The sequence below is a fragment of the Clarias gariepinus genome, chromosome 17 (assembly GCF_024256425.1).
Source record: "Clarias gariepinus isolate MV-2021 ecotype Netherlands chromosome 17, CGAR_prim_01v2, whole genome shotgun sequence".
In the NCBI taxonomy this organism is placed as follows: domain Eukaryota; kingdom Metazoa; phylum Chordata; class Actinopteri; order Siluriformes; family Clariidae; genus Clarias; species Clarias gariepinus.
In genome coordinates, this window is record NC_071116.1 from 2,815,680 (window position 1) to 2,959,858 (window position 144,179).

Below are 144,179 nucleotides of genomic sequence, written 5' to 3' on the forward strand. Positions count from 1 at the left end.
GCGCCGCGTGTCAAGAGGAGCCTCATTTCCAGGACGGCTATTATCAAGCTTTTGATGCAGTGAACTAATAAGCCTGTGTGAGCACTATGCCAAGCTGACACTGCTAAAATGAGCAATTTACACTCCCACTGGGGGCAGGAGACTCGAGTCAGGAGGCATATGGGGTGTCAGAGAGAGACAGAGAGAGACAGAGAGAGATGGAAGGAGCAGGGGCAGCATAGAAGGAGAGGAGAGCATCCTGAGCTATAGGAACGCTCTTAGAGGGAGTAACAGATCTCCCCTCTCTTATGAAAGATAAAGAAAATAATCCTGACATGTAGTAATGAGGAGTTTATGCCTTTTTTTCAGTAACTGAATTTGAGAAAATAAAAATGACTAAAAATAGACAAAAAACAAACAAAACACGAAAGTTTAAGCCAGACAATTTGATAACTAACGTCAGAAACGATGTTGCGTTTCACTGTGTCCTAACTGTATATGGTTGAAATGACAATAAAGCCGACTCGAACTTAAGCAATTACATTTAAGCATTTGGCAGACGCTCTTATCCAGAGCGACTTACCTTTTTATCTCATTATACACCTGAGCAGTTGAGGGTTAAGGGCCTTGCCTAAGGGCCCAACAGTGGCAACTTGGAGGTTGTGAGGTTTGAACCTGGGATCTTCCGAACCGTAGTCCAATGCCCTAACCACTGAGCTACAGTACCCCTGGACCAATTAGAATGTTTACTTGCTTTCAAGAGACTGACTAATTACACGTAAATCATCAACATGTGCACTAAACCCATACCTACAAGTCCATTCGAAAAGTCTATCCTGTCAGCTGTTCAACAATCTGCTGGTATCAAATCTCCTGTGTTGCTTGACCGTAGCGCATCTTTTGAAATAATTGCTCGTTCTATTCCCCTTGATAGATTAGAAAGTGTTGTAGGAGTTATAACAACCCTCTCCTGGCTCAGGACTTGTTTGACTGATTCTTATCAGATTGTATATATAAATAGTGACTTTTCTACATGTGTTAAAATTCAGTTTTATGCCCACCGCTATGCTTCCTCTGGACAAGATAAATTGTAAGCACGTTATTAGTTTCCACTCTTATGCTGATGACACACAGTTATATGGGTTAGTAAAGCCAGATGAGTAACACCAGCTTAATAAAGTTGAGGATTGTGTAAAGGGCAGGACATTCAACACTGGATGCTTATTAACCTGTTTCTCATTCATGCTGTTAGAAGTAAGCATTCTGATAACACAGTAACTCTGGATGGCCATTCTGTTTCATCATGTGCAGCAGTAAAAGACCTTGGTATGATTATTGATTCCAGTCTCTCATTTGAAGCTCGTGTAGATAATATTACTAGGATAGCCTTCTTCCATCTGAGGAATATTGCCAAGAAAAGAAATATATTGTCAGTACTGTACATGATGCAACTAATTCATGCTTTTGTTATGTCTAGGTAGGGCTTCCATAATGTCTTACTGCCTGGATCTTCTACTACTGTAGGTTCATGAACAAGCTCCAGTTACTCCAAAATGCAGCATCACTAGAAACAGAAGATATGAGCACATCACCCTTACTTTATCCACAATGTACTACTACTCACCTTTAAAGCACTAAATGGTCTCAAGACACATTATCTTGAAGAACTGATGGTATTTTATAATTCACTTCCATCACAAGATGCAGACTATGTATTTGTACATTGTATAATGAAAACTATAGCAGGGTCCATGGCTTTTCCTTACAAAGTTCAACATTTATGGTATAGTCTCCCATTTACAGTATGAAATAGCCAAATAACTCAGACGCAGTCAAAGTGTTTAGGCTAAAAACAGTTTGTTTCATTTTTTTTTTTCATTACACTACACAATTTTAGACGGGAGCTTGTGAAAAGTTTAGAATCATGCTATTTATCTAAAGGCTGCACCGGTTAGGACATATTGCAGCCAGGTGGCTTGGCAAGTTGGCACAGAAATCTGTAAGTGTATGAGTGGTACAGACTCACTGTACTGTACTGTATGTGGGTATCAGTCAATGGGGGTGAAGAGATCAGACTGAGAAAACACTCCTCGCATCAGGAGTCGCACTATATAAAACACGTTTGATTTTTAGTGTAGTGAGTAGTACCCCTTGGTCTTTTCTGATTTTAATTTCTTTCTACACTGTGAAACAATGTTAAGGGGAATCCAAAATATTCAAAAATCGCCTTGATATTAAAATCTCTCTGCTACTTACAGTGTACTCTGTAAAGCCTTCCTAACAGCTCTAATCTGCTGTCAATTGGTTATTTTTGAGGCTAGAAGGGATAGAGTACAATAATGAATATTTATTATTATCTAATTATAATAAATACCCCATACCTCCATCTAACCCTCTATGTCGTTATCCAAATTAGTTTTTTTGTTTGTTTATTTTTTTCCCAGCACAGATGGTGGCGCATATTAAAACTGCTGCTACTTGTCTTGCATCCACGTTTTCCACCATTTTTGAGTCATCATTAAAAAAAAAATTCTTTTTATGATCAATTAGGATTGTAAAAGATATGCAAGATATATCCAGTTTTAGTCGAGCCTTTTAAAAATAGCTTTTATTCAGATAAAAGTGCAGATCTGGGCCAGCTAGTATATTTGGAGGCTGTCTTCCACGACTCTCATCGATCACTCAGGTTTGTTTACGGTGAAGTGACTGGTTGCTTTACTTTCCAGGGAGCCCTCATGTCTGTATTTCCTTTTGCTCTGCTTTTAAGTTAAGCTGTAATAGCTTGTTTAGCCGGAGTCCCTGCTTGCACTCTGCACAAAATTTGCATTGACCCGATCCATTATATGACTGGGAGCATACCGAACTGTTCTCTCTCTCTTTCTCTTGCTGTCTCTTTCCATGTCTTCTTCCCTGTGTATCTGTTTCCTCTGTCCCCACTCACTCACTTTCACTCTCTATTTTAGGTTACACATGGCACACCAGAAATACAGGTGAACTTGACCCCTTCTGCCCTCTGGACCTGCCAGATTCATCCTGCTTTTCATCATATAGAGTCCGCTCACTGCTGCTGAGCCTGAGCCATGTGTTGTCTGTTTTAATGATGTGATAACTGATGTCACACTTCCTATTCGTGAAGAGGGCTTAAGACTGCTTTATTTAAACAGTTTTCTGTGACTGCTAACACATGAATAGTTTAAGGACTGAAACTGCCACAAATAGTTTTATTATTATAAATTGTAACAAAATGTACTTCATGTTAACTTTGATGCATTTCCTCTCTGATTTACATCCTATGAAGTTATAGAACAAAGTCGCAGAATGGGTTTATTTATGGTCAGACGGTCTGTTATCACCCTCTCTAGGAGTTTTTCTTGCCACCATCGCCCCCCCCCTCCCAGCTTACTCTTCTCAAACTGGTAAAGCGCTAGATAAATACAAATGAATTCATAAGTTGAATTGAAAGAGCGGGGGACAGTGTGCTTAACCTTGGTTGTATTGGGCCTCTCTTTCATTCAGTCATGCCTAGAATTTTTATTTATCAATTATTACATTATTAATTGCTTACAACACACTCACAGCTCAGTGAATCGAGCTCCTGAGTGTTCGCCCCCTCTCGTCAACTTCAAATCTCATCGGTTACAAAGCCGTCTCTGTTTAGGCGTCAAGAGAGGAAAGTGGCGGTGCTTTTAAGTGGGAGGAGCTTACTCATACTGTACACTCCACTGTGAGCTAACATACTGTATGCAAAAGATTTCAGCTCGTCTGACTTCTTCTGTCTTCACGTGGGTGGAAACAGACAGATCAGGTTAGGAGGGAAAATGCTGGAAATCATTGTCCAGTCAAGAATTGTCTAATATTCCTCCCTTACGTTAAACGAGCTGAGTTTGTGAAATTTGGACAACCCAAAAAACACCACCGCTGTATAAACTTCAGTTCATTTCTCATCACGGCCAGGTTTGGTATCATTTTACCTTTTTAACGGTTATGAGACATACCTATGTCTTCTACAGTCATCCCAGGAGTCAGATCTCTTAGATGCTTATAAGTGCAGCAGTTTGTCTTCAAATCATAAGACGAAGCTTTATCTCAGCTAATGTTGCACACACACACGCACAAACCTACGCAGCTCTGTGTATTTATTTAACCAACGTCTCGGTAAAAGTAACGCTGTGATTCATTAGCATTTGTGACTCATTTCCGAGTAGCGTGTGTAAACGTTAACATGAGGAATAGCGGTTTTATTAGCAACATAATATTCCTGAGAGGATTGTTATGTACAGTATAATGCATAATAAAAAAATTATATATCTTTTTTTTTTTAAATCACCTGTACTGTGATACTTTCAAGTTTAAAGTGGATTGAATCGTATTGCACCCCATTGGCCATCTGTGCACTTCGAGGCGTCTTTTCTAGAATACCTCTCGAGTGCACTCAGTAAGCTGTACAACCCTACGCTCAACATTTGTTGTCTTGTCTTACAGTAATTGTTGCCCTTTAGATATCGTCTCCTTGTCGTGTATCTCCCTTTTAAACACAACCTGGCATGTTACCAAGTTATTAAACAACTTTACCTAGGATGGCGTCAAAGTCCCGACACTGGAGACTCCTTCCAAGTAATTACACACTTTTTTTTTTAACCTGTACAAGTGACACATCTACCATATAAGGTAAGTTGATGTGAATAAGCTGTTACTATATAAACCATCAAGAACAAGTTGTTTAATGTATCTTTGTGATTTTATAGTGATGCAAATGGTTACTGGTGCTTTTGCTTGTTTGTGGATATGGATGACCCAGGATGCTGTCGTGACTCGTATGTTTGTTGTAATAGTATAAAAGAAGCTTTGAGATTAATCGCTCAAGCTAATGAGACTAAACATTTGCCATCAACGTTCCTGCATGACGCTCGTCCAAACACACAGCACATGCTGCTGCTGAGATTATTTATAGAAAGTGTAACGTTTGGAGAACTGAACAAAGAGGTCTCAGTGTTCAGGAAATGTCACGTTTCATTTTTCACCCCTGAATCGGGACAAAACATCACATCACCTGCACATCAGGGAACTGAAACGCTCTTGATCTATATTGTCAGGCGCTGATGGATCCCTGCTGTGTCTAAAAGGCACTCGAGACATCAGAGTGTCAGGAGGGAGCGACGCCCATAATGCCAGCTCAGAGGAGCTTTCTCATATACACAGCAGAAGATCTGTTAGAGAGGCATGAAACACACACACAGACACAGAGAAACTGTTGAAAAAAGACAGGAATTATCCTAGTTGGGACTTTTGATCTATTCTGGAACAGACCACAGGCTGCTGTACATCACCCCCCCAGGTCTCCACCACACGCCATCGTCTGGCCTTTCACAACCCCACTGAGATGGCTTTGTTTCTTCAGAGAGCGCTGGAAGTCCTCGGTCAGGCTCGGATCCTTAATCACTGGCCGTGAGTAAATGTTGCATGCTCTAAAGGTATTTTAATGACCTGCCTTCTGCCTACGAAGCTCACAGGGGGAGAAGAGGTGCTTAATTGAAGTGTCACTCAGCGCTCTATCATCCTCCCCCTGCAGGAACGTTCTGCTCAGGTTCCTGCTTTCCGAAGTAAGACAGAGAGAAGATGCTGATGCAGCGGCACTACAGAGCGAACATTACACGCCTTGCTGAGAGAACTGAGCATTAAAACACTGCGTGTTGCAATTTCATAGGGAAGTCATCAGCAATAGCGTGGTATAAGGAAGTGGAGTCACTGTTACCTTCCTGAAGGTCGACGGTTTTATCATCTTAGATTTTAATGCAGAGCGACTTATAAAATATACAGTAGATGTTGTAGTGTATAGTGTATAAGTGGAACCATAGGAGAGGTTCAAACGGTTCAATTTGATTCTCACCTAAAATGGATGTAATATTGAAGACTCTTATCGACGCTTAATACAATATTTAATATCACCTGGGTGAGAGGATTTAATAATTAAAGATGGAGTCAGAACAGATTGTTATCATTTATGAATATGTGATTGGACTTGACCAAAAAAAAAAAAAGAAAGATGTCTTATTATTTGTTTGTCTCTTGGCTCTGATTGCATCATGAAGCAAATTAATAATACAAAGCCAGATTTTAATTCATATTCAGTGGGTTCTATTAAGTACAATTCATTAGTTTCACTCTTTATCATATACATTAGCATTGTTCCTGTAGTTTAGAGATTCTGGGCCCCAGTGTACATGACAGGAATGATTATTCATTAAGACGACATTATTACAACAAAGTAAACATTATTACCCATAATCCTCCTTGTCTTTTTTTTTTTATTTAAGAACTGCTTCTTTTCCACACCTTCTCTGTGCCTTGAGATATTCCAGCTTTCATAAAGAATATTGTTGTTTCTTTCGGAGAGGTAAAAATCTGTGAGAAGTAGAAAATGATTCCATCGCCGGTATCTAAAGAGCCTCACACTGTTTTTAACCTCGTCCTCATGCTTCTTCCTCGCTTGTGTGAAATTCTCCAAAGACTCCACTCTGTTGTTCTTAGACTGTGAGGATTGAACAGAGCACGAAGCCGACTCAGGAGGGATCTTTATTCAAAGGGAATTCGAGCGATATCGCTCCACGCTTGCACCCTGGCCGAGCAAAATACATATTTATGAAGTCTGAGAAGTCATCTGGAGTCATCTTTAGAAACGAAAAAAAAATCTTTAACGCTGTTTCATTCTCGATCTGCGTCAGAGTGAGTTACACAACTTTACTTTGTGTTTGTTGTAATATGAGAAATAATGAAATGATGTTACAGTATGATATGAATCACCACAGGGCTGATATACAATAATGAAGCTGTTTTTATAGCAAAATGTTTATTTAACAGTTATGGAAGGAGTCTCCGGTGTTAGAGCTTTGTAACAGTCAGAGGTAAAGCTGTAACTATAAGCTTTCTGACATTTGCAGGACAGAGAATCTTACAGTTTGTGGTTTCTTGTTCATATGATAAGTTGCATTTAATTCATAAGAACAATTCAGGAAAAAAGAACAGGATAAAAGCTGCTATAATACACATATATACTGTATATATTGTAGCATTATTGTGGTGTAGTGGTTGGAGATAAAGTCAGAGAGGCCAGATTGAGGTGGTTTGGACATGTTCAGAGGAGAGATGGTGAATATATCGGTAGAAGGATGCTGAGGTTGGAACTGCCAGGCAGGAGGTCTAGAGGAAGACCAAAGAGGAGATTTATGGATGCAGTGAGAGAGGACATGAAGTTAGTTGGTGTGAGAGAAGAGGATGGAGAGGATAGGGTTAGATGGAGGCAGATGATTCACTGGGGCGACAGACAAAGAAGAAAAAGACGATTGTGGTGTAGTGCTTAGCACTGTGGCTTCGCACCTAAGTTTGATTCTCGCCTTGGGTCTATATGGGCATGAAGTTTGCATTTTCTTCCCGTGCTTGGTGGGTTTCACCAGGGTACTCTGGTTTCCTTCAACAATCTTACGAGACATGGAAATTACGCTGACTGGCTTTCTTAAACGTACATGTGTGTGTGTGTGTGTGTGTGTGTGTCTACAAGCGTGTTACAACCATGTTTAATGCATCGATGGAAGACGTCAGGTTGTTAGCTCGACACCGGATTGTCATTCACACACTACTGGCACTTTAGGAATGCCAATTAGCCTAATCTAATTAATTAATTAATTAATTAATTAATCAATGACTAAATAATTCAAATTTTGAAATATGTAATTTTGAACATGTAGACATGGAAAGAGATTGCTTGGACTATGCATAATAATAATAATAATAATAATAATAATAATATAACTGCGCAAAAGAGGAGTTGACATTGATGAGATGAGGTGATTACATTTTTTCTACGTGAGTAAAGCAGGAGTCGGCTCAGTGAATCGGTTATTTAACTCGAATCTTGTCTCGAATCGACTCTTTTTCACCTTTTTCTTTTTTTTTTTTTTGTTAAACCGATTTTCAGAATGAATCCCCCAGCTGTACATTTCCTACCGGGCCTGAGAACAAACAGAGTGAAAGGGTGGAGAGGGTGAAGCTGCTGATGTACTGTAACACCAGAACTCCTAGAGCAGTTCGAAACCGCATCGTGCGCTTCACCGTGACAATCAGGGTGTAAGAGTCCATGCATGTGTGTGTGTGTGTGTGTGTGTGTATGCATTTCATTTGCACAGTCTCTTCTGTGAGTTAAACGTGTGCGCGCTTCGTCCTTTCCCGCGCGCATCTTTCAACTCCGCAGCATTCACCATCAACTTCTCCTGGGTGATCCTCCCGCTCCCGCACGCGCTCTCCCGGGTCCCGCATGTGTGCGCGCGCGCTCGCGTGCGCTTAACGCCACCTCTCTCTCTCTCTCTCTCTCTTCCCTCGCGTGCGCCTCAATAATTAAAGCGCTTCTTTTACTGCGCGCGCGCGCGCGCGTGTGTGTGTGTGTGCGCGCGTGCGGAGCGTGTTTCTCCGTCAGAGCGCGCGAAGCAGAGGGAGCCAGAGAGTGCCTTGAGCGCGCGGAGAGCACTTTGGCTGCGTGACACACTGCGAACCCGCACATTTCTACTGGAAGGGAAAAGAACACACACACACACACACACACACACACAAACGCAGACGTGATACGGAAAGGCTTTTATCTTCTTCTTTTTTTTTTTTTTTTTTACATTGTTGTTTTTCTTCAAAGAGACGCGGAAACTCCGCTCCGATCTCGGGAGCTCCGTGAGAATAATAATAAGAAGAGGCAGCAGAAGAGATGCTCCCTCCATCCGCGTCCCTTCTCCTGACTGCGCTCTGCCTCTCGGGTTTCGGTAAGTCTGCGCGCAGTTTATCCACGATCTGATCCGCAGCTCTGGTGTGCGTGTGTGTGTGTGTGTGTGTGTGTTGAGTGATCAGTTTTTGTTTCTTGGATTTTGGATGGGGTTTTGTGCATTTTTTTTTTTTTTTTTTTGCGCCTCGTCCCTTGCCGAAAGTGTCTTGAGTTCGTCTTTAGATCACACGTCCATCCCTTTCATGCATGCTGAACTGTCCATCAGGATCAAGTCCCATGTGAGTGCTTTATCTTTCCACTTATCAGGTTTAAATGTAATATAGTGCATCAGATGTTTATATTTACGCAGCACTTCTGCCTCGTACTGTTTATCTCCAGAGTCCTGAAGCTCGGCTTGCTTAAGCTCTCCGTGCATCTTGTCTGTGTTGCTTTCTTTCAGGTTCCATCCATCCATCCATGCATCCATCCATCTATCCAGAAAGGCAGATTGGCTGTGCTGTAGGCTATAAATTACCCCCTAGGTGTGTGCAAATGTGTGGATTTGTGGAGTTCCCCCAGGAGATGCTTTACCTGGATCATCCTGATCAGAATCATATTTCACCTGATATCAGCTATGAATCAGAATCATACAGTACTGTATACCGATTTGCTTGTGTTTCTTTCTGACAAGTGAAGTCTTATCCGAGTACATTATAAGTGACATGCTCAGTGATGCTTTACTAGTTTGTACCTCACTATGAGATGAATTAATTTCCTCCTTTGAGGGTTTCATGGCTTCTTCCTGACACCACATTATCCACCATGATCCAAACATCCTGCTGTTTATTCGGATAATCTAATCGTAAACCGCGATTGCTTTTCCTCTCTGCACTGCTTTACATCCTATTTGTCATTTTTTTTTTCATTTCCAGGCTCAGTGTGTGTTACAGGAGAAGCGAGGCACAGCTGAGCAAACCCAATTAAACCCGAACACAGTAGAAAGTCCTGATTTGAATCTGACACGTGCAATAAAGCTTTTAATGACGCTCACGAGCCCGACATCAAATCTCCAGAGAGAGCTTTTATTACGGCTTTTTACGAGTGTATGCGTGCAGGCTGACAGGAGAGGCTTTATTTCCTTCGTTCGAGCGTTGAGATGGAGTGTGTTTGGGACGAGACCCAAATGAGTGCTTCGCTTTGCAAATCATTTACAGCCACCGAGCTTGTCTTTGTGTGGGTCAGGAGTGCCAGAGCTTTGTTTAACAGAACTCATGTTTCACATTTTTATTTAGATTCATTCCCTGACATGATTTGATTATGAGTATTTATTATATTTATCATAAGTCTGGAATCTAATTATATAGTAGAAATTTATATGAAGCTCCTTGCACAATTTCTAACTTGCAAAAACAATACCTTTCATAATCAGTGTTTTTTTTTTTTAAGGTATCTGTCTCATCATGGAATTTTGTTTTGATATTTCACGTGTACACACGCACGTTTTCCCTCGCGCATTTATGACAGGCGTTTCCCTTAGGCTTTTCACAGCCTTGTTTCTCCCAACCGTTAGTGCTAGCGTTGTCATCTTGGTGCAGAATTAAATAATAATAATAATAATAATAATAAAAACTTCTGGGAATAAAATACAAAACGGATCTCATGAAATACACAAGTAGGGACATTTCACAGTTTTTAATCACCTTCCTGTTTCCTTTAGCACTTTAATTTTTAGCTTTCCTGTTAAATTTTACCTCAGAAAACACAGGATTCACAGAATTTCCAACTCACAGTCATCACTTCTGCCTCTTGGTGTTTGTTTAAGCTTTCTAACCTGTAGCTAGTGTGGTGATTTGCTTGCTAACTAGTTAGCAGGATTAAACAAAGCGAGGATGCAAATTAAAAGTAGCAAAAGTGATATTTTTTACCTGTTACATTTTTTTTTGTAGTTGTCTTGTTCCTTTTTAAAGTTATTTACAGCTTTTCTGCTGTAAATAAACCGAAACAATTAGCAATGCCTTGAGCTATAAGGAGCTTTAGCGTTTACCTGTAGCTAAGCTAATTAGCCATATGATAACAACTCTAAAGGGATCAGTGAGATGAAGCTAATGAGGATGAGGATCTTTTGGGATATTTCATATTATAATTAGGTACATAAGTTATTCTGACTGCTAATTCAATATATTTTTTCCCTAGCTAGTGCTGCATAAAAGTCATAATTATGAATTACCAGAAACCTGGGGATGAGAGGAAAGTAGGTAAACGCAGAGTTTAGCGAGTGACTTGAAATAAAAATGGCTAATCAGAGAATAATTCTTTTAAATGAGTTCTACTGTGTGTACAAGTGTCTACTTCAGATTAATTACCATACAGACATGTTCTCTTGTTTAATCATTTAACATTTACTCTACTTTTTGGAGGAAAAACAAGCTAACTGCCCATGACAGTAAGCTGAGTGATGTATACCTATAGCTAGCTTGTTGCTAACAGGAGACACAAGGAGCATATCTTCAGTATATTCTGAGTGTCCCATGTTCCCTTGTTAATTTTTCTGTTACTGCACATTAACTCTATTATTCTAATAAACACCAATGTGACTCATTTAAAGTTATTTATTATAATAATATAATATTATATAATATTTCCTACAGAGCTCTATGGTAAAAATAAATAAATTCTGTGACCACATGTGCGAATGAAATGCCATGTTGTAACCACGACATACTAAGATCATTCATGTTCCAGATGTGACAGAATGATTGTTGTTTTGGAGTTACAGTATGCTCTGTGCCAGTGATAAACCCAAATTAAGCTATATATCAACAATATAATAAGAGTTTAAAACTAATTACAATTCGTCCGTGGTTTGCAAGAAGCTAAATGCTATGAGGTTATTAAAATTGTGGCCATACCATACAGTAAAATCTCTGGCGTTAAACAATCTCATCTCCATGGCTTATTATGTCATAGCCACGAAATAATATCTCGTGGCCACGTATTCACTATTTTGTTCGACTTTTCAGGGCTCCATAATTTCCTAAGTACTATACACACACTTTTATTGGAATAAGCTTTTAAAATGCCTTAAACAAACCAAAATTAATGGTTTTAATAAATTAATCATTTTATGTGGTTGGGGGAGGTCTCTTGAAAAAAAGTTCTTTAAACTAATAGAAAGCTGGGAGAGCTGTTTTTAGGCTTTCATTATGTGCTATACAGAGCAGGGGAACACACTGTGTCCTGGGAACATAGGACCCTTTGTCATGCTCCTATTATTTGCCATATGAATGAGGACCCTGGGAACATAGACTTAACCCTGAGACACACATGGAGGCGTCATAGTTTGTTTTTCCCATTTTGTTGTTCGAACACACAAAGTGACATAATTAAAAGCTCTGATTTGTGATGTAAGTTGAAACCAGTTTGAACAACAAAAAGTAAAAAAATTATACTGGACACAATGTTGCCTATTCTTTGAAACTGAAGTGACGTCATCTCATCTCAATCGTTTTTTCAGCAGAGGAAACATGTGGAAGTAGAAGGATTCTTTCACGATTTAAACATCTTCAACTGTGTTAAAGACAACATTTAGAACACGTTCTAGCTCATGACATACACATTAAATCTAAATTAATCCTGTTCATGGCCTTTAGGTCTCACTATTGAAAAGATGTTATACTGGTGTAGGGAAAGTCTTCTATTTTATTTTATTCAATAATTAAAGATTGATCATGCGATATCATGAAAACTTTGCATTAAACTCCATTCAACTCATACTTAATTCTAATGAATGACAGGAGAAGGTAGACATGCCATGCCGTGTGTGTTCGAATCATTCATGGTGTGAATGCAGATCGAGTCGACTCCACGGATATCTGCATCAGTAAGATGTTACCTAGCATGCACTGTCAGCTCTGGCAGGTTCCTCCAGTTCATCTGTTGCTGTGTCATGGCAGATCCATCCCTCTTTCTCTCTACTTATTTATTTTATTTTATTGGTGTGTGATACTGTACGTTTACAATGCCAAAGCTTCAAAGGTACAGGCATTTAAGAGCATCACATGCACTCGCAGTCCTTTTACTGGTCCGTCTTTAATACATACTCCTTTTACTGGTCCTTCTTTAATACGTCCTGCATGCAACCCTATGCACTTTAAATGCATTATGAAAAGCTATCAGGTGCACCTGACTGAATGCTCTGCGTCTCCACAAGCCTCTTGGGATATATATTTATTTCTTTCCCAGCTTGCAAATCCTTGTGTTACAGACAAAGAGCCTGGTTTATTTAGCATCTGCTGACAGCACAATGTGCACGCTGTGGCTGGAGAAACATAAGCGCAGGACTTGTTTGTGTGATCCGACGAGAAACCACATCCTCCGTATGAGCCTCTTATTTCTGACGTGACCATGCTGGTGGACTTTTAAGTGCACAAATGAGACACTTTTTTCCCCTTTATGATGAAAACGGAGGGACTTTGATAAAGATTTTGCTCTCTAAGGACCCCATGACGCTGTCCATGATCCGCAATCACAACTCGATGTCCTTATGATGGTGTAGTCAGAGAGGCAGTGCTGTATTGAATTTCTCAGCATCCTCTTCTGCAGCTCTCTGATTGATGCTGAGTTCCTGAAGGGATCGTGTTAACCACTTAGGTGTCAGAAAAAAGCGGAAGAGGTGACAGCGTCGCTTTTCCGCCTTTTCAGTTCCTCGGCCCATGCGCCGAAAATGCCAGATGATGTTGAAAAAATGATGAGAATGAGTAGTAGGACAAACCTCGTGTCCTGTAGTAGTACTGTGTTAGTTTAGTCATTAGCATAGAAAGATGCGGTTAGTGACACGGGACGCGTGATGCCACATGGAGTCGCGGGAATAAAACCGGCTACAACGATTTTATTCCACTTATATTCATTTAAATGATAGTGATGGCGATACTGGAGACTCCTTCCATGAATTTTAAATAAGATTGTCCTTAATTTCATCACCTTCAGCTTACTGTCGTCTGCCATATAGTCAGCTCACTTGCTCTAAAAGTGATAAAGTTCCTCTTGACATTCTTGAACTAGGAGAAACATTTGCGCTTGTGAAATTAGATGCCGCTGGCTGCTGGATCGTCTTTTTGTGTATCTCCTTGTGTATTTCTGCGTGTGTAATTTGATCCCAGCCCAGACAGATTAGCCCATAAATAAGTCAGGAGAAAATAATAACAGCGGAGCAGGAGATGTAGGGTCTGCCCGGTGCAATCTCCGCTCTGAATCATTCAGAGTGCATCTCGGCTGATTACGGCATGCGGGATAAACGGCCTCCGAATCGACGTGGTACAAACGACACTAGCGACGTAACACCATCCATGCAGCGATGACTATTAAAACCTGACAGGAAGTTCCAATAATGGGATTTGCCAAAAAAGTTTCCTTAAAGCTTCTTGTCTGGATTTAGTTTGTAACCGTGAAGCGGTGCTGATCGTGCTTTGATACCAGCGTACACTTTGTCTACAGCGTTCCTATTACACAAACCCTGCTTTGTTTGTTTTCTTTATGTAAATCTTTCTTTTGAGTCTTTGTGTGTTTGTCAGCTCTTTTCTATGCACGCACTAATTCAATTGTTCATTTCCCCGCTGTTTGCCTGAGACATCAAAGCGACTTTATTCTTCGCTCTATATCGCGACAATGAATCACCGAGACGCCTCAACGTATTTATCCCGCGTCGTTAGCAGACGGTTGTTATATGGTGTTCGCTGGCAGAGGTCGAGAGAGTAAATAAGCTGGTAAACGTGCTGACAGCCTTGTTAAATTCTGTACAGGATGAGATGAGGAGGAAGACATATTATGCGCAGTGGGATGGGAGGCAGTGTGAAGGATTTGGCTGCTGATCTGATAAGGGCTTCAGTGACTCTGGGAATTGTGTGACGGAGCTCAGGAATTACGGCCAGATTGACTCGGCAGCGTCTCTCCGACTTGAACAGAGACTGATTGTGTGACGCAGGAGGCCTGAGTACAGCGATGGTGGTATTCAGAGGGGGAAAATGTGACGCTAGCGCACCAAGTACAAGCACCAGGCTGTGTTTAAAGAATTTATGCCGATCGTATCAACAACCTGAATCTCTAGTCACTGTAAGCATATCGGAATCAGAATCAGACAGGGAAGAAAATTTCGTACTTTTCTACAAATAAAGAAGTCTTCGAGGTGTCTTGCTCTGCTCTAACTCTGAGAAACAGCAGGGTTTGATGGCATATTGTGATGGAAAAGAAAAAGCTACTGCTCTGGTAGCTTGTAATAATTGTTCTCTGCATGCAGCTTTGAACTCCACAGATCTGGGGGAAAAAAGTCATTGCTCTGAAGGACATCTTTAATTATGTTCTCGCAGCAAAAAAGTTTTGCTTTGGAAAGAACGGAACATTCTGAAATCAGGGATGTCCACCGAGGTCATATCAAATTATCAGAAGTTATGAGGTTTTCTTTTCTGAAACAGCTTTTCCCTTAAGATCGGACTGCAGTTTAAAGAACGCTGCCCTGATATTCACTCGTATCTGACCCAGGATGATAATTTTTAATTTCCTGTTTGATCAAGCAACAGAAATCCAATTTACTCTTAAATTGCTGAGAATGGGTAGAATAAGTAAGGAGTAAAAGATTCCCTGGCACGCTGTGTAGTGAATATTTCACTTCTCCATCTCAGCGTAGATAAATATCCTGAAATTTTCCCAATCATTCATGGTCGTGTTGTTTGCGTGAAGCGTCCAATTGCTAATCTTTTACATTTCTCAATTAATGAATACATTTCTTAATTAAAAACTAGAATTCTTGTATTGTCTGTTTAAAATATTTATACAACATCACTGCTTTATTGTCATATCTGAAGGTTTTGATTAATAATGTATTATGAAATGGGACTGACAGTAGTTATGACTGTAATTCAAATGGTTTATATCAATATATTTATTATATCTATAGTTAGTAATATATTTATGTTTAGTAATATAGCAACAGTTAATTTCTTGAGTGAAGCGTGTTGACCGCGGCTCTGCCGCAGCTTCCTCTCAAACATAAATGCCACCACAGTACATCGAGGGGAACTTGCTTTCAGCACCTAAACAAACCGCTGTGGCTATAAACTGAATCCTGGCACATTTATAATTCAATCAGCTGCATTCACAAATCACACACCCGCACACTAGACGCATCCGCTTGGCCATGGACCAAATCTAAATGGTGCAGCTCAAGCTCAAACTAGTCAATTGCAAGCCTTTTACACCAGGACCTGTGTAGCGGATCTGGTTGGAATGAATGATGGGTCATGTGAACTGAAGATCCCAGCAGCTCCCAGTGACGGAAAGTGAGCGCTCGGGTGATTTGATAGAGATGTCGGTAAATCTCCAGTAAACAGTAAATGGTACCTCTGAGATGAATACTGTGGGCTTCTGGGCTACAGAATGTTTGTGTATTTTATTCCCATGACTAGAACTCATTAATATTTAGATTAGACTCAATAAAAAAAGGTCAAAAAGGCAAAAGCTAGGAGTAAATGTTAAGATATGCCTGATGTTTATCTGTCATTTTCAGCTCATCTTTGCTAATCGGGAATGTTTGTTCTGTGAGCATGCTAATTACAAGTCTGCTGATTAGCAGGAAAGTTCATCGCCTCTGTTCTTGTTAATAAGAAACAAGGCGCTGGGGACTGAATGCCGGCGTCACCTCTGATTCCTGTCATTAGGCTGTCAGTCATCAGGAAACAATTTGTGATAAGTTAGCATGTGAGTTAATTAGCTTGGTACTTTATCAGTGAGTTAAAGTGCGCAGCAGGAAAATGGAGAAGTGCATGACTAACTCGGCTCCGAATTTATTTCTTCTAACTAAAACACTGTTTCTACACTAATCAACACATCTGTATTTTTTTTAATTTAATAACAAAAAATTGACACCTGAGTTCAACATGACCTTTCATCCTCTCGACATTTCATGGGCTCCTTCTTTATTATTTCTCCCTGTTCTTTGCTGAACATCATTAAGATTGAAGGTTTTATGCATTTAATAATATATAATATAATAAAACGTCAAACATTTAGAAAACCTTCTAACAATCTTATCACCTACAAAGTACCTATCCGCCATTAAACTTAACATGCTCAGTGCTGCACTCAGATGGTTCCTTTAAGCAAACTGCTGCACTCTTGCTCCTGTGAACGGCCCCTACCGTCATTGCGGGCCCCTAAGTGCACAGCTTTCTGAATTTATTTGAAGGTGTGTAGAGGGAACCTGGTGCCTGGTGCTTATGTTCCAGTGCCTCAGGGTTCTTCTACAGTATGTGATTCTCATGGCATTGCTTTTAACCCACATTGCCTGGGGTTAATGGGGGGATATTGCTGGGGGTATGAATCAGTGATGTTGGCAGTGGTGATGTGGTCTCACTTTTTTGGATGAATAAATAAATAAATAAATAAATAAATAAATAAATAAATGTATTGGTTTTCTTTTGGAAACTTCAATAGTGAGATTCTAAATACAGAGTTCTGTGTACAATCATAACTTGAAATCAGGTGCAAACGATCACAGCTGACCTAAGGATAGCAGACTGAAGAGACATTGATCATCTGTTCAGGTTGAATCGGTCATGTGATTACAGCTTACAATCAGACTGGATAAACATGAGAATAAAAGCCAGAGCTACTAACATGCAGAATCTACTGGGATGAATCAAGAGGCAACAACCGCAACAGATTTCTCTCGGGAAAAACAACCATAAATAATTTTTCAGTGCTAAGTACATAGTCAAATCCTACATCATTTCTAGCTAATGAGCTGTTTTTTCCCTTTAATTGTTTCTACTCAGTTCACATCCAGCAAGAACAATTAAAAGTTCAAGAAAATTTCAGAGAACATGAATCGCTTTCCCGAGAACCAATCAGTTCATCGTGGGATTGATCTGTCATCTCTGTCTCTTTGAACATGTCAACCTTAGACCTTTGCTGGACCTCGGCCAGCGCTGGGATGGAAGGTCGTTGCTGCAGCCTGCAGGAAGGTTACTTTAGAGTTCGCTGAAAGAGTCTCAAGGGGCTCACACTATCTCTGTCAGTTTGACGGTGTCTGGAGACTCCAAGACATTGAAGGTGATAATAGATTTAGAGCAGCTGATGGCGAGGAGAACCTGAAGGTCTAGGGTTAGGAAAGAAATGGAGCTTATCATCTGTGAGTATCTAATATATCTCTGTACCTGACCTCAAATTGAGTGAGCAGATCAAAAAAGGGAACATTTCACTCCTCCCTGAGGCAGCGTAGGACCTGATGAGACATTTAACCATGAAGCTATGTGATGTGACAGAGTGACTTTAAGTTGAGATCCTCCAGTTCCAATTCCTAACCAGTTCCTGAATTTAGAATCTGTCCAGTGTGCTCGATGATGCATTTTTCAGAATAAAGCTCTAAGCTTAAGGGAGACTCATTAACTCTGTGCTGTCAGTGGTGCTGCTCTTTGTTTAACCTTTCAGCTTTTAAAGATTCCCTTTCACTTTTACAACTGGCTTGAGAGGACGTCTTGATTTTTGATTTACAGAGAAGCAGGGCTGTCATTATCCACACGCCTTCACCTGGTTTGTACTGAGACACTGTGGCCCTCACGACAGAGCTGTAACAGCTCGGTAACACTGTTAGATTGTTCAGATATGGTTAGACTGAGTGATGGAATGAATTTGAAATAGCTTCAGAGAATGTTTCTGCTCTCAAGCATTATTAAACTTTGAACTAAAATTAAAAAACGCCAACCCTAAAGGTTGTAGGTTATAAACATGTTCAGTAGCTAATTGGTTATGTTTCTACTTTTGAAACTCTGTTAGACCTGGAGTTCTTCTGCCCCGAAACCTGACTCCACTCACCAGGATTTCATTAAACTGTTTGGAACTTCTACTGGACTTCATTTTATAATATTTGCTAGAAAAAAAAAAATTCTATTTGCATGCATAAACTACTAATGCATTAAGCGTCAGGATTTTTACCTGTATATGTGTGTACCTTGCTTTTAAGCAGGTGAGACTCAGGACCAGAAGGATAACAGTCCTACAGAGATTTGTCTTTACACTCTTGTTTGAGATTCGTCTTTACAGATCCGGTCTATGAAGTCCCTGGGAATGAGCGAATGTGTTCTATCTGAAGTGTTAACTGATGTAGAAAGGTAAATTCTCCAAGCCTGGAGTCTGACCCCTGATGTTCTGGAGCTCCTGAGACTTATGAACATTCATTCATTCAAAGTATCTCTAGTATGTTGTGATTAAAGCTGGTAGACGGCCAGCAGAGCTAGAAACGTGCCAGCACACTGAATGGGTGAAGTGTAATTCCCCCCTCGCGCCACCAACTGGAGGAAAAAGGCCCTTTCATACGGCCGTGTTAGCTGTGTTGGACAAGCGCTGCTTTGAACTTTGGCTTTTGTTGCCAGGCAACAGGAGCAAGTCAGCAAAACTGTGGCTAAACAGAGCCAAGAGGAGGCGGTGTGGTGTGGGGCATCCGAACGACTGGCTTTTAGGGTTTGATTCCATTTGTTGTGAGAATTTCGTTTTTAGGACTGACAGCTTTTATGATAATTAGCTATAGGATTAACATACACGTTCATTAATGAGGTCATAAATATTTTAACGTCTGAGACTCTATGGAGCAGAATAACAATCCGTTGTGGTGCTTCAGCGTGATTCCAGTCTGATTTGTGGAAGTACGATCATTTAAACTGCATTTATTCTGATCAGATTGCTTGAAAATACATTTCTGTTAGTTAAGTGTTAAATAACAGTAGTGAAGTAGTGAACAGTTGGGTTCCTTTAGAGCCGATTCAAGTTTTAACAGAGCCTTGTATTGTCACTGGCTCTTTTCTTGTTTTTTAAAGCTCATCGTGTCTCTCTCTCTCTCTCTCTCTCTCTCTCTCTCTCTTTGTCAACTGATATGAAAACCTGTTCATAAGTCTAATATCCCTGCAGCTCCTGGTGTTATATTACTGATCCTGTCGGTCGCACGGCTTCTACTGAAGCTCCCAGTGTGTTAGCTGATGAATGGAAGTGGAAAAAAGAGAAAAAACATGATATGAAAACATTTGCAGCCGTGGAGGAGGCAAACCCTAAGGCAAATGATGAAATTTTAACAAGGACAAAATCACATGTACAGCACTTTTTCTTTCTTTTCGACTCTAGGCAGGTGGGATTGGAGACCACAGCTCCAGACTGCTGTTGGTCAAAAGGTAAAAAAAACAACAAAAAAAAAACAAAAGGGGACATGAAATGAATAGATGATGTAGTGAGCACTATGGCGGATGATCCAGTAAAGCTTTTTACAAATATTTACCATATTATTATCTATATAGTTTTATCACTATGAGTTCTTATATGTGAGAAAACATGGCATTAAACAGAACTTACACAGAACGTGATGCAACGGACTGAAAGGCTGAAAGACTGAAAAATCCAAAGCAACTGATTTTCTATTGCAGCGTCTTCACATAGCAAAATGTCACTGAGCAGCTGAACAACTCTTGCTATGAACGTCTCTTTCACTTAGCTCCTGCTCTCCAGACTCCAACCCATGTCTCCGGTTAGTCCGTAATCAGACTGATGAGAGTAAAGACATCATACAGCCACAGATCTATCAGTAGGATATTTATGTCGGTGGAAAAAGCTTGTGTCTGTGTTCTCTGTGCGCGACGCCGGCGCCATAGTCTGCATTTAACTCTATAAAGACTGCTACAGATACGATTATTAGCTTAGTTAGTGGTAGTAGATAGTAGCCAGGGGTAGCTCAGTGGTTAAGGCATTGGACCACGGTTCGGAAGATCTCAGACATTCAAAACCAAATTAACAAAATGGAAAAAAACTAAATAACTAATATCTGACTGGCTGAGAAGTGGAAAACAAAACCCAAAACTATTTATTAGGGAGGTTTGTTGTTTTGGTTTTGTTATTTTGTTTTTCGGATTTGTTAATTTGGTTTTGAATTTGTTAATTTGTTTTCCGTTTTGTTAATTTGCATTGCACTTCTCGGCCAGTCCGATACAAACCGGACGAGGTAGGTATAGTTTGCGAATGAAATGCTTACGGCTAATTGGACGAGACATCTGTCACTCAAGATATACAGGAAGTACTGTAGTAGCGGTAGATTTGTGTGTGTATGAATGTGCAAACATTATTGCGGTTTCAAATATGACGTTCTTACGGTGGCCCTGAAGTCAGTTTTGTTTATTTGTTTTGCACTTCACGGCCATCATAGTTTAAAGTGAAGCAGAACACACAAAAAACAAAGATAAAGAAACAAGTTCCTACTTCCTGTATATCTTGAGTGACAGATGTCTCGTCCAATTAGCGGTAAGCATTTCATTCGCAAACTATACCTACCTTTTCCGGTTTGTATCGGACTGGCCGAGAAGTGCAAAACAAATTAACAAATTCAAAACCACATTAACAAATCCGAAAACAAAATTACAAAAACAAAAACAAAACAACAAAACTCCCCCCTCCAAAAAAAAAAAAAGTTTTGGGTTTTGTTTTTTGGTTTTGAATTTGTTAATTTGTTTGCCGTTTTGTTAATTTGTATTGCACTTCTCGGCCAGTCAGATATTAGTTATTTTGTTTTCCGTTTTGTTAATTGGGTTTTGAATTTGTTATTTTGTTTTGGGTTTTGTTATTTTGTTTTCAGTTTTGTTAATTTGTTTTGCACTTCACGGCCACCGTACACAACCGCCAATGCTGGGCCCTTGAGCGCGGCCCTTAACCCGCAACTGCTCAGATGTATAATCTGATAAAAATGTAAGTCGCTCTGGATAAGAGCATCTGCCAAATGCCTAAATGTAAATGTAGTAGTTAGACATTTTGTTTCATTGTGGACAGGAAGCTCTTAGTAAACATCTTAAATTTGACATCCCAGATTTGGCTCGTGTTGACGTGTACTTGATGAGAATCCAGTGGGAAAGTAAAGAATCCATTGGTTTGTCTGATGCTGTAATTTCTTCCCACTGTGTGTTCTTCAAACAGAAATTGACATATTTCCCTATGACCTCTCCATCTCCCAGCGACTGATTGGATTCTCCTTGAGGCTATGTTCAGTGAGGTTCAGTTCCAACATATAATTTGTAATCTCTCAAGCTCTTTGAACATGTCCCTTGATGATGAAGACCTGCTCACAGATGTCCTCATTTAGCCCTCACACCTCCACTGCTGTTAAACCGAGTGCTAATGGCTGATAAAAAATAAAAAAAAATCACCTGCTAAAATATGATAATGAGTGCTAATTCACTGGATAGGGCTTAGCTATGATGTTAACTCTTGTTTAAAGAAATCAAAACCTGACATTTATTTGACTTTTTTTTTTTTTTTTTTTGCAATTTTGCTTTACAAGTCAGCAAACAACTGAAACATTGGTGGATCATGGATTCGGTAAGTGTTTGAATAACAAGAGGAAATTCTAAGAAATGAGGACTCTTACAGGTTTTGAATGAGAGTCAAATATAAACTTTTGGTTCATTCAACAAAAAAAAAACAAAAAAACGAAATGGCTTACTACATCTACAAAACCACTGCAACCCGAAACACCCTGATCCAATTTGTGCCCTTTTAACTCAATCCAGGTTCGAACCGTTCTCTATTGAACATGGAGTGAGGCCTCTTCTCTCTCTCTCTCAGAGCTGTACATGACTCCCTGTGGTTTCACCCACCCTTCCACAGGCCCAAGTGGAGAACACACCAGTGTTCTGTTCAAACAGGCTACACATGTAAAACTAACCACTGAGAAGTAAAATAAATTCATGTGAGTTATTCAGTTTGGCGGAATCATTAGTATTGGCTTTTAGTATCGTCACCTCAAGAACTCAGCACTTAAACATCCCCGTGATGACGGCCCGAGACCACGGTGCTCAATTTTGGTTCTTTCTGATGGAAATGGTTTGTCTCTCATTAAGTGTGGTCCTGTTCTCTTCAACACTGTGTCAGTCTCTGGTGCCGGAGACGTCTCGTTCCTTTCATGCACCTTTTGATGTCTTCACTGGGCCGTCACTGCTTTTATGTTTGTTTGGCCTGCATAAGTAAGTGTCCTTCTTTCAATAAATCTCCAAGCTTGTGCTAGTTTGTTCAGGCTAACGAGCAGCCTCCTTACCGTTTCATATCTGTCTGAGCTCAGGTTTGTGCTGTACGGCTCTTCTGTGCAATTCTCCTCAGTTATTGTGTCAGAAATACGTAAAAGTTAAGTTGCATGTGTGTGGTTAAGTAAGTAAGTATTCGAAATGTGACAGTGATGTAATATGTTGCTGGATGTAGGTTAGAGAAACATCAATGACATCTCAGGTCATGTTTATACAGTAATGCTACTTTTACAGTACAGCTAAGAGAAAGTCGCCTTCTGTCTCCAGCATAAACCAAGCAGACGTCCGTGAGCTCCTCAGGAAGTTCTGTTCACCCTGTGCTGCTAATGAATCCCTATTGAAAAAATAGACAAATAAATAAATAAAAGCAGATTTGTTAATTACTTCATTTGGAGCTCATGAGCTGCTGAAGCTATTGTTGCCAATTAGGAGAGTAATGGTTCAGGCGGACTGGGCGTGATGATTACTGAGAGTGATCAGTGTGAGCCTGCCGTGATGCTTCTCAACATTAGTCTGGAAAGACATCCAGCTTTACTCACACTTTTTGCTTTTCATCTTTCACTCAGTGTTTTTCCTATGATGCCCCAACCTGCATTCTATATGCTACTCTAAAGAAGTTTCTTTTTAACAAAAATCAAAATCAAAGAACCAAAGAAGAGGTATATTGAAGGTCAGATTTCCGCAGATTTGCAAATATTCTTTATTGAGTCAGATGACAGAAGCCAAAGAATTCATTAAACATGGTTAGTTTAGTGCTTCATATTTCACGGCGACAGAAATGGTTACGGCTCGGCGCGGCCGAGTCGGAGTCGCTGCTCAGGAAATGACTCCCGTCCTGCCGGGCCTCTTTATGATCTGTCTTATTATTAACAGCTGACGCAGAGCGCTATTGAGTTTTTGTCCAATTACAATGTACCTAAGCAGCGCCCGCTTTGATCTTCTTACTAGAAAGAAAAAGATTTTCGATAGGCCTTATTTCAAAAAGAATCTTTTCTCATGTTAAAAGTGAATATCAAAGAGTTGGAAAAAAAAAAAAAGGTAAGCCATCTTTCCTCACACTGCTGTGTAAAAAAAAAAAAAAAAAAAAAAAAAAAATCTGCTCAGATTTAATAGATCTTCTCAGGAGCTGGACCTGAGCACTTCAGCCAGTAAAGTCTGGGTGCATTTTTTTTTTTTTTTTAACTTCCAGTCTGTAGTTCAAAAAGATACGCTGCAGATTTAATTAAACTTCTTTACAGACCATTAGTGCTGACCCTGGAGCACGATGTCTAGGAGGTATTGAACTTTATTTTGCAGCGTGGTGAAGGACGAGTGGCTGCTCTCAGAAGAACCTGTTCCTGTAGAAAACTTATTAATCCCATCTGTATAAAGAAGAAAAGCAAGACGAGATTGATATCAATTTCTGTAAGTCTGGGCCGGTGACATGAACTGAAAGTATTACTCATGTTAAAGTGAAATTAGTCACCTAAATAGATCGTTGAGAAAAATGTAACATCTATCCTCAAAAAAAGAAAAGTATGAAATCTTATATTTAATAAAACTTAAAGTAGAATACCATGCGAGAATCTGCCTCCAGTTCCACAATGATACACACATTAGTGCCTGAAGGTAAATTAGCATTAATTTCAACAAGGAACTGAGTTACATTGGAAAACTATAGCTGACAATAATGATAAGTCTTTCTAATATTAACTAGTGTGATAAAAACTTGTATTTCAGCATGCTAACTAGAGCTACAATTAGCAGGAATAGTCCAAAAAAAAAAAACTGGATGTGAAGGTGTGTTGCGGGCGTGACTGGAAAATGATGAGAAACATTCTGGACTTAGTTATTAGCTGGTTAATATACTTGTTTTGCTGAATTATGTGACAAATGTACACTTTTGCACCAGGTGTGTACAGTATGGTGTCAGTTTCCCGAGTCTCTGTTTGACATCCTGCTCTGACTAACTGCTCAAACACTCTGCGTTCTGCTACGCCGCTCCGTCTCTATCTTGGAGGCCGTTCATTTACACCATCGGCGCCACATTAACCACGCTAGGCTAACCGCGGCGGTCTGGCTCCAACACGCACGTCAGACTTCAGCAGTAAAACAGCGGAAAGGCCTGTCATGTGATGCTCATATCATTTCTCTTCAATATATTTATATAAACATGTATTCACTCCTCAGTGCCGAGCTGTCAGTTTGCTACGAGTGTGTTGTTTTGTGCATTAGGATCATTATGTTGCGTTGTCATTGACTGTGATTAACATTGCATAAACACACAGAGACAGTAATAATGGCACGTAAATCTGTTGAAACTGTTACTTTACTGATTAGCGTCAAGTGCAGTGTGTTTATCTCGGGCTAATTGAGTAACTCATGTAGAGTTTAAGGAGACTGTTCATAAAGCTTTTACTGATTAATACTGACGTGAAGTAATGTTGTTTACAGTTTGGAGGTTAATTGCTGTGGCCTGACGTGAGCGTGTGAAGGGCGGGGTTAGCAGGTAGAGGCGACTTTATTCATACGCTATCCAGTGCGTTTCTCTCAGGTTTATGACTTCCTGTGCATGATATCCGATCGGTTCTACAGGTTAATGAGGTTAGCTTTCCACTCTGCACTTTGCCATTGTTTCTGAATCTTTTCTTACCGAACATCTGATTCCGAACATCCGAAGGTAAGCTCAGTGAGACCGCTCCAGCGCCGGATCTCTAAGACACCGCTTCGATTTTCCGTGAACACCACTGAGCTCTGAGCGTGTCAGTCATCATTTGAAGCACCGTGTGAGATCTACGAGGTTCCGCACCGACCTTTAGACCAGAAGACGGACAGTTTGGTGACTGAAAGGAACCCTGACCTTTTTAGGTGCTTAGACTCAGCAGGCTGTCAATTAACTCCAGCTGAAGCAGAGTGTGTGAATAAAGCTTACCTGTAGCACATGAAAAGGCCTTTTCTTTAATAAACTTGGGAACTTGCAGAGGAACTTTAAAAACCAGTAAAGGAACGCAAGAATAAGTCAAATAAAACAAAACATATAATTTTCTCCCTAATACAGTAGGTAAAAAACAACAACAACCTGAAAACACTTTTGACATTTTGTCCTTTCTTTTCTTTTCTTGCAAATGAACATTTAATCTCTCAGTACATTTAGTTTGTTGGTTATATATTAAAAATAATGAAGCGTCTCTGAATGATTCATGTCTCGTGTCAAAAAGCTTTCAGAAGTTTTAAAAGATTAAAAATTTCTTGCGGTGTAATTACAAATATGTTTGGGCGACTGGAGCAAGAAAACAGACGAGAATAAATCTGATCCGTTGTGACGCTGAAGCTCTTTGTTTATTGACTCGTGTTTGCGGCTTTATCTGGTGACAGTGGGATGACAGAATTATTGGCACCCTGTAGCCAGCAATAAATATCATCTAATAAATGAATATGCTGGATAAGTAGGCTGTGCACTGAGGTGGGGGTTCAGTCGTACAGTATGTGGACACTAAAGGTTAACTTAATTTTTTGAATTGGCAAAACATGCACATTATATCTTAACCCTTGATATTTACTCAAACTTGTGAATTTTGACATGTAGTGATGTCAGGACTATAAACATCGATCTTGCATTTTGCTCAAGAATCTGTATTTTTTTGTACATACTGTGTGGCTCTAAAAGTAATATGAAAAAAAAACCAAACACTGTTAGTTTTAATAACAATATATTATTGTTTTTATAGTAACGATTTCGTGGCAGAGAATTTTGAGATTTATTAAAAGACAATAAGCAGATTCAATTTTCTTATCAAGAGAAATGAAAAGAATATGCAATAATAGATGAGATACATCCAGTTTATACTGTAATAGCTGCTTTAATGTAAGTTATGGCAGGAACTAGAGTACAGGTGGATAACAAGTCTGTCATTCTTCCATATAAAGAAATGGTTACTGATGGTGAATTGCTGTGCTATAAGAGGAATTAACCACTTAATTATAGACAAATAATCATTTGCAGATTAGTAACAGTTACTCTGCTTTGCCTTGTGTTGCATTACACGATCCCAACATTGATTATTTTCCTATAATAACACCCCTTGTCATGTTTTATTCCTTACTTAGAGTCCTGCTAGACTGGGAATTGGGATTCCCAGTGTGATTCATAAGGACTGAGGTCTGTTTGAGATAAAGTAAAAACCTTTACCTCTTATTGACGTGTATTCCTGACTCCGGTGTGTGTATAACATGCTGAGTGTCTAAATGCACCATTTAGGACTTAAGCCCAATCCCAATTCTATTTTCTACCCCTTCCCCTACCCCTTGCCCCTTCTCCTTGTCCCTTGAAACAAAGTGGAAAGGGGAAGGGTTAAAATATTTCCCCTAAGAAATGGGACACCACTACAACACTGTTATACGTCATCATACGTATCCGTTCATTTACATGTACACATACAGTATTACAGTAAAACAATGCGTTATCAAATGCTCGGCAAACTGCCGTGCTACTGAACTTTTATATTTGTTTGTAGCATGCAGTAAAGTGTAATATAATAATTTTTGTAATATCGCGCAATCGGTGCTATCCGCTAGCAAACTTTAGCGATTTTTTTGCAAACGTTTCTTTACAGAAAAACACCATAAACACAAACACAAGACTAAAGGTAATATACATATAAAGAAAACTTGTCATAAAAATCCTTATTAATGGCAAAAATTATAATTTTAAAATTATAAAAATACTTACATTTACGGGTCTGCATGCTCGAGTGAGCAGCCATGTTAAACATTTCGCTTAGCCCTTCGTTTGAAGTGAGGTCCCGAAAAATCTTCGTTTGGAGGGCTATCTGGCCCTTCCCCTTACCCCTACCCCTCCGACCAAAAGAGAAATGAGACACCCCTTCACGTGAACGCGCCAAACGGAGGGGTAGGGCTAAGTGTAGGGGTAAGGGGTAGAATTGGGATTGGGCTGTATTGTTTTGCCACACTTCTCACATCTTGGTGCCGTGACTCGGATTGCATTCTAACATCTTCCTGTGACTAGCACCAATCTGTCTCACATCACAGTGGCAAGAACACAAGACTTATCCAAAGCTAACGTACGAGCTCTATGAATAGGATCATCTCAAACTGTAAGACCTGTAATGGATTTAATGCTTTTGGCGATACGATTTGACGAAATTGGATTCATTATTCATAACCGAAGCCACAATAGAAGCACTTCTTGGTAGCGGATTCAGACGACTGGAGTGGACTTTAAGTTGGCAGGAATTCACACAGAGCTCACTGGCTGTAATAGATATTACACAACTGGCCATCTGTACGTGTCAGAATTACACTAAATCATCTGTCAGTGTTGTGTAGTAACGACTCTGTGGTGTTGGAATTCAATATTATCAGCTCTTTAGCACTGAGTGTGCTTCTATAGAAGTAGAGATGTGGAGATCTTTACTTTGAAAGTTCTGATTAATTGCCAGAAAAAGAGCCGCACAGATCTAAATGTGCATTGCAGGCTGTTCTTACATGCTGAGGAATTCTCTCTCTCTCTCTCTCTCTCTCCCTCTCTCTCTCTCTCTCACTCTGGCGTAATGGACTGCCAAATAAAACGATTTGCTCCAATAACACTTCACAAAGCTGCCTAACGTTTAGTGTGCTTTAGAATTTCATAGCTTTGCAGGTAAGCGGGTTAGTTAGAGGTTCCTCCTGCTGAGACGCCGGAACTGTAAAGCTGTGCCACAGATGAAGGTCTACATACGGGTGTGATGGGATGATAAACCTCGTCTAAATTAACAAATCATGTGAAACAAGATGATGTATTTATTCTTGACATATGTGCACATCATCATCACGTACTTACCATCACACCCATATCCCAGACTACAGTAGGTTGATTTTCATCCCCTCTCCCAGAAGTACGCTCCTCATTTAATGCATGACCTTGTGATGCGTAATTGCAGGAATGATTATGATGTGTAGTACAGCACGAGCTCGAAGCATACGAGGAAATCGTTATCAAGGGGAATTAAGTCAGAAATAAGTAAGAAAAACCATAACTAAAGATTTCCCTCTGGTTATTAGTTAGCACACTCACTAAGTCCAGGACGGTTTAATACATGGCCCGTGTTGTAGCTCGGAAGCTCTCTGTGGCGTTTCCCGCGCCTGCAGCGTTCCCCAGCATTCCATGGATCAGTCGAGTGTTTAATTCTGCCGCAGAGTAAAAAAAGGGTGGGCGAGTAAAAGTTGTGCTTGTCAGGTTTGATTTATTAAGTGACGATTTTCCCTTGCCTGCTGCTAACCTGTCAGTCACGACAAAATGAATGAGTCTCACAGCTCACTGCGTCCCGATTGGCTTCTATTTTTTTTTTTCAGGATGCAGAAATAAGTTTCCCATCTTCATATCATGTTGTGATTTTAATCATTCCAGCTTCAGCGCATCAGTAGGTAAGAGCCTGGAGCGGCTCTGTGCGGGTCTTTTCCCTGAGCGTCAGTAATCATGAGGTCATCTCAGGGTCAAATTGTTGCCTTCAAGCTTCAGGAAAAAAAAAAAAATCACGCCTGGGGGTGTTCATACTGTATCAGCTTTTTCTTGTGATCAGATGATTAGAAAGTTTTGGATTAGCGATTAACGCGACTGAACGAGAGTGAGAACTGCTAACTTTTCCGGCTAAAATGTTGCTCATCTCATTGTTATTTGATTTGTAGCTCTGTTCGACTGGACGTACCATTAGCAGATCTCCTTCCACTGAGTGTCAGGAGACCAGGTCCATGTCACGCCAGAGTGTTTCCCTGTAGGAATTAAATTCCTCAACCTTCCCTTGAATGGCAAACCCTTAATGGGTTTTATATAGAAGTCAAGGCGTCGGTATGATATTTGTTGAAGTGAACATGTTCTCTAGTTCAAGCATGTAGTGGCGTTATTAACCAGGTTCAGCATGTGAACAGATGCTCCACGCGATTCCCTTCTTTTTACTGAAATGTATTTACTTGGACAGAGACTAACCTGATTGTGTTGAGCCTCAGTTAAACCATGCATAAATATAGACGACACAGATTTGATGAATGACGTTAGAGACATCAGGAATAAATAAAATCCTGTAATATTTAACTTTCTAATGAACAGACCAACCTAATCGATCTTTCATGTATATGTATACTTGTTTGTACCCTGCATGTGTTACTTGGCTCTCGCCTTAGAGACCTGGCAGCAGCAGCAGCGCTCGGATCTCACAAGTCGATGTGTGTTTTTCACCCGCAAGCGAAAGTGATGGAGTATGTAAATCACGGGCATCAGTAGCTATCTGCATGTTCCTCACACCTCCGGCAGAAGAACCAGAGCTTCGGCTTAGCAGGATTTATTGCCTTAGATCAAAACAGTATGTGAGAGTGGTAGATCATTATGCTGCTTAGACCAGAGATGCTAGATGTAAGCACATGTTTTAATCATGCCCTCTGACCCCAGGTGTTTCAGATGTCTACTAGATTCTCCAACACTGATCTCACACCAGTTGCTGCTGATGTCTCTTCTCCACCTCAAGCAAAAACAACATGTTTATATATAGTAATTAATGTTCCTCGGCATACACTTACATGCTCAATTTACACCTCAGGTCCGACAAGTGTGCATGTTTTTCCGGTAAATCGCGCATCTTGGGGAGTACGTGGGTTTGAAATAAAATGTCTGCTAAATCGCACAGTATCTTTCCTGTGGAATATAAAACTTTTGAAATATCCTTTGAGAAATGCTTGCAGTCTGGCCTTTGGCTCCTTCTCATTCTGCTTGTCTTCAATGACATTTTCCTATTTGGATTGTAATTTTAGATTTATATTGGAACCTTTGACTTCGGCTCTGTTTATATGACTCTGACTGTGGATATTAGACTCCAGGGTTAAAGCAAAACTGCTTACGGTTGTAATTTGAAAGAAGGTTTTTTACACTATTGTAACTGCGATGTTCAGTCGGCTCCAAAATTAGAACATCATGCTTATTATTTTTGTGTGGTTTTTTTTTTTCATATAGTGAAGACATTTGGGTTTGAGATCGTAAGATAATTAGTTGACGACAGATCCGAATTTTGGGCTGTAATTACATCCAGATGTGTTAAACAACTTTATGTACTTTTACCGATCATTAAATTAGAAATCAGTAAATTGGAACGCATAATAAACTGAAGTTACTCGTTGCCCAGGTTAACCCTGATAGATTGATTTCCAAGAATTAAGATTTAAAAAAAGGGATAAACCAACATGATGACCACGAAGCCGTCTCTGGGAGTAAAGCAAGTCATTTAAAGCTGAATAAAGATGAAACATCCACCAGAGCCATTGCAAAAGCATTGTGTGTAGCCAGGACAACAATTTGGAATTTTCCGAAAAAGAATAAGTCCCCCCTGCTGGACCAACAAGCAGACAGGGAGCAGGTCTGCCAAGAACAACAGCAGGCAACGACAGAAAACCAACCAAATGACACTCGGTGACATAACTACTGTTAAAGCCTCCTCAAAGTAGGGGTGAAGGTATCACAGTCGACCTTTTAAACAAGAACCACAGTGGTCTCAGGACAAGATACAAACCCCTCATCAGGAGTGAGAAACAAAGGACGAAAGGCTAAACTTTGGAAAAGGAAAGGATCTGTTCAACAGCAGACAATAGTCATGGCTTAAACTTGTGTGGCTGCTACAGGTTCAGTAATCGTTCAGTGATTGGTGATGGAAGTCATGCTGGAGCAGCAGAATGAACTCAGCAGAACATTTACAGAGAAATGCACCCGATCTAGCAGGGGACAACACAAAACAGGGCAGAGAAAAAAAGTGATTTTTTTTTAGAGATTGACAGGACGAGTCAATCATTAGGTAAAGATTACTGAACCTGTTCCAGAAGCAGTCACGCAAGTTTCTCACTCCTGATGAGAACCTCTGTGGTTCTTGTTTAAAAGGTCGACTGTGATACCTTCACCCCTACTTTGAGGAGGCTTTTACAGTAGTTATGTCACCGAGTGTCATTTTGTTGGTTTTCTGTCATTGCCTGCTGTTGTTCTTGGCAGACCTGCTTCCTGTCTGGTTGTTGGTCCAGCGAGGGGGGGGGGGGGGGGTATTATTTTTCAGAACTTGACTCATTAAAGCATGTGTGTTATCTTGGAGGAAAAAAAAAAGAGAAAAAATTGCGAATGAAAAATATCTAGGTACATTTATCAAAGATTTCTTACTGGGATTACATCAAAACGAAATATAACAAAAACAAATATAAGGTTATTAGGATATATATTGGTTTTATTGGAAAATATTTTGCTAGTTTTTTGTTCTATTTATTTCTTGAAAGACGCAGCATTTTCTGCCAACACAGCTAAACATTTTAACTTAGAATTTTTCGTAAAATTTCACTAGAAACAGGCTTAAGTTTCTTATAGTTTATTTATTAAAGGCTATTGTAAGAAATTGTACATAATGTGACTAGATTTAAGAAGATGCCATTTTTTGCAGTGTGGACCGAGAAACCCCTTTAAAACAAACAACAACTTAAAGAAAGTGTGCCACAAGTCTGGGAGAGCATCAGAGAATTAGAATAAAAGAGTTATTGTGAGTATGCGACCATACAGTATTTAAAACACTATCAGTTTCGAACCGCCGAGGTTTGCATGGTCTGTCACCGAAGCTCATCTCATTCATCTCATCATGTCCGTCTTTTAATCTCAAACCAAAAGGTCTTCAGTGTGTATCAAAAAATTAATATCTAAAGGTTTGGCCTTACTTTCAGTAGGGAAAGGATTCTGATTGGTCAGGACAATTGGTCATGTCCAGCTCATCCACCTCGCCTGAGCAAGACGCAGCTCGTCACACAAACTTGTATCAAAAGGGTGTATTGATTGGTGTCTTTTTTTTACCCAGAATGCAGTGTTGTGTTATTTTGCTGCCTGTCACTGGGGTCTGTATGGAATCTGTCATTCAGGGCAGCTGCTGTGCTGCGACTCATTTGCTATTCCAAACCCAGCTTTTCCACAGGACTGGAGGAGCTCGTCCTTCGGTTAAACTCTGGTTTGTTTTTCATAATTTAGGTGCAGGGTTTCAGAATCGCTGTGTTCCAGGGAAAAAAAAAAAAAAAGGAATTGCACGAGGCAGAGGAGGAGATGAGATGGCTCAGCGTAGTGATTTAAAGCGCACTTTCATTCCTTTTTTCATTTCGGCGTCGCTCACTGATATCTTCCCATCCGGAGGAGTTTTCCCATCATGCATCTCTCTCTCTCTCTCTCTCTCTCTCTCTCTCCGTTTCTATCTTTGTCCCTCCGTCTGGCTTTTGTGCAGCTGACATGGCGAAGTGTTGACCCGCAGTGTCTGTGTCAGAGTTGATTTTGCATAAAGCTTCTGGATCTGACATAGGGTCAACAGATAAAAGACGAGTCAAAAGCAAGTTTCTCGGCTTCTCAAAGTAGCGAGTGCCGTGTAGGTGTCTGCAAAATGCGAAATGTGTTTAAGCCCTGCCTCCTGCATGGATCTCTGTAGACCTCCTTTCTTAACTCACACTGGATAATTTCACTGTTTGCGCTTTGAGATGAAAAGTTCAGCCTCATCCAAATCCCACAGCTGTTTCTTTGATTATGTTGAAGGTCAAACGATGTCATTATGGCTCTTAGTGTACCTGAGCGCACTTTTCTGAACCGATCGTCTCCAGTTCTAACACCAGTTCTGCTGCTAAATAACTCGACAGTCTTGAATCTTTTGCTTTAGTTATTCTATAGCTTTGCTCTCAGATGAGACAGTGTGTGTGTGTGTGTGTGTGTGTGTGTGTGTGTGCTTTGCCGTAATTACTCTCTCTCTCATTCACTCCAGCTGGGATTTATACACCAGATCTTTAAAACATGATGATAGAAAAGAGAAACATACACTTGAGCGATCATGCCCATGGAACATTCACTGGAACATTCACTCTGGCACATAAAAAATAACCATTAAACACCAAACCGTCCTTTTTTTTTCTTTTTTTTTTAATGCAATTTTGAAAAATCGTCTCCCACCGTTTCCTGCCATTCTGCGTTTCCCCATCGTCCGGCTTCAGCGAAATCAGGAAAGCTATCTCTGTACTCATCCTCTCTGCAGCTCGTTTGTCTCTGTTCCCAGGGTTTGGCCGATATCCGGTCCAGCCCGGTGGTTCGTGGCAGCTTGACGCTAGAATAGTCTTTTCTTATCTCAGGCCCAGGAGCCGAGACGGAGGGAAAGTGTCTGAGGTGAACGTTTCCAGGAGAACATCAGCCACACGTCAGACTGATGGGGTGGATCAGTTTAGTACGAGGCTGGTCACACATGCACCGGTTTGGTGTGGAGTTGGATTTGTTATCTTGGATAGCGTTCTTTTCGGAGGGAAGCTAAAATTTGAGACAAGCGATGCGGAAACATCGTGTCGTCACATCAAAAAGTCTGAGGGCATTTCATTTAATTTTATTTATCAGAGAAATAGCCTTACATGTTGCATTCTGGGAAAAGCCTGTGACCCTGGGCAAAAAAATATTTGGGTTTTACTATAACTTTAGGAAATGATCATTTCGAAATCCATTAGTCCTGCTCTCACTTATGTTATAGCAGCTATAAACAGTATATATATATTTTTTTTATCTCCTTCTCTCGAAACGGGAGGTGCAAAGTGACACTGCTAACCACTAAGTCACCACACTGGTTAGTCACTAAACTGCAAAGTATAAACTCATCACACTACAGCTAACACTGGAGACTCCTTACATTATTTTTTAGCTGTTATTATAGAAATGATTGAGTGAGTTAATAAAAACGCATTTTATATTAAAGCAAATATCAGTGTGATTTAGATAAAAAAATAAAAATAAAAATAAAACTTGTCTTAGGTATTTTTTTTAGAGCTAAAACTGATTTCTCGAAACTTCCTTTTTCGTCTTTATCGCTGCTCAACAAAAGCCCCAGCGGCCCCTCGGCCTCCTCTTCTGTCTGCGCCTTAACAGTGGCAGGAGGAGGCAGCGGGGCAAGTGCACGCCGCTAATGAAAACGCACTGAAGCGGGTTAAAGCTACAGGAACGCGAGCCAAGTCTCTCTGAGAACTGTCCCAGTGTGTGTGTGTGTGTGTGTTTGTGTGTGTCTGTGCCTCATTTACATCTTTGTACTCACAAAGAGTCTCTGCTCAGAATGCAGATTTCTTCCAAAACAAAAGGAAGAAAAATAGTGTGTTTGTTGTCCCAGCCCAACGCTTTCCCATCATCCCTTTCACTCAGATTTCCTCCCAAAGAATTTCTTTTTTTTATTCTTGGACGCCATCCGAGTCAGTTTCAGAGGGTCCCGCGCTCGCCGTCTTTATTGACAGGATTTAGTGAGCCGATCTGTTGAATGCAGATCCGTCTCATTAATTACGCCAGCCTTTAATTAGGCGCAGATGCAGAACACAGGAGAGTGCAGGTGTGTGTGTGTGTGTGTGTGTGTCACTTACTGAAAGACATCCGTGACAAGGCATGGAAGTAATTTCGGTGCGGCGCGTTCGCAATTTCTCGCCGATCAATACACATTTTCATTTTCCATCTGAGCAGTATTCTGGCACAGTAAACGAGGTGTGCGTGTTTAAATAGTTGATCCCTGACCAGAGCACATCCTGATGGGGAGAGAGAGAGAGAGAGAGAGACCTTGATTTAACACTGAGGAATGTTTCTCCCATTACAGCAGCTATAAACAGTTGTTACATCACCAGCCTCTCTTATTTTATTTCTTTTAAAGTAAATAAGACAAAATAAATTTAGATCATCCCGTTACAGAGAAACCGTAAGCATGTAAGCATAAAAATATTTTTAAAGTAAGGGTCTTTTTTGCAGGAAAAGGACGCACATCATTAGAAATAGAATGACCCACACACACAAAAAAAACGGCAGAATCACTGCGGAATAAAATAAGTTCAGAAATGTTCAGCTTCAAACACACTCCTTACACCTGCTGGCAGAGCTGGTCAATACGACAAAGTGGATATAATATCACGATATTTCACAATAGTTCTCTGATACGCACGCGATCTGTTTCTATCATGATAATGATTAGAATTCTGTTATATCACACGAGCCTTTCTGTTTCAGTGTTTTAGTTTCTCACTCACTCACTCGTCTTCTACACCGCTTTATCCTGTATTCCGGGTCGCGGGACCTGATGCCTATCCCAGAATGCCTAGGGCACGAGGCAGGGTGCCAATCCATCGCAGAGCACACACACATACACACTCACACACTACGGGCAAATTGGGAACGTCAATTACCCTAACCTGCATATCTTTGGACTGTGGGAGGAAACCGGAGTACCAGGAGGAAACCCACCAAGCACGGGGAGAACACGCAAACTCCATGCACACGGAGACGGGAATCGAGCCTGGCCGGGAATCGAACCCGGACCCTGGAGGTGAAGGCGACGGTGCTAACCACTACACCACCGTGCCGCCTGTTTTAGTTTCTGTTTGCAATAAAATGAATTTAGTGTCAAATAAATTCTAATCCATAGTATATAATAAATAAATAAATTTTGAATCTATGATCACGCCGTTAGACGATGACGCAAGCATGCGTGCCAGAAAAGTCACTTATTCACCTCGGTCCTGTGTTAATGCGTGTGAGTCAGGCATTAACACAGATTTGATGCCTGCAGAGATCCGATACGAATCGCAAACATCCCTGACATCTGCACAGTAACGCCGACGTGTTCATTTAACTCCTACAGCGGTTAATGAGGCAGCTGGAGTTTCAGTTAAATTAGCTCTGAGTTCAAACTGAGCGAACGGCAAACCCGCTCAGTGGGGTGAACGCTAACGCTAACGCTCAAATCAACACTTTTACTTAGATTTTATTTATCTGTTTAGCAAAAACTGGAGAAAAACGTTAGTGAGACATGCAGTATAAAGATGCTGAAGTCCACAGTGTCTCACAGACGCCCACATTTAAAGTTATGAGACAACAGATTTCTGACTTTTCTACATTACAGTGCAGTGTACAGTGTGTGTGTGTGTGTGTGTGTGTGTGTGTGTGTGTGTACAGTTGTACGTTGGTAGATTTTACCGTACCACTCCAGCTGTGATTCTCTTCTAATAACACAGTAAATCATGCAGCATTATTAACCTTATACTAACAATATGCTAGCAGTTTGTGTAGTGAACTCTTCTTAGTTTTATTTTATTTTAAGTTTTGTTTAAAAAAAAAAATCACAATAGAAAGTGCTGCACTTCTGCAAACATTATCTAAGGCTAACTGGCATTCTATCCTAGCATTCTAGCTAATCTCCCATACGTTAGCTAGCATGCTAATAATTCTGTGTATACTAGACTAGCCTAATGCTAACACCTAGCTGCAGCAAGTGAGAAACACAAAGTGTGTGTAGCAGCATGTAGATTTAGATTGGTGAGGGATTTCAATCTAAAGCTCCCCTTTATGTGAATTTAAAAATAAAAATCTCATTATTATCTAAATATTAATTTCTTGTTTTGCGCTGCTAATAGTGAATTGCTAACCTGTACATTTGCAATGGATTTTTATTTTATTTTATTGTTTTATTAATGTCCTGCTTGAGGTAAAAACGACATCCGAGCCTGAGAAATAGAAAAAAATTGTGAGTTGAGGCTGAAGTGGAGATATCTGTAATGTGTGTGACAGAGGGGAAGCCCATGACCCGGTCACACACACACACACACACACATTCACAGACGGAGTCAGGCTCTGAGACAGACAGGGTGCTGCTGTTTGAGCGCCAGGCTTCGTGTCCTTATTAAACCTGAATGGAGAGAGAGAGAGAGAGAGAGAGAGTTGGCTGTCACTCAGGCCGGGGATCTACACCAGCGTTATTATAAACACCAGAATCAGCATCAGCCTTCCACACTCCAGCGTCTCCATAGAGTAATAATCCGCCGCACTCGTCTAACAGCTCGAACCGCGTCCATATTTCAGCAGGGACGTCTCTGCTCGATGCCACTGCTCCCGGAATGACATCAGGCTCTGTACAGAATTGTCACACATTCTGTTGAGCTCCTGAACAGATCTCTGGTGGAGTCATGAGCAGAGATGTCACAGGGATGTGGCTGATGTTTAAGCGTCCTCTGGTTTAGTTCCGAACTCTTGACCCTTTGTTAAGTAACAGGCTTTACATTGGAAAGTTGATGGAGTTTCACTGAACTTTCAGACACATGGACATGCAGGCGTTCCCTTACAAAAAAAAAAACTACAGTTTTACTTCAGTTTTTATGAAATACAATTCAGTACAATGCAGTTGGAATGAAATATGGCTCTGTAACGTTAACTCTCCCAGAATAGATATCCTGCAGTTTCGTGAAGTACAGTAAAGTACTACTGTATGCAGTCGGAATGCATTTGCATTAAAATAGGATTCTGTAACTTTATTTACAGTTATTGAACAGTTTATTGCTAAAATAGTTTTATATCAAGGTAATGACATGCAGTGATTGCAGTTATCCTGCACTAAAGTCCTGCAGTCCTGTACTGCAGTAGCTGTCGACCTATATTATTATTATTATTATTATTATTATTATTATTTGGTTTAAGAAATATAAGATCCCTCTAAATGCCTAAATTCGTTAAAGTGAGGTGATGTGTGTCACAAAATTGTAGTTTGTGATTCTAAATCCTTGGTTCATTAAAGAATGCCAGTGTCATCTAATTTCCAGACACACGCAAACAGAAACCAGTTGAAAGCAGGTACAATAAAATAGTGTGTGTGCAAGGAAAACAATAACGTCGTCCTCTTATACTCCTCTTACATTGTACAACCCTTCCGTTGAGACATGCTTAAATATGCACAACTGTACGATTTGTCTTCACAACCAATAAGACTGCAAGATCGCATCTAATCCTTTAAATTTAAGAGCTGCGCACGCAGACCGAAACGACAGCTGATAAATGGTCACAGTAACGGTTTGTGTATGTCGTTATTGAGATACTTAGACAAGATGGAGAGCTATAACACTCTTATAGACTTCATTATTGATAAAACGATACACATTTGCGACATATCAGAATTAAACCATTTTAATGTTGAGTTCAGACAGGAAAGCTGAACTAAATGAAAGAATCTAGAATGAGATGAAAGAATCTAAACGAAAGAATTGGAAGAATCTAGAAGAGGGGCGTGTTCTGGAGGAGGGGCACAGCCGAACCTGAGCGATGGCCCCGTCACATCATTCAGTTAAGAGGTGAGTGGGACCTTAAGTAACTTTTATTATTTTACAACATGAAATATTATATATATTATAAAGTTATTTAACTAGTTATTGTATTGTATCGCTATGCGGTGTTAATTGCATTGTCCTAAATGTGTGCATGTTTTCTAATGTTAACTGTTAGCATGCTAGCTAGGTTAACCTGAGGTAGCTCACTGCTACTATAGCATTGGATTCAGTTGTAAATGTATAGCCCAGTTTAACTATAGACCATATACAGTAAGTGCAAAATGGCACACAGTCTACCAAAGGTCCACTTTCTTTTTATGAATCCAATGGTGCAATTTGGACAACAAAACACTTCAACTTGAGTTTTCTTCTTGATAAGCAATAATAATTTGCTTTATTTCTTGTCTTTTGTTAATAGAATCCGCAAAGCCTCAAACCCCGCGCATGACACTAAGGAGACCGTCGCAGCCCAACAAACAGCCGCTGGTATAGGTGAGTAAATTGAGTTAATATTTTAATAATATTTGGTCATTCCACATATAATCAACCAGAGGATCCATAATAAACTTAGGGAGAAATTATAAGTATTAGTCTGAATCTCTAAACCAATGCCCAATGTCAGAGTCATCAAATTCACATTACATTCTTAATTAATTAGCAAAAACAGCAAACTCAAGCCATTATTTAGCAATAGTTTGGGACATAATGACAGAAACAGATGTTTCTCAGTAAAACATGTAAAATTGAGTATATATGGAATGATTCCATTAGAATTATTCAGATGTGTTTTCTATACGACTTTTAATGAATATTTTTCTTGCTGTTTGCTTTTTAAGAATGCCTTTAAAGTGAAGGAAGGGGAGGTGAAGGTGTTTATTCAAGCAAAGTTGAAGAATGAGGCGTCAAACCGGTCCTGGCTTCCAGCTGCAGACCTCGAGCCCTGTAATATATTCACATACTCCACCAGTCATACAATGATTGACAGCCGTGTCTCCTAGCAACAGTAATATTGCTAAGTGTAAAAGTGCTTTCATGGTCTGTTTTTCAGTTGTTTTAATGTTTTAATTTTTTCAAATTAATTAATAAAATGAATTGCAATAATTTTGTTGTGATGTACTTGTATTACATTTTATCAAACATTTAGATTATAAAAATACTGTAAGTAATTCTTCAGCTTTATTTAAATTGTATATACCTGTATACTGTATTTGCAGTAGAACTACTATATTAACTGCAGTAGCTGTTTAATTTAAACTGTGGTATCGCAGTATGACTGCAGTAAAAGATACAGAATGCAGTGTTTTCGTGTCCAAATTACTGCGTTTCCTGCGAATGTACAGTAGAAAACTGCAGTTATTTTTTGTAAGGGTTACTATAGAAACGATTGTTTAGTGTAAAGCTGTGTTTCCCCGAGCTGCTAAAGAAAATAAAAAAAACAACAACAGGATTTTATTTCCTAATAAACGACTCTTGCCTTTTTACCCTTTTACAGTAAGGTTTGTTTCTGTGGAACGTTCTGACTAAAAGATGTGAGAGAACTTGCAAGCTCTGACACAGGAGACTCCTTCCATTAATGTTAAAGAAACATCTCCTTACAGAGAACTGCATCATACCAAGAAAGGTAGCGAAGTGCTAATGGAGGGTTAATGAGGTGGAGATGTGAGAAGTGGCCTCAGAAAGTTCATGAGCATTTCTGCAGTCTCTGTGTGATGGGGAACGAATCCGCGAGCGCTGCACCAGCAGGTCATTATAATTTGCAGTTCCAGCCGCGTGACTGGAGCTCATTGCAGACCTTATCGATTTAACGTTTTCCCAAGAAATGCTCTGGCCTTTAATTCCTGCTCTAATGAAGCCCAGTGAAGTCGCTGAGAGCTCATTAGGTTTGAAATGAAGCTGTACACTGAAACAGAGTAGTGGTGAGTCTCCTGAAAGGCCGCAGACTGGGCAGGACGGAGGGAAAGGACTCACTGTTGCTGTGTTTTTTTTTATTCGGGCTGACAGCAATCTGTTAATTAAGCAACCTAATGACTGTAATTGCGCTCGTTCACGGCCCCAGCTGCTGAGGTAACGCTTGGTTTGTGCCGACTGCCAGGATTCAGCTGTCTCTGAGGTGAAAGCACTCGAGGCCTGGGCACGCAGGGGGTCTGTGTTCGACTCTCGCCACTCCTCCAGGCTCGTGCGGTAGCAGCTGCTCTGAGACGTTTCGGCCTGCAACGCCCCGCACCTTCACCGAGTCTCGGAGACGTCTGTGGAGCGAAACCAGCCAACAATGCCCGAGCAGGTGCTTCTTAACAAAGTCCAAAAACAACACAAAGCCCGGCGTGTCTTTCTCTCCAGCGCAGATTCGGAGCCGATGCCAGCCGTAATGTCCTGCTGGCAAAAGCGCCATGCTAATTAACATCTTGGCAGCGCTGACCTGCTCTGATTCCAAGCTAAGCCAAAGCTCAGTTTGAGTTTATCCTGAATTTCAGCACATGGAGTTCTGTAGCTTTCCCGAGCATGAGTGGTCCGGGAAAACTTTCTGGAGGTCCAGTTACAGAACATTTATTTCTTACAAGACTGGATGGAGAGAGCAGTTACACTTACAACTTTCAAAAGCTCATAGCTATGGACAGCAGTACAGTTATCATTTTCTCTGATGAGTTTATATTTTAACATTCTCTGTCTCTGTGTGCATGGAGTTTGCATGTTCTCCCCGTGCTTGGTGGGTTTCCTCTGGGTATTCCGGTTTCCTCTCACAGTCCAAAGACATGTAGGTTAGGTTGATTGGTGTTCCCAAATTACCCGTAGTGTGTGAGTGTGTGTATATGTGTGTGTGTGCCCTGTGATGGATTGGCACCCTGTCCAGGGTGTGCCCTGCCTCGTGCCCTAAGCCTCCTGGGATAGGCTTATCCCCATGACCCTAAATACAGGATAAAGCGGTGTAGATGGTGAGTGAGCTAGTGAGTTTGACAAAAGGCATAAATAAAAACAGACTGACGTGAGTAAATTGTAAACAGGATTGTAAAGAGATCGGGGTTGAAGTCATGACACGAATCCTAATTTAAGAATAAAAGTGAATGTGTTGTGTGTGTTAATGTCTACAGAACAGAGATTGTCTAGAGAGAGGATTAAAAAGGAAAGCAGGTGAGATTGGAAATGTGAGAATAAGGAACGAGGTCTTGTTTTCTTTCATCATAATAATAAAGTCTGGGTGTAATATGGAAATGAAACGGCTGGATCAGAAATCGTGCTCATCTGTTACTCATCTATTAATTCCATCCAAAGAGACCGAACGATACAGAGCAGAGGAATAACATGGCTCTACCTTCTTACTCAGCCTTTCTCCTGCTCACACACACACACACACACACACATACACGCAGAATAAATGAGTAGGAAAGGAGTTTAATAAAATGTCCAGCAGAAGCTGAAAACTTCTCAGCAGCTGATGGACATGAGGAAATTGAGGAGAAGCTCCAGGAAGTCGTTTCCCGTGGCGTGAGGTAATGAGACGTGTCCGATGGTGTTGGAGTGTAACGTGTCCGGGGTCGAGGGAGAGAGCTGGACCGGTGCGCCCTGAGCCCTGACAGGTGAACGCTGCGCTGATGAAGCTGTCAGGTCCGGCCGTGAACCACAAGCTTGTGCGGCCGGGAGACGTCAGGGAGGCTGGAGGAACAGAGCAAATCCCGCCTGGTGATGTTCTCATCATTCTTAGATCTTCCCCAGACACCGAGGCATGAAAGAGAAGTGCAGAGTAGGAAATTCAGGGAACGCTGGAGTAAGGGATCTCGGCAGGTTTAGGGTCGGCTAGGCTAAGCTAGCATGTTTGCTAGTTTAGTTGTACAGACCAGGATATTTTATCAGGATGTAAAGTGGTTCTGTACGTCAACTCTGGTTGAAAATAAATAAATCAGATTTGTTAATCCTAGTTTCTGATGATTCCTCTACTCCTCGTTATGGGTTGAGAAGAACGTGGAGCTGTGTATAGTTCTGGAACCTCAAACACACACCACATACTGTATACGCTGGAGTTGGAGCTAAAGATACACACTTTTATTTAGTATCTGAGAGAGAGAGAGTCCAAAAGCAGAACCAGTGACATCTCAGGCCTCACTGTCGAGGCTGCTGAGTCGAGGCTTTTGGCCCAGAGCGAGACGAGACTGGAGTTTAGAATAGATGCTGCAGTCCTAGCCAGAATCCTGAGATTCAATTTGTGTGTGTGTGTGTGTGTGTGTGTGTGTAGATTGGGAGCTCAGGTAAATCTGATGCAGAGTGTAAAAGCTCAGGCTGCATGCTTACTCTCCATCTGCCGTCTGCTTGCAATTTTTCTCACAGCTCTTATAGAGGACGAGAATATGTGTGTGTGTGTGTGTGTGTGCGTGCGTGCATGTGTGTGTGTGTGTGTAATAGCTGCAGAAAATCGTCTCATTTCTCTCCTCATCACACTTCAGCTTTAGGGCTTTGCTCCTACATGATGAAAGAAGACCTGAAAGATTTTTTTTTCTTTTTTGCGTATAAAGGACGTGTTAAAGTTTAGAATTCGATCATTTCTCTGATTTCAGATTTCGGAGACATCACTGTGCTGCTCTCCCGGCTGAATCTCACTTCCTCTAAAACATTAAAGAGACTCGAACCTTCCGCTCATGTCCCAAAAGTGCGGCGTTTCTCTAAACACACGGTGCAGAATGAGGAACAGGACGCTCTTATTGATTTCACTTTTTACTCTTCATCTGCTCACACTGGGGTTCACCAGCTGCTCTTGTGTCTGTATGTGTGGGTTTGAAACATGAGCACACACACACACACACACACACACACACACACACACACACAAAACACACGTCCATACACTCCGAATCCACCAGCTGTCTGAGGTCAGGAGTCCTTAAAAAATTTGAAATAAAAAAAATACAGAAAAAACTATTTAAATCTCCTGATTCATGAATAAAAATTATTACAATTTTTTAAGAAATTAATAAATGCATTTCTTTTTGTCGAAAAACTTTCATGTAAAAAAGTTTTATTTATGTATTTATCATTTATTGATTTTTGATTTATTTATAAAAACATACAAATAAATTAGTGTGCTAGAGCTTTTTAAGAAAAAAAAAATTAACGAATAAACAAACAAACAATGTTAAAGACATAACTTTTTTTTCAAAAATACCGATTTTTGTTAGTCTTTCGGCTGCATCGAAAAATACAGATGGAAAAATTTCTTTTTCTTTATATAAATTATTGTATATGATTTATTTTTACATAATTATTATTTTCTTTAGCTGGAACATTTCTGGCAAAAATGAAAATGAATTAATAAATATAAAAATATTTTTAATGAAAAAAAAAACATTAAAAATAAATGCGCGACAGGTGATTTAAATATATATATTATTTTATTATTAACTTGTACATATTTATTTCTAGCTGGAGCATTCCTGGCATAAGTACTGTACACACATATGAAAATGAGCACACAAGCCACGTCGGCTTAAACAAAGCCTAACTGTCCTACTGCAACTCTGTCCACCATTCGTCCTCTGCAGTTGATCCAGAGCGCAGGGGGACGTCTTGTTTTCAACCTTCCCAAGTTCTACCCAAAACCACTTCTCCTCTCTCTCCACTGGCTTTCTGTAGCTGCATCAAATTCAAAACCCTGATGTTCACCTACAAAGCTAAGAATGGCCCAGTACCCAGTTACCTCTCTGCTCTAATCACATCACGCACCGCACCACGTCCCCTCCGATCCCATCATCTCTGAATGATCGAGGAACACATGCATCTAGTAAATGTAACAAACTTCAGCTACTCTGTTTCTTTGTTATCTTGTGATGTTGTGTGTGTTTTTACAAGATAAACTTTTCCGAAACTTTGTAGAGGAGCATTGCAGGTTCTTCCTGTGCGTGTGTATTCTCACTGCTCTGATTGTATAGGATTACAGTATGTTGCTGTCACTGTGACATTTGTGTGCAGTACAGATGTGCCGGTTCTGCACCAGATGTTCTACGTATGAAGTGTCTTAGGGCCGTCCCTGAACACATTGTGTTACAGATATACTGTAGATACGAGTTCGAGACTTTAGTCTGGGTTTCTTCAGCTGTAGCTGTTCATGTTCCCGAGAAAAACCAGCCATGCTGTCTGGATGGGCGGGGCTTACTTTCTATCTCTTTCTCTTCGCCCTGTAAATCAGAGTGACACCTGCCAATCATCGGGGTCTGATCTCAGGCTAGGGGGAAGAGAGCAGGATGGCTTTCTTCTGAATGATTCTCATGACTGCACTAATGTCACCTGATAGCCCTGTGTAACTAGAGAGACACTAAACAGCACTACAGAGCAATATGTTCATGAAATCATCTGAATTAAATATCACAATATTTCCTGAAGTCGATGATCAGGACGTGTCTAATGTCCTCATGGTCTGAACCTAATATTAAATTCATGGCTGTACGTGGAGGTTTAATAAGATCTGCGCTGCAACAAGCAGCGAGCGGGTCGATAATCCGGGCCGAGCCGTGTACTCCTGACACAATATAATAAGAGCTTTGTTTCATTAAATGACCGTGTTTCCTTTTGTAGCTGCACAAAGCCGCATATGAGTATCGATTCCTCTCGAGGCTGACGCTCTCGCGCTCGGCGGCGATTGCTTAGCTCTGCTAAAACACATCGATTCTTTTTACGGCTCGGCTTCGCAAACTGGCCTGTCACCAGCTCGAATGTTTACTCATTAGATCAGTTTAATTCCCGCAGAATAACTGTTTCTCCATCATCATTCTCTTTCACACTCTCGCTTGTCTAAACAGTTCACACGTTCAGGCTGATCATTAAAACAGACGAATTGAAAAGGAAAGCATCTGCTCAGGAAAGTTCGATCGCCACTCGCGGTCTTGGTGTAGGAGGAGCTTATCTAATTATTGGGGGGACTAAGAGTTTCTTTAATGATAAAGTATTAAATAATTATTTTTTCTTAGTCTATTTTAAGGGCTGAGCGATACGGAAGTGTAATATCCATATCACAATAAATTATATCTCCTAAGATATCCTGTGTAACAGCTTTATTTTGTATGGTCCCAGTTTGGAAGCAGTTGCTTTGATGTTTTGGTACAATGTTTTACGCCGTTACATTGTTTCTTTTTCCTAATTTATTTCTGTAAACATTAAAATATCATTATACACAGGAAGACGTAGAACTGTCTGCTTCAAACACAGCTGTAAAACTGTAAGAACTTACGCCACCTAGAGAAGCATTTTTCCTCGCTCCGCCTGACCAGAGCTTCACTTTACCTTGAAATATAATCACTAAAATCAGTGAAAGAAAAACTCTAAAAGCCTGCAGCGCCTCATTTCCTGTTTTCTCTCCGTAATCATTCGGCTTTCTCGTCGTCTGAACTCTTCTCTCTCGCTCCTCCGAGGCTACGTTAAATGTGCCCATGTATTTATGGAAATGAAAAGCCGGGCACTTAAGGAGGCGCTTGCCGTTTCAATTAGACTTTATTTGCATTATGCTTGTTTGTGTTTGTGTTTTTTTTCTTCCTTAAGTGTTAGTTTTAATTGCTAAGATCCGACTCTGACAACAAGGAGCACATTCGCTGCCAAACTCTAATGATTTGGTGAAAACAGGACTGTGATAAACACGATAAATAGACTGGAGTGCGGTAAAACGATGACTTTGTGAGGATGTGAGTTTGATTTAATGGCAGGAGAAGCTTTTATTGTCAGGCTTTGCCAGATAAAAAGGGGTTTATTTCTGTGAGACGGAGCAGGGATAGAAGGGTCACGCTGCAGGAGAGCGTGTTTCTGAAGCTCTCACGTCACTGTCAGCCCAGATGTTCTGATATTCATCATTAAATCTCTCGGGGTCGTGTTGAAACAAAATGGAGAAGAAGAGAACTGCTTTAAATCCGCAGGACGTGTGACTGGAGTGTGTAGAGTGTGTCTGCAGATCCTGGCCATAACGAGGAGATGTTTTCATCACAAAAGGCTTTTAGAGACGGTTTAGTGTCTGTACTGATAAACAGTCTGTTAGGTATGAGGTTCCTTTTTATTATGATGTTATGGCTGTAGGAAAATGAATTATTGTTAATAACCAATACTCATTACAAATACTCGTTAAAAGCACATAACTCGAATAAACTCCAGGTGAGACTTCAAGAGCTGCGGGTTCGAGATCAGCTCTTACTGCAGACTCCAGAAGTCTTGGATCGAGTTCTTACAAGATCTTAATTCTTCACTATGGGGTGTTAAAGAGAGTGTGGGTTTAACATGGGGATTTAATCTCTAACACAGTGGAGTGGAACACAGGGATCTGATTGATCAGGAGTTCCAGCTGTAACCTGCACAATGTGCTCCTTATTCCAGTCCAGGTGAAGTACAGTACAGTATGAAGATATCTCCAGGACATTATTTTTTTTATTATTATTTCAGCAGGTCATATAAAGATTTATTTAGATTTATTTTGGAAAGCAAAAAAAAAAAAAAGGAAAACACAAATCTAACTAGAGAATAAAAGGTTTATTTTATGGTCCAGTGTAAATTACTTCATCGATCTCAGCTGCAAACACCAACCTGCCGTCTGCGTGAGGGGGTCAAGCGGCAGAGCAGAACATCTGGATGTAAATGAGCTGATGCAGCTGATTGAGATTTTCAGGCGTGCCGATGCCGGGCTTTACAGAGCGTAAACCCGTGATGTGATGATGATGGACGAGGCCCTCTGTGCTCATTTACAGTACAGCCGTGATGAGGTGAGATGTGACACGACGTCGGCCTCGTCATGTTCCAGAGCCGAGAAGAGTCACGCTGTAATGGAGTCAGGGGTGAAAAAGATTAAAGCTCCGCTGCCTCATGTGTCATCTCACTGAGTGTGTGTGTGTGTGTGAGACAGACCTTCACAATTTGTGTGTCTGCATTTGTTTCTTCTGCTTTTCTTTCTCCCACTTCTCTTTCATTTTCTTTCAGCGGAGTGAAATAATCATTAATTCTGCCACAGACTAAAAGGCTTTTCGCTGATATTATGCCGGCGCGTTTATAAAACTCATTTGCAAGCCTGACGACTGGTTCGAGCTCTCAAGCAACATCGACCCCAATAAAGTTTTATTTCTCAGCTCGCGCTCGGATCTCTGAGCCGTGCCCCTTTACCCCGTGCCCACATCAGTATAAAGACACGGCCCATTTCTCCAGCGTCCCCGTATTAAACGGCCCATGTTACACCCTAGCACTCACGGCTTGGGATAAATTGCCTAAACGTGTTCTTAATGCTGCATCCTAACTGTGTTTCTCACTCACTCATTAACGAGTTTTAAAGCCGTGAAAACAAACTAAGCGTTTCATCGTCTTGATCTAAATCAGTCAGAGTCGCTCACACTAACATTTTGTCAGAGCACATGACAATGCTAGACATGGCAACCACACAGTGTCCATTCAGACCTTAATGACACAAGCCAGAGGCAACGATGGTGAAGAAACGCCTCCCTGTGAGACGCCACGAGGGAGAAACCTGGAGAGGAATCAGACTCAGACCAGAGCCCGGGATCTTATAAATGAGATTATAAATCATTACAGTCGAGAAGAGCTCAAGCGAAAACAGTCCTGAGTGTGTTCAGGAAAAGCCGATCATCAGAGTCAAAATAATAATGCTGATGTTTTGGTCAGTTCAGTAGTGGACACGTGCCCAAGGTTTAAAGGATACGCTGAATTCACACTCCTCAGATTAATGATTTATTTATCCAGTAATACAGTTTTAATCCAGATGGGCAGAGCGTCTGAAAAAGCTGCGTCTCTGAGTTATGGGACTGAATACAGATGTGCACAGCAGGATGCCGCTCCTGGACCTCATTAACATGCTTTAAAGATGTCATAATAATAATTAGCCATGAATCTAATTAAAATAAGGACTTAATATTGAGTACTGACTTTACACCTCTCTCTCTTTTTCTCTCCTTATATATAAAATGTATGTATAATAACAGAATGATTCATTCGGTATCGAGATGGAGCGCACATCTGTCCAGCGTCGTCTGTGTATGCTCGATATGATTATTCCTCCTGACTCCTCGTCCCTCTGGCTCTTCTCCCTGACCTCCTCTCTCTGCCTCCCTGCCCCTCTGCACACAGAGAGCGTGTGTGTTATCGCCGCTGCTCCGGTGCGCCACCGCGCTGATCCTAATGCCGTGTGTCAGCACTGGCACTCGTCTGTCCAAACCCATCCATCACACCAGCACACACTCAGAGTGAAACCTGCTCATTTCCCTCAACACACTCATGATGAGGTCACACACCTTCTACTATCACATGAAAACACCCTTTGTGACACACACACTCTCACCTGGTGTATCTAGAGTATACAGATTCAATAGAGAAAATTGATTTCCTTAATCTTGTTTTTGTGTTCGGTGTATAATTTCAGCATTGCGCTCATTTTCACTGATGATCGTAGACTCCGAGGTGACAGGGAGCGAATTAACGCGTTACTTTACACAAATGTAACACCTTGATGATTTGTAAATGTGTAAATTAGAAAAGGAATTATGCAAAAGGGAGAGAGAGAGAGAGAGAGAGAGAGAGAGAGAGAGAGAGACTTCCAGCTCAAATTCTCTCCCTCTTTCTCATCTTATCTTTTTCATGAATGAAGTCTCTTTCGTATGATGCTTTATGAAAGAGGTAAAGACGACGCCTATACGGTACTTTCACTGTATCCTTTAGATCCATGTGGTTCATTATTAGGGACAGGATCAATAGTTATTTCTTTATTTATAATATTTATATGATTTATAATAATAATAATAATAATAATAATAATAATAATTATTATTATTATTATTATTATAGAATATTTATTATTATAAATATTATTTATATTAATATTAATTTTCTTTCTTATTTTTTAAAAATATTTATTCCTTATATATAGCTTTTATTTTCTTTTTAAGGTCACCGGCGGTCGTACGAGCATTTCACTGCATATCGTACTGTGTATGACTGTGTATGTGACAAATAAAATTTGAATTTGAGTTAGGTGTCAATTTTATTTATATTGTGATTCTATAAATATTATGATTTTATAAATACACTGATTCAATATTTTCTTTACATTTTTCATTATAAAAAAAAAAAAAAAAAACGATTTTGGAATAATCTGTTCTCACCGCATCGTGTGCCTTCCAATGAGTGAACCATTTAGACTGCACCACCTGGATCATAGAGGAAATGCAACATATTACCACCTATGAAATAAGTAAAATAAGTAAGTAAAACAGTGTAACTAAAAATTAAACAATTTTGGAGTCAGTGTGATAATACATAAATGGCCACACAAAAAATGTCACGATGCATGACTAAATGTTTCTAATTAAAACGTGGGTGTCTGATACACCAGGGTCTCGTTTCCTTGGAGCACCGTGCTCACTTCGGCACAAGATTTGAGAAGCAAGAATACACATGCTGCCTTGGTGTGTAATGTTTAGACAGGATCAATATTTCGGTGCTGAGTCTGATCCAGAAGAACCACCAGCATCCATTAATACCAAAATCCGTCTGGACGCTGAGCTCGGCCTGGTTCTCATTTCATCCAGCGTCTCTCCTGCCACACGGCAGGAATAAAACCACTCTCGCTCTCTTAGCACCGGAGTTTTTTCTGATGATATGACTTTCAAATCAATCCGTCAAATCAATCCGTCCCTCCGGGTCGAACCGTTTTAAGTGGTCCAGTATCTGTGCTGTCGCTCAGAGTCCCACCTCTGATGTATACATTTTGATGTTTTTCTTTATGTTTTGGTTTCAAACCCCATCACTAACCTCAGCAGATGGAGCTGTGAAGCTCCTGCAGAATGGACTGTGTGAGCTGCCTGAGGTTGGCTCTACATTTTTAATCTGGTCCTTGTACAAATCACTCGACTGTTCATGTTCACAAGGCTCTTTAGTTAATATTAAAAAGTTTAAAATACTTATACAGCTGTCAGTCATTCCAGATTCATACTACAGACTGTAAGAAACGTGCTCCCTGGTCATTAGCTCTTCTTCTGTGAACACACTCACTTTTTGGGATTTCTGTGAGCAGCTCAGGTGACGTTGTGCTCCAGTATCTCTTGCACACTGATGTTGTTACATATTCGTAACTCGCTCTCATATCAGGGTTTATTATTACCCCCTTGAGCGTACTGTATTCTGTGCAACTGGCCCATGTTTCGGTTTCTTGCGTTCCTAATTTGCTTCACATTTCCTCACATCACTTGTACCGAGAGCCACCAGTTCCCTCTGGTTCCCGCTTTATCCGTCCTCCTTGTTAACTGGGTTGTGCTTTTGCGGGTTTTGGCCGTGTCTGTGAGACGTTGGTAAAAGTCATGGTTGTTGGTTGGTGGTGTTTAGATTCCAGTGTTAGGATTTCTGTGACTTGATTTAAACAGATCAGGTGTGATATACTTTGAATCTGTGTGAGAATATTATAGATGTGTAATGCTCGTCTTCTTTCACTTTGCGACACATTTCAGGTCTCAGTTTGGTTTAGTTTTATTCTTCTAAAAGACTAAACACAATGGACTTAAGAAAGTGTAATTCAGTCTGCGTTGTAAATATATAAAAAATATTGTTATTACATGTAACAGTCATCCTTCTGTATGCTGATGCTGTGGATAGAGACGGCAATGTACAATATCTCACATCCTATTGAACACCTTTATAGATATAAATCCACAGTGTCGAGTTATTAACGAAACCCTAACCTTAAACCTTCTATTTACTTTTAACTTTAGCTTTAACAAAGACCTACAATAAGTGGAACTATAGTGCTTTTAAAAGTCTGATCAAGTGTCGTTCACTTTCAGTAAGACACACTCGAGCATGTCCAAGCTCGCAGATGTGTTGTCATGGAAACAAATCAGACAACAGCTGTGAAAAATACAGGATAATATTATTATCAATGCAAATAAATGAAACGATCCATGCGATCCATGGATAAAGACCCTCCTGGTTTAAATAGAGCTGAGATGTCAGCTTTGTTCATTAGCAATGTCACACTTCAGTTTCAGAAGCTTTATCAGGACAATGATGTTCGCAGATGACATTGTGCTTTGTAGCGAGCGCAGGGAACAGGTGGAGGAAAATCTACAGGCAGGTTGGAATGGGTGGAGAAAAGTGTCAGGTGTGTTATGTGATAAAAGAGTACAGTATCAGCGAGAGTGAAAGGAAAGGTGTACAGGACAGTGGTGAGACCAGCGATGCTCTACGGCTTAGAGACAGTGGCGCTGAAGAAAAAACAGGAGGCACAGTTGGAGGTAGCAGAGCTATAGATGTTGAGGTTCTCCTTGGGAGTGACAAGGATGGACAGGAACGAGAATGAGTTTATCAGAGGGACAACCCATGTTAGATGTTTTGGAGATAAAGTCAGAGAGGCCAGATTGAGGTGGTTTGGACATGTTCAGAGGAGAGATTGTGAGTATATCGGTAGAAGGATGCTGAGGTCGGAGCTGCCAGGCAGAAGGTCTAAAGGAAGACCCAAGAGGAGATTTATGGATGCAGTGAGAGAGGACATGAAGTTAGTTAGTGTGAGAGAAGAGGATGCAGAGGATAGGGTTAGATGGAGGCAGATCAGCCAGACTCCCGGGTACGAAGAGACAAATGGCATTCCTCATTCTCGGTCAGTATTAACTACTGCATCATACAGTTCATACTGTACCTACAATCATGCTGAAGGTCCACACAAACTCTTACTCATTAATATTAGAACAAAGAAAATAATAAAGGTAAATAGATGTAAATTCCTCAGCAGCTCTGTTTTCTAAACTGCGTTCCATTTTTTTCTCCTTAAGTACGTCAAGAATGTTGTAAATGGAGAAGATTAGAGTGAAACAGCTGGCTGTGTTCCAAACCCATGATCCGTTTAGAGCTCTAACGGGACGCAGATTGAATACTTTTACACTGACGGTTCGTGTAAATCCTGCTGATAGAGTCGAACCTGACTTTATTGCATTTGTCCCAGGCTGTGAGTGTTGGGAAGAAGGAAATGAGAAGGCTGGAAAAGCTTTTGCTTCTACTTAAACACAGAGTTGTAAGCAGCTGTAGGTCAGGAGGCAGGGGGCAGTAGAGAGTCAGTCATCCATAGTGTTACTGGTTCTCACTTAGATTGCAGACCGGCTTGTTTGTGGACCGTGTTCTGAACCAAACATTCCCTGTAAACTGCATTTGTAGAGCTTTTACATCCTTCACACCTTTAAACTAAGCCTTTTAGCTTTGGCAGCTAATGAATCAGGCTTTGTAGCCGACTCTTGTTTATTACTAAAATCACAAAAAAGTTCATTATTTTAGTATTTATCTTATCTACACTCTATTTAAGTGTTTCTCAGATTCACTTATTACTCACTGCTTGTAGGTCTTTTGTTAGCTTTTGTTCCTCAGAACCTGGATTAGATCCATTGGAAGTGAGCTGCAGATCTGTGCAACCAAAGCGAGACTCTATCATTTTCTTCACACCTCCGTGTCGCTCGCTAAGACAGATCTGGCATGTGAGAATTAATGAAAGCCAGAGCAAAGAAAACACTCAGCTTTCACTAAGCAAAGTCTAATCGTTTTAACTCCAACAGACGAGAACTCGAAATAGTTGCGTTATTAACACAAGGTTCCAGTCAACTAAAACCTCTCCCACTGGGACGACCTCAAACCAACAGGTTCCAGCTTCATTCCTCTAAAATAAGATCACATAATAAAGAAACAAGGCTTCCACTGTGGCTCTTTCTCTGGATGTTAGTTTGGAAATGATCTGTTAGTTATTAACCTGAAGAGATGATGTGGGACGTTGAGAAGAACGCTGTCTTTTACAGCTCTCTGGTGTAATGAACACAAGCGATGAAAACAGCTTGACGTGTTTAAAACAAGTGTGTGTCAGCGGTTTGTGGATGTATAGTGCGGCAGCTGGCTGAGCGCTCCAGAAGCGGGACACTGAAATCTCTTTAGCGTGGGAGACACAGAGGAAGCTGCCGAGTTTGACAGAATTTATTATGATGTGATTGCCAGGCTGTCGAGCCCGAGCTAATCACCGCAATGTGTGTGTGTGTGTGTGTGTCTAATTGCTGACTTTCAGAGGCCCTGATGAAGATCACGAGGCTGCAGCTGAATGGAAGATTGAGCCGTGAATTCTGTCTGTCACTGAAGTTCATCTGTGTGTAAAGACTGTTAGAACGACTGGAGGAAGAAACCGGTGGTGTGATGAAGCGCAGACACTGTGAACACCTGAGGTTGATCATTTTCCTGGAACAGCACGTCCTGCCATACAGCTTCCTGTTAATAAGCGGTTACTATAGAAACAATATAGAGCTTGTTAACATAAGCGTGTGATTTGTGTCAGAGCTGTTATAAAAAGACCAACTCTATCAGGATAGAGAAGCACTTTGGCAAGCGACAGCAGCTCGACATCACTTGCTTCCTCCAAGTGCAATGCCACATTAATGCAGCAGGGGATTATATTGGTTAGAAATTGTTCTAATCAAATTGTTCAAATTGTGTGTGCTGGTATCACGCTTGTCTAAAATGAACCAATAGGAGGTCAGGATATGAAGATACGTGACTCCCGGGTACGAAGAACGTTAGTGATGCTGGCCAAATGTGAAGGAAATGAAATTCTTTTTATTGTGAAATCTCCATTTTGTCCGTAAGCTCAGTTCACGTTGGTAAGTTACATAACGTCAATCAAATGTATAATTCTGCAGATTTCTGCGCAAGGTACATAACTGTGTTTTACTGTTGTTTCAGAGCTCAAGGTTTTAACCTCAAACCTGAGCTTGACTATTTGGCACTCATGATTGATGTTTGTTCTCCCACATGGATGTTCCTTTATGTTCCATGACCTCAACAACCCAAAAAGTAGCAATAGCTCCTAAGGGTAAATGTGTATATGCTTGGTGTCTTGGCGTCTGACCCAGGGTGTATTCCTGTCTCACATCTAGTGCTACGTGACTAATGCTCACAGAAGATGAACGACTGCCGTATCTGTCACATTATTTACTTTCTGATCCAGATGTCTGGTCCATTACCTTTAACCCCCGGTGAATCTGCTGCTCTGATGTCCAGAAATTTTAATTAGATTTGCTTGAATGTGAAGTATCTGTGCATTTCTGTGTGCACTTTACTTCACATCACGCCTCCACCAGGCTTCTGATTCACACGCAGACATGTGGGTTTCGCTTGTGGGCTGAGAAGCGATGAGGAACTAGTCGGACTGTTTTACTTATGCTTGGGGAAGCTGCTCCCTAAAGAGGCTCTCCTGGCTGAACTAATAGACATTCTCTGTGGTGGAAAGGTCAAGTCAGGGGGGATTACTGTGTACTCCTGAGCTGAATGAATAGCATGAATAATGTCCTGGAAAAGCACTGGTCTATCATCATCAGGCTCCAGCTGAGTCTCTGTAGCAGCGGATGCAGGGAAGTGCTCGAAGAACCTTGTACTAGATAGAACAAATCCTTCTTTACAGGAAGGTTGCTTGGTACAGACATCATCCTCTTGAGTAGTGTTTCTTCATACATAAGTTACATTAGTGTTATCTCAGGATGATACGTGAGACGCCACTGATGGTGATATGAGTGTGAACATTGGAAGCTGGTCTGTGCTCATCTGGAGGTGAGACAACTGAACAGACTAAAGCTCTAAAGCACCGCTGCACTGCTCTCTTTATGTGAAGATGAAGCGAGGGATTAGTCCCACTGCACCTCCATCAGTAAGCATCTGATGAAAGAGATGTACACTTCTTCCTTTCACTACTAACACAGTCTGGAGGCTTCATAAGAGTGTATTGCTTCAAAAAGCCAGAGAAACCCCTCATGCTGTTCACCTGGAACAGAACAGCGGTATGTGAACCTCGCTAGGTATTACCTGACTCGGACAGAGACAACAGCGAAAGTAATGGAAATGTCAATCGTGTTCAAGTTTCATACACTCACACACACACAGGGAGTGCAGGAGCATGACGAGCAGTGTCATAACCGCACTAGTCGAGCTGCAGTGAACCGTGCTTGTCAGCGCCTCTGGCTTCATCCATGTAAACAATCCGCTAGGACGTGGGAGGGCACGAGGAAACCACAAACACACACTGCTCAGACTCTACACTGAACACGTCCTCACTCCAGAGCCTCACCGGTCCAACAGAGGAGGCGTGAGGAAGATGCAGATAATGAGGTGCGATACGGAAGTGCTGAGGATGAGGCACCAGAGTCTTCGTACCCGGGAGTCACGCATCATCATACCCTGACCTCCGATTGGTTCATTTTAGACAAGCGTGATACCAGCACACAGAATTTAAACAATTAGAATTGAACAATTTCTGACCAATATAATCCCCTGCCGCATTAATGTGGCATTGCACTTAGAGGAAGCAAGTGATGTCGAGCTGCTGTCGCTTTGAGAAAAGCCCTTTTAAATAATGTAACACTTTGTTATGAGTTTATGCTGAACTGTTAAACAAGAGGGGAATAAAACACGGCCGCTGATGGGGTTTCTGCACCACGGCGTGCTCCCAGATCCCTTTTCTAATTAGTCGTGCTGAAGCGCTGTTGTGCGCTCTGTGTAGGTATGAGTGTTTGGGTCTCTCTGTGTGTGTGTGTGTGTGTGTGTGTGGGACCACCACCTGCACACCAGTGTTAATGAGATTGGAACATTGTGCTGCTTTATTGTTGCGCAGCCTTTTGTACGGCCATAGCTTTAATTATCACTTGTCTTAGATGTGTATAACAGTCTCGGTTCTCATCCGGTTTAAAGAAGTCGTTTAGAGTTCACCGCGCCTCGATCATCCCTGTTTAGCCAGCGCTGAGCGTGAAGCATCTATATAAAGAATCCAGTTTATCTCCGTTAACACATTCTGATCATATGAGGTGGGTGTGTCGAGAAACTTGGGATTACCCATGAAGCATTGCTGTAGCCCTGGGCAGCTCTAAAGATGAGAGGAAGATCGGAAAGATGAGTGAAAGCAGGAGGCTTGAAGTTAACCAGAAACATCATGCACCCATGAGAGGAACGCTGCTGGAGGGGCTTTGAGAAGACAAAATCCTTCTGCTTCTTCAGAAACAGAGACGAGGAGAAATGAAGGAGTGGACAATGGACACACGTCTGGATGATCTATCGCTATTTAACCACCTAGTAATTTTTAAGACTTATTATAATCAATGGAACTCTAGTTAGTTTTATTATGAACGCTTTAAAGTTCCTGATGAATATTTCTCTACAAATCAAACCAATCAAAATGGGGAGCTCAAAAGCCCTGTGGTGTAATCTACAGTATATCAAGTTGTCCAGATATTTTTGGAATTGTGCCTACTTTGAGTACATTGGGGAATATACCACACTCACACCTTTCTCAGGTGAGGAAAATGAGCTTGGTCTCGCTCAACACTTGAGGAGACCTGACATGTGAACTAATAGCCATGCACTTTTCCATCTGGGAGCTCATGAGTCTCCAGGAAAAAATGAAATAATCTACAGCTCAGCTCCTGGAGCTCAATGAACAGAAGCTGTTGGCGCGTGGAAGGTTGTGTTCTATTCAGGGTACAGGATCAATCCGTTTAGTGGAGATGATGAAGTCTGTCGTGTACTAGTTTCATCACAATGGCTGATGGGAATTTCCCAGTGTGGTCTGCTCTGGCTGGTAGAGAATAGCAAAAGCAACACTGGGGCAAGACCTGATCCGTGAATATTTACAGTATTAGCCCAACTGTGAGCCGAGAGCACGGGAGCCGAGGAAATCAGTCAGGAGCATTAATCACTTTTCATCCTGGCTGAGAAGAGTCTCGTGGTAAATTTATGTGTTATTTATCTCCAGGAGACAAACCGTCTTGGGCGAAAGCCTCATTTCGTGATCTTTCTCTATGACCGCGGGAGATTTTCTGACTCTATCAGACTAAAGAAACACACCGCGGGTTGAAGACGCTGGAGTCGGAGATCATTAGTGCCTCTGACATCATTTCTTTTCTTCAGAACGTCTCGGTTTCCTCTCTAATGGAATGTTTATGTAGCGTGGTGAGGGGTTTATGAACCCATGCAGGACGTACTGTACTGGTTTTTTTTTTTCTCTGTACCTTCTCTCAGAAGGTCCTACACTACCTGTAGAACTCGTTCGAGCACCTTCTACTGCAGCGCTGCCGAATTCTTGATTCAGGAAGAGTTTACACTCTGTGGATTCTCAGCAACGTGATAAACTTAATTAAATCTTCTGGGGGAATATGTTATCTCTTTATTCATTTTTAGCACTTCATAACTCCAAATCATAACTGGAGATAACAGGAGCTCGGAGACCACTTCTCTGTCCAGCCTTGGAGATGTCTCATGTTTATGTCATATTTTGTAGATTTCATTTTATAGAACTTTTATCAGTTCTGTTGATGTTTGCAAAAATATATAATTAGGTAAAAAACTTAAATAACAACAACAAAATATATTTCAGTGGTTCAAGTGCAAATCCCAAAACAATAAAATAGAGATATGTTATCCTGCCTGACAAACAAACAAGGTCTTTGAACAGTACGAACAAGGACACACATGCACACACAATAAAATTTAATAATGTTAATAATAAAAATATTAATAATACATTGAAATGAAAGATTCAGTGCAGAAATGTTCCATAAACAGTATTAAAAACTTTAAAGCACTTTAAAAACGTTAAAGCACTTTTTGTAAGTCGCTCTGGATAAGAGCGTCTGCCAAATGCCTAAATGTAAATGTAAATGTAGAAACTGTTCAAAAATCAATCATTTCCATCCACTTAATTAGCCATGACTGAGCATTACTCCCAGTGACCTACAGTATAGTCTCTAATACCCCCCCAAATCTAGACACACAATCATCCATTAAGGGGGATTTAGACACACCTGTTCAGACTGTGGAGGAAGCTAGATTAAACCCACCAAGCCCATGGAGAACATGCATACCACACACACATCCTGCCTACTGCGCAACGTGACGTCGTAGTGACGTCTTTTCCATGTCATTTTTGGACATCCAATTTCCGTCCATTGATAGGGTTTTTTGGGGGGAGGGACCATTGTGAGTTTTGTAACGCCAGGCGACGTCTACCGCACGTCTAATGTTGACGTCGGTAGAACGTCTTTTCCATGTCATTTTTGGACGTCCAATTACAGTCTTTCGTAAGATAGGAATGAGGTGGATAGGCTACCATGATTTGTTTATATAAAATATAATTTACGCAAGTTTATATATATATATTTACTTTAATATTGCAGCGGTTTACCACCAGAAGGATTGTGGAGAACGAGTGAGCTTGCTTGGTGCTCAATGCTAATTGCTAGGAGTACTTCATGACACACAGCACTCTATAGCATGTGCAACACATTCAGCCGGAACATACACCTAATTCTGCAACATGAACCAGAGTACATTTAACAGGTCACACACACCCTAACACACAAACATGGCCGAAGCCACTAGCTCAAACAAACTTCCCGAACATGGTGAACACACAGAAACCGTCCCGCAATGCATGATGGTCGTCAGCCGTCGCCCCGCCTATGCCACAATACAATCTAAAATAAAGATTTAAATAACTTGATTATGGGCTACTTTAAATAAAATAAAAACTGTTAGGGAAACAGGAAAATTTAAAAATATATACATATGGTCTACCAAATAAATAAATAGTCATACAGATTAGGTCATTAAAATGACGTCAATATGACGTCCAAATTGGGTCATGGTTGGACGTCCAAATAGTGGACCTAGTTTGGACGTCGAATAGATGTCCAGAACTGGTCATGGACCGACGGACCCAATATAGACATGATCTGCACGTCTATCCGACGTCCAATGTTTAGTGGGTGAGATTTAAACTCACAACCTTGGAGCTGCGAGGCAACAGTTCTATCCTCTAATTCATCATGGCATAAGAGTTGAGTTCAGGGCAGGTTTAAGGTTAGGTCTATGGTTTATTAACAGTGAATCCACCATCTTGCTCCTTTGGAAGCTTTTAAGTTTAATAATAATAATAATAATAATAATAATAATAATAATAATAATAATAATCTATAATATACCTTATAATATCATAACCTGTGTTACGGTATTCCAGGTCACACCCATGTCTCGCACCAAGTCATGATCACCTGCACTTCTAATCCACACTCCGCTCCACTCCTTCCCTTTTACAGCTTTTAATTGTGTTAATTTTTATTTATTATTACTTTTGTTGGATTAAAGTTATTTCTGTGACCATTGTGAGTTTTTGTTTCATTGCCTGAAGGGTACCAGCAATTTTGCCCATTTGCTTTGAGGGACACGTTTTTTTTTTTTTTCTCACATTGTTTTTTATGCATGAGTTATGAAGAAAAATTTAATTCTATCCTTGGTTAAGTATGATTAGCTCTGAGGTGTGAGAAACTAAATCTGGATCTAAATCATTAAACCCCAAGAAAATATGTTCATGGAATAAGAAATAATTTATTTCATTGATTCAGTGATTAGGAGGCAGTTCTTCCAGAGTTGACCCTAGAAATACTGGCTGAGAGCACATCCTGACATGTTTCGGAGGTGCAAGAGGAAACCAGTGACCACAGAGGAATCTCTACCTTCAGAGGAAGTCTACCTTTAATCAGCCAAACACAAAAAAGACATGACACGGCACTTATTGATTAATCCGAGCTCAGGTTCAGACCTGGGAACCAGGCGGGCTCCACTGTGCTAAGGTTTCCATATGTTCAGAAATGACTGAGATGTTCCTGCTCTCTCTCTCCTTCTCTCTCTCTCTCTCTCTCTCTCTCTCTCTCTCTCTCTGCTCCTCAGGCTTCTGTGATTCATTTCCTCTGAAGCTCAGATCGGCACTGAGGCTCTGGATTAGCGCTTGAGGGCATGACTGCTGTAGCTCTTAGCAGGATCTTGGACTGACACCACCATCATATTTCATCCTCTGTGCAGCAGCTCGTGTTCGTATCGATCCTTAGTGCTGGCTTTCGACTTCGCAGCATGACAAATTCTCATGACAAACTCGCAGGAGTTCTAATGAGCTGGGCTGATCGTGTTGGATTCCTGTAGAGAGGAATCTGGGAAAGCGCCTCCCATAACTACAACATATTTACATTGTGGTAGTCCGTGTCGATCGACTTCTTGAGAATGTGACCCTTGTGTCTAAACCAAGAGCATTACCGTTATCTGAAATATGAAAGTTTGCTTCGTTATGTTCTTCCCCTGTGGACGCAAGTTAAACCCCTTTGTAACCGTCACCGTTGGCCGTCTTATAATCATTTCAGGCTGCTGGTGTTCTTTCTTTCTTTACATCCTTGCAGCAGTAAATAATCTTGTGATTCTCTTTTAAACGAAGGACTCTGGATTTTATTTTTCAGCACAAACACTTAACTGTAAATCTATAAGGAAGAGGAAGAACATTGGTGTAAGGTTAAGGTTAGGGTTCAAATGAAGGGGAGGGTTATTGCGTCTATGCTTTATACTTTATACATATTGAATCCAGTTCAGTTGCTTTTTAGTTTGAAAAGAAAAAAAACATTAAAGCCATGTCTCTTTCTCTACTCTGACCTCCTTTACTAAACTTCTTTCCCTTCTCTGCTTCACGTAACTCGTCCTCACACACTCCTGCTCATGTGTACGCATTAACTCCACTGATTCATAAGAGAAGGTGACACTCAGGATGGTAAAGAAACTGAACTGAAGTAAGGACACGCTCGCTAATTGACTGATCAAAGACTGTGAACAAAGATTAGAATTTCTTTTAACCGCTTTTATGTAATCTGCCATGGTTCACGTTAGTGCGTAGCCTTATGTGGAAATGTACAAACTCAGAAGTGAAGTGTAGCATGAGATGTTTCCCAGCGAAAGTAAGTGTAAAATTTCCTATAAAAAGATTTTCGAGTTAAGCTCGGAGAAACGATACACGTTGTCTGGTGGACATTTCTTTAAAGCGATATGAGAGAGGTTTTTATTCACGAGAACCACATCTGAGAGTTGGAGTTTGGGGAATTTAAGACAAACTGTACCAGAGGAATCCACTTAGAACCAGACTGATTTCACCTCACAGAGTCTGAGAGGAAAGAACGAGGCGCTCCGGTAAACAGGAGACAGAGTCTGCTTGAGATGTCAATATCATGTTTAGAAAGAGCAAAGAACGTGTTTGGAGAAACGCTTCTCTAAAGCTTCATCACTTGTTCCTGTGCAGAAGCTCTTCTTCTCTGCTCTAATGAGATAACGAGACACTCCACACACAAATGTTGCAGAGTGGGGTAGAAGGGTATCAATGCGTGCAATTGCCCCCTTGCCGAAACACCACCACCCTGTTGTTGATTTATTTCTACAGCATGACAAGAAGTGTTTAATTTATAAAAGCATGTGCTTTAAATCTGATGATGAAGTTATGGTGGTGTTTTGTGTTTCTCTGTTGCAGGATGGTGCGCTGTGTTCATCCAGCAGCCTCATGACATGGTGGTGGTGGCGGGGCAGCCTGTAACTCTACCGTGTGCAATCACCGGCTATCACGGCATGGTCCTGTGGGTCAAAGATGGCCTGGCTCTCGGAGTTAACCGCGACATGTCAGGTCAGTGTAAGGAACATCCTGCGAGTCTCATGCGTCGCTGTTGATTTGTCCTTCACTCTGAGACGGTATGACGTGGGAATATAGTGATGTTTTTTTTTCATTGTTAAGAAATATTCTTGCTCCTAGTAAAGCTTAGTATTGAAAACTTTGCAAGTCTACCTTCAATGATGAGTATAACACATTACTACAGCTTTCCCATCTCTCTAAGTGGGGTCAAGCGTGAGGGTATAAGCTATAGTGTATGTGTATGCCCTCGAGGACAAAATTGTACCTCATGAAATTAAGAGAAATTTGTATTGGTTTGCAGTAGAATGCTGCATTCAGATACAAAGGGTACTATGTTGTAGAGTTCCTCATCAGTGTTGTCACGGGTTTGATGCATTAGCAGCACCACAAACATGGTCATGATGTCTTTGGGAAAAAGGATCAATTTATTTAGAAAAAATAGGGAAGGAAAAGGGTTTAAGGAGGGAGGATGAAAAGTAAGAGAAGGAAAGTATGTGAAAGTGTGCACATGCAGGTCTGGTGACAGTGCCCAGCTGGCATGTGGGCACAGACAGGCGAGCGATGGCAGTGGGCAAAGTGGCAGAGTGCGCCCACATGGGCAGCAGCTCCTGTGTGCCCCATGGGCATTCTGCTTCTCGCTGACCTGGCCAGTCGACCCCCGCCAGCTGTCCACTGGGTGCAGCCACAGACGAGAGTCCCTCTTAAAGTCTGGGAACGGGGAATTAACGTGGATAAGTGGCAGCCTTTTCCCTCTTCAGCATCAGGATCCCAAATTCTGGCCAAGGCAGGATCATGGCTTTACATTCTTTCAGGTTTTCAACGTCTGCCGCACAACTCTGCTCCAGATCTTCATCGTGATAGGCCAGACCAGCCCAGGAGCTACACTCCCTACCTTGCTTTTATAATGCGGGGAGAATCCTGCAGTCCATTAGTGGTGATTACGCCACAGCCATCTCCATTTCCAGCAGCCCGGCCCCTTTGGGCATCTTCAGACAGGAAGGCCATCTATCTAGTCAGCCTACAGGGTGAGCGAGGAGCATCAACAGATTGAGACGCACACCCATCACAGGCACACGCTGTGACACCGCAGTTCTACGACAAAGCCTATGCCTTTGGTACCTTTAGTACTCCATAGGTACTGTAAGGTGGATCTACTTTTAATCTATTTTTTTTTTTTTGGTTTTTTACTCCAAAAAGAAAGTGATGTTTATGTTTTATAGAGTAAAATTACATTATATTTACAAGTAAAGGATACTCAGAATTGCAGTGGATAAGGGGTAAGGGTTTAGGTTTTTTGCTTATTTTTCTTTCTTGCACATTAATGTTAATTTATGCAATAACCCAAATAAGACAGGAAGAGCGTGCACGTGTGTCCTGAGCATCGCTTCTGCACCTGTGAAGCACAATCCAGGTCAATGAAAGCCATTTTTAATTATGACAAAGGGAACGCCAGAACAATAGTATGCTTTTTTTTTAACAACAGAATTATAAAAAGAAAGAAAGAAAGAAAGAAAGAAAGAAAGAGAGAATTTAGTGCTTTTTTACCATCACTGTGACTCTTTTATTGGCAGATCTTCAAAACTCTCCCCAATCATATGTTTATAAATGTTTTAGATGTTATTTTATTTAAAATCTATGTTTAAATTGATTTTCTCAATCTATTCACATAAACACAATTACTGTCATCCAGTCCTAATTGTCTGAGCAAAAGCACGTCTGTTGTCTGGGAGAAACTCATCCAGGCTGTGTGTGTGTGTGATTGATTTAAAGCGCACTCGATCTCCATGATGGAACAAGTGTCAGCTGCTGCACTTGCTTCACTGCAAATTTGTCTTTTTTCCCAGCGACCTTGGGCAGCGTTTAGTCACGGCCCGAGCTCTTTAATTGAGCCTCTAAGGTCTTCCTCTGTCCCATTCCACTCGCTCTGCCTCACTCTAAGCCACTGGGACGTCCCCCTGAGGTGCTGCTTTCATTGGATTGCAGTATCAAGGTGCTGAGGGCTGAAATCCGACTCTTAGCCAAACACTGTGAGCTGCTCGATAAGCGCTCCTGTGCGGCCGTAACACGGGATAAACACTTCGTCATTCCGGTGGCTGATCGATGCTGAGCTGGAGGAGTTTACAGATCTTTTTTTCTGTGCAGAATGTAATAACTGTGTACTAATGATGGTGCAGGTCATCTGGTGTGTTACTGCATCTTCATGACAGTCTTCATAAGACCAAATGACGAACACTAAGAGCAAGTCGAGGTTTTCATTATATGCTCAGGAAAGGATCTTCTCTCTCAGTTCCTAGGACTTTGTAGTGCTTTATGTGTCAGTATCATTGTGACGATTCCTGTGTTGCTGTAACAATAACTGCGTGTTGCTGTAACGATTATTTATATCCTCTATATACATACAGCGTATATATATATCTCATCCGGCACTTGGGAACCGGCAACGGCGAAGCTCTAGATCTCCGGCTGCGAGAAGTTACAGCCTCACCCGAGAACCGAACAGTGATCTCCGGATGATGGGGCGAGCAGTTTACCCCTACGCCATTTGGAGGCCCATACTCAACTTTACCCTCTCATTTATCTGTTATTGCTCTAATCATCTAAGTTTCCTGAATCCCAGTTTCCCCACTCGTACTTACCTCAAGCCTGATTGAAGGCTTTATCTAAAAGACTTTTTGCAGGTTTAAAGCTCTATTTCACCTCTGACTCTTACTAATGAGTGAAAGTGTAAAATTGTCTGTAAAAGGTTCTTGCCTGTAAGAGGATGGTGTTCCGCATCAGTAGAGTTTAAGCAAATGATAAAAGTTAACTACATCCATTTTAGATGCGAGCAGTGAGACAGTAAAGCTAATAGGGTTTAGGAGTGCTCACTGCTCACTAACTTTTCACTGAATTAGCATTAATCAACAGGCGATTAGCATCATACTGCTCTCCACCTTCTGGAGCTCGTTCTGCCTTTAAGCTACTCGGCAAAGTGAACATCAGCATTAAGAGGTGATTGGATGAGTCTAAATTTAGTTCTTAAGAAGGGGCAAAGTCAGATGAGTGTTTCATTGGATTTCTCTGAACTGTTAGCATGACAAATATTAATTAATGATCTCTAGAATAATACATTTGATAAACAGTAAAGCCACAATTGCTGAGAATTTAAAGGAGCCAGGTGAAATGGTTCTTTGGAAGAATCTTTGGTTCTTGATGCCTGGTCCTGAGTCAGTTTCTGATAGCCCCTTCTCAGGAACGTCCCACTAATCAGAGACCACAGGGCAGACTCTGAACAGTTAATGCATTATGGGAATTCAGGAGAACATTTAACATGTAGCCAAAATGACAATCTCCGCCACTGCAGTGTGAGATATGTTTCATGAGACACCTCTATGTTTTCCAGGCTATCCACGATATGACGTAGTAGGAGATCACAGCAAAGGCGAGTACCACCTTCTGATCCAGAGAACCGAGATGGCTGATGATGGAAGCTTTGAGTGTCAGGGCATCCAAGCCGGCATAAGATCCCGACCTGCCCGCCTCACCGTTCTAGGTCAGTATGATTCCCGAGACTGTGGAGTTTTTTTTCTGTGAGGATGTTTAGGTTTATGGAAGGAGTCTTTAGTGTCAGTGTAACTCTCAGAGGTAAAGCTGCCCAGTTCAGTTCTCTAACATGAGAAAGTCTTTTTATGTATTATTAACGTAAAGATGCTTTTGGCCTGCTCTTGGTGAAAATCCTTGTAAAACTGCATGGTAATTATGTGTTCAGGGACCTAAAAGTAAGAAACTTAAATGATCTTAAACTCCAAATGGTTTTGGTCCTAATTGCACAGCAGGTGCTAAGTAATCACCAGGAGCAGATAAGCCTGGAACTGTCTCAAATCAGGGCTAATCAGCTGTAGGAAAAGACCTTGGATATATTTTCCATCTCCTGTGATTATTAATCAATGAGATTGCGATGCAAATGTCCACCTCCACACGGGCAAAAAACAAGGCCTAATTATCATTATCGATCACTCCTGCTTGTTAAAGCCATGATGGAGTCCAGAGGTATCAGCTCATTATTCTGGCTCATGAGCAGCAAAGCTGCAGTCAAGCTATCTGAAGCTGCTTACTCTGAGGGAAGTGAAGATGTCGGCCATTCCAAATCCGTCACAATAATTCATTATAGGGACAACCATTTGTTTTTTGTTCTTTATCTTTCCTACAGGAGAGAAGAATGATCGGGTTCTTCCTGGACATAGCCATTAGCCTGACATTTAATCCTGCCCAGGTTCAGGTACAGGTTCCTGTAAAGTTATATACAGAGCTGTGGGCTCTCAATGAGCTAATAAAGGTGATGTACAGATTGGTGTCCTGATGCACTGTGGCTTCATTCGGACAGCGAAGCATGAGCACAACTCGAGCCAGAGAATTTCTAAACTTCCCTGACTTTTTCTAGTCCCTGGTTGGATTCATGCTGGAAAAAGTCCTATAATAGTCCTAGACTATTTTGAGTTCTACAGTAAATAAAATTTGAGCCTGAAGAAACGTCCTACAAGTAATTCTGAAATGATTAGTGAATATCGGCCCAGGGCTAAGCATCTCAGAATTAAAATAGGATTTGCATAGAAAGTTTATTTAGGATTGAAAAAGTAAAATAGAAATCTGCAGCAGTTGTGTGTTTATGCACACAGACAAAACTTATGGATGTGTGACTGCATTATCGCTGCATGACGTTATCCTAACCAGTCTGCTCCAATCACAACTGTGATTATATAAGGGATAAAGTTCCCATAATTAAGCTGTGTAGGACTGTCATAATCTGATCACAATGATTTGCGCAAAACTGGAGAGAGGATAAGAGAGTTTTGTTAGCGCAAAAGGTGGTTAAATGTAAAGATCTAATCAAAGCAAAATTCTGCTTTAAAAAGTAAGTGGAAGTAATTTGTGCAAGCATCAATGCCACCTGTCAGTTTGCTGCACATACCCCTAAGAAGTGTGCATCATGGGGATACACACGTGTTAATGAAGTGATGAAGTGTGCTTATAGCAGAGAATCTCAAATAAACAGATGTGTACACTCAAATAATTTTATATTGTTTTTGGATTCAACAGACCATCCAATCCACACACAAGCTGGGCAAATATTTTACATCGGATGCCCTTTCTGAGGCAATTTTGTTTGGCCTTGGGACTGGCACTGCATCCAGTGGTAGGGGTTTGGGCATTGGCTGGGAATTGAACCTGGAATCAAATAATTTGATATAAATATATAAAATGTATATCTAAATATGTTTATTTTAATGTGTGTGCCATGGATGATGTCCACAACACCAGGAATGCAGTTTGTTTTTCATTAATTTCACGCTGCATGATGGGGATTTAATATTTCCCGACACTGTCGGCTGTGTCACTGTTTCAAGGCTGCATCTTTGAAACAATGACACTGTCTCTCCTCTGAACGCCATTTCCTCACTACTCCTAACCAGTTAGGACAGCTACGGAGCTCTCCTAACTTTTGATAGAGATGGGAGTGATTTCTTATTTTAGGAATTTTAATAAATAGTTTTTATTCCTACTCCTGAAAGTAGGATCAAAATGGGGTCATTCTGAGAATTTTTGGCCACTTAGGAGTGATTTCCTACTCGGAGATCCTTAGTAAATATGGACTTTGATCTTCTTTTAAGTCAAGGGTATTAACAAACATAATGTGTTTATAATAAAAATAATTTAAAAAAATTAAGTTTTTACTGAACACACTCATTTAACATTTAAAATGGTAGTGGAAAAGGTAATTGAAGCCTTGAAGTTAATAATTGGTCACTGTGCTCTTTGGCAAACTTCAGGTATCCATCAATGTTCTTTTTAGTAAGCAGCTGCTTCCTTTGTGGTGTCCTCCCATGGACTCGTTCAATGCTTTATTTACTGTTATCTCATGAACACATATGTAAGCCAGTTCTAATGCTGCCTTCAAACCTTTGACTGACTCTCTGTGTCGTTTCTTTATCTTATGGATGAGTCATGATGGCTTACATTATTATTATTTTTGTGCTGAGCTAAAACTAAAAAGGTTTGAGTGGTTTTTAATCAGTCAAAGAAGCTCTTGTCCACACCTCCAAACTCATTTTCCTAACAAAACTCCAGGTATGTTGACTCCTGACTCCATTTAGCTTCTTTAAGGTATTTTTTCACTAGCACTATGATGCTTTTATGGTTGTCCCCAATAAAGACATAAAAGATCAGAATTTTTCTTTTGACTTCTCATTTTATGACAAATTGATGCCAGAAAACCATGAAGTTCCAGATTCACATACTTTTCCTTGCCACTGTATTTGCTCATGTGCTCCTCTTTCTCGTCTCCCTGAGATAATGACAGAGTTGAGCTGAAACACCAGGTTTGGGAAAGACTGCCAGCAAACAAACCTTTTTACTTTATTTTTAGGCCAATATTTTCAGCCCAAACAATCCTCTCACTCTTTGCCTCCCATCTGCCTTCAGTTAATGTCAGAATGAACCCTGCCTCCCGTGTGGTTGATTGGTTTGGATAAAAAGCAAACGGTGACAGGCTGAAAAAGAAATTGGAGCAGTTCGAACTTGAGGCCCGAATATTGTTCTCTCTCCTTCATTTTCCTTTTGTTAAAGAGCCTTTTGTGATGTAAATGAAATCTCAAGCAGGTTCTAACAACCCATTAAAATGTACTTTCCATAAACGGCCACACACTTTGGAACAGCTGGTCCTCGTTTCTCAAACAGAACACTTTGCACATCTGCAGCTCCACTGTCAGCTTGGAGTTTGGAGATCATGGAGACAGCTATTCTCCAAAATGCACTGTTTTCCTGGAGCTGTAGGAACGGTGGAGAGCAGAGTGAGTTATCATACTCTGTCACACACTCTGCTCTGCTGTTCCTGTTTTGACACTTGTCACTGTGAGTCGAGAACATTTAGGAACTCTGTGAGAACTGAAGAATGTAGACTTTAAAAGCTACTAAACCAAACAGCATTTAGGACTTGACACAGAGAGCTTGATTTGTATGACTGTAGGCTAAAAGGGCCAGGGTTTGTCATGTTGTGAGTTTGGAGATGCTTTTCTGCTTATCATACTTGTATAGAGAGGTTAATTGAGTTGGCCAAGGCTTTAACATCATCTGAAGCTCCACACAGCTGAGCCACATGAATGACTGATTACATAAATGCACAAATGACCTGCTGTGTGGTTTTAAGAATCTCAGCCGGAGTGTGTCACAAGTCAGCAGAGCAAGCTGTGTGTGTGTTGTTTGTTTATTGAGTTCTCAAGGCTGTTGAGCGAACAAGACATGAAGATCAATGTTTACCAGCCGTAAAATCTCCATAAAGACCAAACATGTCTACACATCTGTAGTCTTCCGTCTGACTTGCAGTATAACGATAAACGACGTAGACTGGACTTGGCTGGAATTATTTCGAAATAATGCACTTTAAACTCTACTGTTAACTGGATTACTATGGTTTCTATAAAAACGTGTTCTTTACAGCAGTATAAAATAGGTGTTAAGGCGAGACAGATGGAAGGAGTCTCCAGTGTCAGAGAGGTTGTTGAGGGAGTGATGATTTTAGCTACTATAGCATAAGTGAGAACAGGAATGAACCGTGTGGATGTTTCATGACATTAAATATAACAATAATTACATCATTCTTTAACTAATAAACCTTTCAGGACAAATTTTTCTCTAAAAGCACAAAATTATGTATTTTTACTGAAGCAGCTTACCATGCTTGATCTATGACCTTGTTAATAGTTTAATTTTTGTCCAGCCCCACCTCTTTTCAGCATTTCCACACTCATATCATCATCAGATCGTCCTTATTAAGCAGATTGGCACAGTTCTGCCATGTGCCGTTTACTTAGGCATTAGGAGTGGCTTCCGTCTGGTCACTCTACCATACAGGCCTGATTGGTGGATTTGTTGCAGAGATGGTTGTTCTTCTGCAAGGTTCTCCTTTCTCCACAGAGGAGCTTTGGCAGACTGACCATCGGGTTCTCAGTTTAGATGGCCGGCCAGCTCTAGGAAGAGTCCTGGTGGTTTACAACTTTAAAGCAGCAGGAATTATTCTGTAATCTTCCCCAGATTTGTGGCTAAAGACAATCCTGTCTGGGAGGTCTACAAACAATTCCTTTGACTTCATGCTTGGTTGTGCTCTGACATGAACTGTCAACTGTGGGACCTTATATACAGTATATAGACAGGTGTGTGCCTTTCCAAATCATGTCCAATCAACTGAATTTATCACAGGTGGACTCCAATTAAGATGCAGAAACATCTCACGGATGATCAGGGGAAACAGGATGAGTCTGAGCTCAATTTTGAGCTTCATGGCAAAGACTGTGAATACTTATGTACAGTACATGTGCTTTCTCAAATTTTTTTATTTGTAATAAATTTGCAAATATCACAAGTCAAATTTTTTCATGTTGTCATGACGGGGTGTTGTGTGTAGAATTCCGAAGAAAAAAAATGAATCCATTTTAGAATTACTGTACCCTGTGGCATAACAAAATGTGGAAAAAGTGATGCGCTGTGAATACTTTCCGCATGCACTGTATTTACACTTTAATGCTATTGAGCAATTCAACTTCTATTATTGAGACTTTATTCCCATAGCCGGTGTAATCTGATCTGCTTGAGAGACTCCCATGACTGCTTGTCGTTTATTTGGCTGGAAAAGCTAAAGAAGGCTAATTACTGTAGCTTCTGTAGATCCGGATGCAGCATGAACGTGATGTATCCCTCTCCGTCACGTCTCTGTTATATAACACATTTCCTGACCAGATAGCAGCCACAGGTTTGTTAGAAAACAGGTCACTTTTCCTCCAGTACCGCCTTCTCACTGTTTTTTACAACCTGATATTGCTCCATTTTTCTCTTCTCTTGCCTTTTTTGCCTCGCCTCAGCAGACCGATCAAATCTGGAAACCGTCCCAAGGGCCACATGTATCGAGAGGGCGACGAGAAAAGTCATCGGTGCCATGGAGCCGTGCTGGTGTCGGGGATCACTCGAGTGTTTCTGCTGCTCTGAGTGCCAATTAAACAGCAGCGATTCATTCAGTCCACTCGCCCACTCGAGAGAAATCTATCGACTGACCGCATTAAACCCTCAATTTAGAGTTAATACGCTGAGGAATATTTGCAAACATGACAATAATAATGATGTGTGAGACGATGAAGACACTGTTAGGCAACAGTTACAGGTCCATTCGATGGAATAATTTGTCTCGGGTTTCATACCGTGTTATGTGTTCCTTGAATCGGAAGGACGCGTCGATACGCCACAGAGGTACTTGATTATATATTGTGTCGTGCGTCTGTAAATTACAGGATTTAATAAAGCACTCGTTCTAAAGCCTCACCATTCTATAGTAGCTAAGGAAACTTTTGGAATTGTTGATGTTGTGAAGTTTTCTGTAAAGAAACCTTAATCTTTCATTTTTAAAAGTAGTCTCCAGGGTCACTACTTTGCAAGTTTCTATGTCTTATTTTTGTCCTTTACATCATAATGTTCTTGTCGATGAAATGCTGCTGTGGTGTATGAGGAAAAAAACACTCCTAACAGTACAAAAAGTGACTTGTGCATTCATCTTGCAGCTTTCCACAAGAAAGATGACCCGCGCGAGTGTGATACTTACATCGTCCAGCGTGAGAGCTGCTCGCTCACTTTCCGGAGTCTCAGAGCTGAAGGAGGCGACTTGATTAGTTCTGGTGCGGTAATTCAGGGTCATATTTCACCCTGAGTGTTCCTCACAGATGAGTCAAGGCCAAACCTGGCAAGCCTCTGAGAGAAATGAATGAAGCTCTCAGAATGGCAGGGGACATAAACCTCTCCCTTTCGCTTTCTGGTTCACTGAATTTCTCCATACTCTTTTAGTTTTTTTTAAATGTCTGAGACATAAACATTATTGTGGCTGTAAATAGAATTCAGAGGTGTGTGTGCGTGTGTGTTACGGACCTTGGTTTCCTCCTAATGAAGTTATAAACTCTTTCAATCTAGTGCTCCCTTTGGCCTCCTTCACTCATTCACCTCGCCGTCTTTCTCTCTCCATATATATCTATCCCAGTCTCTCTGGAGTAGTCAGGATGTGCCACCTGCATTTCTGCCTTTGATTTTGACTTGCCCCAGATATGCTCTCTAATGAGCCGCATGCTCGATCAATAATTCAACTGAGTGCGAATGGAAAGCAGAGCAATCAGAGGTGTTTAAAGAGAGTCTCACAATCAGTGCTATTCAGGACTACCGACATTTCCCCCCTCTCTGCTCATCCCTCCATCTACCTTTCTCTTTTTGCTAGCTGGTGTTTGGCTTTTCTTGTTTTAAGACAGGTGGTAATGATTTGGCACAGAATAAGCTGCAGAAAACTTATTACACCAACATGTTTTTTTTTTACAAAACATTTTACAAAACCTCTTATTTGCTCAAAGACACCACAAAATCTACATGAGCATCCAAAACCTTAGGCCCTATCATCCGGAGATCGCTGGTTCGATCCCCGAGTGATGCTGTAACCTCTCACAGTCGGAGGCCTAAAGAGAGCTGATTGGCTGAGCTCTCTTAGGGGGGAGGGATGAGAGGTACTTAGTGCTCCCACATTAATGACGGCTCTACAAGCCAATCAGGGCTGTCTGTAAGCTCACGCAGGTGGGGAGAGCGGATAGCGCTGTTCCTCCGAGTGTGTTACGCCGCCCCCAACGGTGCGTGAGCGAGCAGTTCAAAAAGATGGTTGGTGACGTCACATGGATCGGAGGAAACACGTGGGTCGGTATGTGAACTGATTTACGCAAAATGACGTCATCAGTGTAACTTTTTTTTTATCCTTTTTTATCACTTTCTTAACTCTATTTTTGCTCTTTCCCATATATATGGCTGACATTGGCTGGCATTCCAAGGGAGAAGATGGTTGGTAACCAAGAACATATTGCACTGGAGTCAGTTGTGTGGGGTGTTGCAGAGAGTTTTGGGCATATGCGACCCATGGCAGAAATGGATATATGTTCTTGAGAAGTACTGTAGAAAGATCCATCGTGAATTCAGTGGTCAGGTGAGATGAAGGACATTGTGTGGGAAGAGGCAGGAGCTTGTCTGACAGAGGGGCAGTTGATCACAATTAGATTTTGCTGACCACAATAGAAGCAACATCTCTCTCTTCACTTCTCTTGTTCAGCAGCAGCAGATTTGTGATTTTGAGTTAGATGGGTTCTGGTTGTTGCTGATAGCTGTCAGCTGAATAGTTAAGTTGATAAGTGAGTCCAAGGACTTCTGATAATTTTGGGGATGCAAAAAAAAAACAAAAAAAAAAACATGTAAGTAACTTTGGGTTTAATCAACCGGGGTTCAAAATCAAAACATTCCCTGCACCACAATCTACAGTCAACAGTTTTAATGAAAGAGTCATAGCATTAAAGCAGGAACTCTGCACACGTGGAGGTTTGTCTTAAATATCTTTCAGGTTTTTAGATGGGGGTGCTAGCTGTAGTCTTCCCTTTATTAATTTGCTGATTTTTGGGCAACTGTATCATTCATGGTGGGCGAAATGTTCTATCAAGGAACAGAAAGAGACTGGTGAATGTAAATGCAGTGGAACAAATAGCAGAACAAATCCAAAGCCGTAGGCAGAGATGTATTTGAAAAAAGACAGGGTTATTTGATGTGCAAACAGCATATCAGAGTGCAAGAATATGAAGACGCCAACAGTACAAAAGGCTTGATAATGTCAGGTAAATGTATAGTGAGCAAAGTCTATGAGTCCAGAGTTTATATAATATGGGCATAATTGTAAACAGGAGGCGGTGGTGTTTTAGACAGTTGAGGCTTTGGGTTGCTTATTGGAGGATCTGGGATTTAAGCCCTGCCACCAATACTACTGTTCCCTGGACAAAGCCCTTACAAATCATTCCAATGCCGATGTCGAATCTAAGGCTGAGATAAGAAAGGAGGAGGGTTTGGTGTTGGTCTACGAACCTGGCCCTATTTGTTTTTAGTTAAATTACTTGTCGACCCTTTTTGTTTAATGTTTAGAAGTGTGAACAAAATAATTGACATGCACCTAAGTCTTTAGCCTCACGTTCTGATTTACGATTTTGTACTTATATTTTAACATAAAAAATAAAATAAAACTCCAACATTTTTCAGTAATTTAGACATGATCTTTAACAGCTCATTGGAATACATTATAGACAAATGCAAGTTACTGATGAAGGGCTGGTACAGTAAGTAAAATACACAGAGATTTGTAATATTAGAAGTCTGTTGAGTTAATACTTGCCCCTGTTCCCCTGCAGTAGATGATGATGAGACAGTGGATCTCGGTCCCTGCTCTCTGCAAAAATCCCCATCTCATTAATTATTAAATTTCTTTTGCAGTTCCTCCTGACGATCCTGTGATCATTGGAGCACCCGTGGTGAGTCTGAGAGCGGGCGAGCCACTTAACCTGACGTGCCATGCTGACAACGCCAAGCCGGCAGCCTCCATCATCTGGATCCGTAACGGGGAGGTGCTTAACGGTGCCATGTACTCCAAGGTACTGTATCAGGTGCATTCAGTCAGTATTTAAATCAGTGTGATAGAGGAAAGAGAGGCACAGGAGGCAAACGTCACCATCACTTAGCCGAATAGCTCCCAAAGCTGCTGCTCCATCTGCAGGAAATCAAAACATTACCACAGTGAAATTTACTGTTCAAAAAGGTTTATGGAAAGAGTCTCCAAGCTGTACCTTTAAGTCTACAGAAAATGAATAATAAAGTACAGTCTAATTATTTAATACATAAAACAGTTGTGAGAGGAATAAAGCATGTAAGGACATGCTGTTATAGGAAAACCATCACCTTCAGGATGTCTGCAGTGACTTCTCTTCATCACACCACTCCATCCTCAATTATTTAGCTTTAAGAGTTTTATTCCTTTCATTCCTTACATAACACTCCAGATCTCTTTATTCTGCAGTGAAGCGTTATTATTTCATAAAGCCACTGTCTCTTCATGTCCTCAGAAAGGTTAGTTGCCTTGATGTAACCAAGTCAATAGGATTTTTAAAATTTAATCCTGGCAGCTGAATGAAACTTCAGCGTTGTGATTTAAACACAACAAAAAGTGATTATAGACGGGTTTCTGGGTGTTTTGTTCAATTTCATATGGTCTGGGGAGAAATGAATGCTTATCCCTCTCACTTTCTCTCTATCTATCTCTCTCTTTCTCTCTTTAAGGATGGAGGATAGAAAGAAAATAATAACTAATTTGAATGGGTGGATGGAAGGCAATGGGAGGCAGTGACAGGCAAGATAATAAACCAAATAAATCCCCAGGAAGAAAGGAATGATTAAATAATTAAATAAATGAACACCAGCAATAGTCAAGCTTGTACATACCAAAAAAGGAAGAAATGAATAAATAAGTGAATTAATAAATGAATATGTAGATAATATAATTAAAAAGCAACCATTAATTGGCCCGAGCACCTCCACCATCAGTGCCTGGGTACACCACACAACCTGTATACAAAATAAACATCATCAATCACAGACAGACAGACAGACAGACAAACAAACACTCAGATAGATAGACTGAGTGCTTTAACGTTTGGAAACACATCTGTTTTGTTAAAGCAATGAACAAAAGTCTAAAATATAATCAGAGTTTGGCATCATATCTTTTTCTCCAGATTGGAGGATTTATTAAATCTTTTCCTCATTAAATGTTTTGTTGACAGAGTCGATCCCCTGCACAGATCTCTTTTTCTTTCTCCTTTCCTCATCTTTCTTTAGAGAACTTTATTTTTCTTTATTTATGCGAGTTGGAGTCTTCTTATGCGAGCGCAACGAGCCTTCGTGAGAAAGATGAGGACGATAGTGTCTCTTTTGTCCTTTTAAAAAAAGACAAAGCAGTGATTTAAACCCGGGCTGTTTGTTAATGTCAGTGATGTTAGACATATCTGACTGAACTTGTATCTCCTATATTGTGCTCTTAGAGACTTCATTTCTAAAACGTACTGCAGTGGAAGAAACCATTTGTTCAGAACTTTAGTGTAGGGATACAAACTTTGGGAAATAGGTCAGTATTTTAATTATTTTTTTCTACTCTCCTGGTAGACAAAATTTGTCCTCTTCTGGTCATGGCTCAGATGATGAAATTTCATGTTTTTTTCTCTCCACAAGAAAGCTAACACTTTGGCTAACATGGCTAGCTAGCGTCTTTTTGTTCCCTCTGTGTGGGGGTTTTGTTAGCATCAGAGCAATAGACCAAGCTTGTCACTGCTTTGTTCTTTATTTTATTCTGAGTTTTAAAAGATTATCCAATTATCCATTGCTCATGCTGATAAACTGTTAAAGCTAACTAGCCATTCAAGTTAGCATTCACTATACACAGTATGAACGAATTATTTATAATGGGGTGGGGGGGGGCGATTATTAGAGACTATAAAGTGTTTACAAAGAGCTTTAAAAGCACAGTTAAATGCTTTCTTTCTCTCTCTCTCTCTCTGGAAATGTTGTGGATCTGCGTTTAAATAAGATCTCCCTCAGCTCTTCACCTCTGTTAGCTGCACTATCTGAATATTCCCCAACAAGTCTGTGGTTTCTGTTGATTCGTTGTTGTTTGCAGACGCTGTTGCGAGACGGGCACAGAGAGAGCACAGTCAGCACGCTGTACGTCTCCGCATCCAACATCGAAAGTGGCCAGCGCATCACCTGCCGAGCGTCCAACAAGGCAGCGCCCAACGGCAAAGAGGCCACCGTCACCATTGACATCCAGCGTGAGCTTTACTTTACTGACACACTCAAACACACCTAGAAACAGCTTCTTCTACATTTTACTTTTTTAGACAGTTTGGGTGCGGGGTAGGGATGGGTGTATTTGCATTTATATAACCTCAACTGTCACTACTGGTCCATCTGCAGAAAAAAGTAAAAATAAATTAATAAACACAAGCAGACATATGACAGATCATGTCGGAAAAATTATGACGCAAACAGCTCACATGTGACGAGATGCATTTTCCTCTGTGTTTAAATCCTCAAAGACATTTAGCATGACTAATGTAGCATAAACTGGGGTTTAACTTTTGACAGCTTCATTGTTCCTGGCTTTAAACTTCATTTTATTCTTCTTTATGGCAGAACTACTGAAAACTACTTTTTTATCTCTTTGTCATGCAAAGCAATACTCCATTTTCCCTCCAAGCCTGCTGCATTTATTTATTTATTCATTTTTATTATTATTATTTTTTTAAGAAACCATACTTATCATCTTCAACCTCCTGTGATGCAGGTCATCATATCCAGAAGTCAGAAGCTGCAAAATTGTGATCCCTAGATAAACCTTCCAATTGGTGATCGTTCACACATTGAGATTCATTTCCTTTTCCAACCCGTGAAGGTAAATAATTATCAGAGTTGCTTTTCTAAGATCATGCTATACTTCACCTTAGATTTGTAGATGATGGAGCATATTCAAACCCCTGCTGATTCAGTGAGCAAGAAACAGGTGCTGTGTAAATCTATGAAAATACGGGGTTTGAATAAAAAACTCCCAGTAAATTTCTTAGAAGATCGTGATGAGAACATCACACCAGGAAGCTTATAAATCAGGTGGATAAGACACATGATTCGTGCATGTTGCACCTTTCTGTTTATAACGATGTGTCATGAGGTAATCGCTTAATGTCCAGTATGATGAATTCAGACGTGTCTATGACAGAAGAGCTGAGCACCTTCTATGCTAGCCTCTAGACGGCAGCGAACAATGCAAATAGTGCTAGCAAAGCTAACTATGCTAACAATACTAGCGGCAAGGAGAGCCTTCGGGAGAGTGAACACCAGGAAAGCAGCAGGAATAGATGGCATCCAAGGTCAAATCCTCAGAGCCTACACAGACCAGCTAGCACCTAACGGAAATATTTAACCTCTCCCTAACCCAGTTGGTAATCCCCACATGCTTTAAAAAGTCCACTATTGTTCCTGTTCCAAAAAACCCCTATCCTGCTTCCCTCAAAGTCTACCACCCTGTAGCCCTCATCTCAGTAGTAATGAAGTGTTTTAAGCGGCTGGTCAGAGACTTCATTATTTCTTGCATGAAATGCAGTTTGCATGTCACCTAACCTGCTCTCTCACCTTCTCCATATATCACTTACTGTACTTAACTGGACACTAGGAGGGGGAATTATGTTAAAATGCTCTTTGTCAACTACAGTTTAGCATTTAACCTATGACTGAGTAGCTACTACCAACTCCACCACCATCATTAAATTTCGTAGTGGGCCTGATCTCCAACACTGATAAGACCGCCTACCTGGAGGTGATTAGAAATCTGGAGAACTGGTGCCAGAGGAACAACCTCCTCCTGAAAGTCGGCAGGAAAAAAAGGAAAGAAACTACCAAACCCCCATCATCAACAAGAGCCCAGTGAAGAGTTTGGACAGCTTCAGATACCTCAGTGTTCACATCATATAGGACACATCACATCAACACCATAGTGAAAAAGGCCCAGAATCTATACCACTTCAAACATTTGAGAGACTTTAGACTTCCCTCTAAGGTGCTAAGAAACTTTTACTTCTGCACCACAAGGGGAATCCTAATGGGAAAAATCACAACCTGGTTCAGGAACAGCACCATGCAGGACAGACGTGCTCTTCAGAGGGTGGTGCAATCAGCTGAGTGCATTATCTGCACCAAGGTCCCTGACCTGCATTCAATCGACAACAAGCGGTGCTGGACTAAGGCCATGAAGATTATAAAAGACCTCAGCCACCCCACTGAGTTACCACTGAATGATAGCAGAAATTTTTTAAAACGTGTTTTCAGGAGACATTTAATCATGATTAGTTGATGAATGGTAAACAAAGTTTCTCTCCCCACACTGCCCTGGCAATTCTTTTTACACTGAAGCAGTGATACAGGGTTTTATGTGCATGGAGTTAGAACTGGGCAAAAGAAAAAGGCTGGAACTGGGCAGGAGCATGGGACTGGAGTTGGCCATAAGGCTGAAACTAGGCAAGGGTATTGGAACAGTTCTTGGCACTGTGACTAGGCCAGGACTGGACCAAGGACTGCACTATCCACTTATAACCTCAGGTTTGGGTTGGTGCTCAGCTGATGCTAGGGCTCAGAACAAGAGAGACATCCTCATTGACTTCATCTTCATAAAGTCTGATGAGCACACACTTTCCCTTAGCCAGATGCAAGGCCAGCTCCAATGGTTTTTGACAACAAGCAGCAGGGGAAATCATTATGTCCTCCAAGCCTGTATTTAATGCAGTTGCTATGCACCCTAGTCTGCTTTACATGATGTCAAGGAGGATTAAAGTTGGCTTCAGGCTGCATACTCAAAACAAGGCAGAGGCACCAGTATGGTGCTCTCAAAGCTAGGGATGTGGAAGAAACATGACGTTAGTGAACCTGGGTTGTAGAGCACACAATGTTAACAAGACTGGGATGTGGGCCTCTGAGTAGTGCTGTGGTAACTTACTCACGAGTTCGATTCCCACAGGGTGATGCTGTAACCTCTCGCAGCCAGAGGCCTAAAGGGAAATGATTGGCCGAGCTTTCTCATAGGGGAGGGATGAGAGGTACTTAGTGCTCTTACATTAATTACGCACTAATTTACTGTCCTCCAAGTGTGGTACGCCGCCCCCAATAAGCAGTAAGAAAAGATGCGGTCGACTGGCAATACATGGTTTGGAGGAAACGCATGATAGTCCTCCTGACTGAGTGGTAGTGGTCTTAATGTGGGAGCACCCTAGGGATGGAGAGGAATTGGATATGATTAAATTAGCGAGAAAATTGGGGAAAAATCAAGACTGGGGTGTGGCACAGACATGACTCTTTGGTAACTTGGCATCATGACAATTTTAAAGCTAGATGGTGCGGTGAAGCTATGGTGTGCAGCAGGGTCATGTTCTTTAAGCCAGGGAGCAAAGTGAGCATGATGTCCCTCATGCCCTGGGTACCCTAAGAGGGTTCCGGGAGAACTGTTTTCACAATAGGCAGGATTGATTCTTACTGTTGCCAAATACGATTGCTCCTTCCTCCCTTTAGTGCAGTCCAGAGAAGTGTACTGCAGGCATGGAATCGTCAAAACTTGGCCGAAGCACCATCATGGTGCTCTCAAAGCTGTGGTATAATGCTATTAGTGAGGCAAGGGTGACACTTTGGAAACCTGGCAGGTTTTATCCACTAAGCCAAAAACGTTGTCAGTCTTGCATTCTGGTATAAAAGAGCCTGGAAAGTTATGGCATAATCTGAGATTACCAAAGCAAATTTGACGAGGTTGAAACAAAGGCAAAATCAATGCAGGACAAAGAAACACTAGTGAAGATCATAGTTATATCATATTTTTCCCCCAAACTTGGAAATGTCTCCATGTCTCCTCTAAGTGATAAAAAAAAAAAAACTTTCCTTATGTGCTTTTGTAAAGCCTTTATTTTGCCCATGATGTGCGTTCTTGAGTTTGTAAGCCAAGCGAATGTTCAGAGCTGAGGTCGATCAGCAATGCCGATATCTCCATTACAGAAACATTGACCTCTGCCCCAGTGGAGTCGCTTTATTCCCTCCATCCCTTCTGTTCATGACCGGGGGTCACGGTACGATCGATACCCAGCACCTCTTCCAGTAATTGCACTGTAAATTCCTACTGAGTTAAAAAAACAAGCATAATAATAATAAAAAACACTCTATCCTGGGTTAATTAATGTCGGAATGCAAATGTAAAGCAGTCGTCTAACACATTTTTGAGTAGTCTCATCTCCAAGGATGTGCTGATTCTCTTTCAATGAAAAACGTGACAAGAGGTAATTTCTACTTAGCTCCTTCCAAAGCTCCTTACTGCCTCCTTCTTCATGAGCCCTTGCTGTCTATTGGGTCCTGACATGTTCTTCTGTCTTTCCATGTAATTCAGACCTCATGCCAATATCAAACCTCAACTTTTGCAAATTCATAAATCTATTCAGCTCTGGATGATATGACAAAAATATGTCATGATGTTTAAGTTTGTTAAAAGAAAAAACTTCCATCAACACAGTCATGGAGCATTACATCAACCCTGACACAAGAGGGCGTGGTTTTAATGATGATTTTATTTAACAGATAAATGGTTTAATTACTGGCCTTTGAAAAAAAGGACAAAAAGTAAATTTTTAATAGAAAATCAATCTATAATCATTAAGAACGTGTTAATTAATATTCTAAAAATATTTATAGATATCTTGATATTGTGGTATTAATTTTATATATCACCATATTGCCCAGCCCTAGTGCTAGCGCTACATAAATGTCTTTATACAATTAGAAATATGAATAAAGAGAATAAAAATAAAAAAGGATAAAGTCCTGATAAAGGAGTGACGCTGAACTTGTGATGCTGTTTGTTTGTTTGCACCAGTGTTGTGTACGACTGTGTTATTGCCTCTGTAATCTTGCTAAGTAAGCGGTAAAGCCTCAAGCGTTTGTTTCTGCTCAATACAGTAGTAAGCTCTAATTGATTGATTAAAATTGACATTTGGTATTGACTGCTGAAGGGAGGACTTTACAATTGTATCAACAATATCTACATTAGCGTCCACTAAAACACTACTCATTGTTATTGTCTCTGCTTATATAATGAAAACATTGTAGCAGAGTGTCATATTGAACCTGGAGGTCCTGCCTTGCCATAGCTGGGTAACAAAGTTCGAGAATGGTTACAATACCGGCTTTGTAATTTCTGCAGGACAAGCCACTCAGTTCAGGCGCTTCTCGCACACACACAACGCATAGGTTGTGCCAACTAGGATGCACCTAACAAGGAGGCAGGCCGATGGAACTCGCCTGGTCTTCCAGCGTCTGCAAGCCTTTAAAAAGTCACCGTCACTTCCACACGGTGACTAGAGAGCACTCGAACCTGAGCACGTGTCTCCTGACTCGACTGAGTTTAAGTCCTGCTCGCCTAGAGGAAAGCTGCCGCCCCACTCTCGTACGCGCTCTGTTGTTTCTGCATACATTGAATACACCTCATTTAGCTTGGCTGCAAATTCCTCATAATCCTGCTGCACTTCCCTTGGCAAAGGCAACCAGGATGCTAGCACATCTCCAATAAAGAATTGTGGCAAGATCTAGTTGCTGTCCTTGCACACACTCTTTAACTGCTAGCACCAATCTAGTTTTTCGACAGGGAGAAACTTTCCGTGTCCTTATTATATCTCCATGGAAATATGGTGGTAATTCCATTTTGTAATGCACCACAGGCTTTATTGTTGTGTCTTGTTGTTTTGCGCTGCGTGCACCACCATTATCAGTGAGAACGTCATTCTCTTCAGCCCCATCCACTAATGACTGCAGTGACATGTTTAGAGTACCGTCCAACTTGTAACTTTAGCGAAAGAATATCCAGGCTGCTTTGTACTTCAGGCACTGACCGTGTAATTGTGTGAAAGTCGGAAGCTCACACAGAGCATGTGTCGACTGCAGCCATTTTTCGCGGAGAGAAACCAAGTTGAACGCCTTGGCTAATTGGTCGGAAGATGAAGCAAAAACACAGCTGTAACCCAGATTTCTTGAAGCATTTTAGTGTACTCCAGTCTTTCTGGGCTGTGGGTAATAAGCAGGCTACAGTTTTTAATCACACCAACACAACAAGACAATAAATGAGCAACCTGTTTTTACTTACTCTCTCTTGTACTGTATGTTACTTCCACCGTCTCACACTGAGTTACACTTAAAACTGTTTCACGTGAAACAAGGGCAAGTAACAACTAAGTTGCTCTTACCACAAAGGAAACACAATTAGCAAATTAAACGTTACACATAAAGATATATAATTTTTAAAATATTATTTAATAATACTCAATTCCCAATTAACATACATGAGCAAATAAATAAATACCATAACAGAGAACTGCATACAGTAGCATAATAAATAACACAAATCAATACAGTAGAATTAATGAAAATAATAGTGTATTGTATAGGAACTAAGGTTACAGTACCATTGGTTTATACAACATGGGCCAGAAGTCAGAAATGTTCTAATTAGGGCCCAAACACTATGATATCAGCCCTATCATGCATAGTGTAAAGTTTTTTTTTTCCATCATCCGAGACTCCGAAATTCATGACAATTGACAGATACTGTAGATTGGGGTCTGCTGCCATTAGGATGTCGGAGAATTTGGGCCCCAGACGTGGCATGGGGTCCTCACATGAGATTATGAGGCATTTGGCAGACACTTTTATGCAGTGAAACTTACAAAAGTGCTTTGAAGCTTATACACACACTTGCATGTATGCCCACGAAACCCTGTGCACATTTAGAGCTTATTAAGCTGAACAGGTTTTGCATTACATGCCATGGACTATACTTAACAAGTCATTTATTTTGGGTCATTTGCAAAATACACACTATGTATTTTGATGTACTCCTCCTAGGAGATTATACTGTACAGCCACCAACAAACTAGGCCTATGTGATCTCAATATATTCAGGATGCAAAAGTGCTGAGGGGGTTTTTGATATCTCAAATGGGTCAGCCATGATGATGCCTTAAAGTTATGCTAAAAAGTTGTAAATAACGTAGTGTGACATCACATTTGAGTGACATCACATAACATGATGTTTTTTCCATCATTTTTCCAACATAACATTTTAGATATTATAGAGTTATGTCATAACATAAATGTATGTCCTCTTTAAATGCATGTTAACATGCTCAAAGGTCACCCAGCAGGTGCTTGGGTCTGCTCAACTTGGCTTGCAACTATATTTTTATTTTGAGTTCATAATGTGTAAACCTGAAATGTCTTAGTAATTAAACTTAGTAATAAAGCACTATTAATTCATTATTCACTTTAATGTATTTTATTTACCTTTAATAAAATAAAAACTCTGAATAAACCCAGATGGCACTAATTAAAGATGTAAATTGCGCACCATAGTAATGGTCTTTAGCCGTTAGAGGATCTTCATGGTTTCGCTGACTCTTCTCTTTTTTTCCCTTTTTCTTTTCTCTTACATTGTCTAAGTCTCTCAGATCGTTTTTTTACTTGAGACAGCTGCGACACAAAACCTTTTCAAAGCCTCAAACCACAAACAGAGTTTTAATCGATATCAGAGCTCCTGTTTAGCTGAAGATGATTCCAGGCTTCCAGTTGGAGGTAATTTTAAAAGCCTCCCCTGCCATGAGCAGGTTTAGAACCTGTAAAGCGTAAAGTTTGTTTCACCTCATTCATTTCTCACCAATCAATATTTCCTCTTTTTAAAACACCTCCAGACGAAAAATGGCCGAATCCCTTCTTCAGTTTCCCTTAAGTCCTCATGATTCCCAAAAGTTCATGCTCTTTTAGAGAAGCATTTTTCAAAAAACAACTTTTAAAATACGTTTTTTTATTATTTTTTATTTTAAACAAAAGTAATTGTAAAAACAGCAAAGTTCTAAATGCTAATTGGTCAGAAAGTATTGCTTAATTTTCTTTAACAGCAGCTTTTACAGTAGTGTTGACTAATTGAAATCACAGGATTATATTAATATGTCAGCGTTGCTATAGTATCAGCTTGTTTACAAATACACTAATAGTATTAATAATATTAGAAATAATATTAACTTTATATAGCCTAATATTTGTTTAGATTTCCAAGAACAGATGAGATTACATTTTGTATTTCTTTGTAACATGACAACCTGAAACTTTTTTTTTGCCTTATTACATTTACATTTGAGCATTTGGCAGATGCCCTCATCCAACGCACATTTTATTTCATTTTTTATATCTGAGCAATTGAGGGTTAAGGGCTTTGCTCAAGGGCCCAACAGTGGCAATTGAGCTACCCCTGTCCTATTATCAAGAGACACAGTTAAAAAACATTCTACTGAAACTCTAAGATTCTACAAGCTCTGCTTAGAGCTGCATCTTCTGTAGAATCTTTACTCAGTTCCACAGAACTCTACACACCTGCAATAGAACCCTGTAGACCCTCTGTTGTGACGTTGATGTTCTACAGATTCCTGACTTCGTTTTACAGACGCGTCTCATCGTACACCTCTGAGTTCACACAGAAAGGGGGTGCAAATGAGCTCATTAGATCTAAAAATGTCTGCCCACAAAGCTTTCGGGATTTAGCGTATGAGTTTGATCAGTTGCGTTATAACACTATTGATGTGAAACGTTGGAGATAAAAGCTACAGGGACTTGTCCTCTCCCTCTCACGTTTCATTTTTAAGACCGAGTCTAAACTGCCTGTAATTAGCGTATTGTCTACTTTATTTGTCCCTGAGCGTGAATGAAAGAGCACATCGATTAAAAAGCCAGATTGCTAAACTCTTCCTTCACATAAAATGTGACCGGCGTTTGCGCGATCACTGTGTGACTTTCAGCAAGCACTCTCTTTAATCATAAGCGCTTTTTAAAACATGTTTTCAGTTCTAATACAGCAATTAGCAGCGAGACACAAGTCGCAGCAATCATAATGCTGAGCCACTCGCGTTAAATGGAAAATTTATTATTGAGTGTTTTTATTAAGCTTCATAATTTACATCATTTGTTTTGGGTTGGTTTGCTTATCTATGAAGAACATTCATAATTAATGTTTCATTAGCAAAAAAATGCTCTGTTGGACACACTGTGTGTGTTTGTGTTTGTGTGTGTGTGTTTAAATCTTTTCCTTTTTAATTTCTCCGTCTCTTGCAGATCTTCCTTTGGTGAACCTCTCTGTGGAGCCACAGCCGATTCTGGAAGGAAACCTGGTAAAGTTTTACTGCTCAGCCAAGGCCAACCCACCGGTCACTCAGTACAGGTACCGAAACACCGTACCAATGTTTTTGAGTTTTCTCTACAGGATCAGAGAGTATTGTTTGAGCAAACCTTACAGTGTACTTGGTGGAAAGATGTTAATGGACTCAACACCCCAATTTACAGAGGCAAATCAAAAATATCATTTTACCCCCAACAGAGGCATTTTTGGTTCCGGAGTCAGCATGATCAGATTTACACTTGCTGTGAAGGCAAATGAAGCTGAATTAAACATAAAGCTATCACATGTCTTTGGAGCCACACAAGTAGCAGCCTGGAAAACCTCTCTCTACTGTATACATTTTTCCTGAGCCTCAGTCATAAATCTTTGAGTTGTTTGTAACTGTTTGCGTAAGACAAACCGAACTAAAAAATTGATGCTGGATTTATAAAAGTTTGGTGTCATACAGCACACAACTGATGTAATGTGGTGTATTCGTCATTCAGCTCCGGGTCCTCGACAGGGAATTATTCAGATCCTGCTTAAACACTCCCCCACTTATCATCTATACCGTTTAATCCAGTATTCAGGGTCATGGGGGCCTATTCCAGAAGACCTAGGGCTAGGGGTGGGGTACACCCTGGACAGGATCCAATCCATCTCAGAGCACTAATTAGCCTAATCTGCAGATCTTTGGACTGTGGGAGAAAACCAGAGTACCCGGAGGAATCCCACCAAGCAAGGGGAGAACATGCAAACTCCATGCACACAGGGTCAGGAATCTAATCCGGCCAGGAATCAAACCCTGGAGGTGTAAGGCAACAGTGCTAACCACTACACCACCATGTTGCCCCCGCTAAAACAATGTTTTAATAATATAAAAAAAAAAAACTCGCTACTGCATTCAATTCCGACACAGAGGCTAAATAAATAATGAATGGCAGGAGAAACACTTCTGATACATGGTTTGTGCGAAAGGGATTAGAAAGCAGAGAAGCAAAAAGAAGTATTGAGGAAGAATTTCATTCGCTACCCAATGTGATATTTATGCACATTTGTGCTTACATAAATATTTGAACAGGTTTGAAGTGTGGCGCGAGGCTTGGCGTCCTGGATCATCATGCGTTTCATATGCAAAACATGTCCAGACAAAACTTGTATATGTAGATTAGCGATGTGTTAGCGTGATTGTAGGAAATAATGCTAATAGAGCACGGCGGGGAGAAGGGACGCAGGAGCCGCCTGTTAAAGACTGGTGGGTGGGTGAACCACATGTCGCATCAGGCGCAGAGTTTCGACTCACAAGTAGGTGTTCGAACCACTCCTACAGCATGTGCTGCTACGGTGCAATCATCTACATCAAGCACAAGCTATTGCGATCCAGCTGTTGACGAGAAACAGGTGCTGGATTTGTCATGGAGGCCCCTGTGCCCAGTTGGGGTAAGCAACCCAAATGTCAGTATTACAAGGGCCCTCGCCGAGGCCGTGCCAATAGATGGCTGGACGAGGCCAGCTGGGCGTTTAGGGAATGGAGGAGTTAGGCTGCATAAAAGCCCACAGAGAGTGCACTCTGCTGCTGTAAAGCCACCAATGAGGACCCTTCTGCACATGTGAGGGCCAAGTAAGTAGGACAGTACCCCACGTCTCAGGAATGGTAGAAAGGTGAAACTGCAATGCTGATGATGCACCATCTTAAGCATTGTTGATGCACCATCTTGGGCACGCTACACTGTTGAAGCACCAGTTTTTGCTCGTTATGTACACTACGCTGTTGATGAACTGGTTTAAGCTCGCTATGCATGCTGCGCTGTTGATGCCCCAGCCCTTGCATGTATTGCCGCCCTTCTTTCTGTCTCAGCTTTTTTCATGATTGTTTCCACTTGAGCTCACAGTAGAAAAGCGGGAGGACAGGTCGAAAAGTGTCACATGCTCGACGTATCATCTTCCAGACAGTAGAAGTGTAAATAGATTGTGTTGAGGACGCTCTTGAGAATGCTGGTTTTGTAAATGTCCTAAAAGTACAGGGAGGTCTACTCCACAGATAGACTAAGCAGTTTTAATCATGTTCCTGAGCAGTGCAATTTGCAAACCACATTATAATTGATCTGATTATTACACTTTTGACTGTACATTTGTAGAATTCTCTGAGAATTTTGGTTGACACACCAAATTTCTTCAACCTTCTTAAGAAGTACCAACATTGCTGGGATTTCTTGGCACCATGTGAGGTCCTCACTGCTGTTTAATTCTGAGGAATTTAAAAGTTTTTACCCTCTCCACCTCAGTACCACCAATGTAAATTGGGCTATGTGGTTCCTTTCTCCTCCCCATAGAATCAATAAATCATCTCCTTGGTCTTATGTACATTTAAGGAAAGAGACCAGGACATTAGTCCTGCCACCTCTTTTTTGTAAGATGTTTCCTCTCCTCCATAGATCAATTCAATGACATCTGCAACCCTTACGATTCTGGAAGGTCACACAGTCAAGTGTGCAGAGGGTGTACAGCAGTGGGCTCAGAACACAGCCTAGGGGTGTCCCTGTGCTCAAAATACTAATACCAGATGTTCTGTGCCCTATACTGACTGACTGAGGCCTATTTGTCAGGAAATTGGGTCACAGAGAGAGGGTGACAGTCCAAGGGTAAGGCGCTTTTCTGAGAGTGTGTTTAGGATGACTCTGTTGAGGGCAGAGCTGTAATCAATTAAAAGCATTCTTGCATATGTATCCTTTCCCTACAAGTGTGTGAGGGCTGTAAAAATGTCAGTGTTAACAGCAGCGTAGACCAGTTTTGTCTATATGCAAATTAAAATTGGTCTATGGAGGCTGGGATTGTGCTTTTTATAACCTTTCAAAAGACTCGATTGCAATATATGTGAATGCAACTGAGCTGTAATTATTCAGGTAGAATACTGTATTTTTCTTAGGGAGATGTACAATGGTGTTGGACTTAAAACATGTGGACATTGAGGCCTTTTCAAGGCACAGATTGTACATATCAGTGAGCATACCAGCTAGCCCTGAGAAGCAAACCCTGAGTGCCCACCCAGGGGTATTATATGGGCCTGCCGTTTGTCTCGGGTTTATTTCCATCAGAGGTAATAACTCATAAAGATGACATTTTCTTTATGATAATCCATCAGAGGCCAGACACTGATGTTGGATGAGACAGCCTGGCTCGCAGTCTCTGCTCTAATGCATCTGAAAGGTGTTCTATCAGGTTGAGGTCAGTCAAGTTCTTTCACACCAAACATACTTATCCATGTCTTTGTGCACTGGTATGCAGTCATGTCGGAACAGAAAGGGTCACCCTCAAACTGTTCCCACAAAGTTGGGAGCATGAACTTGTCCAAAATGTCTTGGTATGCTCAAGCATCAAGAGGTCCTTTCACTGGAACTATTGTAAGGGGCCAAGCCCAACTTTTGACAAACAACACCTCATCATATTTCCCTCTCCACCAAACATTACACTTGGCCCAATGCAGTCAGACAAGCACCATTATCCTTGCCAACCATCAAACCCAAACCCAACCCAGACTGCCTAACAGAGAAGCATGATTTGTCACTTCAGAGAATACATCTCAGCTGCACGCATCCTTTCATCCTGGCATCCTTTCATGGTACCATGCTGGAATTTACTAAGCTTCTGAGAGCGACCCATGCTTTCATAAATGTTGGTAGAAATGGTCTGCATGCCTAGTTTTTTGGTTTTATACTCCTGACTCCATGAAAGTAATTGGTATGCCTGAATTAAATGTTTTGAATGGGTGAATAAATACTTTTAGCAATAAAGTATACATTTTGAAGTGTCTTGTAGGGATGATGTTCTCTGTGCATGTGCTAATGTAGCCAGTCACAGCTGTAGTGTACTCATTTAAGTCCACAGAATCTCCTCTCGTGGCAGCCATTTTAAACACATCTCATTTGGTACTCTCAAAGCAGTCTACAACTAACAATGATAGCCACATGATCAGACTCCAGCAAAATTTAACAGATAGCAAAAACACCACAATAAACTCCCTTGGTAGATAGAAGGGTTTACACTTCACCATTGAAAAATAAATATCCCCTAAACAGTGCTTTTTACCAACCAACTCATCCCTACGCCACTTGTTTTTCTTTTTCAGTTTTTTTCACCTACTCGCATAGCAGATGCAAGCCTCCTTTTGTTTTGCCTGAGACTGATGTATGTCCTCCGCAGTGAATTGGGCGTATGTCTAGCAGAAAAGTCGAGTCTGATGTCTTGTCTGAGAGCCAGGCTTTTGTGGAAATATAAGCACAACATTCCCTGGTCCTGAGCTTGTCCATCTTGTTTTTGAGTAAGTGGACATTTGCTAGAAGCAGGCTAGGTAGCAGTGGATGCATAGCTCTAGCCTTTAGCCTAGCATGTAGCCCACCTTTCTTACCCCATATCTGCTTTGAATGTTCTTGTTTCTGGCTGCACTGCTGTAACAGGGTGTGTGCTGCTGTGTCTTGTTGGCAGGTGTTGTCCAGGTGTTGTCCAGGCGTAGTACAAAATCACAATCTAACAGTTTATAAAGTTTGTGAAGTTCTTGATAAACATTACCGGTTCTTATCAGAACTTTAAGTTCTTCCCTACTGTATCTAATAATGGTGTGTGCAAATCTGCATTTAAGACACATACAGTAACATAAATATACAGACAAAATTACATACAGACAGAAATAATAAAATACAGACAGGCAGGTGAAAAGACAGACAGGCAAACAAACAGGCAGATAAACAGAAAAAGAGACCGACACAGAGACAGGCAAAAAAAATAAACAGAGAAACAGAAGAAGAAAAGATATACAGACAGAGAAGTGGACTGGCAGTGATAAACAGAGACTAAGAGACAGACAGGCTAAGAGAAAGCCAGAAACAGGCTGAGAGACAGAGAAGCAACCATAGAGTTGCACATGCAGAGACACAGTCAGTGAGGCAGAGACAGACAGAGAGACGGAGACTGGTTGAAAGATGGACAGACAGACTGAAACAGAGAGCCAGACAGAATGACAAGCAGGCAAGCAGACAGACTGAGGGGCAGACAGACAGAGAACGATGGTCAGACAGAGAAAAACAGACAGGCAGACAGACAGAGGAAGAGAGACAGACAGCGGACTCAGCTGTGTGTGAAATTGAGATGTGCTCTGTGTTTCTTTCTCTCCAGAGCAGAAAGTCGACTGTGAAAGTTTTAACCTCGGTCTCAGTAACAGCAGGAAACGAAAGCTCTCCCCACCACGGCATCCAGATTCAGTTCATGGCACTGAGAGAAAGAATCCTCAGCAAAAGGAGAGGATCAGAGTGCCGGGATCTTAACAGTCTCTGTCTGCCCGTCAGGGGAAAGTTGAAATGGAGCAATATAACAACGAAGTACATATGTTATATTAAATATTATTATCTAATAATCTACAGTGGGCACTGGTGGCTCAGTGGTAGGAGTTTCGCCTGCCATGCGGAAAGCCCGGGTTCGATTCCCAGCCAGTGCCTAAATCCTAGCCACTAGATGCGGTGCCGTCCCAAGCCCAGATAAAATGGGGGGATTGCGTCAGGAAGGGCATCCGGCGTAAAACCTGTGCCAAGTTGTAGTGCGGACTGGGTATTCCGCTGTGGCGACCCCTTGCCGGGAGCAGCCGAAAGACCAACAACATCTAATAATCTACAGTATATAAAAATTAACAAAATGCTTGTAAGTAAAAGTTAATACAAAATCGCATATACAGCAAAATGTTGTATATAATATTATGTTTAAATAAAATACAACATTTTGTTTAAATGAAATTTACAAATAGTTTACAAATAAACACATTTTCCCTACGTTGTTTGGTGGAAATTCTGGGTAAATATAAAGATATATTTTAAACATTAAAGTTTTTGAGTTTGTTCATCTCTACCTATTTAAAAAAGAAAAAGTAACATAAGAAAAACCTGCTTCTTTCTCCATCTTTGATTCCAGATTGCAGTAATATTTTTCATGTTTTATATTTTTTATCATATTGGCAGTGTGTTTTTGCAGAGCGCAGTGCCGTGTAAATGCTTAAATAAGGTTTGTTTCTCGTCTCTTCAGGTTTTTGATTGTTTTCCTCAACAAAATTTGTCGCAAAGTGAAACTCCTCGTCTATTGTTTCTTTTCTCGTCGCACCAGAAGGCACTAAAGGGAAAAGAAATAATCAAACCCTGATGTGAACAGGGTTTAAGACATGCCATGGGTGGGCCTGGCTGTGCCTCGCATCGCCTCGTCTCAGTGCTTATTTTCGTGTGTGGAGCCTCAGGGACAGAGCATGTACCACCCGGTGTGTTTCTTTCCCATTGCAGAAGGAAAGGGTTGGTGAGCCGTGAGTCTCTTACAGAGCGCAATTACTTTCTCTCTTCTGCATTGGAGTCTAATTTAAAGGTTTGCAGATAGACGGGATCTTTTCGACAATGAAGCTGCGTACACTCAGCACGTCTCTTCACAGCACCGCACCCGTCACTTAAGCAGAATCCGAAACATAGCCTTGGTTAGGTGTTTGTACTTTGGTGGGGCATTACTGCATAGTGAACTTTCTTCTTCGCATATCCCAGCGCAACAGGTGTCGAAGCGGAGGGTTAACCATGACCGAGCACTCCTGAAGCAAATAGGGTTAGGGGCCTTGCTCAAGGGCTCAATGATGGCAACCTGGAAGCACTGACCTTCTGATCCGTAACTCAGTGCCTCAGCACTGCCCCCTAATAAGTGAAAGTACACATTTTTGTTCGCATTTAGTCACAGTTGAGCCTTCTATTAGACATTTCTGTTGTGTCACTCTGGAGTGCTTGCTTAGCTTATCATTGTTTGCTAATATAAACCTTAAGACATTCCCCTTCGTGACCAATACCTCCTATGTGACTCTTTTTTAAGTCAATTTTAAGTTTACCTTTAAGATGTGTGGATCAAATCCTAAAAGAATTCAACTTGATTTATTTCATCTTATTAAAATAAGATGCTGTACTCTGCTGTTAATTACATCCATTCCTTTCCTTTGATGCTCCAACTTGGCCAAGGTCTATTTCTTTAATACTCCATTGGAGGTGTAAATGGATCAGTAACGTCTACCTATTATTCTCTTCCTGCTTTGTTGATGGCAAGAAAACATGAAAGGCATAAATAGGTCAAATGTATTAAAATCCCCCCATTGAAAAACTCAAGCTTCTTTGATGTCATCCTAAGTATGTTTAATTGTTTTCCCTTGGTGTCACTATAGATGGGCTAAAGGCGGCAGTGTGATCCGGGAGGCTGTAGGAGAGACATACGAGGTGGCTGTGGATCACTCATTCTTCACCGAGCCGGTTTCCTGCGAGGTCACCAATGTGCTCGGGAGCACCAACATCAGCCGCAACGTCGACGTCTACTGTGAGTTGGACATTTACTGTACCATTCCGTCTTACGTACATCACCTATCTTTTTTTTTGACCTTTTTTTGATTTGACTTGTCGTTGTGATGCCTGCAGTCGGGCCTCGTCTTGCGGCCGAACCTCAGTCCCTGCAGGTGGATTTGGGCTCGGATGCCGTCTTTACCTGCGCCTGGATGGGAAATCCCTCACTCACTATCGTGTGGATGAAACGTGGCTATGGCGTGGTACGCTCACTCCATCTCAGCGTTGTTGAACAATTACAGCTAATTAAACTTCAGAATTGTTAAAAATAGGTGTCGTGACTCTTCTTAAAATGCTCATTAACAAGTTTAGAAATGTGTGCACTCACAAATGCGCAATCCATAAAACCTCCAATACCCCTCCCAAAATATTCGGCATGATGATTGACTCTTTACACTGCCAGATTCAGCAACATGTGAATGTTAGCAGATCTCACACGGTCTATTTTGAAAACTCGGGGTGTCTACAAAGTTTTGCTAATGAAGTGAGACAAATGTGGAAGAAAATGTGTTCACACGGCCTGCTTTCCATTTAGGTGCTCAGCAACGAGAACACGCTGACCTTGAGGGCGGTAAAACAGGAGGATGCTGGGAAATACGTCTGCCGAGCCGTGGTTCCTCGAGTCGGAGTCGGGGAAAAGGTGGTGACTCTTACAGTGAACGGTAAATAGATCCGTAATCTCACCCTCAGTGCTCGGGAAAGCCGATGACACATGGAGCAGATCGACTGTAACTTTCAGCAGGACTGTCAGCACCGCTTACATTCACTTATACCGTTCTGAATTCGGATTCTGATTGGTCTGAAGGTGTTGATTAGTTTTTTTTTAAATATCTGACAGTAATGTACATAATGTATCATTTCTATAGTTTCTATAATTACAACATTAATGTTGGAAAACATTTATTTTTTTAAATCTTGAAGTGAATATACCTAAAATAACTGCACCCTGAGACTGGGGACTCCTTTCTTAAATACTGTATGAGCATCTCTCTTTACGACACAGCGGTTACACTGTAGGAGGTTCTGTGTTAGATAGAGATGCATTTGTAAAAAGTACCACCAGGAATGACCCGATACCTTATTATTCCACACATACCTGTGTCGATTTGATTTGTATAGTGATTCAGTATGTATCACAATTTTTTTAAATCTTTCAGTGCGATATCATTTTTTAATTTCATACTTTATTATAATTGTAAACAAATTTAATAGATCATTTGTTACCTCCAGACCAATATGTGCCAGTGTGTGGCTAGTTTAGGGCACACCACATGTGGGATTATTGAGGAAATATGACTTTTGAAAATGATCACTAATGAAAATGCACTTTATCAAATGCAAACATTTAAAAGTAAAAAAAAGAAAAAAAATACATTTTGGACTTAGTGTAGCGATTAATGAATCGCCACACATAAAAATTACAACGTTGCACTGATTAGACTGTTTTTTTCCTCCCATCTCCATTACACAATAACTGTAACATAATGAACATGATGTAATCTTCCATTAAATTAAGACAGTTTTTTTTTTTTACCAGACTACGAAGTGAGATTTTGTTCGCACACTGTGTGATGTTTATGAAAGGCCTGCGGATAAAAGCACTAGAATCTGTTCTGAATCCTGTCGTTCCTTTGGCATAATCGATAAATGATGAGCAGAATTTTGATGAAGTTGTGCCCCCTGCCTGGAGGATGATGTCATTGATCCGAAAGTATCGACTGTTCCATGTGTTCCATAGATGCAGGTCATAAAATCCCCGGGATGGATCGTGTTGGAAATTCCAGCAAGGTGTCCTGGGGCCGAAAAAAAAAGTATATATATATATATATATATATATATATATATATATATATATATATATATACATACATATGAAATGCTGTGTTTGTGCATGCTTTGCGAAAGGGCAGGTTTTAGCATCAGATATGGCTTTGCTTATTCAATCAGATGAAAAAGGCTGGCGGCTCGAGATCGTATGGTTTAGATTTTGATAGAAGCTCCAGCACCCTTGAGCTCCAGCAATAACCTGACTCTTTCCTTAGTGAGGCAATAAGTGGCTTTAATGCTTTATAAATTCTTTATCTGGTGTCGATGCCTTCGCACTTTTTGAGCGTGTGTGGACCTTACAAGGTTGAGACACTTTCAGTTCTGTCAGCAAACGAACGATCTGCTTATTATTTGAGCCAACTTGTTATACTGTGTCAGGCTTTTAAACCTTTAAATATTTATTTTTGACTCCTTGAGTGCAAGAAAATGCAGAATTAAGAACAGTTAGAATTAGCTATTCTGGGTTTGTAATGTGGCTATATTAGTGAAATGGATTCTTAGTCATTAGTGTGTGTTTGTGTGTAATGAGTGTTATATTCCAGAACTGAAAGAATATACCTAGATAGCACACACACGTCGCGGAGATTGTTTATCCAGCAGACGTCGCCAAGACATCCGTGCCAGATGTTAGAACGACACTTAGCCTACGTATTAAAGATGTAAATGAATTACGATGTAATGAACATCGAATGAAAGACGATGTTAATCAGATGTTCATACGCCTGCCAAATCTCTGATTCATGTCGGATAGACGTCGTTTTATTAAAACACCCCCCTCCCATTATTTTAATTAAATACCCTGGGTTAATTATAATTAAGTGAAGAAAGGAGGCATAAGACAAATGGGATAAAATGGAGATTTTTATTTTATATTTAAATGTTTTACACCAGCAGCAACTTACAAATGAGGTTTCAATTTGAAAAGATGTACAAAACATAAAACACCACAAATAAGTATTAATTATAGAAAGAAAAAAAACACCAACACAAATGTTTTGTACTTTATAACTGTACGTTATGACTTTTAAATATGACCGTTAGAGACGGTTGGTCAGGAAACTCCTGAAGTCAGATGCAGACAGGACACTTTCACTCACAAACTGCTGTGAAAAAAAACAGAGATCGTAATACAGCCAAACGTTTGTCTTTTCAACAAACTGGATTAAATATCTGGATTAAAAATTGTAGACGTCGTATAGACGTAAAGATGATGTATCAATTAACAGCTCAAACAGGAGATCTACAGACGTTCAAAATAGGAATATAAAAAAACGAACGCGATGTTTACCAGATGATACGCTCTTTAGCAGACGCCTCCGCGACGTACCTGTGCTATCTGGGTACTGAAGTACAGTACAGATCATAACATTAGTGTGTTAGCTGTTAGCCTCCTAGCATAAAGGAAAACACTGCTGAGTAAGACAGAATTAGCATCAGCATGTGATTAGCATCGGGTCAAAACACACACTTTGAATTTTCTCTTTCCTTTCCTTGTACGAACGGGCAGGATGTAAATGAAAAGGACATTATTATAGGACGTTGTTATTAATTTGTTTCTCAGTGCATATGGGAGAGACGTGACTTCCTGTTTGCCATTCACAAGCAATAAATTTGCACATCCTTCATCCCACCCTCTCTCTCTCTCTCTCTCTCTCGCTCTCTCGCTCCCTCTATGTGATGTTCAGATGTTTAGAAGCAGCTCTCAGGCTGAGGCCATGAGATAAAGGGTTTAATTATAGCACTCGTTTATGGAGCTGATCCCCTCCGTCTGATTTTGTTCGGCTCCCCAGGCCGAGTCGATCGGAACGCAGTGGCGCTGCTGAATAAGAGCGGGACTCTATCTCACGCATCCCTGTGGCTCGGCAGCCATGTGTAATTAAGAAGTGGAGGAGGAAGGACATTTGTTTCACACTTTTTTTTTTTCCTGTAACAGAATCGAGCAGGCCTCTGTGGGAGCTCACTGGTGTGTGTGTGTGTGTGTGTGTGTGTGTGTGTGTGAATGGTAGATTTTAATCCAATTATGGATTAAATGGGAAATCTGCTGATATTTGCTGAGCTGCATACCGACATAAGCACAAGCAAAGTTCCACATTTACATTTTTATTCATTTCTGAGATTTCTTTGCTCTATGGCTTTATGGGATTTGAAATGATAACCTTAACCCATGACCTTTAAAGGTGTGTTTCTATGGTAACAGCTCAATTACAGGGGCTCAATTACTACTATTACTAGTCTAATTGTTGAAATTAAGTTTTTTTCTTTTTATAGACAGTTTTTATGGAAGGAGTCTCCAGTGTCAGTTATCATAAACTGACAGTTAAATAATTTTGTCAGCAACAAGTTGCTGCTTTGGCTTTATTAGAAAACGAATGTTTATAGCTAATGGTCTGAGAAATAAACAGAAGTAAATGTGCTACATTTCTGCGGTGTGTGTATTGACTGTTTGTCACGCTTTCAGGCCCTCCCACTATCTCCAGCACCCAGACGCAGCAGGCTCTATACGGAGAGAAAGGACAGATCAAGTGCTTCATCCGCAGCACTCCTCCTCCAGACCGCATTGTGAGTGCCCTTTTCCATCTCTCTCTCTTTCTCTCTCTCTGCTTGTGTTTAAAAAAAAGTACACTGATGCAGACAGAAATGTTACATTGACTACAAGACAGAACTACAGAGCGGCAGCTTTTGTTCTTTCATGCTGTGATTAGAAACTGAGAGGATAAAAGCATCTGCCTTCTGTTACAAAGGAAGGTGAAGAAAGACAGAAAACTAGTTTTAGTGGGAAATTAAGGATAGAAGTATAGGCAGAAGCAAGTAAGAATGGGAGGAAGAAGGGAAGGAATGGATGAAAGCCACATATGTGTAGGGAAAATACATACTGTACTGGAAGGGTCACAAAATGGAAAGAAAGAAGAGACAAAGAAATGAAGAACATAGGACATACTGTATACTTGCTGGAAGGAAGTAATGGAAGTAAAGTGGCTAAATAGGTAAATGAAGGGATGGTCAGAAGCAAGGAAGAATGGGAAGAATTAGACGACTAAAAATAGGTTACATATGGAAAGGAAATAATGAATAAAGAAAGAAAGAAGGAATACAGGTATCTCCTGGAAGTGAAGGAAAATGTGAGAAAGGAAAGGCAAGAAGGTAGGAAATACATGCTTGTAAAAAGGAATGAAGAAGTGGGAATCCTCACTGCAATATTCAAGCAGAAGAAAAAAGTGAGTGAGAGGGAGGTAGAGCCTGCAATCATGAGGCCTGATGAATGAATTCCGAACATCACAGCATCTCCTTTATTGAATCTTTCCGTCTGTTGGTTGCAGAGAAAAGAAGATGAGTTGTTTAAGTAAGAGCTGTAGTTGGCTGTAGATGTAGTTAGTAAAGCTAGATAAAGGTGATGATGCGGCACACGGCCCTCTGAATCGCCAACAACTTTATCATCCAGGATTAACGAGCCGCAAAAGAAAGTGTGTGTTCGGCCTCTCGAGGAGCACTCGGTGTGTGGGATAATGATCACTAATTAAATATTTAATGCTGTGTGTCCAAGCTAGCTGTGTTAGCATTTAGCCACAGGGGTTTGTTCAGGTGTGATGCACTGTACCTGGGGACAGGATGTTAAAATATCCTATTACCTTTCCCCTCCCCAAGACGTCACACATTCAGATTCAGATTCCTTTTAGTGCCACAACGAAATTGAGGCATAAGGTAAAAAAAAGGTACTGATAAAATAGTAATAAAATACTAATAGTGTAGGAAAATAAAATAAAACATAAAGTGTAAAGATATACATACATTCCCACATACTTACACTGAATTGCTCACTTCAGATGCTTTAATGTTGCCTTTCACACACACACTCTCTCCACATACTCTACACGCTTTAGTGCCTCATGTTCAGTAGTTGGTGAAACGTTATTTGTGAAGCCATTAAAACACATTTATAATCATTAACTGTATCTAAATGCTACAGTTTGATCTCACTTATTTAAAAAGCCCATAAGACTGATGAACCATTTAATGCCTTAATTGAAGTCTTTAATAAGACCACAGTTATAAAGCACCGTGTACATCTACTGTAAACCTTAAATGCAGAGATGAACAAGGTGGTCAGGAGAGCAGAATCTGTGGTTGGCTTTAAGCTGGACTTGCTGGAGCTAGTGCTGGAAAAGAGGACCTTGAACAAAACATTATTCATCAGACCGGTCACTTGCACATAGAAAATCATGTTCAGGGTTAGACCTCTTTCACAGGGCTGCTTTACCGAGGAAACTCAGGAAATCCTTGGTTCCCAGAGCCGCAACTTTAACACCTTTTTACTTGCCTGGGATGGAGCTGGAATTCTTGGGCAGAAAGTCACTCTATCAATACACTTCCTCAGTTAAACATGTTGCTTTCCGTCATAGCATACTCACTTTTTACAGTCATATTTATTTATTTATATACTCATTATGTACCTTTTTTTTTTTTTTTTGCATTGACCAGCACTACCGCAGGCTTGCCCCATTCTCTTTGGCATTGCTGTCATTTTCAATGGCTATTCACTGCATATTTCAAATTTCCGTAGTTTCTATTCAGTCTAACTCAGCGATCTTCGCACATATTTATATTGTTCTTTTTACAGATTTTATGTTTTAGCTATCTATCTATTATCAATGCCTGTTGCTTCAGACAGTAATACAAGCAGTTGGTCAGGATCTACAGGACAGGGGAGAAGAGTCTGTGACTAACTTAGAGATGCATGAGAAAGTCTTTACAACTAAAAAAACCCTAAATCTGTTCCAGGCCTGGTCTTGGAAGGAGACTGTGCTGGAGTCGGGGACATCAGGGAGGTACACGGTGGAGACGGTGAGCACGGAGGAAGGCGTCATCTCCACCTTGACCATGAGCAACATTGTCCCCGCCGACTTCCAGACCATTTACAACTGCACGGCCTGGAACAGTTTTGGCTCCGACACCGAGATCATTCGCCTCAAGGAACAAGGTGTGTATCAGTATGTGTCTACAGAGAGAGGGTTTAATTAATTCCCTGTCCTGGAGTGATTAGGCACAATGTTTGGATTATTTTAAGTACGAGGGTGACGAGTCCCTGGTAAGCTCCTTTTCTTGGGTAAATGTCAATGATTTAAGTCTGAACAATCAATAATGACTCTCCCATCTTTCATTTTGTAATCTAATTTCATTTGCCCCAAATCGCTTTTTTTGTTTAAATTTATGAGTCCTGTGAAATATTTATGTGGAATTAGATGCAGCTTTCTCATTCAGATCCTGCCCCATTTTCATTTATTAGCTTCATTTCATGAGAAGCGAGTGACTCTCCCTGTAGGATTCCCCTGAAGCTGATGTTAAGAAATCCTCGCCATGATTCTGTCTTTTGTGACGGATGGACTGCAGATTCAGTGTTTGCTTTGTTTGTCTTTACTGATTATCCCCCTCGGGGCTCTGTGTGTCCTCCATAGGGTCCCTGCGCTTGGCCGTCATCATCGGGGTCACAGTGGGAGCTTTCCTGGCGCTCATCGTCCTCATGGGGACCCTGGGGGCTTTCTGCTGTGCTCGCCTGCAGAGGAGTAAGTGCTCCAGCTCAAGCTCCTATCCTTCCTCCTATCCCTCGGGCTGATAAATGGGTGCAGAGCTAGTCCTCACCTCCATTTGAGAACATGTCCTTAGAGAGGTGCTGTGTTGGGTTTTTTGTTCTACATGATTTGAATCAGGCTGTACGGCAAAATATTAACCCCTTATGTTCTGTACTTATGTATGAAGCAAAGTTCTGGAAATTAAGGTCTTTTACTGAAACTGAAAACTTTTTTATATGTTTTATCTTCTACTCTTCTGGTTAACAATCTTATCTTGTTTTTTTTTTTATACAAGTCATGTTTAAGTAAAAATATTGCTCTACAGTGTATTCTTTGTATGTAGATGGTCGTGTTTGATTTGAGACACAGCCCCGGTCTTTCAGGATCCATAAGAATTATACAGGCCTTGTGGTATTATTTTGACCCCTTCTGACCCTCTCCTATTTATTTGCATGTTTGTTATGTTGTATTGTGTTGTTGTGCCACAGAAGACATGCACCTGGTAATGTCCTCACTGCCCGTCTCGCTCTCTGCTCGCCAGAGAGAACTCTCGAACACAATTAAACCCGAAAGTAAGATCCAGTCTCATGCTCTTTTCTCACTTGTTTGCTTTTTTTTTTTTTTTTCCCCGTTTAGGGAACAGTTCAGTGCACACTGCTGTAATGGCTTAAGTAGAGCACTGTGATGTACTGCTAGACATTCAGCGGGAATTTGGGAGGCCGGGGCTTTTGAAGCTTCATGGCTCTGACTAATCACTGTGCTGTCTTTCAGGTCTCAAAGGGGTCGTCTCGGCAAAAAATGACATCCGGGTGGAGATCGTTCACAAGGATCATAATGCGGCGAGGGAGACGGAGGAGCATGCGGGCGTGAAGCAGATGATGGTGAGTCCTGCCAGTTCCCTTTTTCCCTTAGCGTTCACTTCCTGCTGAGAAAATCTGGTCGATTTGAGCAAAAAAGCTCATGGAGCTGTTTCAATAAACAAAATACTGAAACACAGCATGCTTAGTGCCATCATCCCCCACTTTATCTTCCACCTTCTGGCCATTACCTCCATGTCTGTCTCTGTTTCTCTCCCTTTGCCTCCATATTGTTTGCACTCTTTTCTTTTTTTTTTCTCTTTGACCCTTCAACTCTCTCTTTATCTCTTCTATTTTTTTCTTCCATTGTCTCTCTTTTTGTTTTCTTTCCCCTAAATCTTTCTTTTTTTTGGCCAAAGATGGAGCGTGGAGAGTTTCAGCAGGAGTCTGTTTTAAAGCAACTGGAGGTTCTACAGGAAGAGGAGGAGGAGTTCCAGCACATTAAGGTAAACCTATGATCTGCTCGCACTCGTCCATCTTCATTAAGCACAGGGTCATTTGTCACTGATCTGAAAATTTATCTCTGAGCTGCCAATCCAAGCGGATCTGTCCTCGAGTCACGGGTCTAGGCGGAGTCGTCTCAGAGTTATCAATCTAAGAGGAAACGTCTCGGAGTCAATAAATTAACACAGATCTAAGCAGAGGCGTCTCTGTATTACAGAGTAGAATTAGTAGAATTGCCTCTACATCATCGATTTACGCAGACTTTTCTTCAAGTCACCAATCTAAGCAACGTCATCGTAACACTATATATAAGAGGAAAAACTCCCTGAGATGGTAATAGGAAGAAACCTTGAGAGGAACCGGACTCAACAGGGAACCCATCCTCATCTGGGTGAAACAGAAAGCAGGAATTGATCTGCATTCATACTGTGTGTTAGGTTGCAGGCAGTTCAGCTATAGCAGTTGATGTTAATTGATGTTAATATGGAGTCCAGGTAGTTATTGGAGGCGTAGGTAGACTTAAATACTTAGATAGGAAATTCCAATCCTGAACTACAGTATCGAGCAACTGCAGCCAGGTCAAGTTCTCAGGCCAGAACCGTCATTATGGTAGCATGAAACCATGCCCAGACACTAGGCGCACAGACGGGGCCATGTGATGAGATCTCCAACCAGAAACGGGGCACCAGGATGAGTCGGACAGGTCCAGAGTCTGAGATCTAAGCAGAGTCGATTGCGAGTCAGAGATCTAAGCAGAGTCTCCTCCGAGTCACTGATCTAAGCAGAGTCTCCTCCGAGTCACTGATCTAAGCAGAGTCTCCTCCGAGTCACTGATCCAAGCAGAGTCTTCTCCGAGTCACTGATCTAAGCAATTTAACTAAGTCATCAATCTAAGCAGAGTCTTCCCAGAGTAACTGATCCATGCAGAGTCTCCTCCGAGTCACTGATCTAAGAGTTGATTCCGAGTCACTGATCTAAGCAGAGTCTTCTCTGAGTCACCAATCTCTCTGTTTTTAAAGATTCAGAGTCACCGCTGAGTCACCGATCTAAGCAGAGTCACCGGCGTGTCACCAATCTATGCAGAATCTTCTCTGAGTCACCGATCTAAGCGGAGTCTTTTTAGAGACTGCAGACCTAAAGCAGTTGTTTCTCAAGTACAGTACCAATTAAAGTAAAGTTGTTCCCCAGTCAACCGTCTTCCTTGAATCACAGATCTAAGCCAAGCCTTTTCCGGGTTACTGATCTAGGCGACGTTGATTAACTGGTCAAAGCCAAGTCACTAACCTGTTGCTTGTTTTTATATTTGTCTGTTTTTTGTTTTCATTTTCACAGACAGTAGCTTATCCACATCTTCTATTGTTGATATGTAATTTTTAGTCCTTCGTTGATAAATGTGTCAGTTGCTCTTGTAGAGAGAAAGAAGTCAGTACTATCTCTTTTTAAATATCTTAAAGCACAAGATTTATTCTGGTCTGCAAACAAATTAAAATCAAAGTGCTTGTGAAGAGCTGGGATGAAGTGCTGAAGTGTAGTTTTTTTAACCCCCTTAGGTTAAATTGGGAGGTAATAGGGGTCATGCTGCTCCTGTGTCTGCGCAGTCCATTTAATGAAAAGCAAATTAATATTTGCTCCAGGCTTCATTCAAAATCCTGAAAAGCTTTCAACACTTGAATGTAATAAAAATCATAATATTTTTTTAAACGAAGTATTACAAACTGAGCGAACTTTGCCCTCGAGTGCTTTTACTTAACAGTTTATTAGTGCCGACTTTATTAGGTAGGCAGATACACTGATCATGAATCAGCAGCTAACTTCTTTTAAACTTCACTCGGTAAAAACAGCTCACTGTACAACACAGTTTGTTAATTTATCACGTACGCAAGAAGAACTTTAAATCATAGCTTATTGCTGTGTTTGATAAATCGTACATTGGACAACTAGGACAGTGCTAATGCCTGTAAGACGCCTGTACTGATAGAGGTTCACCCGCTAACACCTGTTAGCATTGTTTTCAAAGATCCTGCATTTTCAAAGGCCTGTATGGAAAAAAAAAGTTAGTGATGAAAGAACATATCAAGAGATCGTCAACACCACAGTTTTTGTCCTGAGTAAAAAAAAGAAAAGAAAAAAAAAGGATCCCCATGCTATTAGGGTCGGAGGGGAAATAATCTCACTTTTCAATCCCATTGACACGAGCTAATTGTGATGCCCTTCTGAGTCCACGCCTGCAGGAGATGACGGAAAGCTCTTTGCGTAGTCAAAGTGGAAATGAAGCATGTTATGCTGAACTGCAATTCAAAATAAATGTTTTAGAGGAGGGATGTGTCAGCATTAACTTTCTTAAGATGCTAGCTGGAGTATGATGTAGGAAGCGACCAGATTAGGAAGAAAACGAAGACTCGTAGTCTTCCGCTATAGTTCCACCCCAACATACACTTTGTACAGAAAAACATCTCCTTTCCTAAAGTATTTGATAAAAAACATATTCATAAATTATAATAATTTACAAAACCGAAATAAATTTAAAAGGATATCATTTTGTTTTTAGGAGCACTAATTCTCAAAAAGAGTCATCAAGACATGTTTAATTAGCCTATAACCAGATTTGACCGTCTCACACGCCTAAACCATGTAATCTTTTTAACTCAAAGCACTTTTAAGTCTGTTCCCTAATTTTCATGTCACACAGAGTATAATTAGCTTTGCTCAAAATTGACCTTGGCTTCGAGTGTGTGTAAATAAATGCATGCAGCTTATTTTTGGGCTGGAAAAAAGGCAGTGAATAGACAACCTTTAGTAGAACACATGACGGTGTGTGTCGTCGGTGGGGATGGAGCTACCACAAACGTCGCTGGAAAGTCAGAGGAAAGATTGAATGTTAGGTAGAAGATGAGTAGTCAGAAGGGCTGGTTGATATCAAGATACAATATTGATATTGTGATGAATAAATATTCACATTTCTAATTTTATATTCATATTTAATATGAATAATTTACAATATTACAATAAATAATTAAATAACAAAATCATACAAAATTATAAATTGTAAAAAAAACTATTTTTAGTAATTATATTTGCATTAAAAACTGATGTGTGATAACACTTTGAAATATATACATTTTGACTTACATCACAACTTAATTGGCACAGTTTTAGATTAACGCAGAAGGCCTTTCTCTAAATTGTACTAAAATGTAACTTAATTTTAAATTGTAAAAATTGAACCAGAAAATTTATTATTAAAATGTACTTTTTATATTTTTATATAAAATGGTAAAATGTCAATTGAGATTTTAAAAAATAATTATGTGTGACTAATAATAATAATAATAATAATAATAATGTATGTTTTCAGGATCCGACCAATGGCTACTACAGCGTAAACACCTTTAAGGAGCACAGCGCCACTACGTCAGCTGAAGTTCGCAATCCATCCGGAGCAGCAACGCTGGGTAAACAGCGAGTCCCCACGGGCATGTCCTTCACTAACATCTACTCCACACTGGGAGCTGCACCTAACCACCGACTGTACGACTACGGTGGCCGTTTTGTGCTGGCCATGGGCTCCAGCTCCATTGAGCTGTGCGAGCGTGAACTCAGCGATTCCGGATCCTTCCAGGATGCCCCATGTGATAGCAGCGCGAGCAGTTACTTCGACAAAGCCAGCAAGGCCTCGGCTTCGTCCTCGACGCACCACTCACAGTCGTCATCGCAGAACTCGGACCTGACGAAGCCGCTGCAGAAGCGAATGCTCACTCATGTTTGAGAATAAACCTTTTCAGTGAACCTTGCCAGGAACCAACTGTTCCACTGGAAACCTTCATTGCTTGGATGACATGGAACATGGAGGTATTTTCTAATGAGGAACGCGTTTTGTATGTTGTACTGAGCCAGTTGTTTCATAGCGACACGCTTCTCCGGACATGTTCCATGACAATCAGGATTCCATTCCCATGGTTAAGTTGTGGATGTTTTGTGGACTTTTTTGAGAAACTTTTCTCTCCTTTGAATGTCATTCCATGACAATCAGGACTTCTTGGTCACATCTTTTCAACTTTTTTTGTTTTGGATTTGTATGTAACTTTTCCCAATTTTTGGGCATTTTCCAACTTTCCAACTTTGCCATCTCTCTCTCTCTCTATCTTCCTTGTTCGGAATACATAAGATACACAAGTGTTCCTATGATTAATGGGGGACAAGTTTTTGACCTTCCCACCCAGTCAGAACGGACAATTTTCTTAGAACATAGACCGATTTTGATTTGATCACAAGGATTCAACAATTGAATTTTTTTCCCACCGATTTTGTTGGAGTAGCTGGATTGCAGTGACAGTTCTCCCATAAAAAAATAAAAGAAAAACACAAAATCTTTCCTGAAATGATTCAATCATTAAACCTTCCCTTCATTGAACTTCCCTCTTTTAGTTCTACAGTGTGAACCTTTTAACTTGTGTTTAAGACTCATTTTGCATGCCAGATGCAGATCATGTGATGTTTACATATCGATGGAAAGGGAAGGGACGCGGACATGTCCGAATTCGCCTACGCAATGTGAACTTTCTTAAACTGACCTCAAGCGCTTAATCCAAGTGTATACTTTGTTTCTTTAGTTTTTTGTATTTCAGCTTACAGTGCGTTGTTTACACTCGAGCTTGTATATCCCGCCTTTCCGTGCAAGTCTACTGTAATGTTGTCAGCTTGATGGATTGATGGGATTCTTCTTCCTTATTTATTTATTAATTTTTTTTTCTTTTTGCCAATCTTTTTTTTATGTGATATGGGTGTATGTTTAGGGCCGCTGTTTTAAGTGAGCCCGCCACTCGTTATGCCATTTTGCCATTCGGGTTGGAGCATCAAGTGCCTCCTTTTGGCAGCTCTAGGTACTGTAGATGTTTGTATAAAAAAAAAAAACTGCAATTAAACGACAGATAATCAGTCGTTATCAGAAAAGTAAGAGGTCAATAAAAATGTCTGTATGGAAAATGTTACAAAAATCATTAAAGCCATCAAAGTCAATCGTTTTTCTGTAAATAGACACCCAGACTGTGTGTACGAAGGTCAAAGGGCAAATGTGTCTTCTTTTCTTGTGTCTTACTGATGCCTTGCCATGGTTACATCATGGACTTTGTTCTAATACATCATAAAACTACTTAATGCACCCTGTCTCGAATCGTATGTGTACTGTATATTCTCATTGCTGAATATTCGTGCTTGAAGACATTACTCAATTAAGACATCAACCTGGACAGGCTCCTGCTTTCACTCAATCCCTTTTGTTCACTCTGTTTCCATATATTAAACCTCCATGAAGGCATTAGGGAGATTTCATAAACCTTTCTAACATCCTCGCATGAATTAGTTATCACGGCATGGTTTTAATCCATCATCTTGGCTTTTAAAGGTTGGCTCGTGAGTACTGGATCCATCACGAAACTAAATGGATTGCAGAAGATGATGCATCGTCTGGACGAGAAGCGCGCCACTCGTATTTGTATTTGCATAGCCGCTGCGGCTCTTTAAAAGGCCAGTTCTTCTTGCTCTTCCTGTTTAATTGAAAGTCGGGTCACGAGCGCGGCTATTGGGGGAAACTCTTAATCAGCACATTCTTTGACTTGCCTCCTCTCTCTCTAGAAGCTTCTAAGGACGCGCTGCGGGCCGCGTTGCGAGCAGTAAATGACGACCACAACTGCTCGCCAAACCCTTATTGATTTTGCAGAAGAGCAACAGTGATGCGAAGGAAATTATTTAATTTGCTCCGATCCACAGGATTTCAAAGCCACTACACGTTTAAATGCAATCCTTAAACTAGACCACATTGTGCTAAGAAGTCGTTACTAATACACTATACGTTATGTACGTCCAATAACAAATAATTATCAAAACCCAACAGTTGTGATATTATTACGCAGCATCACCCCCTCCTTTCTTTCCATTTTTTAAAACAATACTGATATCTCGTCTCAGTTTCAGGTGCACTCACCCTGCAGGATGAGTCTGAAAAGGTCAAGGGATTTTTGGTTGGCAAAACATTGTGGCAATGTTACATGAATTGGGACACTATTGATATTAGGTTGTTGATGAAAATTAAAATTACTTTGATAAAAATGTTGTTGAACCAACCGTGGCTACAGGACATCTGGATATCATTGAATAAAAGACCCAAACACATTGTTGCAAATATGACTTCTTAAAAATATTGGATAAGATGAGGGGCATTCAGGTCAATGCAGGATGTTTAATTGTGCAGTATTATTTCCCCATATAATCCCCCGCTACAGTAATGCATTTATCCCAGCGTTTCACTAGTGTTTAGATACCGAAACCATAGAAGGTTTTGCCTTCTTCACGTCTGACAAACTAGCCTCCCAGGAACTCCTTTAATTTCTCAAACGAAAAACATCCTTAAAAATGCTGTATTGTTGCTTAAAGCTATTACATTGTAAATCAATGCTATGAATTACACCAGCGTTAGGGTTCCTGCTGGGATGTGCCACCTTGTGCGTTGCCAAAAAAAAAAAAAAAAAGAAAGAAGATCTGTTGTTGTTTGTCTTTTTTCTTATGTGTAATTCTGTTCACTCTGACAGCGAACAAATGCTCGGGGTGTTAAAGCACTTAAAGGAAAAATCGGTTTCTAATAGGTTCTACAAGCGTTCATTAGATAATCAAGTGTTCTTGCTATTTTCCAACTTTTAGATAAACACTGGTGTCAACTCCTACACAGAATCTTTACAATTTCGACGCAGCATGTGGGACATACAAGAAAATGTAACATGGAGGACAAAGTGTTAGTAGAAAATCTCTTTAGAAAGCCTTTTTAGTGAGCAAATAGAAGATTTACACAACGTATGTTATCTTTTAATGCAAATATTTCAAGGTTGCATTGTAACCTCATGATCAAATGTATCCATCTATTTTTTTTTATTACTGTGAATAATATATATCATTTATGGTTCAATCACGCATAGTTTGTTAGCTGGAACTTGCTTTGGCATTCCAATTGTGTAAATATGAACAACAACTTTTCTGTTGCTGTTCGTATGTGCCCCCCAAAAGAAAAAAATCATTTGATTTCAATAAAATCATGATTAATAAATTACAAAGCATAATTAGGGATGAACCCTATTGCATAATCATGTATATTAACGTTAATGATATTGAGTTTTGGGATGAAACTTTAAATTTGAAGGTTATAAACTACAGACTCTAGAGGTCAGAGGATGCAACAACTTGCAGCTTGGGCAGCTGTTTGATTTCCGATCACAATTGTGATCTTGAGCATGGGCCGAAAAGCAGGAACATCCTGATAACATCAAAACAGCTCCAAGCCAACCTCAGATAAAATCCTTCTTCAGAATGCATTTCGTATCAAACCATATGACTGCACGAGAAAGGAGTCCGCTTTCAAAAGCCTTAAATGAAAAGGACGAGAAATGAAAACGCTGGATGACAACTTGAAAATTTTAATTCCTTTGTCATTTGTTTTAAACAAATGACAAATTGAATAGTTTTTTTTTTTCCTAAAAATCGCTGTCCCAAACAACATTGTACACAACAAACATATTTAGCTTCCTTATTGTTGTTGTCTCTGTGTCTGCTTTTGTTTTTCCTATCTGGTACAGTATAATGAACTTATTACCATACAGGCGTAAATGTGCTATTTACTGACGGTTCTGCTCCACCGCTTTAAACGATACGCCATCGCTCAATTACAAACCCCCTCTTTTTACTTGTTTTCTTGGTTCCTGCTGTGTGCATTAAAAAAAGAGCTAATGAGAAAAAGAAGGAGAAAAAAAACATGAGAAAGAGAAAATGAACTTTGTTTCACAGCTGGCTGACTCGGATTCAGCAGCGTGTATATTATAATGGGTACAAAGTGTGAGCGGCGTCTTTTCTTGTAGATTTAATAGTGGTGTATGAAAATTGCGTTGAGGGTTGAAATCTAGACACTATAAAGAATGTAGCACTTTAATACCAAGGCATGGGTACATCAATTCGTGATGCTGCATGGTATCACTGCTTGGATATCATGTTAAAACTGTGAAGGACAACATGAACAATGCTGTAAGATTAAATATGTGAAATGCTAATGACACTGGTGCTACGAGAACAAGAGACAGAAATAAAATATGATGATTAAAATCGTTGATGGGTTGCTAATATGTCTTTGACTTGTGGAAGTAACATAAACGTGCAAAATGTGCTTTTAACAATGAATCACCATTGCTTCAGACTTTACAGTACTTCCACTAATGCCGTCACTTTATCTCATCAGTGTATCAGTGACACTGTCAATTGGAAAGGTTGCATTTCCACCCTTCGCATAGCCTGCGTACATCAACGAGGCATCAAAGTATCCTGGCACAGTACGCTGATCAAAGTAGGCTCTTCACTTCTACATTGCAGAAGTACGCCTTCATAGAAAAGAGGACACAAGCACCGACCAAGGTGGTGGAACTACTCGATCCATGATAAACATGCAAGCAACTTTTGTCTATCCTTTTTAAGTTTATAGCTAACACGAGCAGAGCCTGTTGGAGTCTGTTGGTGCCCTAGGCGTTCATTACCATTATCTTATAAAAATGTATCAGCCCTTCTGGGCCGCCTACTAGCCTGGGGCCTTAAGCAATTGCCTGTCTTGCCTGTTGACAAACAGGAACTTTTAACACTACAAATTGGTGGGATGACACTACACGCATCAGGTCCTAAAACCATTAAGCAAAATAAGTATCAGTAGAAGGAAGCATTGCTAAAACGCACCCTCAAAGTCATAGCTATAGACATTAACTGGGAAAAAAAAGCAACAAGAAGAAAGCAAGAGTCTTGTCATGACAAAAGAAAACTGGTCACAGAATATACACCATACAGGATATCCATTTCAAGACCTAAAACCAAAACTACCACAATGTTGTTTAGTCTGTCTTCATTTATATTCTGTATAGCTGTTCTTCTCTCTAAAAGTCCTATGTGACGAATGTGTTTTGTGATTAACGACTTTGGCATGAAGTAGACTGAGATTATCAGTGCTTTCTTTCCAACAGCCAGCTTGTTCTCATGTCCTGGACAAATAATATATAACAGTAATAATTACAAATGTAGGACTGCAATCCATCGCTCGTGGTCATGACCTTGCAGTGAATCAAGGTTTGAGAACAGCAAGGAATTTATGACTGATTCTGCAAAGCTGAATAAATACACACAGAGGTTAGCTCTGCACTTTGTCAAATTTATAATAAAGCATACTGGCTCTGAAGTCATGCGTAGAGAACCTGTGTGCAGTTGAAGGTTCCCTTATGTCTCCTTAAGTCACATGAGCAGCAAAAAGAAAAGGACGGTGTGTTGGTTTTAATTATGTTAATTCATTTTAGTGGTGATTAATAAAAGTCTTTTCTTCTTACTCAAATTGCTTCAATATCCTCTGAGCAGAGACAGACATATTTAGACAGGATTACTGTAGTTACACCAACTTAAATAATAAAAAAAAATTCCATATCTCCACTAAAATAAAGTTATTGCACCTAAACACCATTCAACATATGATTGTGTAAAGCTGCTTTGCGACAATGTCAATTGTTAAAAAGCGCTATACAAATAAAATTAAATTTAATTAAACAAACTCATTTCCATGAGTTAGGGTTAGGTTTAGGTGCCATGTTTAGGATTAGGTGTTAGGTTTAGGTTTACATGGATGTAAGATCCTTTGCCCAAAACACACAGACATGAAGCGAGGTCTTACAGGAAAAGGGTAGTTTTAGTTGGAAAATTAGGAAAAGGGAAGGGAACTGTGAAGGGAGAAAAAAAAGAAGGGGACTCACAAAGTGGCACAATGTTAGACTTTAAGCCCTAAACTCTAAACATTAATATTCATTTATTTTTTACCAGCTCTGCCAAATATGGTGGCCCTGCCCCTTCACACACATGCAAAAGAGGATGCCACCTCTGTAGGGAGCCTAAAGGGTGAGTGATAAATGAAATAAAATTTGGGAGCACCCCATCGAAGGTTCACACCGTTAGGTGTCTGTTGGGTTTGGGTTTTAGTTAGGGGTTACGGTTAGGTGTCCATTTTAGGTTTAGGTGTTGGTTTTGGGTTATATTTGGGGATTAGTGTTTGGTTTTACGGTGAGGTGTCTAATTTAAGTGTATTTTTTTAGGATTAGGTGTTTGGTTTAGTGTTTTTAATTTAAGTGTCAGGATTTGGCTTAGGTGTCCAGGATAGGGTTTTAGTTTATGGTAATATGTCTGGTTTAGAGTTTTAGTTTAGGCATGGTTTAGGGTCAGGTGTTAGGTTCAGGGTTAAAATTATTTTTTTTAGTTTAGATTAAAGTTTTAATGCAACCACAGGGGGACACAACCCAGTGTCTTTTTGTGTCAGTCCCAAGTTTGGAAAATTGCAGAGGGTTGTGGCAGGAAGGGCATCTGACATAAAACATTTGCCAAATCAAATGATACGAATCATTAACAGGACTTCTACAGGACTATACCGGATCGTTCGTGGCCCGGGTTAACGACGTCTCCCACTGGTGCTGTTGACTTACAGGGTGCTGGTGGAAATTGGGCTACTGTTGGTCAAAGAAGGAGAGGAGAACGGCGTATTTATAAGCCAAGAGAGAAAAGGAAAGGTAAGAGTTTAGGAGTGACAGTAGGGACTTTGAATGTTGGGACTATGACAGGGAAGACGAGAGAGTTGGTTGACATGATGCAGAGAAGGTACTTGGATATACTGTGTGTCCAGGAGACCAGGTGTAAAGGTAGCAAGGCTAGACGCTTAGGAGCAGGGTTCAAGTTGTTTTACCATGGAATGGACAGGAAAAGAAATGGAGTAGGAGTTATTTTGAAAGAGGAGTTTGTAAGGAATGTTCTGGAGGGGAAAACAATATCAGATATGTTGATGCTGGAAAATGATTGCGTGATGTGCACTTTGTTAGTGGTTATGCCCCACGGAAAGAATGTGAGTAAGAAGAAATTCTGAAATGAGTTAGATGAAGTGATACAGAACATCCACAGAGGTGAGAGAGTGATGATTGGTGCAGATTTTAATGGACATGTTGGGAAAGGGAACAAAGGTAAGGAGAATGTGATGGGCAGGTTTGGTCTTCAGGACAGGAATGTAGAAGGACAAATATTGGTGGACTTTGCTAAAAGAATGGAAATGGCAGTAGTGAATACTTTCCTTCAGAAGAAGCAGGAACATAGGGTGACATAAGAGCGGACGTAGAAGCACTCGGGTGAACTACATCTTGTGTCAACACTGCAATCTGAAGGAGATCAGTGACTGCAAAGTATTGGTAGGGGAGAGTGTAGCCAAACAACGAGAGGGATTTGCAGAGCTGTGGCAACTACAGAGGACTAAAGCTGATGAGCTATTCAGTGAAGCTTTGGGAAAGCGTAGTGAAAGCTGGGTTAAGGGCAGAGTTGAGCATTTGTAAGCAGCAGTATGGTTTCATGCCTAGAAAGAGTACATCAGATGCAGTATTTGCTTTAAGGATGCTGATAGAGAAGTACAGAGAAGGTAATAGGAAGTTGCATTGTGTCTTTGTAGATTTAGGGAAGGCGTATGACAGAGTGCAGAAAAATTATGGTTTGCAGATGACATTGTGCTTCGTAGCAAGAACAGGGAACAGGTGGACGGAAATCTAGAGAGGTGGAGGTACGCTCTGGAAAGCAGAGGAATAAAAGTTAGCTGTAGCTTGACAGAATAGATGTTTGTGAAATTAAGTGAGAAGGTAAAGTTACAGGAAGCAAAGGTAAAGGAGGTGCAGTACTTAGTGTCCAAGTTCTTAGGGTCAACTGTTCAGAGCAACGGAGGGTGTGGAAAGGAGGTGAGGAGGCGGGTACAGGTAGGTTAGAATGGGTGGAAAAAAGTGTCATGAAGTTAGTTGGGGTGAAAGAAGAGGATGCAGAGGATGAAGTTAGATGGAGGCAGATGATTCGCTATGGCAACACCTGAAAAGGAACAGCTGAAGGACAAAGAAGAAGAGTACAGGGTTAGGGTTAGGTATCTGGTTTAGGGTTAGGGTTTTAGATCAGGTTTGGGATTCAGGCATAGGTTTAAAAATAAGACACACACACACATGAACATATATGTGTGCAATGCCTGCCATGAAATGTTATCAAGTTTTGTTACTTTTTCCAGTTTAACGTTTAATATGGATTTACATGCAGGGGGAAATTTGTTAATATTAATCACAGAAAAATCATTTGCTAACAAAAAATGTGGGCGGGGGGGACAGTAAACAGCACCTGTGACTTTTTACATGATTACCAATTTGCCATTTGCAGCACACACACACACACACACACACACACATTAATGCCAGCACCGTTGTGGCCTAATTAGCTTGACTTTTATCAACAGCTCGAGGCGGGAATTCAGAAACACCTGAATTCATTCATCATCTGTGTTTATGCCACGCTGATGGGACGCCTCCTTACTATGCATATGTCATGCATGAATAAATACAAGATCCTGTGTACCTCTAAAATCAGAAATTAGACAATCAAATACGAGGAGGAGGGGGAAAAAATTCACGAACAAGATTCTTGTTTTCCCTTCACTTTAATTATATTTGCAGCTTGCGTTTGGAATACCTTTGAGGTCATGGCTGTGTTCTTTATAAATTGTAGGCGATGGAGTGAGTGTTAAACCACGCAATTAATCAGTGGCTAGTATCGACACAAACCTCGCAACAGGAGCCAAAGATAATTTACTCTGTGCTTATTGACATTTGGAAAATTGGCTACATGCAGCAAGCTTGGGGCCACGTTCATGTTAGTCATGGTGTAATAATAAATGTACAGATCATAATTGTATGACCTTTTATCAAGTTTTTTTTATAAAAGAATAATACTATATTATGAAAACTTTAGCTTTAGTGATGTTTCTATAGCAGACATCTGATAAACAAAACCAATGCAGCCATTTTTTATGCCCTAATTATCCAGAATATAGAAGAAGTAAAAAAAAAAAAAAGAAAATGACAGGTTATATTTATCAATTTAATAAATAGATAAATAATTATATAAATTAGTATGTTAATTCACACTTAATCTGGGTATTCAAGGACCCAAGTTAAAAGTGTGAATTAACTTGGTAATTTAAATTTGATGAAATTTGATGAAATTTCTGGTGAATGAAGGCATAAAAGGGTTGGCCATTTATAGAAGACTTCAAGCACAATACGGTTATGAAACTCTTATACCCCCATCTCAGTTGATATGGGTATAAGAGAACTTTGCGGAACATTGGGGGATCATTTGCGGCGAATCACGGTGCCTAACACCGCATCTCACCGCAAGTGAAACCGTATAGGTGAGATAGGGGTATTAGCCACAGTAAAACATTTGAATGCCACAAACATTTTGAAGAAAGCCATAATTTTGTGAATGATGATCTTAAGTGTGATGGCTCAGAGCCCACTGTAGTCATTTTCTTGAACATCCAGCAAGTGGAACGCCTAAAAATCCCACGTTCAGTCCACGCTTAAAGCCACATGTATGGGCAATTAGGGGAGTTTCTGAGAGGCCAGCATTTCAGACGTGGAGCAGGCAGTCCGATCATGGCTCTGGTGTAATGAGAAAACTTTCTATACATACTGTATACACCCACTCTTAAAAGTGAGTACACCCCTCTAATTTCAGCACATTTCATTATAGTATATCTTATTTAAGGACAATACTATAGCAATGAAACTTGGATGTATTTCAGAGCAGACAATAACAGCACAGATTTACTGTCCCCTAAAAAAAACTGAACATACAACCATTATTGCCAAAATAGCTGGCAACAAAAGTGAGTACCCCCTAAGTGATAAAAGCTATACATCTTTAACCTGAATGTTCTATTCATCATGTTCATGTGTTTGTCGCTGGACAAGTATGTCTCCAGACCTGAACCCTATTGAGCACCTGTGGGTGAGATACTGTACATATACAGTAAAACATGATACACATTAATATTTTACTGAGCTAAACAACTTTTGCATTGCATGTCATGGACTCTACTCAACAGAAAGTCAGTTATTTTAGGTTGTTTGCAAAATGGACTCAATGGATTTTAATGTACTCCTCCACAAATGTGGCCAAACAAGGCCCACATGATTAAGACATCGAGGAAACAAAATTCAGGAGGGATGTTTGATACCTCAAATGAGTCAGTTGTGATGATGCCTTAATCTTTGGCAGAAAATTTAGTAATAACCTCATGTGTGACATCACATTGAGTGACATCAAAATTAGTGATGCTTTTTGGAGGTTGTGGTATAAAATTTCCAAATTTAAAAATAAAAATGTTATAATAGTATTGTATAGTATGTTGCCTTTACATGCATGTGGCCACTGTTCCTTTCTGGTGCACCCCGCAATGCGCATGGGCCCGTTAGAGGCAATAGCTACAATCTCCTCATTCTTGGTGAGTTTCCTCCCACAATCCAGTGACATGCAGCCTAGACTAAATGGCATTTCCAAAATCCCCATAGAGGTTTAGGCACCCCAGTCAAGGGGTACTCCGCCTCAGGCCCCTTGTCCCCTGGAATAGGTTACAGGCTTCTCGCCACCATTCTCATCAAAATCTTAAAGGGTTTTCTTCGTGTACTCCAGTACTGCAGGGGGTGCTATTATTTTTTTTTACTGTATAATTGCAGGAAAGCAATGAAGTTAATGAAATGTCCCCAATTTTATAATGAATTACTGATTCAACCACTGATCTGCTGAATGGGAGCAGAGCAAATCTCTGTCATGAAAACAAAAATTCGAAGAATAAATATGAATTGAATCTCATTCGTGACTGAAATGATTCATCAATACAATCACCAGACTGCTATAATTAATTAATAATTTCAAGGCCCTGAATCAGGCATGGTGTAAACACACTTTTATGGCATTTTATCCGATCGCCCTTTTCCAGCTCTCCAAACAGTTTTCCACGGAGGCTAAATATGATTAATCATGATGCTCGACTGATCCTTTAATTAAGTCATAGAAATTTGCATGTACATAAATTTTGCTCCGAAAATAAAAGCGGCCATTATTTCAAAGTTCTATAAACAACCTGCTGTGGACGGCTTGCGATCTTTGGGTCGTTTTAATGAGATGTAATGGTGTCTCGTTTGCTCTCGGCACACACGCTAACGAGCTCCACGGGCATCACGCATGTCAACAACTCTAAAACTGTCACACGAGTTTCATCATATACCTCAGCAGATTCATTAAAATCTCGCTGTCATCTCTCTTCGTATAGCTTTAAAAGGAGTTCGGCTCTTGAAACTCTCAGATCCAGACACATCTGGAGCCAGCAGCGTGCAATATAAAAGTCATAAACTGTGTATTCTGCTTTCAAAGTAACGAATCTGAGAGAATTGTTTAAAAAGTATGAGAAGAGACAGTGAGTGCTTCAATATTTGTCTTAGCGCACATTCATGGCCTTGACATTTCTCCTCCAGGGAATCCATGCTGGCATTTCCAGGACTTTTAAAGTCCTTTATTAGCATGAGTGAAGTTTGTTAGGACACCCCTTGGAGACTCAATAAATCGAATTGCCTCACTGTAGCCTGCAGAAGAGCCTATTCTTTTTATCATGTACTTTCAAAGTGTTTGAAAAACTATTGATTTTTCACATTCAAACCAGGTTTTGTACAAACAGCCACTCTGTGCAGGTCTTACAACCAATTAGGGATGAGTCCTGAGTCATCTGAGTCACTTCAGTTAAATGATTCTGTTTTAGGTATCTCAGTTGCTCAAGCATGTTATCTGGTCACTGCAGTTGCGTAGAATATTGCGTAGATTGTGTATTGTATTAATATTCTTTAATATTTTGTATTATATTATAACAAGCCTATACAATCTTAATTAAAACAATAATTTTTAACCTTTATTCAACACAGAAACATTAACATCATTAGCATAAAATCACCACATTATATCAAATGAGCCCAAAAATGATTATTCCATTCACTGATTCAAACCTGGCTAAAATGATTCACTAATACAGACACTAATCTGCTGAACAAGAGGAGTGGATCGCACTTATGAACAAAAAGGTTCACTGATTTAAAAACTAACTTGGGAACCAAGAGGAGGGAATTTCGCTCACAACCAAACTGATTAACTGATTTACACACTTACTTCCTAATCAAGAGAAGTGAACCTGGGCTATAATCAAAATTATTCACTTATTCTAAAACTCACCTGCCTGGCAAAAGGAGTAAATCTTGATCACGAAGAGAATGATTCATTGATTTTTTACAACACTGACCTGCCTACAGTAGCTAAAGAGGTGAATTTCAGCCATGATCTAAATGTTTCAGTAATCCAAAAACTGACCTGACAAACAAGACAAAGATATTTGCTCGACAAAAAAAAAAAAAAAAAAAAACATTTATTGATTTATACCCTGTCCTGTTTATAGCAAAAGGAGTGAATCTTGACTGTAAACAGAAGTATTCATTAATTTCAGCATTTGCTGGACAAAAAGAGCAAATCTTGGCCATGATCAAAAGGACTCAATGATTCAACCACTGACCTGCTAACCAAGAGAAACGAATCTCACTTATGAATGACAAGATTCAGTAATTTAAAATATACATTTTAATAGACTCATAAAAGCAACACACAACATTTACTAATCATTAATGATAATTGAGGTATTTATTATTGCATTGTTCACAGTGTGCCCTGCGATGGATTGGCACCCTGTCCAGGGTGTACCCCACCTCGTGCCCTAAGTCTCCTGGGACCCTGAATACAGGATAAAGTGGTATAGACGATGAGTGAGTAAGTGTGTGTGTGTGTGTGAGTGTTCACAAACTCCTTGTTCTTCATGCATGGGTGTTTGTGATTTTTACATGCACTTGGTGTTTCATTATTTCTGACCATGAAGCAACAAAGTTTCCTGGGTGCTTGTTCAGCTTTACTCTTAGACAACACTATTTTCTTATTTTTCGACCCTGTTTTGCAAATGCCAAAAGAACCAAATTAATCAGGTTAAATTCAACTCCGATTCAGTCTGGGCAAACTGAATAAATGTGAAAGGGCCCTAAGAGGTGACAATTTGACTACTGGTTCATCTGTGTGTGTGTGAGAGAGAGTGAAAGTGAGAGAGAGGACTCATTTCCATCTAGGTTGTAGAGCTCAGCAAAACAAAATGAATAATTATGCTCTGTTTTTTTTGTAATGTGCATATTCTTAACCGAAGGCCCAGTGCTCATTTTGCATCCACCAAACACAAACAACAGGAATTTGACTGATTAGCTGTTCGTTTTGATTAAACCCCCATGCTGTGTCTATCAGCAAGCCAAGGAGGTGAAGTGTTTGATCTCGCAACTGCATCCTCAATGAACAAAATCAAACGTCTGTCTTTAAAAGACTCACTCAGGAGGATTTCCCTCACCCTGAATACAGAAGCATTTCCACATTGTTATTTATGAGTCTCACATTGTATCTAAAAAATATATATTTTCTCTGTCTTTCATGCTGGACATATTTTTGTCCTCAGGGTAAAACGTGGTGCTGATGATCTCTAAAAAAATTTTAAGGTAGCTGTATTTTAATAGATAAACAAGAAGTCTGTGGTACTCATCACGTACATACACTCACCAGCCACTTTATTAAATACACCTGTTCAACTGCATGCTAACACATTAAGCTAATCATACAGTGTGGCAGCAAGTCAATGCATTTAGGCATGTATACTGTATCTGGTACAGATGAACTTCCAAAGTTCAAACTGAGCATCAGAATGAGGAAGAAGGTGATTTAAATGACTTTGGTTGTTGGTGCCAGACAGACTGGTATGAGTATTTTCGAAACTGTTCATCTACTGGGATTTTTACACACAAATGTCTCCAGTGAGGGCATTTTTTTCTGGGTGAAAATACCAAACCTTGTTAATGTCAAAGGACCAGACTGGTTCAAGCCGATCGAAAGGCTACAGTAATTCAAATAACATTGAGTTGTAACTAAGGTATGGTGAAAAGCATCTCTAAACACATTGAACCTTGAAGCAGATGTGCTACAGCAGCAGAAGACCACATCACCACAAGAACAGGAATCTGAGGCTACAGGTGACATGGGCTCACCAAAATTAGGTGGCTCCCCAGAATTCGGTGAAATCTACAAGAAAGCATGGACCCATCAACAGCTCGGGCTGGTGGTGGTGGTGCAATGGTGTGAAAGATCCTGGCCTGTTTATACCAACTAAGCATGGTTTAAATGCCACAACCTACCTCCACCCATTCCAACCTGCCTGTACCCGCCTTTTTACCTCCTTTAAACACTCTCCGTTGCACTGGACCGTTGACCCTTAAGTACTCTTTGGGAGTGACAAGGATGGATAGGATCAAGAATGAGTTCATCAGAGGGACAACCCACATTAGATGTTTTGGAGATAAAGTCAGAGAGGCCAAATTGAGGTGGTTTGGACATGTTCAGAGGAGAGATTGTGAATATATCGGTAGAAGGATGCTGAGGTTGGAACTGCCAGGCAGGAGGTCTAGAGGAAGACTAAAGAGGAGATTTATGGATGCAGTGAGAGAGGACATGAAGTTAGTTGGTGTGAGAGAAGAGGATGGAGAGCATAGGGTTAGATGGAGGAGATGATTCGCTGTGGCGACCCCTGAAAGGGAACAGCCAAAAGACAAAGAAGAAGAACCTACCTAAGTATTGTTGCTTAGCAAACAAGTAACAGCATCAGTATAACATGCCATAGCAAAGCTACAATTATCTCAAACTGGTTTTTTGAACATGACATTAAGTTCACTGTACACAAATGGCCTCCGCAGTCACCAGATCTCAATCCAATAGAGCAGCTTTGGGATGTCATAGAACAGAAGATTTGCATCATGGATGTTCAGCCAACAAATCTGCAGTGACTGCATGATGCTATTATATGGACCAATATGTCTTAGACCAATAGGGCAAGTTTTCAGCATCTTGTTGAATCTATGCCATGAAGGCAAGATGGGATCCAACCCAGTACTAGCAAGATGAAGTGGCTCAAATCTTTACAAACCATAAGAAATGCTAGACAAGCAAACTCACAACTCAGCAAACTCAAGGAATTAAGAGTAGATTTACATGAGCCCCAAGCTTCATCTAATTTAGCTGATTTAGTGTTTTTAAATTATTTAATGCTTCTCTTGGAACACAACTCGTGCTCTGAAAAAAAAAAGTCTAAAAGAGAAACTTTATGGCACAACCGTGGATGATGTGACTAACCTGCTGGTGTTAAAACAGAAAACGGTTACATGACACTGTTGTGCAAATCTGTTAGTGCACATCTTTGCTGCACAAATATAACAAGCGGGGAAGAAATGGAGGACTGTTTTATAAAGACCTTTAACGAGGTCTGCAATTATGTTCGGTGCTATTAGAACTGTAGGACCTGTAAAACCTAGGAGGACAGGAGTGCTAAAAATTATAGTGGACCCACAACGCCCACTGTATGACTCCATCTTCTGGACTAGAGCACAAAGCTCTTAGTCTCCCTGGGTAAGCGGCTGACCCCCCCTACACACACACACACACACACACACACACACACACACTGCAATTAGAGTTGGCCATGTGGGTGTTGGGATAATGACCGTGCGCGGAATGTTTGAAAATAATTGCTTTTTTATTGCGCTCCACAGCGGCTCTCGTGCTCCCGCCGACCTTCCGTCTCGTGCTATTTCTAGGTGGAAAGGCAATTTTTGAGATAAAATTTTACGCAGGCAAGTTTTCCGCTTAACTTTAAATGAGACAACGGCCATCTCGTTTCATGGATCCGTAGAATAATTGGCACATGGGTATCGATCGAGCTGTTAGTTATTATTGCAGCTTGCACTCCAAAGCTCCTTTCCCTGAGCGTCTAATCACATCCACTTATCAGCATAGACACGCCTGTAATTGCCTCATACCGTAAACAGCTTCTGTTTATCACATATAAAACCCAGCTTGATGTTCCTGTGCACATGGTTATTTAGGATCGTCCTCTTGCAAGATGTGACCCTGATTTGATCATCTGATCGTGAAGTTTCCCTACATCACCCTGTCACTTTTGTTTTATCCGGTTGGGTGTAATGCAGGATTGATGCCCTAATAGCCTTTAAGACCTTAAATCCAAGCTTTAGTGGACTTTTCTCTCTCTCGTTTTCTTTTTTTTTCAATCTTAAGCTTTGTAATCCCTAATATTTTATAGGATTGTCGGATGCTTGCTTGCTCAGGAAACAGCCCGTCTACAGAGACGAGAATAATCCCTACATTTTAATACCCGTCTGATCACTACCTTATCGACTTGCTTCGGTTAACGTGACCGATCATGATCCAGACATCAGCGGTGAATTCCAATATCTCTGTTGAACTTAATCAGTGACACAATAGAGTCTATCCCAGAGTCGACAGCTCACATGCATGCTTGTTATTCTGGGGTAGGAGGAAAACTGAAAAACAAAGATAATGGAATTGTGTTAAAGTGAAGCATTATAGTTTTCAAGGTGAAGAAATAAACATCATATAGCTGCTTATTATTAGATTGGGCAGTGCTGCAATACTTAACTGCAATGCAAAATTAAATGCTTAATTGGTTCAATTATTATTATTATTATTATTATTTTTGTAGATGCATGAAACGCAGACTATAAGTGCAAGGATATGGCGTGCATTCAAAACACGTCCACAGGCTCATTCCAGTAGTTGCTGTTGATCGACCAGACAGGGGTCAAAGCACAGGTTAGGAACAAAATAGTGAACAATTAATAATTAGACTGACAGGTCTGCATGAAAGTACAAACACTTAAAGACGAGGAAGTAACAGAATTATAACCTGAACAGGAAGTCGTGACCATATTAAGAAGTATTAGGAAGACCTTTGCTTTAGAAGTTAATGAGACAAAATAATTGCATCTCTCTCTCTCTCTCCATCTCTGGCGTGAAATGAATTCTGTCGAATCCTGATTAATGAGCCAGTATACACACACACACACACACACAAAAAAAAAGGTAAAAGAAATCTTGTGAATATAGAGGAAAGAATCATAATCCTTAGAGAAACAACGTTCAGCCATTAAAGAAAAATGCAGTCTGGAGTACAGATCCGTGGGTGTAGAGAAGAGAAGAGTCAGGAGATGGAGGTATGCATTTGACACTGGGTTGATCTTTATTCAGGGCACGTGTATACAGAAGCAACATCACCATCTGAGGTGCAGGTTTTTAAACACGCACTCTCGCACTCGAGGTGAAGAAACATTCATAACATGGCTGATGGAAAACATTGGGAAGAACATCTTGACCTTTTTCACACCAAAAAAAAAACAAGGAAATGATGCTAGAATATGCAGTGCAACAGGTTCTGCTGTGATATCAAGACATTTTGCTCATAATTCTAAAATAAAACTTTTTTTATTGTTGTTGTTTTTGGTATTTTAAGGTATGTAGTTATTTAAAAGCTTTGAACTATAAGAGGAAACCGGAGCACACAAACCCTCGACCCTGGCGGTTTTGTTTTTTACTATACTATTACAGCAAAGTGTCTAGTGTATAGTAAAGCATATACATAAATGTACTGTAGTGAAGTGTATCGAGTGTAGTATAGTGAATTCTTATAATTAAGAATAGTGCAGTTTAGTGAAGTGTATACTCTAGTGCTACCTCTGCTTCTGTGTCATGTATACAGTATGCATACATATACAGTAGCAGAAGATAACATAGTGCTCCAAAAACCAAACAACACATCTAATTAGTTTTCTGATCACTCTGTATCACATAGGTTGGTGCAGGGGATTTGTCTTTTTTTTTTTTTTTTTTTAAGTTTGTTAAAAATGAAATATTAGCTGATTTATATTATACAGTTAAGGTTTCATTTTTGAGATACATATTCAATATCCAGTGTCCTGTCTAGAACGCCTTCTTTGCATCCTGTGGGTTTGTAATAAATTCATTTGTAATCACTTATATTAGAATTCAATAAAATGAATATTTCTTACAACCACTTGTACAACTTAATTTCAACTATAACTTACAATTATAAAATAAAAAATATATAAAAATGTTATATAACTATAACATATAATTCTTTTTTTTTTTTTACGAGAGCACCACTTAAACAAGTGAACTGGAATCAATGTGCTGAATGGTAATTATTACAAAGAGAAAAATATATAAAATAGTGGTGAGTGCAATACTGTGTGCAAAAAATTTGTTTTCCCCAGCCCTAAAATATGTAGAAATATTTTAATTATAATAATTTAAGACTCTTTTAGTGTACTGCCCTACTGTATGTCAGCCACTGTGGGGCTACTAACTCCCCTATGCCTCCCTACAAACACCCCTATGTACTACTGCTTCCACAAGATACAAAAAGAAGGGTTGGGTGCATTTTTGTAAATGAGACTCTAATCTTAACTTTGCCATGTGGCGAGAGAACAAAAATAAGCTCTTTTTCTCTTTTCAAATATAATCATCTCTTAAGTAAGTTTTCTTTTTCTTTTCAGATATCCTTTCTTTTTTTCTTTCTGGATCGTTTCCCTACTTTTAGTTATCTTTTCTCTTTTCAGATGTCTGTTCTGTCCCATTCCTATACTGGAGCTGTGGGAAGCTGCTCTCATACCTGGCACATAGCCGAAGTCTGCACATGGACTGATGGTGCAGAGAGTTTTATAAAGAGGCCCAAGCAGGTGCAGAGCATTTTCCTTGATTGCCTGCTGACATTGTCGCCTAGCGACTGCATTTGTAGTTGGCCCTGGGCCTGTCTGAACAGAACCCTGCACCATTACAAAAGTGTATTGCTGTGTAGCATGTGAAAGTGTCGTCTGGTGGTTTTCAAATCTGGTCATGGGGGGCTCCCTGTGCTGCATATATTAGTGTTTTCTCAGCTCCCAGGACACCTGATTTAACTAATCAGCTAATTAAGAGCATTTTCTTAATTGAAATGGGTGTGGTAGAGCAGGGAAAACATTAAAATGCAGAGCAAGTGCAGAGAAGGAGGTGCAACAGGACAAGGGTTGAGGACAACTTGTGTAGTATACTGAAGTGACCTGTACCAGAGTAAAGTTTAGTGAAGTAAACTGTTGTATTGAGTATTGTAAACAGGTGTAGTGTGGTAAAAAGTATTGTAAATCCGCAGGTAGTAAAATGTATCCTTGTACAGTGGAACCTTGGATTACAAGCACAATTCATTCCAGAAGTGGGCTTGTATTTCAAAATGCTCGTAAATCAAAGCAAAATTCCCCATAAGAAATAATAGAAACTCAAAATATTTGTTCCACAGCCCAAAAAAATAAATACATGAAAAATATAAAGTAAAATAAAACAAATGAATGGGTGTATATGTGAAGGGGCACAGTGTCCAATGACACGCGTGCACACACATAATGGCAGGCTGACACAGGGAGAGAGAAAATAGATTTTTAATGAGATAAATAAACTGTAATAAACAGTACACGCATGCTGTACACACATGCATTCAAACACAGAATAAAAAATGTTTTACGCGTACATACATGGTTCCAGTGTTATAGTAATCAGTACACGCATGCACAGATGTTGATTATACCAGTAAGAGATGCGCACTAAGACTGAGCAGGGGAGACGATTAACCACAATTCCGCAGCGCAAGAGAGAAAAAAGCCATTGGCTTAGTTGTGATAACGTGATGCTCAGCGTCACAACAAGAAGTGCATGCGTGATACATGATACTCGGTACTTATAAATCAAGACTTGTCCGTTTTTCAAATAAAAATTTATTTAAATCTTTGCTCGTCTTGCGGATCACTCGAAAACCGCGTTACTCGAAATCCAAGGTTTCACTGTATAATGAATGGTAACAAAGTGCATTGTGGTCATGTGTAGTGTAGTATAGTTAAATGTACTGTAAACTGTATTGTTGTGTACTGTAGTGAAATATCCCTTAGTAAATTATTTTGTATTGTAGAACAATGAAGAGTAGTAAGGCATATTATAGTTAAGTTATATGTGATACAGTTAAGTGTATTATAGTGGTGTGTAATGTATTGCAGTATGATAAGGTGTATTGTAGTCATGTGTAAAGCAAGGAAAGGCAAGTTTATTTGTATAGCACATTTTATACACACTGGTAATTCAAAGTGCTTTACATAAAAGAGAAAAAACAATCATAAAAAGAAATACAGTAGAAAATACAGTAAGAGCACTAAAACTTGTACAATTATTTATATTTAATTAAAAATAAAAAGAGTTTGTAATAACGCTTTAAAAAAGATTAAAAAATCAAAATAAAACAGTTAAAAACAAGGTTAACATAAAATATGATTACTGAAATTAAGGTCTGTCTCCAGAATCACCCTAAGATTCTTGACTTGATTTTTAGTTGTTTGCCCCCTAGAGTAAAGGTATGCATTCACCTTCAGAGCCTCATCTTTGTTTCCAAATGCAATGACCTTATTTTTCTCCTTGTTTAACTGAAGAAAATTTTGACACATCCAACTGTTCATTTTATCAATGCACTGGCATAGGGACTCAATGGGGCTGTAGTCATTTGGAGATAAGGTTAGGTAAATCTGGGTTTCATCAGCATAGCTGTAATAGGCAATTTGGTTCTTTCTCATTATCTGACTTAGTGGGAGCATATACAGTACAGGCTAAACAGGAGGGGTGCAAGAATTGAGCCTTGTGGGACTCCGCATGTCATGGATGTTTATTTAGACTTATGCTCTCCTATACTCACATAATAACCTCTCCCTTTTAGGTACTGTATGACCTGAAGCATTTTAGTACCATCCCAAAAAGCCCGACCCAGTTTTCCAGTCTTTCTTGTAGTATGTAGTATGATCAACAGTGTCAAACGCAGCACTAATATCTAGCAGTACCAGCACTGATATTTTAATATTTTATATTTTCAGAATTAGAATTTAAACAAATGTCATTTATTATCTTTATGAGCGGTGTCTTTGTACTATGTCAGCTCGGAAATCAGATTCAAAACTGTCCAGGTATTTATTTGAGTTAACAATCTTCAGCTGATTAAAAACAACCTTTTCAATAATCTTACCTATAAAAGAAAGATTTGATATTGGTCTGTAGTTATTCAATATGGTATTATTAGGATTGGTCTTTTTTTCAGAAGTTGCTTTACAACTGCGGTTTTCAGAGAGTTCGGAAAAGTCTCAGAGACTTGTGTGAGGTGTTCATAATTTGTAAAAGATCTGCTTCTAAACAGTTAAACGCACTTTTAAGAAAAGATGTGGGAAGTGTGCCAAGGTCGCAGGTTGACAATTTGAGGTGCTGTTCTATTTCTCCTAAGATTTTGCTATCAATTGCTTGAAAGACAGACATAGTAACTGTTTTTTTAAGGTTGTGTTCGAGTTTTTTTGGCCTCTGCATAACTTGATGTGTTAATAGCCCCATTAATACTGATTTTCTCAGAAAAGAAGAAAGCAAACTCATTGTCATATAGTATGTTGGGGTATATTGTAGTGTAGTTCTAATAAAGAGGATAAATTACTCAAAGTTATACTGTAGGTTACCCAAAAAAAAAAAAAAAAAAAAAGTGGTTCGGGAGGAACTCGGGTCAATGCTCGATATGGGGTTCATTGAGGTGTGCCACACTGTTTTATAGCAGCCCAGCTTAGGTCTTGGTGACCAAGTCTGATGAATTGCTCTGGTTCTGTATGGACTATAAAAAGTCAGTGCAGTATCTAAATTTGATGGATGCTAAATGCTTAGTATTGAGGAGCTGCTTGCTTGTTTTACTTGGCACTTTATTTAGCTAAGAAATGATGCCAGATTCCTTATACTCTAATATCCCATGGGGAAAAATAATAGATAACACTTTGTAAAACTTCCATTTGGTTTGGTCAGTAATACTGCCATGCATTGTTGCAAATCCATCGATCCATCTAGAAACCTTTGTAGTCCAATGAGGGACATGAAGGACAATTGTTACTCTTGTCTTATTCCCATTTTTACGACTGTGATAGAACTTCTGATTAACATTTACACACACTATAAGCAACTTGGGAATGCTAATTAACCTAGTCTGCATGTCTTTGGACTGTGGGAGGAAACCGGAATACCTGGAGGAAACCCACCAAGCGGGGAGAACATGCAAACTCCATGCACACAGATCGGAGGCCCTGGAGATGAAAGGTGACAATGCTAACCATTAAGCTACTATGCTTCTTTTGAGTTGTTCTATTATTTATTAATAATGTTTACAGTGATATCAATGCGATTATTAGAGATCGGATATAAAAGTGCTCATATTTTGCATGGAGGGATTATAGCCTGAAATTACAAAACCATGAGTGCTTTACACATACACTAATAGCACATAGGAAAAGGAATGGCATGCATGTCCAAGACCCTGTGATCATGTAACAATAAAAAAGCCTCTCACATGCCTGGGAGATGTTAATTGGAATTTGTTTAAGGCTCTGACAGAAAGCATTTGTGCATTAACTTGCTAATTACATAAAATGGCTTAACCTTGAGCCAGGTTTTAACAATGATGCTGCTCTGCTTCTAAACACCAAGCGATTACCTGCTTGCACATTTGTGCTGAAGTGTATTCCATGCACTGATTCACTGGCTTTCCTGTAAGCTCTTTATACAAAAGACTGCTAATGCACAGAATACTGCACTGAGCACCTTCTGAGAGATCCTGAGGTCTGAATAACCGCTTTAAATTAAATGCATATAACCCAAAGTATAAAATCAATTTCCTTCTTTTTTTTTTATATATATAATTAAAAGTTAGAAGTTTAAATGCATACACATCATGCATGCTTTTTTATGTAGGTGTTACTAATTTTTAGGCAAACTACAGCAAAACTATATTGGCATACAGTATATTGGCATAACTATGACTATTAAAAACAAATTAATATATGCAGTTTGCTTTGGGATTTGCTTTTCATCCAATGTTCTTGTACTACAGGTTTCTCTCTATTTGACTCACATGTCTTCTTTCATTTTGTGAAGCTAATGGGAATTTTAATTCCCAGTCATTAAAAGTAATTAAAATTGTTACACTGCTATCAGATTTTAAAAATTTCTATATACCTGTATTTATGCATTGTGATAAATAAATAATATGTACTTATACACTATTTAATTAGCACAATGCATGGCAATATCTTTCAGCTGAAAACATACTTATTAGAGTAATCTGGTTTACTACAATCCAAGTTCTCATCAAATTTGTCTAATGAGGGGAATTTTATCTTTGGAACTGTCTGTAGAACTCATAAAAAGCTGAAAAAAATGTTATGGATTTAACCGAATTCAAAAATATAGTCTGAAAATGCAATCAATGGTTAGATAAGTAAAGAAAATCAATTATCTGGATTGTAAAAAGTTACCACCTTCAATTGTGCAGTATAACCCTGTGATCTGCAGCTGTACAATATCTCCTGACCATTTTTTTTTTTTTTTTATGAACATAATATAATATACAGAACCAACATGAGGTCACTGGTACATTATTATTTGCTGAAATGAAATATTTGTCTAGAAGGAACAAGTAACATAAAATGCAGCGACACATGATTTAATGAAACAAAGCAGCTCTAAATGCCAGCTTCGCCTCCAAACCGTGGAGGCCTGATTATTGTCCTCCCACATGCTCTTGCTTGGAAGAATTCCCAGTTTCTGATGACTCTTTGTTTTTGTGCCTGTTACAGTCTCTGCTCCGCCCCGACAGCGCGACGTCGCCTCCAATTCTCTGGGCTTTTCTGCCTCTCTCAGCACATGCCTCTTTTATCAGTGACAGCTCGATCCTGCCTGAATGCGGCTCACCACACCTCCTCGGCCCCCAAAACAAGAAGATGAGAAAGTACAGCAAAGTTTATTTGTGGCTCAGAACTGAGTTTCCCGAGAGAAAGAAAGCGAAAGACAAACTATGGCCTTTATGATTCATAAACCTGATTGTGAAAACAGTAATTATATAGAGGTAATGTAATATCCAGGCCAGGTGTGTGATGGCGTATACGACGCTGGATGCTCATCAGAAGTGTGTGTAATAAGGTCCTTCAGGGGATGCTTTTGGCATCTCTTTTAGTGGATCATTCCATCACTTCTGACAGCTGCACTGTACCTCACTGCCAACGCACCACACTGAATCTAAACTGTGTCTACACAAGAACATAAACAAACCACAGCTTTCCCTCAGTGTATCTGTGGTGTGTGTGTGCATGCAGAAAGAACTATGTAGTTATGTGAATGTACAATACATGAAACTTTGAACTGATAAAGTGTTTGAATTGTCATTGTAATCACTGAGAAATGACTGATTTATAAAATGAATAAAAATATATATTTATAATAAAAAAGACATTTCATCACATCACTAACTCACTGATTATTTTTCAATAACTATGCGTCCTAACGTCTTATATTCTCTACATAATTCATAAGACCAATGCATGTTTAATATACAGCACAAGATTACATTTTTCTTATACAGAATCATTCATTTTGAAGGAACAGAGCATATAAAACACAATCACACAATTTAATTAAAGGTAGCAGTTAAAAATACCACCATCCTCTCTGAACCACAGAGGCCACTCATTATTGTTGCAGTCCTAAAGGGCAATGTCCATGAATGAGCCAAAAGTCATGTCAAAACCAAAGGTAACTTTATTACTTTTTTTTTTACTCCCCTAATTTTATTTCTGCATCCTCTGTCTTATACGGTAGGAGTCGGAACCTGTATCAGAACCAATTTTCCTGTCTTTGGCTCCATCATTACACTGCATAGTATGTTTAAATGAGTGGTGACTTTGGGATTAAGGCAACCCTGAAAGATCCAGAATAGAATTCACTCAGAATCTAAAGAATTTGTGCATCATCATGTTTCCTCCAACCTTAGGCAACTAATGTTCTTGTCTAAATTATTTCCATCACTGAACCTCATTTGGCATCTCAGGCAAGTCAAACACTTCCCTGTGTTATAGCTCGGCATGGTAAAGACATATGCTTGGCTAAGAATTCATCTCCTCAGTCTTCACAGAGTCACATGGACTCATTAGTGTATGACAGGCAACCTTTCTGCACATCACGGCAGATGATCTGAAAGCCTGTATGTTCTCCATGCAGTGCTTTGGATAATGTCCATCCTGAGCTTATTGACAGATTCCAAGAGCAAACGGCATCTCTCAGATCGCATGTCTACCTCAGAGTGTCAGGAAATCAAAACATTCCAAAGAAGACGTCTCTTTAACAAGATGTCTGCTAGAGGAGTGTGCAATGTCAAGGAGAGCGTCTGCCATCGCATTGTGCCTCGTTGACGTTTCTGAGAAAATTGTGGGCTTTCTGTGTGTCACGAGCTCCATACTTATAGAGTCAAGGGTTGATAATGACACTCAGTTTGTTTGACGCACTGTCAAAGCAGTGTATGTTTAACCAGGATGTTGGTTCAGGGTCTTCAGGGTGTAGGATTAGGTAAACACATTGGGCCTTACTGATCATGCTCTACACAAACCTATTTAATGAGTAAATCAATGCGGACACTCCAGAAATATGGTATTTGTCAAAAAAAAAAAAATCTGCAACATTTTTATGTCTCAGCCTGTAATTCTCTCTCTCTCTTTCTATCTCTCTTTCTCAATCCACTCACCTTCATGTCTTCAGGAATATTATTATTATCCTAATGAGATAATGGTCTTGAATACACATGTGAGTATCACATCAGCGCATCAGTAATAGATTTAAAGAGGCAAAGGACCTTTACCAGTTTATTTAACAGTTCAACTTAAAATTCAATTCATGTTTATTTTTAGCAAGCCTTAAATTGACACCGGTGATGAATGAGTCTGGATTTTATTGCACCTCACAACCCCGATGATCAGATTGATCTTCTTTTGACTCATGGAAAGTGCTGTACTCGAGTGGGTTGATGTTTCTGCATCTCAGTGCAGCCTTCAGGAGGAACGTGGAGCGGTGCAGTGGTGGAGATCACAGCCACCGACTCGCCTCTTCCTGCTGCAGGATGTTGAAGTGTGTAGGAGGAAGAAGCTCAGCTTTGTTTATCCCAGGGCAGAGTAAAGTGAAGACTGCTTGGCTTGCCTGTGCCTTCAAAATTTATTTCCTCGAAATGTGACATTTACAAAACTAAAACATTCACCATTTTCTACATTTTATCCTCATTTTTAGCTTTCTCTTTCTAAAAAGGGATCCAGTTGAGAGGAAACCGAGGGGCAGGCATTTGAGCAGCAGCATCCTGGTGATGCATGTTGTCGTCTTCTCCCTAGTGGAATGAGACTTGTCAGGAAGCATCAGTGTGACTCACCTCACACATATTAACACTGAAAGCATACACCAGCTATAGGATGGGTGACATATTGCAAGGTAAATGTGTAATGATTGTGCAAATTATATTGAATTGTGGCCTGATATAGTGCTTTCTTCTTCTTCTTAGCATTGTCTGCTGTTTGGATCTTTGAACACCAATTTACATAATCAAGTGCGTCCTTTGGGTATAGCATAGGTTTTTTAGATCTTTTTTTAGCATAGGATTATCAGATCTTCATCAATTGTGTCTTGTTAATGCTGCTTTTGCCTTTCATGAGGACTTGAGGTAGTATGTAATGCTGATGAAAGCATTAGGAGCTGCTCATTGGACATATAAGCCAGTGGAGATCCCCCTTGTGCATGTTATCAGTGATGGCTGCGATGCCGAATTGCCCCCAGATCATCTTGTTGATAATGTGAAAAGGAAGAATATGCCTAGTATCTTGGCCCATGGAGTGAATGTATCATTCGTCTGTTTTTGATGCTGCCCAGCATTCTGTCTCATAAAGGGTGATTGGTTGAGCCACAGTCTGACAGATCTCTGATTTCAGGCAAGTAGGTGTTTTCTAACACAAAGAATGTCAGGGCTCTGTAGCTTCACTGTAGCCAGGTCACACTGACTCTTGCCAATATCTCACTGTTGATGCACCTATCCATCCATAAGTTAGATCATAACTAAGCCTGCATCATGATTTGCTTCTAAACATTTAGTCGTCTTGACTATTGGTGTTCACATAGAGCATTTTTATCCAGTTGACAAGTACTTCAGCTACTCCATGATCATGGAGCATGTACTAGATGAGATGATACAGTAGATCATACAGTATAATGTCACATGAAGCTCTTCTCAGGTCAATATAGGTTACATGCATTTTTTTTGTTTTTGTTTTTTTTAATAGAAGGTATTTTGTTGATAATTACACAACCCTTAATGAAGCCACATCGGTTGATATTAATATGGACAATATTGCATAGGCTATGTTCGAAGACCTGTTCAAAAATGTTCATGGTGTGTGAGAGTTGGCATATTATTTAGTACCGTAGTTGATGCATTTTGCTGGATTAACCTTGTTCTTAAAGTTGGGCACTGCTTGTGGACCGGTTTTTGTGTATTTGGTTGGTGTTGAAGAAATCAGTCAGCCAGGCTAGTGTCTTACTTTGCAGTTCATTTATCTTTTGAACATCTGCTTGTGGGTTGTTCAGGCCTGTGCCTGTCTGGTTCTCAAAAATTTTAAGGGGGTTGGTTGCCTCCTCATTTGTGAATCAGGGGAAAGGGCCAAAGTTTTTTAATTTTCCATCCATTTTTATTATTTATGCATACATAATGCTTGATATCTCATGGTAGCAGTGAGGTCATGCTTCAGCACCAGGACAGAGTGGTTCTGTGGCTTTCAGTCCTGGCATAGGTGATCAGGTGGCTAAATTGCTTAAAGATAAATGCGTTGCAGACAACAAGGTGTGTCATATCCAAATCCATGGCAGTTGTACATGTCCTTGGCTTGCCTGTTGCCCAGGAAAAAGGGTTATTTATTTGGATAAATAGGGAAGGGAAGGGTTAAAGGAGGGAGGATGGAAAGAAGGAATTATGTGCACGTGCAGTTCTGGTGGGCAGTACCCCTCTGGCATGCGAGCACAGGCTGGTGAGCGGTGGGTGGCGGGCAGAGTGGCAGCATGGGCCTGCACAGACAGCAGCTAGCTCTGCTCTTGGGGGATGGCCGGGCCGGCCCCTTTCAGCTCTCTCTGTGGACTCGGCCTCAGACGGGAGACCTCTGTGACCCCCTGTCCCTCGTCCATGCGTCCCTTGGTACACCTGCAGAGGCTGGGGAGGCTGTCCAGCTAGTGAGCGAGAAGCGATATCACAGGCGCACGCCGTGACACATGTTAACCAGTTCACATGACTTCAATGTCACATGCCAATGTTTTTTTTTTTTTTTTATCATATTTCCTATAGGCTGGTGATGACCAATTTTAATTATGTGAGATTTTTGGTAAACTCTTGGCTTTGTCCAGTTAAATTTGAGTGTTTAAATTCAAAGTTGAGTGTGGTGTCATGGTTCTGTTTCAGTTTTGGATGAAGTCACCCTTGAATTTGTAGGCCTTACTTATTTTTCATGTTTTTTGGACATGGCCAATGCTCATCACCTCCAGGGGCCCCCTAGCATTTGTCAATAATTGCAATAGTCATCCTTGAAATGAGACAAAGGTTGTAAAAAACAGCTTTTTTGCCACTGCCTGACATGGGCTCCGTGCTCAGCTCAGCACCACCATGCAGTGGGCAGTCTCCAGCAGCACCACGCGAAGCACGGACATCATCACTAATGGAGTGCCTTAAGTAAGAAATAAAACATGATGTGTCATGCTTTCAGAAAACGTAATTAACAACAGGGTGTGATGATAAAGCAGTGTTCATGTTACTACTCTAACAAAACATCACTAATTATTTTACCCATTATACCCCAACATTTTGCCAAATATTTCCTATTTTTATCATCTATTATTTAAAAATAATGACAAAGTTTAAAAAAATATATATTTTTTATCTTTCTGTTTATTTTAAAGCAGCTTTAAACACTTGTTTTCTCACCAGCCTGTCTTGTAATGATCATACATAAGTAAGAAAATCTCCCCAAACTGCCATCAAGCTCACTGTAAGGGCACAATTTTGTTCTTTTCCTTCATTAGTGCATCTCAGCTGTGGTTAAGACAACACAGTTTAATTAATATGATTAATATGATGGAGCTCTGCTGCAGTCAAGAATGAGAGCGCACCAGATACCTCAGGGGTGATGGACCTGTTTCTTTGGGTCATTTTAGAGGAGATAAATGCCTCCTTTGTCCTCACATGGTGTCCAGGGTCCCTGATAAATGATCTCTGCTGCGTCCATTCTTCATAACAGGAGAGTGCTGACAACAAGGACACTAGGAAAGTCCGGGCTGTTGACTGGGGTACCTTTTTAACCTAAAAAGGTCATACAGAAAACCATCACTGAATACGATTTCAGATTTATTTTAATTGATTTGTATAATTTATCATACTTACCCTATAGCAGATATAAACACTCATAACCTTAACAGCCTTTTATTTGTCTCTCTCTCGAAATTAATAAGACAAGAAAAATGTTTCTTTTTGTAAGGATTATGTTTAATTTCCCTAGTGACATAACACAGAAAAAATGCATAGACATTAAATAATTCCCAAAATAAGCCTGGTGTATTTGATCTATAATCCAGCCATATGCTCACAGCTCTCCTGATTCTGCTACGAGCTAAAGCGCTGACCGTCTCAGTCATTAACCCTTGATCATTCCATATCGTGGGAGTCTATTAAACATGCTGCCGATCCAGATAGGGGTACAGATGGAGGATGGAAAGCTTGGGAGAGTTGACGCCTTTTAATCCTGACATCATTGTGTTTCAAATGCCTCGATTTAATTACACTTGCAGTGAAGTTGTTCTGTAAAGAAGATACAGGAGCTGTAAGCTTCTAAGTGCTTGCTTTCTCTATCATTTTAAACCTGCACTCCTGGGGAGTTTATCGGAGCAGATGGACATCTTTATTGGATGCTGAGTTGACTAGTTTACTAAGGAGCCTTTAAACCCTACACAGGCTGTTAAATATTTAAATCTAGAGAGCAACAAATTTCTAAATAATGAGCAGCCAATGAGGTTGAAAGGACGGCCTTGTTTAACCGTGCAGAAAGTGAAAGATTTACTCAAGGTTGCAATTTACTGTGCATGATTTTTGTGTTTAGGAACTCCTCAGATGCCATCCTTTCCAACAGCTGCCTATTACCATCTGCTCTGTCTTCTGTTTTTATGAGGCGAAGGCTATAAGGGCTTCCATTAACAGAGAAAAGAGATATTGATCAATGCCCATTATATTGCACCATAACGCTGAGCTTGAGTATTTCAAGTCCCAGAAACAAAAAGCTTGTCTGCTGTCTGTTTCATGACACTGTCTTCCTTAGCTCAGCTCCACGTGCAAACGCAAACAAATTAGTTCATTCTTTTCTGCCTGCTTTTCTATCACAAGCTCTCCTCTATATTTGCAATAAGATTAGTTTCAGTCTTGGTGCGCTTCATGTTGTGAGTCCTTGTCTGATATTTTAATCTCACCCCTGCGTACAGTAAATCACCAACATGGGCCATGTTTAGAGTTACTGTAGTATGGAAATTGTACACTATTCAGATCTCAGCCATAACTTTAGATTTAAGCATGTGTTAATACTTTATGTGAGATTTATACACTCTGGGTAGAATTAGCCAAAACAGAGAAGTGTCTGACTGAAATTAGACTGTGAATGTAAGTATACTGTACTCATACTGTATACCATTATATTATTGTATTTTTTTAAATGTCATTTGATTCTTTGGTACACTGTATTATACTTGACAGCAATAACATTCTAAAACTACAGTTTTTTTCACTTTAAAGCAGATGCTTGTGTTTAAATCCAGTGATTAGTACGGTGGCCCTGAAGTGCAAAACAAATGAACAAAACTGAAAACAAAATAACAAATTCAAAACCAAATTAACAAATCGGAAAACAAAATAACTAATATCTGACTGGCTGAGAAGTGCAATACAAATTAACAAAACCCAAAACTATTTTTTTGGAAAAGGGGAGTTTTGTTGTTTTGTTTTTGTTATTTTGTTTTCCGTTTTGTTAATTCGTATTGCACTTCACGGCCAGTCAGATACAAACCGGAAAAGGTAGGTATAGTTAGCGAATGAAATGCTTACCGCTGATTGGACGAGACATCTGTCACTCAAGATATACAGGAAGTAAGAACTTGTTTCTTTATCTTTGTTTCTTGTGTGTTCTGCTTTATGGCCGTGAAGTGCAAAAAAATTAACAAAACTGACTTCAGGGCCACCGTAAGAACGTCATATTTGAAACCGCAATAAGGTTTGCACATTCATACACACACGAATCCACCGCTACTACAGTACTTCCTGTATATCTTTAGTGACAGATGTCTCGTCCAATTAGCGGTAAGCATTTCATTCGCTAACTATACCTACCTTTTCCGATTTGTTAATTAATTGAAATTAACAAATTCAAAAACAAATTAACATAACCAAAAACAGTACAACAACCCCCCAACAAGGCTGGATTTAATGAAATCATCACTGATGTGTGGGCAAAAAAACCTTGGATGCTACAGTAGATACTGTAGAAAATGTGATGCATGGTATCTTAGAAACACAGTAATGCTGAGTGTGTATCTGTACCTGTATCTGAAATCATCAAAGGGCTGCATTCCCAGCATTCTCAGTCATGTAGCTAATTAATGATGATATGAACAGGTTGTATTTATAGATCAAAAAAGTAATGTAAAACAAAAAAAATATATAAACATTTGCATGTAAGCATTGGGTGAATTACAAAAGTGCTTTGTAGTTTCCATCATCGGATCGATACTTACACTGGGTTACTACGTTACTAGCTAAGTACTATCAGTCAAATACTGTTGGGAAATGTTTTGTTTGTTTGTTTGTTTGTTTGTTTGCAGATGCGTTTTAAGTCGTCATTTAAAGATTGCCAAAGACTCAGCTCTATGGACATCTAGAGGGAGTTCATTCCACCACCTACTGAACTGTAGGAGCCAGAACAGAAAACAGTCTAAATGCTCTATACTGTAGATCTTCCTCGATCCCTGAGAGATGGTGGGACCAGCCAAACAGTGCTGGAGAATCGAAGGAATGTGGTGCGGTGCGAGGTGTGATTAGAGCTAAGAGGTAAGTGGGTGCTGGGTCGTTTTATGGTTGATGTGTGCACAGAAGTGGGGTGGTGTGGGAGAATTTGGAAAGGTTGAAAATGAGATATGTCACTGCATTCTGGATCAGCTGCAGAGGACGAATGGCGGACAGAGACAGACTTGCCAGGAGTGAGTTGCAGTAGTCTAATAACAAGGGACTGAGTAGCCTGTGAAGAAAGAAATGGACAGATTCTTCTGATGTTGTGAGGAAGAAATCATCAAGAGCAAATAAGTTGGAGAAATAACAGAGGATTGTCCACCCCAGAACACCTGTTTGGTTTTACTCAGATTGAGCTTCAGCTAATGAACTGCCATCCAGGATGAGATATCTGCCAGACATAATGAGATCCGGGTGGAAACCTGAGTGTCTAAGGGAGAAAAGGAGAGAATAAGTTGGGTGTCATCTGCATAACAGTGGTATGAAAATCCACTCAGTGGAACCTCAGTTCACAAAATTACGTTCGTAAACTGAGGTTCCACTGTATTGTTTTAATATTATTTTAATAATTTAATAATTATAATTTTTTAAACAATTATTTATATGTTTTTTTTATAATAATTTATATTTGTCTCAGGGTTCCCCCACAGCAGCATGAGGTTTCAACCACTGTGGACCTTTACAAGTGTGTGTTTGGGTACTTCTGCTCCAAAGTCTTTCTTCACGGGTGTTCAGTTTCCTGATCTGTTCATGTTGCTCTTTCTTTTTCCTTACCTTCTTGTTTTGTTTCAGTCTTCATGTGTGTTTTTTTTTCATGCCTGTGCTTTCATAACACATTTATACTGCATTTGCACGTGTTTTTTTTACACACAGATCTTTCTGAGAAGACATTTCACATCTTTCCACGTGTAGGTGGTTTAATTCTGTGTATCTTATTCTTGTGGTCTCACCTAAGCTCATGAGCAATTCCAGGTCTTTACTTAATAATGGGATTTCTACATGAGGGAGTGTGATGAGTTTTAGTTGATGAATTACTCTAGATTGCGAGCTGGGAGAAATGAAGCTGTCAGGAAACGACGTGAAGCGGATCACAGAGCAAACGTTAGTGTGGCTCAAGCCGCGAGACCCGCTGTACGCCCTGCACTCACACATGAAATCCCACGTTAAGTGAAACACGTCGTTTGTGTTAAGAGTCTTTCACTGACGGGGAACTGCTCCGAGACCTCGTAGTGTCTCTCCTGTTTAATGGCTTCTGTGCTCTCGCTCTAGGGGTATCTTTTATTATTTTCTCTTTGGGTGATTCTTGTGCCTCAAATATAAGTGTGTGTGTGTGTGTGTATGTGTTAGACAGTGCTGGTTGTGTCTCAATAATGAGCCCTTTTCCTGTTTGTAGAGAGTTCCTGTGTGTTAGAGAGCCGACAGCGAGATAACACACTTTGTAGTGTTTTTCTAGGCTTTTTTTTCCACTGTCGTTTTGATTAAGCTACAGAACAAACAGAACCCGACTCACCTGCAACTTCCTGCAAGAGGAAGAGAAAACTACGCCTCTAGGTCATGATCAGTACATTTCACCTACAGTCGATCAAATTTCCTTAATTTCCGTGTGTATTAGACTATTAAAAGCATATCAGGTTTGTTTTTTTTCCTTTTATCATCAATAAATATCAGATATCCTGTCTTTAATTTTTTATTTCGGTGAATATGTTATTTCATTCATTCCGAAGACACGGCATTCTCCTCATCCCTGTGTAAACTGAATCCCATCGCCATTGGCAGTGATGCAGAAGCTCAGCTCCTAATGGATCGAGAGCACATTGAACACTTCCGGTTCTCTTCGAGGTTGGTGCAGCTTAGAGATGAAACACTGTAGATGCGAGTATGACAAGTGGAGAGGAAAACATATAAAGTCTAAATTGTGCGCACACTTGAACATCACACTGTTATTTGAAATTTAGCAGATTGGATTTGGCTCTGTTCAGACTGGAAGCCCAAATCTGACACCTTGTCGATTTATCTGCATTGGTTGCTGTGGCAACCATACTGGAGCCTTGCATGCAGCAGGATATTTCCTAATACATGTCCTGTTTCTGTACATTCCCATTAGCTTTGCCTGTTCTGATGCATCACCTCAAAGTTTACGTGCACTGTCCTCTGTCCAGGGAATATTGTGCATTGTTTCTATCCTGCGGGTTAGCCATGCGCTCTTCCTGAAAACCGCAGCGAAAAATTCAAGCGCTCCGGAAACCCCCAAAGAACAGCAACTTTACTTTCTACATGAATTATATGTTTTAAATTCCTCCCCATCAACTCCTTACTTGTTTATCCCTGTGGATCCGTGTCCCATGTGACCGTTTAGACTTCAAACCACTTATTGTTGGGGTTTAAATCAAATTTGCAGCAATCAGATGTAAAGTGTTTTTTTAAACTTCAGACTACATAAAAGACAGAAAATCTTATTCTAATCTGTATGTGCAGTATATATAACAATAATATTAAATCCTCAGTTCTTATTGGTCAGCTGTAATAAAAGGTTATCAGGAATTAATTAATAAATAAACTGTAACCATTGGTAAACGTTTGAAGTAAACATTAGAAAGAGCTAGTAGTATTGAAGTGGCCCATCACGCTGCGCTGTCACCCATCATCTTCCTTAAACAGCATGACACAGACTCTTTTATTCCTGTTCAACATCTCTGAAAGAATTGATGCAGACAGGAAGTCATTATATTGTTACTTACAGTGGTTGGTTGATTCTTTAGTTAGAAGAGAGAGAAAGAAAATCATCTCATATGAGCAGATAATCTACTGTAGCTTCTTTCCGGCTGAGGTTTACTCTAAGAACGTACATTCTGATACTTTCCTGGCAAAGATGTTCTACGTGATTCTTGTGAAGGGGGATAAATATTTATGAATCGCGCTACACTGCAGGTGTTGGAGAACATTAAGGTGAACTATGGGAGAGAAATGGAGGAAACATGATTTGCATAAACATGCCGAAAGCAAAGTGCAACACGGAGGCATGAGTAACATGTGTGAGTGTGTGTGAGTGTGTGAGTGTGTGTGAGTATGTGAGTGTGTGAGGGGGTCTGTTGTGCAGCTTCCAAAACACTTTTCTTCCCAAGACCCCAGGTGTTCATGCTGAGCCCACACAATGGTGCCATTTACTTTCTGCTCCTTACCTGATCTAAGAGCTAAGAACACACACAGGACTCGTGCATTAACCGAGTTCGACCGCAGAAAAGGCTTTTAGAAGCTCGGCCTATTAAACCCATTACAGTGCCACAAAATAACAAGGAGTTTGGATTGTGTGATTTCTTCATGTCTGGCTATTGATGTGCAGTTCTTTTCATTTTCACTTTCGAAAAATGACCATCGTAAGATGTTTCCAAGAAAAAAACAAAAGGAAAGCTGAGTGTTGGAGCATCGATTGGACCATAATATTAAAAAAAAAAAAAAATGGGGAAAAATACACATTGTAGTTTTTGTTGTAGATCTTTGATCATTTTGAATTTTGATAATATTATAAGACACATTTGATCTCTCCTCTTATACACACATTATGTTTAGAGGCTTTGTGAAAGGATTCTCTCTGCTGTAATAATTGCTGTGACTCTTCAACATTCTCATCAAAGTGCCTAATGATGTGAAGTTGCTGCTTGCTTTTATTTCCGTGCGATTATTCAACACACACTATTAACTGTGATGAATTGGTGTAATGTACAGATTTAGATTCACGTGGCTTTTGGGTTACAATGTGTGTGAGTATTAGTGGTGTAATTTAATCATCAGGCTTCCCCAGGATATACAGTAAAGCAATGGTTCGACCACTGATGATATCACTGAGCCTGTTCTGATACGATATGATACAATTTTAATTTATAAGAGAGAGAGAGAATAAATTCAAACTGAATCAGCAATGTGATTCAATGTGATTAGACCCATAAGACAGAGAGATAGTATTTGATCTTAACACTAAATCTGATTTTTGTTTCCGTGCCAGTGATTAAAAAAACAAGTGATACCAAATACTATTGGTTTATGATGCAATAGACGTTTAATGCTTTCGCACTCGTCCTGGAGCTGGCATGTGACATCCAGACATTTTTCTTCATCTGCTGCTGGAGACCTACAGTACTATCAGCACTGACAGTCCAAATTACACAAATGCTTGTCAGAGTCTAATTCAGGAGTCTCCCTGCCAGAGGTTAGTGCCAGTACAAGGACGCCGCTGCCAGGAGATGCCTTACCGCTCTCGCCAGGAGCGCAGTAACTGAAAAGGTGACTTAATACCTGGTTCTACACTCTTCCTGGCCTTGCCCAGGATTTGGAAAAGCTTTTACTTCTTAACACTCTGTTTCAGGATAGTGTTACACTGCCATTAACGCATGATGTGGAGTGAAGGACTGGTGGTGCAGAGAGCATTTCTCTAAGGAGCTGTAGTGGGTTCAGTTTATGAGACACAGTTCAAAATAGCATCTTCAACAGAACTCATTGAATGAATAGATTTTTTTTCTATTTTATCCTGCGCTATTATTACAGCCGTGAGCCGTTGCATCCGTGCCTGGATCTCTGCGTCTCCATTAAATGTATTGCTGGAATAAAGAAAAGTGACCTTGACAGACACGTTATACGATGGCTTTATGAATGGAAATATATATTTTTTTTAAAATGTATAATTTTTTAAAGAAATGTATTTCATAAAAACTTGCTCAGTCAATGAAAAGCGTTTAAAATATCGCAAAACATGATCCTACCTCAAGAACAAGACTGTGCAATATCAGGACTCATAAATCTAATCACCTGCAGATGATTAGACGTCACCGGGGAAATTAGACTGCCGCAGAAAACACAAGCTGGTGATGGGGTGAGGATGAAAAAATTAAAATAAACAAAAATGCTTTATAGACCAAGAACTTGTTTTCTAAACCTTCCCTTTTCATTATTGTTCCAGGAATCACCAAGGAGGAGAGAGTCTATCGACTGAGGATATGAGTGTAGGATACACACTCTCAGCCCTACACTCTCATAACATTATTACATTACACTTTTTTATCATTCATCACTTCAGGGTCACTACACCGACAGCTCTTATCACACCGATAAAACACAGCTGCGTTTGATTTATGTGAGAAGAAATGTCACTCGAGTACAGCTTAGAATTTTACTGCCACCTAGTGTGTGTGTGTGTTGCACTTGAAAGAAACTCCAGTTTAATATATATATATAATAATAATAACAATTATTATTATTATTATTATTATTATTATTATTATTATTATTTATGCTATTAAAATAAGGAATGTAAGAAAATAGCCTGTCACATTTTGTAGAAATTCTTTTAATAAACTTATACATAGACAGAAAGAAGTGCAGGAGCAGGTTGAGCATTGCATCTTCACAGCCCCAGGGTTTTCAGTTCGATCCGGACCACAGGTTGCTGTCTTTAGAGTTTCTCACATTAGCTACATTCCCTAGAAAAATTAATGCACATGTTATGAAGCGTAATTAGCCAGGAAACCACATGGCTACTTTGCACAAACACGCCAAAGGCTCCATGCCGTACCATCAGTGATATGTTTTTATTGTCCCACAGGGGAAAAGCGTAGAGCTAAAGTGTGTGTATCCTATTTTTTATTTCATTATTAACACTGTAAATCATCAGACAATTCCAATAAGATCAGAGTTGAAAGACGTGTAAGTTTAACAAATAACAAGTGTTTAAATAATAAAATAATTAATTGCAATCCCTCACCTGTTTCCTCTCCCCGAGCAATGATTTAGAAGGAAGCTAACTGAGTGCCTCTGGGTGGTTGGGATTATGGCAAATTGAGGAATTAGCATGGTGTCTTACTTCATTCACCTTGCACCTCCAGGGTCTGGGTTCGATTCCCACCTGGTGTCTGCATGGAGGTTGCTTGTTCTCCCCATGCATGGTGGGTTTCCCCTGGATACACCAGGCTATTTCCCACAGTCCAAAGACATGCAGATAAGGCTAATTGCCCATAATGTTTGAATAAGTGTGTGTATGTGTGTGACCTGTGATG

General features: G+C 40.2%; 1 protein-coding gene across 1 annotated transcript; it reads left to right on the plus strand.

The window, feature by feature from the left end:
• Positions 1 to 8,597: 8,597 nt before the first annotated feature.
• Positions 8,598 to 106,114, plus strand: kirrel3a (kirre like nephrin family adhesion molecule 3a). Its single transcript, XM_053516470.1, has 16 exons — positions 8,598 to 8,780; positions 62,276 to 62,425; positions 65,814 to 65,963; positions 74,783 to 74,940; positions 77,016 to 77,166; positions 86,069 to 86,174; positions 93,334 to 93,482; positions 93,581 to 93,708; positions 94,041 to 94,167; positions 97,791 to 97,891; positions 100,109 to 100,307; positions 100,783 to 100,890; positions 101,385 to 101,468; positions 101,668 to 101,777; positions 102,113 to 102,199; positions 105,553 to 106,114. Exons 1-16 carry the CDS (start codon positions 8,726 to 8,728, stop codon positions 105,961 to 105,963), a joined length of 2,274 nt encoding a protein of 757 aa, XP_053372445.1. The 5' UTR covers positions 8,598 to 8,725; the 3' UTR covers positions 105,964 to 106,114.
• Positions 106,115 to 144,179: the final 38,065 nt, after the last annotated feature.

What these genes read in the sequence shown, in the direction of transcription:
- kirrel3a (XM_053516470.1), top strand. Translation starts at nt 8,726, where the DNA reads ATGCTCCCTCCATCCGCGTCCCTTCTCCTGACTGCGCTCTGCCTCTCG. An exon ending in GCTCTGCCTCTCGGGTTTCG is followed by an intron (nt 8,781 to 62,275) that starts GTAAGTCTGCGC and finishes TCTCTGTTGCAG; the next exon opens with GATGGTGCGCTGTGTTCATC. An exon ending in AGTTAACCGCGACATGTCAG is followed by an intron (nt 62,426 to 65,813) that starts GTCAGTGTAAGG and finishes TATGTTTTCCAG; the next exon opens with GCTATCCACGATATGACGTA.